The sequence below is a fragment of the Myodes glareolus genome, chromosome 4 (genome assembly GCF_982192425.1).
Source record: "Myodes glareolus chromosome 4, mMyoGla1.1, whole genome shotgun sequence".
NCBI classification, from domain to species: domain Eukaryota; kingdom Metazoa; phylum Chordata; class Mammalia; order Rodentia; family Cricetidae; genus Myodes; species Myodes glareolus.
The window spans coordinates 77,814,152-77,957,632 of NC_142029.1; the positions used below are offsets into that span (position 1 = coordinate 77,814,152).

Genomic DNA, 143,481 nt, shown 5'->3' on the forward strand with positions numbered 1-143,481 from the left:
CAAAGTTCCTGGGCAGCCTGAGCTGTATGAGACCTTGCCTCGAAAAATAGGAAATGAAACAAAGGAAGCAAACACCCCTGTCCCGCTAACAAACAGACTATCGCCTTTGGTGTAATAACCACGCACGTGCCGGTCATGGCTGCAGCAGCTGGCCGTGGAAGGGTTGCATTGGTGGCGGCAGAACAGAGAGCTAGCTGTCTCCGCCGCTCTTCCGATTTCCTATGCATGTGAGAATAATTCAGAAGAAAAGGAAACTACAATTTAACCTGCTGGAGGTTAAATCTACGAAGTGTGTTTTTCTGTTTTTTGGTTTGTTTTTTGAGAAGTACCTGTTACAGACAGCAGTACACTGGGTTCCAAGAGATTAGCTCAGCAAGGGTTGACCGGGCCCCTTCCTGGCCCCTCACACCAGTTCTGAGAGCCTACTTCAGCCTCTGAGGGAACTCTGAATAAGACGGACCACATCTGTTGGTAGCGCCTTCCCGTGGGAAGATTCAGAAGCCTCCCTTTGTGCAGAGATTTGAAGTGAGATGGTGAGAACATGGTATCTTGCCAAAGGTTCTAGTGAGCCACAATTCTGTCAGACCCTTCTCTTCCCTCCCTTTTCTTTGCATTTTCTTGCGTGCCCATCTGTCACTGCAAGGCCATTGCTAATGATGTGTGATGTAGGTACATTACGACCTTCATTAGCTGCCTTAACAGCAGTCTGCTGCTGCTGCTACCTGTTACAGCGCTTGGCTGCTGCATCCTGCCAGGAGTTTGTGTGAATACTGTGTCTTTAGGGGAGTTTGCGGCCACATACTAACTCAGCTCTCTTCTCCATGTTACCATGTTACTCTCCTACCAGGGTTTAGTTTATTTACTCAGGAATTTTAGATTAGTATCATCTCTCTCCCAAACCTTTAGCTTTTTTTTTTTTTTTTTTTTTTTTTTTTTTTTTTTTTTTTTTTTTGAGACCAATTCTTACTACATAGCTCTGGCTGGCTTGGAACTCATTATGTAGACCAAGCTGGTCTCCAGCTCACAGAGATCAGCTTGTCTCTGCCTTCTGAATGCTGAGATAAAAGGTGTGCACAACCACACACAGTTCAACCTTTTAATTTTTGTTTTTGATGAGAATTGTCTCCTCTCGCTTTCCTTAAGCCCTTCCCTTTGCAGCCACATAATTTTTTACTACCAAGGGCTTCCACTGGTCCTCTTAGGACGCTTCACAAGAAGCAAAACTATGGGCTTGAATTGCATTGAAGTCTTTCAAGCAGATCCATATATTTAATTTTTTTTGGTTATTTTTAATTTCTGTGCATAAATGTCTTGCCGGTATGTATGTATGCATGTGCACAACAGGCATGCCTAGTGCCCACGGAGGCCAGAAAAGGTGTTAGATTCCCTGGAACTGGATGGTTGTAAACCACCTTGTGGGAACTGGGAACCAAACCTGGGGCCTCTAGCAAGAGCAACAAGTATTCTTGCCACTGAGCCATCTCTCTATCCCCCCAAATAAGTATTATTTAGAATGTAAAGCTGGAGTCATGAGGGGCTAGATATTCATGCTTCATATGTGTTGTTGTATTTGTGTGTGTGTGTTGTATGTATGAATTGTGTGTATGAATGGTGTGTTGTATTATGTGTGCATAGCGTGTATTGTGTGTGTGTTCTATACGTGGTATGTTGCGTGTATGTGTATTGTGTGATGTATTGTGTGGTGTGGTGTGGTGTGTGTGTATGTCTCCTACCTCAGCCTCTGCTGATGCTACAGGCCTGTGCCACTGTGTTCTTTTTGGGACCCTCATTTCTCAGGAAAAACACCTAGGCAAAGCAAATCAAGATGTCAAGTCAGGTTTGTGCCTACCACTCTCTAACAGCAGCTCAGGCCCATTTTAGGAGAGTTGCGAGAATATTCTTTAAGCAGCCCCTCTCCACCACCCCAGAAACTCCCTGCGCCAAGTAAGATGTGGCACCTCTTAAATGGACCAACCTCTTCTGGAAGAAGCAGGGGTAGAGGGTTTATTATGCAAACATAATAAGGAAGTGTTTATTATGCAAACGGCAACTGAGTTATGTGTCCTTTAAGACTACTAAATAGTTTTTAATTACTGCTATATCAGTAAATCCCATAAATATGCAAATGCAATTAGTTCACAAAATAGGCCTTAAATATCTTTATTCCTCTCCAACAAAGTTCTTTGAAGTTAATCGCTAACTCCCTTTGTTCAGTCCCTTGGCAGTTGTGCTAAAATTGACAAGAATTTTGACAGATGTGCATATTCAAGGAGAACCAAGGTTTCTGAACACATCTGGTCAGGCTGGATGGAGGAGAAGAGACCAATGCTCTAACCAAGCTCAGTATCCACTGAGTACATCCCCTTCCTGCAATTTATTTTCTGTGCTGTTGCTTTTTCTTTGCTTTTTGAGACAGTCTCAGTCTATAGGCACTGATCTCAGTGATCCTCCCGCTTCAGCTTCCCTGAGATTACAGACATACACTATCTTTCCATTTGCGATTCATTGACTTGTTTATTTTATTTTGGACAAGATGTTGTGGAGTGCAGGTCAGCCTGAGGATGGCACTGGACTTTGGTCCTCTTGACTCTCTTTCCTGAATGCTGAGATTCCAGGTGTGTTCCACCACTTCTGTTGCTCGATGGTGCTGGGGACTGGACTCCATGATTTGTGTGTGCTAGGCAAGCACTCTACCAATGGAGTTACATCACAGTCCCCATCCCATATGTAATTTTCATGAAATAAATGTATGCTCAACTACTGAGGCCACACTTCAAATCCAAGTTCATGCTCTATGTTTGATTTCCCTCTAAATAGAAACTTCCATTAAATAAGACATATTTTCTGGTTATTAATTGATCGATTCATTAGCACAGGCAGTCACAACGGCTTATGCCAATAGTCACCGCCCTTGGGATACTATTGCGTGAGATTAGAGTAGTTCAAGGCCAACCTAGGCTACGGTGTCTTTTAAGACAGACCCACAGGCCAAACCAATATAGACAATACCTTATTGAATTGAATCTCTCTTTCCAGTTGATTCTAGGTTGTGTGAAGTTGACAATTATAGCTAACCATCACACCGTGGATATTGTGAAGGTGGTCCTGTTTGTCTCCATAACTCCAGCACAGAGCTAATGAATGCTCAGCAAATGTTCAGAAGGATGGAAGTAAGGAAAAGTGAACAAATGAACAGAAATGAGTAGTTTTGGCTTACACAGAAAGAGCATACTTAGAGGGGTCCAGCTTTCTCAGGCCCACACTCAAGATGCTATCTTTATGCTACCATCTCATAAAGCACAGTGAGGCGGCTGGTTTGGATTGGAGCCAGACTGCTGTTGTTTACTGGGTTCAGCAAGCAAGCAGTGCAAAGGGGAATAGACAGGCACAGACACAGGTGGATCTGCCTCTCTTCGGGGGTCTCTGAGACTGTCCACAGCCCACGGTTTTGTAAGGCCTTGGGAGTAAGATAGGCTCCTCAACACAGAAAAAACTGAGCCAAGTGTAGTAACTCACGTCATGAATCCCTGCTGCTTGGGAAGGTGAGGCAGGAGGATTGTCATGAATTTGAGGCCAGTCTGGGCTATGTAGTGAATTCATGGCAAACTAGAGATACGCAGAAAGACTGTCTTAAAAGGGAGTTTCATGAGATGGGGGCTGAGGAGTGGTCAGTAAAGTGTCTGCCAAGTGTGGTGGTTTGAGTAAGAATGGTCCCCATAGGCTCATCTATTTGAATGCTTGGTCATCAGGAAGTGGCACTATTTGAAAAAGGATTAGGGGGTGTGGCCTTGCTGGAGAAAGTGTGTCACTGGGGGTGAGCCTTAAGGCTTCAAAAACCCATGCCAGGACCAGTCTCTTTCTCTTTGCTTATGGATCAGGATGTAGATCTCAAATACTGCTCCTGATTGCCTGCATGTTGTCATGGTTCCTACACCTCTGAAGTTGTAAACAAGTCCTCAGTCAAATGCTTTTTCTTGTAAGAGTGGCTGTGGTCATCGTGCCTCATCCAGCAACAGAACTGTGACTGGGGCACCAGGGAAGCATTGAGGGCTTGAGTTCAGTCACCAGAACCCATGTGAAAAGCCAGGCTAGTTATGCACTCCCACAGTCCCAGCCCTGAGAAGGCAGAGGAGCCCTGAGACTTGCTGACCAGCAAGACGAGCAAAGTCAGTAAACTTCCAGGACTCTCCCACATTGATAGAGAGAGGTGGAAGAGCGAGAGAGAGAGAAAGGAGGGGGTATACATGTGTGGCTGAATAGAGGCCAGAGGAAGATGCTGCTGTCCTGTGTTGGCACTATACCTCATGTTCTTGAAAGAGTATCTCTCACTGAACCTGAAGATGGGTTATTTTGGGGAGGAGGGGAGCAGTAAGCCCCAGAAATTATCCTCCCCTTGATCCACATTCCTGGAACAGGGATTATAGGTTGGTTTGGCCATACTTGGTTTTCAGGTGCTAGGGATTTGAATTCAGGTCTTCATGTTTGTGAGCCATTGTCCCAGCCCTATGTTTAAAAAGTTTCTTATCTGGATATATTAATTATACATAATAACACATTTTATTATGACAGTTTCATGTGTGTATATAATGCATTTTGATCACACTCATCCCCCTCCTTATTCCCTTCCCAGGCTTGCTGATTCCTTTTTGAATTCTGTTTTTGTTATCGTTGGGACAAAGTCTCACTTTTGTGGCCTAGGTCCAGGCTGGCATGGAACTTACTATGTAGTTGTTCTGGCTAATTTTATGTCAGTTTGACACAGGAGAGAGTCATCAGATAGAAGGGGACATCAATTGGGAAAATATCCTCATAAAGTGGGGCCATAGGTAAGCCTGTAAGGCATTTTCTTATTGATGGTAGGGTCGAGATGGTACCATCCGTGGGCTAGTAGTCTTGGGTTCTATAAGAAAGCAGGTGAGCGCTCGGGAGAGCAGGCCCTGCACCTCACCTGGGCAGCACAATAAAGCCAGTCTGGTGAACCAGCCTCAAAGCTGTGTGCATGAGAGGGCTGTCCTCACTACTCTTGAGTCTGTCATGTGGTAGTGTAGGTGGGGAAGAGATACCTCCTTACCCTTTGCCACTCACTGCCTGCAGCAGAGGAGTGAGCTGACCCTCCCCCGTATCAGTTGCAGCACTCAGAAAAGTGCACCCTGGCCCTCATCTGGGAAACACCCTATTGACAGGGGTGCATGTGAACCACCTAGAGAACATGAGCTTGGAGATTTGGCTGTGTCCCTCATCTACCATATGATGGCATAGGTGGAGAGCCGGGAGAGATGCTTCCCCCCTCGCTGTATATAATAGGTAGGAGGGCTGGCTCTGCCCCTCACTAGCTACAGCACTTGGGAGAGTGGCCCCCACACCTCTCATGGGCAACATAATAGAGCTAGGCCTGAAGGTGTAGGTGTAGAAGAGCAGATCCCAAGGCTATGAAAGCAGGAAAACTGGCTCTGCCCCTTGCTTATGGCTTCCAGGGGTGAACTAGCCAGGGCAATACTAGAGATCTCACCCTGGTGTCAAAGACAGGGGAGAACTAACTGGCAGACTGACCAACCCGGCACTACCCTGGCCCAGAATCAGGGTTATGAATTGGCCCACCCCAATCTCCACCCCATCTATCTGCTGGAACACATGAAGGGGTCAGTCCTGCAGGCCCAAAGTTGCAAGACCTCCATAACACGGGACAACCACAGGATAGCTAAGAGGAATCCCAGTAAGGGCCTAACATCAATAGTGTAGCAGAAACCAGAGGTCTCATACTAGACCAATGACTCTTTGCAATGAACAGTGTGCAGTGGTGGCGCACACCTTTAATCCCAGCATTCAGGAGGCAGAGCCAGGTGAATCTCTGTGAGTTCAAGGCCAGCCTGGTCTACAGGACGATTTCTGGGCCAGTCAAGGCTATGTGCTAATCCTCCTGTCTTAGCAGCCTGAGTGTTAGGATTACAGGCATGAGTTATGACACCCAATTTAGAAGCTAGTTTGTTTACTTGTCCATTCCTTCCTTTACTATGTGAGGAAGTGTGCTGGACGTAAAAAATGAAAAGATAAGAAAGTACCAGAGACCTGGGGTGGAGACTGAAGATAAGAAGCTTTCAGAGCTCTTTCTCAAACACCAGAGAAAAGACAGCCACCCTCCTGGTTTCTTCCCTAGCCAGGCAGTGGTGTCACACATCTTTAATCCCAGCACTTAGGAGGCAGAGGCAAGAGGCTCTCTGAGATCAAGGCTAGCCCAGTCTACAGAGAAAGTTCCAGGACAGCCAGGGCTATACAGAGAAACCCTGTCTTGAACTAACTCCTTCCCTGCCCTCCAAAAAAGCCAAAAGATGGAGAAGTAGATAGGAAGAAGCCAGACAGGGCAGAGGAAAGAGGCCTTTGTACCCAGGCTTGGAGACACATACCTCTAATCTCAGCCTTTGGGAGATCAATGAAAAGGATCACTGAAAATTTGAGGTTAGTTTAGTCTATTAAGCAAGTTCAAGGACAGTCTGGGCTACATAGGGAACATAAGGCAAGACCCTATCTTGGGTGGGGGCAGTGGCTAGGAAACCGGGGATATAACTCAATTGGTAGAGTGATTGCCTAGCACATATAAGCCCTGGGGTCCATCCATGACACTACAGAAACTAAGAACCTTAGCACAGGACAGTAAACCCAGCCCTGAGGTAGTAGAGGAAGGTGGATTAAGAACTCAAGGCCACCTACAACTACAGAGAGAGTTGGAGGCCAGTGCAGGCTACATGAGACCTCAGGGGTTTGGGTTGTTTTTCGGTTGTGTTTTGTTTTGTTTTTCTGTTTATTTGTTGTTTTCTTTTGTTTAGAAAGAGTGATCTTTGTCCTGAGTACAGGCAACATAGTGACAGCAAGATAGTGCCTTCCAGGGGACCACAAGCACATTGTAAAAGTGTGGGCAGATCATTCCAGACTCCCATGAGTTCGCTAGATTCACAAGTTCATGACACAGAATGCTAACGGGGCTTAAAACAGGAAACTGAAATACTGTATAAGTCTGTATAAGCGCTGTGGTTATAATGCTGTCTCCAAAGGGCCTGTAGCAATTACTCTAAAAGGCACAACAGCTGCATTTGTTCCCTCGTTGCCATTGCTGAAATTGACACTGTCATTGCTCCAGGGGGAAGGCTTGGCACTAATGATAGGGGGGCTGACTATGGCTGGAGTGTGACAGACCTCTAGTTACGGCCCTTGAAGACTGAGCAAGGAGTAAACGAATAAAGTGCTCTGGAAGCCAGTCTCAGCGATGGATGTAGTCAGAGCGCCACCTTGTGGAGGCCCTTCAGCTTGCTGCAGCACTTTCTATGCTGTGAGAAAACTACAACCAACCTACATTGAATTGTTTATTTGCTTATCTCGGCTTTTTGAGGAAAAGTATCACAGTGCGGCCGTGTGGCCCCGAACTTGTGGACTCTCCTGCCTCTGTCTCCCAAGAGTAAACAACGCACCATTCTTTAAATCATGCTTGTCTATTGAAATGAGGTCTCCTGAGTAAAGGAGGATGACCGTGAGCTCCAGATCCTCCAAGTACCTTCTCAGACTGGAACTACAGGCAGTTCCTACCTCCAGGATTAAACTATCGAATTTATCACATTTACGTGTTTGCTTGTTGTGCATGTGAACGTGTGTTTGAGCACTTTCCATAATATTCATGTGCAGGTCAGGAGTCGGCTCTTCTCTGTACGGGGCCAGGGGATAGAACTCAAGCTGTCAGACTCCTTGGCAGGTGCCTATAAATGATGAGGCATCCTGCTGACCCTAAACTTTATTCTTTTTTTTTAACATAATTTCTTAATTAATTCTTTGGGATCTTCATATCATGTGTCCCAATTCCCCATTCCTCCCATGCCCACTCTTCACCCTGCCCCCACAAAAGAAAATTTAAAAAGAAAAATTAAACCAAACCAAACCAAACCAATCAACCCACCAACTAACCAAACAACAAAAACAAAACAAAACAAAAAAGTCCTCTTGGCTCGTCTTTTTGTTGTTGTTGTTCCTAACGTTGTTTTGCTTGAGTGTGAGTATGTCTGTGTTTTTTCGAGACAGGGTTTCTCTGTGCAGCCCTGGCTGACCTGGAACTAGCTCTTAGACCAGGCTGGCCTTGAACTCAGAGATTTGCCTGCCCCTTCCTCCCTGAGTGCTGGGATTAAAGGTATGTGCCACCCCCACCCCCTCTCCCACCCCCCACTCCTCTTGCACCTCTTCTTGAGTGGAAGTGGGAGCTGAGGTATGTCACCCAGCATGCCTTTTGTCCATTCTGCTTTCTTTGAAAATGTTCATTCTTAAGACCTCTGATTTCTGGCACACCATCATCACTGGACCCTAAACTTTATTATATACTATGTTTTTAGATTATTTGAAAGTCATGGTACTCTTCAATTTGTGCCATCACCCTTTCTTTGCTTTTAATTTCCCTCTTGGGGTTTCCCAACACGAACCCACACCAATCTGTCCACTCCAATCCCTTTCAATGTACAGCTGTCAACTAGATACCTACCCCACACTAACCTCTTCATTCTCACTCCTTCAACTCTTGATTCAAAGTCTTCCAATTTCTTTAAGTGACTTCTTAAGAGGAGAATCATGGGGTTGGAGAGGTGGCTCAGAGGTTAAGAACACTGGCTGCTTTTCCAGCGGTACTGAGATCAATTCCCAGCACCCACATGGTGGCTCACAACCATCTGTAATAAGATCTGATGCCCTCTTCTGGCCTTCAGACATACATGCAGGCAGAACACTGTATAGGTAATAAATAAATCTTTAAAAAAAAGTAAAAAAAAAAAAAAAGAGGAGAATCACTAAGAATAGGTGTAGCATGAACAATAAAAACCCAGAAACAGATATTGGGGTTCGACCCGAAGACCAGAAAAGCAAAGCAGCCAAGCCACTAGAGAGTTCTTCAGACTGAAAAAGAGAGTGAGTTCCTGTCTCATCTCTCTTTATATTCTTCTCTAGTGCTGGGATTAAAGGTATGTGCCACCACTGCCTGGCCTCTATGGCTGACTAGTGTGGCTGTTTTGCACCGATCTTCAGATAAGTTCTATTTATTAAAATACAAATGAAATATCACATTTCCCCCTTTTCTAAAAGAAAGGTTATAAGAAAAACTATATACAATAAGTACAATAACTACATACAGGCAATAAATAGATCAACAATGTCTAGTTCATTTGCATCTCACAAATTCAGAGAAAATACTTCATATCTATCTTATCTTGGTGAGTCCAAATTCTTGTACCTAATTTCCTTTCTATCATAACTTGCTTTCTGCATCTGGTAAACAAGGAAAACTATAACTATCTAGTCTTCAACTCCCTCAGAGACCTAAGAAAGAAATAATATTAACTGAGTAAACAGGAAGTGCCAGAAGCAAACTCCCAAAATTGTGAGAAATGACAGAAAGAGCTGGCTGCCTGGATTGTCACCCAAAGTTCTTCTGAAACACTGGGGCACCCACCTTCAGTAGACAGGCTTAGCATATTTGACAGACTTTTCTTTGAAGCAGGGTATTCTGAAGGGCTCTCCTACCTTGTCTTGACAATGTTTGGCAGTCAGTTTCTTTTTGTCCTGCTTGTCTAATTAGGACAACATACTGTCAGTAGTCAAGGCAAGGGCATTTTCTTGCCCAGTGGCTTATTTTTGCCACAAATAAAGTAAACTCCATATGGAGTTTCTTCAATGCCCATTATCTTCTCTGAAGTAGATTGGTGCTGCTAGGAGCAGACGTATCTCACCATCATGAAAGCCTTATGTTATGAAAACACCTTAAATGCCATAGTCTGTAGCTCTCTGAAGTGTTTGTAGATGACCTGTCTATCTAAAATATATCTTTGTTTGATCTTGAAAATATATATATATATATATATATATATATAATGTGATTATATTCAATTATAATAAATGATTAACTACTAACCTGCATTTCCTTATTACCTAAATAGCTGGTAATAAAAATCTTCAAGGACTAGAAATTTGCATCATTGTTAAATGAGTTTAATAGGTACAATACCTTGAGCAAGAGTAAAAATGTATTTTATATTCTAACAAAATTAATTTCAAATTTGTATCAATATACAAAATTTGTATACAATATATAAAAATCCAATCCAATGTAAAAAATTTGAAGCTAATAGTTGCTTTTTAAAAGTAGATTCAATAATTTATCTTTTTATCTTATATCTATATCCTCCCTTTATTCTTTTCAGAGTAGATTTAATAATCTACCCTTTTATCCTATAATATTTATATCTCCTTTTTTTCTTTTCAAAATAAGAACCTTGAATCTAATTTCCTTTGTTTAGCTTTTCCCCTAACTGTAACCAATAACAACTTGTAACCAACCCCCCTAAACAATGACAAATATCCATAACCCATTGAATGACCAAAAAACCACCCACCGTACCTCTTAGGAATGTGGATGCTATATTTTTTTTAAGTTCTATACCATTTTATTCATCAGATTTAATTTTTACAAACATTAGGAAAGGACCATCTATGACACTGTTTAAAATGGCCAGTAGTAAACATTTGCAGACAGTGACTAGGCAGTTTCATGTCTGAAGGTGTGTTCCCCCACTCAAGCAAGCAGAGAGGTCAGTGGCAAAAACCTGCTTTTCATCTCTCATAGCCTTAGAACAGGACAGTACAAGATGGTCACACCCTAACCACCGAGATCGTAAGTGGCAAGGAAAGTGTCCCAGAGCTCTGTGTTCTACTCCCTCAACAAAATGTTTTCTCAATAAGGCTTCCATTTCTCCTCCCAGCCTGACATAATGCTTCAAGTGGCTTTTACTATTCAGATATCTCTTCCACCGCTTTTACTTTCTTCTTCTTCTTTTTCGTTTTGCTGGTATCACTGTCCCCATGTCCAGCTTCGCCCCCACCTTCTGGCACAGTGTTAGGCTTCTTGTCCTTCTTTTTCTTCTTTTCCTTCTCCATCACCTGGGGGACCCCTAGAGGGGTCTCGTCACCTTCACTGTCACTCTCCCACTTCCTTTTTGTGACTTTTACTGCAGCAGCAGTTAACTGAGGGGCTGGTACTGCTTCAGCAACCGCTGCCTTCTTGCCAGAGTCACTGTAATCAACGTAGTCCTGTTTCCAAGTGGCAGGGGTGTTGTCTGTGGGTTTGCCATGCTTGTCTAGAAGGCCCTGCTTGATCATCATCTTCTTCTGACTTGCCTTTGGACCTAAACCCCACTTACGAGGATAAGTGTCTCTCTCCATGATCACCCTCTTTATCTTGGCTACTACGCCATGATCACAGGTAGAAATCACTGCTGTAGTCATCAATGCAATAGCCATGCAGATAGCTTCCCCCTTGGTGGTAATGACCACAATCTCCTGGTTGAGCTCAATGCCATCCTCATATCGGAGAACACCAGGAAGCATGATCTTGGCCCCATAGCATATTGCATTCACTGCACTATCTTTCATAACCAGCCGTTTATGAGATGTCAGCAGCTTTTCCAAAGGGTAAACAACATGCCGCAAGTAAGTCTCATCCTTATGGTTATCGTAGAGCCACTGAGCATCGAGTACATCATGCATCGTCACCATGTGGTCCTTTTCACTCATGACTCCAGAACGCACCCTCCGAAGTTCCTGCATTTGACCACCAACTCCCAGTAACAAGCCAAGGTGTACGCAAAGTGTCCGAATGTAAGTGCCAGCTTCACAGCTCACCCAAAAGATTCCTAATCTTCTTTCAGGATCATATTCTATCATTTTGCTCTCGTAGATCGTCCTCACTCGAAGCTGCCTCTTTACTGCAGCAATAAGTGGGGGTCGCTGAAACAGGGCACCTGTCAGAGTTTCTAGGGCCCTAGAAAGCTGAGTGCCACCTTCAATAGCATTGTGCAGCCGGACAATTCCCACATATTCTTTGCCTGCACTCTGTTGTGATTTCACCAAACGAGTGGCTCGTTCAATACACACAATTAAACAACCAGTCACTTTGGGATCTAGTGTGCCACTGTGACCTGTCTTCTCTACCCGAAGTATTCGTCGGATCCAGGCTACCACCTCATGGGAAGACGGGTTAGAAGGCTTGTCAAGATTAATGAAACCTGTCTTGATATAGTCCCCAATCTCCCTCTTCAAAGGATTTGAACCACAAGGAATAGGCGTATAGTGTGTTGTCTTTACATTTAGCTTATCAAAATCCTTTAGTAACAAGGGCCACTGAGAAGTGTCCAATTGAGCCACTTTGGATTCTGGTTTGATAAGAAAGTCTTCAGCATGTTGTATTTCAGCTACATGATCTTCTCGTAATGGCTTCCGGTCTTTTTTCTTTTTATGCTTCTTTGGCAAAGTAATTACTTCTGCATCCATCATCTTGTACCGCACCACGTGTATCCTGCCCAAGCCACCACCCAGATGTTGTATTCTTAAATTTACTTCCTGCTGTCCGGAAGTGATGATATCTTTAGGGGATCCTGAAAAGAAAAATTTGAATTAACTCTCAAGTTCTGGGAGAGGTAGCTGTATCATTTACCAGATACACAGTTTACCAGGCTCTGCGTAACGGTATAGGGCAGGGCTTGAGTCCTGGCTAGAGTAGTCTGTTAGGCTGGACCATCTCAGGTAGTCACCTCGAAATTGTTCTGAGCAGTTTGTATTCCAAAGCTGATCTTTAAGTGGTGTCTTTCTATCATCTCAGAGTAAAGGGATGCGAAATATACCAATCAAATGGACCTAAGAAACAAGCAGGTGTAGCTATCCTAATATCTAAGAAAATAGACTTCATGCTAAAATCAGTCAAGAGACAAAGAAGGTCGTTTCATATTAGTCACAGGAATGCCCCAAATACAAGGGCACCCTCATATGTCAAAGAAACACTTCTAAAGCTTAAATCATATATTAAACCCCACACACTAATAGTGGGAGACTTCAATACTCCACTCTCACTACTGGACAGGTCAATCAGACAAAAAATGAACGGAGAAATAAGAGAGCTAACAGATGTTATGACTCAAATGGACTTAACAGACATCTATAGAATATTCCATCCAAACAGAAAAGAATATACCTTCTTTTCAGCAAGGAACTCCACCTTGGGCAAGAAATTCCACAGAAGTGGAACCGAACAAGACACTTAGGATGGAGAGGGCCTGAGGAAACAAGCTCCACTGGGAGCAGAAGTCAGGAGCAAATCCAGTCCTGGGAGCCAACCCAGTCCCAGAACACTGGCGGATCAGGACTGAGCCAGCGACCAGATCCAGAGTCAGCAATCTCCACCAGAAGAGGTCCAACTCCAAGCCAGGGACTTCTGCAAGAGGGAATTCAGACCAGGATTTACAGAAACAGATCTAAGCCAGCAGCCAAGGCCAAAGTAAGCCAGAGACAGCAAACTCCAAGGGAGCAGATCAAAGCACAGGAGCACCGAGCAATCTCCAGGAACAGGAGTAACCAACGGGGTAACTAGAACTGTGACACTGACTGTACCATGAGGAACAACCATCTGAGCTTTGGATTCACTGGCACCTAGAAGATTATTCAACAGAATCTCAGACAGCCCCAACCACATCTATTAGAGGAAAAGATGAGTAGAAAAGGTAAGATCACATGCTACACCACAAAGAGCAACACAATACCAGTAAAACCTAAAGACCCTACAACAGCAAGACCTAAACAACCAAATATGAATGAACCAGAAGAAAATTATCTAAAAAATAACCTCAAGAGAATGTTAGAAATTCTTAAAAATGAAATGAGAAATTACCTTAAAGAAATGAAGGAAAAAACAAACAAAAAATTGGAAGATATCAGCAAATCACTTAAAGAAAACCAAGAAAAGCAATTAAACATATAAAAGAAACTATTCAGGACTTAAAAACTGAGATAGAAACAATAAAGAAAACACAAGCCAAAGGAATTATAGAAACAGAAATCATGAGAAAAAGACCAGGAACCACAAATGCAAGCATGAACAACAGATTACAAGAAATGGAAGAGAGAATTTCAAGCATTAAAGATACGATAGAAGAAATAGACTCATTAGTTAAAGAAAACATTGAATCTAACGAAAGCTTAACCCAAAATATCCATGAAATATGGGACACCATAAAAAGGCCAAATCTTAGAATAATAGGCATAGAAGAAAGAGAAGAAGTTCAACTCAAAGGCACAGAAAATTTATTTAACAAAATTATAGAAGAAAACTTTCCCTACCTAAAGAAAGATGTGCCTATGAAGATACAAGAAGCTTACAGAACACCAAATAGACTGGATCAAAAAAAGAGTCCTCTCACCACATAATAATCAAAACACTAAATAAAAGAGTAAAGAAAGACTATAAGGGGGCTGGAGAGATGGCTCAGAGGTTAAGATCACTGACTGTTCTTCTTAAGGTTCTAAGTTCAATTCCCAGCAACAACATGGTGGCTCACATCCATCTGTAATGAGATCTGATGCCCTCTTCTGGTCTGCAGGTGTACATGCAGGCGGAATACTGTATACATAATAAATAATAAAGAAAAACATTTTAAAAAAAGAATATTAAGAGCTGCAAAGGAAAAAGGCCAAGAAACATATAAAGGTACCCCTATCAGAATTATATAAATTATATAAAATATACCAATCAAATGGACCTAAGAAACAAGCAGGTGTAGCTGTCCTAATATCTAAGAAAATAGACTTCATGCTAAAATCAGTCAAAAGAGACGAAGAAGGTCATTTCATATTAGTCACAGGAAAAATCCATCAAGAGGAAATTTCAATACTGAACATCTATGTCCCAAATACAAGGGCACCCTCATATGTCAAAGAAATACTTCTAAGGCTTAAATCATATATTAAATCCCACACACTAATAGTGGGAGACGTCAACACTGCACTCTCACCACTGGACAGGTCAATCAGACAAAAAAATGAACAGAGAAATAAGACAACAGATATTATGACTCAAATAGACTTTAACAGACATCTATAGAATATTCCATCCAAACAAAAAATATACCTTCTCAGTACCTCATGGAACCTTCTCAAAAATTGACAAAAAAAAGTAACAAAATAAACCTCAACAAATAAAAAAAAATGGAATAATCCATTGTACCTTATCAGATCACAATGGTCTAAAGCTAGAAGTCAACAGCAATCCTAATTCCAGAAAACCCACAAACACATAGAAATTAAACATTGCTCATTAATGGGTTAAGGAAGAAATAAATGGGGGAAATTAAAGACTTCCTAAAATGCAATGAAAATGACCATACAATTTATGGGACACAATGAAAGCAGTGTTAAGAGGCAAATTCATAGCACTAAACACCTACACAAAAAAGCTGGAAAAATCCCACACTAGTGAATTAACAGAACATTTGAAAACTTTAGAACAAAAAGAAGCAAACTCACCTAGGAGAACTAGACAGCAGGAAATAATCAAATTGAGAGCTGAAATCAATAAAATGGAAACAAAGAAAACAATACAATCAATGAGACAAAGAGTTGGTTCTTCGAGAAAAATCAACAAAATAGACAAATGTTTATCCAAACTAACCAAAAGGCAGAGAAAGACTATCCAAGTTAACAAAATCAGAAATGAAAAGGGAGACATAACAACAGACAAGAAAGAAATACAGAGGATCATCAGGTCATATTTTGAAAACCTGTACTTCACAAAATTGGAAAACTTAAAGGAAATGGACAACTTTCTAGATAAACATCACTTACTAAAATTAAATCAAGACCAAATAAGCAAATTAAATAGACCTATAACTGCTGAAGAAATAGAAACAGTCATCAAAAGTCTCCCAACCAAAATAAATAAATAAATAAAAATAAAAAGCCCAGGACCAGATGGTTTCAGCTCAGAATTCTACAAGACTTTCAAAAGAACTAATACCAATACTCCTCAAATCATTCCACTCAATAAAAACAAAGGAAACATTGCCAAACTCTTTTTATGAGGCTACAATTACCCTGATGCCCAAACCACAGAAAGACATTAGTAAGAAAGAGAATTACAGACCAATCTTACTCATGAACATTGATGCAAAAATACTAAATAAAATATTAGCAAATTGAATCCAAGAACACATCAGAACCATCATCCACCATGACCAAATTGGCTTCATCCCACAGATGCAGGGATGATTCAATATATGAAAATTTGTCACTGTAATTCACACTAAAAACAAACTGAAAAATAAAACCACATGATCATCTGATTATATGCCAAAAAAGCTTTTGACAAAATACAACATCCCTTGCTGGCTGGAGAGATGACTCGGTGGTTAAGAGCACTGCCTGCTCTTCCGAAGGTCCTGAGTTCAATTCTCAGCAACCACATAGTGACTCACAACCATCTGTAATAAGATCTGGTGCCCTCCTCTGGCCTGCAGGCATACATGCAGAACGAACACCGTATACATAATAAATAAACAAATCTTTTTTTTAAAAAAAAATACAACATCCCTTTATGATAAAGGTCTTGGAGAGAGCAGTAATACAAGGAACATACCTAAACATAATAAAGGTAATATACATCAAGCCAACAGCCAACATCAAACTAAATGGAGAGAAACTCCCAGCGATTCCATAGAAATCAGGAACAAGTCAAGGTTGTCCACTCTCTCTATATCTAATCAATATAGTTCTTGAGGTCCTAGCAATAAGACACCAAAAGGAGATCAAAGGGATAGACATCGGAAAAGTCAAATTGCTGATGATATGATAGTTTACATAAGCGACACCAAAAATGTTTCAAAGGAACCTCTACAACTCATAAACATTTTCAGTAGTGTAGCAGGATACAAGATTAACTCAAAAAATCAGTAGCCCTCTCGTACACAGATAGGGAAGAAATCAGAGTATCAACACCCTTCACAATAGTCACAAATAGCATAAAAATATCTCGGAGTAACTCTAACTAAACAGGTGGAAGACTTGTATGACAAGAACTTTAAATCTTTGAAGAAAGAAATTGAAGAAGACACCAGAAAGTGGAAAGATCTCCCATGGTTTTGGGTAGGCAGAATTAACATAGCAAAGATGGCAATCTTACCAAAAGCAATCTACAGATTGAGTGCAATGTCCATCAAAATCCCAGCAAAATTCTTCAAAGACCTCAAAAGGACAGTACTCAACTACACATGGAAAAGCAAAAACCCCAGGATAGCCAAAACAATCCTGTACAATAAAAAAACTTCTGGAGGCATCACAATCCCTGACTTCAAACTCTACTACAGAGATACAGTACTGAAAACAGCCTGGTATTGGCATAAAAACAGACAGGAGAAGCAATGGAACCAAATAGAAGACCCAGATATCAATCTACACTCCTTCAAACACCTGATCTTTGACAAAGAAGCAAAAAATATCAAATGGAAAAAAAGAAAGTATATTTAACAAATGGTCCTGGCATAACTGGATATCAACATGTAGAAGAATGAAAATAGACCCATATCTATCACCATGCACAAAATTCAAGTCCAAATGGATCAAAGACCTCAACATAAAGCCAGCCACACTGAACCTTATAGAAGAGAAAGTGGGAAGTATACTTGAACGCATTGGCACAGGGAACCACTTCCTAAATATAACTCCAGCAGCACGGACACTGAGAGAAACAATTAATAAGTGGGACCTCCTGAAACGGAAAAGCTTCTGTAAAGCAAAGGACATGGTCAACAAGACAAAACAACAGCCTACAGAATGGGAAAAGATCTTCACGAACCCCACATCAGACAGAGGTCTGAACTCCAAAATAAACAAAGAACTCAAGAAATTGGTCATCAAAAGAACAAATAATCCAATAAAAAAAATTGAGTATAGACCTAAACAGAGAACTCTCAACAGAGGAATCTAACATGGCTGAAAGACACTTAAGGAAATGTTCAACATCCTTAGTCATCAGAGAAATGCAAATCAAAACAACTCTGAGGTTCTATTTTATACCTGTAAGAATGGCCAAATTAAAAATCACTGATGACAACTTATGCTGGAGAGGTTGTGGGGAAAAGAGAACACTTCTGCATTGTATGGGAGTGAAAGCTGGTACAGCCCCTTTGGATGTCAGGTTGGTGATTTCTCAGAAAAAAAGGAAACAACCTTTCTCAAGACCCAGTGATACTATTTTTGGGTATATATCCAAAGGATGCTTAAACATGCCACAAGGACATGTGCTCAGTTATGTTCATAGCAGCATTGTTTGTCATAGCCAGAACCTGGTAAACAACCCTTGACCGAAGAATGGATAAGGAAAATATGGTATATTCACACAATGGAGTACTACACAGCAGAAAAAAATGACATCTTGAACTTTGCAGGCAAATGGACGGATCTAGAAAACATCATTTTGAGTGAGGTAACCCGGACCCAGAAAGACAATTATCACATTACTCACTCATAAGTGGGTTTAAACAGAAAGCAAAGAAAACCAGCCTACAAATTGATGGAGGAGGGTTATCTGTCTATTGTGTTATTTATTGGTCAACAAAGAGACTGCCTTGACCCCTTGATAGGACAAAAAATTAGGTAGGCGAAGTAAACAAAACAGAATGCTGGAAAGAGGGCTATGAGACAGATGCCATGGAGCCAGCCACCAGGTCAGACATGCTAAATCTTTTCCGGTAAGCCACTACCTCGTGGTGCTACCACGAGATTATTAAAAATGGGTTAATATCAAAATATGAGAGTTAGTCAGTAACTAACTCTCTAAAGATAATGGGCCAGGCAATGTTTAAATGAATATAACTTGTGTGTTATTATTTCTGGGGCTAAGCTAGCTGTGCGGGAGCCGGGCAGGATGAAAAGCAGGCCTGCCCGCAGCCCCTCACTACAACAAATCACAATCTCAGAGAACCCAGACAACACTGAGTACCCTATGAGAGACATACACAGATCTAATCTACATGGGAAATAGAAAAAGACAAGATCTCCTGAGTAAATTGGGAGCATGGAGACCTTGGGAGAAGGCTGAAGGGGAGGGGAGAGACAGGGAGGGGAGCAGAGAAAAATGTAGAGCTCAATAAAAATCAATAAATTTTTTTTAAAAAAAGAGTCTGCAATCTCTCTCTCTCTCTCCTAATTTGTACTTTTTGGGGTCTAACTTTTTTATTTTTTATTTTTTTGATTTTTCGAGACAGGGTTTCTCTGTAGTTTTTGGTACCTGTCCTGGAACTAGCTCTTGTAGACCAGGCAGGCCTCGAACTCACAGGGATTCGCCTGCCTCTGCCTCCCAAGTGCTGGGATTAAAGGCGTGCACCACCACCGCCCGGCTATTTTTTGTTTTTTGAGACAGAGTTTCTCTGTAGCTTTGTAGACCAGGCTGGCCCTCTAACGCAATAGAGATCCACCTGCCTCGGCCTCTAGAGTGCTGAGATTAAAATCGTGCACCAACACTGCCTGGTCTTCTAATTGTTTGTAAACCTATTTTATAACCTAAATAAGAGAATCTCCTCTTTGTATTTTTTCAGTAACATTTGTAATCCCCAACAAGGTAAAGTGTTCTTTAATTCTTCAAACATTTTTTCTAAAGTATCTACATTTGAATCAGATAGCAAAATGTCATATATGTGATGATAAACTATAGATTCAGAAAATTGCTTATGTATCATTTCCAATGGATAATTTATAAAATATTGGCTCAAGGTAGGGCTATTTAACATTCCCTGTGGAAGAATCTTCCATTGTTATCGCTTAGCAGGCTGAGAATTATGAGTAGGCATTGCGAAGGCAAATTTTTATCTTTTTCTTGTAAAGTTATAGTGAATAACCAATTTTTAAAATCAATAACTATAAGAGGCCATCCTTTCGGCAATAGAAAAGGCAAAAGAATGCCAAACTGTAGGGAGACCATTGGCTGAATCACCTTATTAACAACTCTTACATCTGTCACCATTCTCCATTTTCCAGATTTCTTTTTAACAACAAATACAGGAGAATTCTGAGGACTGGCTGATTTTTCTATATGCTGAGCATCTAGTTGCTCCTGTACCAGCTGTTATAAAGCCTGCAGTTTCTCTATTGCGAAAGACCACTGCTTATCCCATACAGGTTTTTCTGTCAACCATATCAAAGGTAGGGCTGTTGATGGTTTTGAAATATCAGCTGTGTGTCCTGTTCTTATTCAGTCACAACCTGAATGATCGGTGACTGTTCTTTATAAAACCCTGTTATTTTTCCCAGAAGCATACATTAATTTATGTTTATTTCTAAGATCGGGGGAATGTTAATCTGATTATATCATTGCTGTAACAATCACGCCCCCACAAATTCATTGCTGTTAGCCACATATGGTTTTAGTAGTCTTCTGTCCTCTGGCCCTATACATTCAACCCATCTCATGCTCTACTTTACCTGAGACAAAGTTCCAGTGTCTAAAACTGAACATTTACATCCTGAAGAGGCCAATTTGGATGCCAAGATTCTGATGAAATTATTGTTACAGCCGCATCTGTGTCTACCAGACCTTCAATGACAACGTCATTCATTTGTACTTTTAGTCTTTGTTCATTTACAGAATTCTGCCAACATACTCACTTTATGGTTTCTCCTGAAATTTTTGTTCTTTCTTGTATAGCTGTTCTATTATCCAGAGCAGTATGGTTTCTTACAATAGGCATTAGTTTTTTTAATTGCTCTGGGAAAGAGTTTCCTCTATGATGGCAGGAAATGACTAAACCAGATTTGGCATAGGGGTGTACAAGAGGTACCTGATGGAGTTTCCTGACACCAAAGGATTACCTTGAATATTCCTTGTTGACCTACATTCATTAGTCCAATGCCTTACTTTGCCACACCTTCCACATAATACAGAAGGGAGAGGCATTCTAATTATTCTTAGAAAAAAAACATTGTTTCTAGGAACACCCTATTTACAATCCCTTTTCAAGATAACCTTCTTTGCCACAATTATAACATTTGACATTTTGATTTTTTTCTCAAACCTCTAGAAATCACCTCTCCTATCCATGCATCATCATGGTCATGAGATTCACGATTACTTGTGTGTTGAATCCATTTCTCCAAAGGTGCTGACATTGCCTTTAGTAGCCTAATTATCCTTTTGCATAGAGAACTAGCATTTTCAAAAGCAGAGATTCAATTATTATTTGTCTAGCTTCTGAATTTAGTATCATTCTGTTTCCTACTTAAGTCAATCTTTGTAAGAAATCCATAAAGGCTTCATTTGGGCCATGTATAACTTTAGTAAATGATTCAATTTTCTTTCCTATTTCTCCAATTCTGTCCCAAGCATTCAAAGCTGCTGTGCAGCATAAATCCAGGGTGTGGCTATCATACATAGCTTGCCTTTCTATATTAGCATAATCTTCTTCAAAGATTTGATCTTGGGAGATTTCCCTACTTCTATCTTTACTCTGTTGTTCAATAATCTTAGCCTCTTCTCTGAGCCAGGTACTCCATTGTAATATGGACCAGGCTCTAAAATACCTGTAATCAATTCTGTATAGTCTTTAGGGATAATTCTATTACAAACTGCTCATGAGTTTAATATTTGCTTCACAAAAGGTAAATGCAAGCCATGAGACCATTGCTTCCTTGAATCTCCTTAAATCTAACATTGGCACAAGAGTCAATTTAGCTGAAACACAGCCTCTGTCATTCAGCAATTCCTATAAGGTTACTGGATATATTAAGGTTGGCTGTTTGAAAATCTTGGGCTTCTATTCTTATAATGCAACATTCAAATTGATTCTCCATCAAATTCCTCTGTCTGGATTTGAATTTCTCTGTAATCTGTTTTATTAGGTTTTTCTAAGGCCTGTATCTTAACACTCAGATTAACCAACTTTTTTTAGTGATAAGACAAAAATGATAAAGCTGATGATGTTTAAGTTGACATTACATAAATCCCATCTAAGTTCGATACCCTCTCATTTAATTGTTCCATTTTCAAACTGCCTAGCATATTAACATACAGAGACCCAAATCCCTCCATTGTAATGTTCTTTTTTTCCATTTTTTTAATGTGGGAAAAACTCCTTTTTAACTAATTTCTCCCCTTAAAAATTCCCAATTGTCAACTGGTGGCGCATGCCTTTAATCCCAGCACTCAGCAGGCAGAAGCAGGCAGATCTCTGTGAGTTCGAGGCCAGCCTGGTCTATAAGAGCTAGTTCCCGGACAGGCTCCAAAGCTATAGTGAAACCCTGTCTCAAAAAACCAAAAAATAAAATAAAATAAAAAAAGAATTTCCAATTGTCTAACCAAATCTGAGGATGTTGATGAAGATGTGAGGTTTATTGCTGCCACATAGAACAGTAAAGGCCTGACTGAATTCAAGGCAGTTACCTAGTTTGGCAGCAGCCCAGGAAGGAGGCTCAGGGAGAGCCTGAAACCCATGGTGGAGAAGTGAGGAACTATATGAAAAATGCACAGGGGATTGTTTGGAAAAAACGTGTGGTGGGGGTCTGCCTGAAGGCAAAACCAGCCAGGCTAGGGCCAGTGAATCCTGTGGTATTTGGAGCCCAGGTGCTTCCGGAGTCTGGGTAGCAGCTGGAGACTATCTCAGAGAGCCTACAACAGGAAAATCCCAAACTCTCTAAGAGGCTTGGGGAAAAAAAAAAAAAAGAAAGCCAAGCAAGGTTAGACTGGAGCCCTACATGCATCTCTGGCCTGTGCTGTTGGCTAAAAAGCCACAGGCAGTTTCTTTATGAATTCGTACCCCAAACAATGGGAGCCAGTTGTAACATGAATAATAAAAACCCAGAGATAGATACTGGGATTCAACCCGAAGATCAGAAAAGCAAAGCAGCCAAAGCCACTGTAGAACTCTTACCTCTGTGAAATCTTCAGACTGAACAAGGGAACAAATTTTTGCCTCATCCCACCTAATATTCCTCTCTAGTGCGGTGGGGATTAAAGGCGTGCACCACCACCCAGCTTCTATGGCTAACTAGTGTGGCTGCTGGGATTAAAGGTGTGTACCACCACTGCCTGGCCTGTATGACTGACTAGTGTGGCTGTTTTGTGTTCTGATCTTTAGGCAAGCTTTGTTTATTAAAATACACATAAAATATCACTACAAATAGGAATAAGTAAGGTCCTGGTTTCCCACCCTTGAAAGGTTCTGAAACAGCTGAGAGTCCAAGCCTGTAACCCCAGCATCTTGGAAGCTGGGGCAGGATTGCCGAGAGTTTGAGGCCAGCAAGACTGTCTCAAAACAAACCCAAAAGTTACAATATTATTAAACAATATTATTAAAAACCATATTTAATTTTAGCATATGTTATGGGAGATCAAAATCTATAAGGTCTTAGAAGTTCCCTGGCATCAGGACCTGACTAAAACTGATTTATTTCATTTACACAATAGGAATCAGGAAATGAACCAGGTGGCGGTGGTGGTACACGCCTTTAATCCCAGCACTCAGCAGGCAGAGGCTCGCATATTTCTGTGAGTTGAAGGTCAACCTAGTCTACAGAGCTAGTTCCAAGGATAGGCTCCAAGGCTACAGAGAAACGCTGTCTAAACACACACACACACACACACAAAAACAGATTAAAAAAAGGGGGGGGGAGAGAAGAAAAAATGAAAGGGAATGATTAAACCCTGGGCCTACAGCAGAATCTGGCCATAAAGGCTGCACAAGGGGGCCTGGCTTGCACACCGTCACTCACCCCACTGGTGTAGGACCTTCATGGTCTAGGATCACAGGAAGAAGGGACTCCTACAGGTTTCCCACTCTTTCCTTTGATAGACAAAGCTTTATTGGTCCAAGAGAGGGTTCTAGCAAAAGTCTGAGCTGTAAGTCTTGACAGTTAGGGCACACAGCAGCCCAGTGGAAGCAAAGAAATCATACCAGGGGTACAGAAAAGATCTGCAGGTACCATGAAAGGTGCTCCATTGCAGAGAACAGCAGGGCCTACTGGAAGTACTGAGTTTCTGGGTCTTCAAGGGACAAACACTATGCGCTGAAGATGAACATTTGTGATCCTAACTCTACCTCTGGAGTGCTGGGATAACAGGAGTGGCACCATGCCTGGTTTGTGAGGTACTGGGGATGGAACCAGGGCTTCTTCCATGCTAGGCAAACACTCTTCCAGCTGAGCTACATTCCAACACCCAAAACACTGATAAGCTCTAAGGAACCTAAGGACTAGCTTTTTCAGATTTCAGTCATTCAGTAAAGCATTTAATTATTTGCAAATCAACATTACCTCTACCAGGGGATGCTCTTCTCCAAGCCCACAGCACTGCAATGGCTTTGATGATTTTTCTATAAATTTTACCAGGCACACGGTCCTGAGCTGATTACATTCTTTTTATTGTGGGTCACCAAGTAATTCTGCGAGTTACAGTTCACAAAGTTTGAGAAGGCACAGTGAGAACATAAAACAGAAGCAGACATTACCAAAGAAGATTTTCAGATGCCTTAAAGCAGAAGATAATTGTAACATGAAGGGCCGGCTTGTATCTGTCCTGCCCAGTACCCCACAACCGGCAAGTCCCAGAGAAAATCAATCACACAGAGATCTCAATAAGTTATAAAGCTGATTGGCCCATTAGGTCAGGCTTGTTATTAGCCCTTGTAACTTATATTAACCCATTATTCTGATCTATGTTAGCCATATGGCTTGGTACCTTTTTCAGCTGTCAGCTCACATATTGCCTCTTTGGTGGTCTAGGCAGGAATGGCAGAGGGAGTTTCCTGCTTCCCAGAATATTCCTGTTCTCACTGCCCCACCTCTACTTCCTGTCTGGTTGACCCACCTATACTTCCTGCCTGGCCAATCAGCGTTTTATTAAAATATGATTGACAGAATACAGATAATTCTCCCGTACCAGATAATCACAGATTCAACCAATGCTCATCAAAATCCCAGCAAAATTCTTCAAAGACCTCAAAAGGACAGTACTCAACTACACATGGAAAAGCAAAAACCCCAGGATAGCCAAAACAATCCTGTACAATAAAAGAACTTCTGGAGGCATCACAATCCCTGACTTCAAACTCTACTACAGAGATACAGTACTGAAAACAGCCTGGTATTGGCATAAAAGCAGACAGGAGAAGCAATGGAACCAAATAGAAGACCCAGATATCAATCTACACTCCTTCGAACACCTGATCTTTGATAAAGAAGCAAAAAATATCAAATGGAAAAAAGAAAGTATATTTAACAAATGGTCCTGGCATAACTGGATATCAACATGTAGAAGAATGAAAATAGACCCATATCTATCACCATGCACAAAATTCAAGTCCAAATGGATCAAAGACCTCAACATAAAGTCAGCCACACTGAACCTTATAGAAGAGAAAGTGGGAAGTATACTTGAACGCATTGGCACACGGAACCACTTCCTAAATATAACTCCAGCAGCACGGACACTGAGAGAAACAATTAATAAGTGGGACCTCCTGAAACTGAAAAGCTTCTGTAAAGCAAAGGACACGGTCAACAAGACAAAACAACAGCCTACAGAATGGGAAAAGATTTTCACGAACCCCACATCAGACAGAGGTCTGAACTCCAAAATATACAAAGAACTCAAGAAATTGGTCATCAAAAGAACAAATAATCCAATAAAAAAAAATTGAGTATAGACCTAAACAGAGAACTCTCAACAGAGGAATCTAACATGGCTGAAAGACACTTAAGGAAATGTTCAACATCCTTAGTCATCAGAGAAATGCAAATCAAAACAACTCTGAGGTTCCATTTTATACCTGTAAGAATGGCCAAATTAAAAATCACTGATGACAACTTATGCTGGAGAGGTTGTGGGGAAAAGAGAACACTTCTGCATTGTATGGGAGTGAAAGCTGGTACAGCTCCTTTGGATGTCAGGTTGGTGATTTCTCAGAAAAAAAGGAAACAACCTTCTTCAAGACCCAGTAATACTACTTTTGGGTATATATCCAAAGGATACTCGATTGTGCCACAAGGATATGTGGTCAACTATGTTCATAGCAGCTTTGTTTGTCATAGTCAGAATATGGAAACAACCTAAATGTCCCTTGACCAAAGAATGGATAAGGATAAACATGGAAACAACGTAAATGTCCCTTGACCGAAGAATGGATAAGGATAATATGGTACATTTACACAATGGAGTAAGACAGCAGAAGATAATTATTTGATGGAAATTCATGATGGTCATATACAAGTGAGCCTGTTTGCTTTTGTTTGAACTTCTTATTTGTAGACGTGGCCACATATGACAGTCACTATTGGGTTTCAAACAAATACTAGTGCCTGTTCCCATTGCTCATGACTTCAGAGGCAGTCAAGGTAAGCCCCAGTCATATCGTGTCTGTGTATGTGCATGTGCGCATGCACACAGGTGCAAGTGTGCTTGGGTGTACAGGTGCGAATACATGCGTTCCCATGTGTGTGAAAGCCAGAGATCAACATCAGGTCATTCTTGACTTTTTCTCTTCTTTCCTTCTTTTTTCTTGTTTTTAGTTAGACTCTCTCTAGCCAGTGAGACCCTGGAGTTTTTCTGCTGCCACCACTGGGAACACACACACACACACACACACACACACACACACACACACGCACGCATGTGCAAGAGAGTATTACTATGCTGCCCAGGCTGAGGCTCTCAAGTGTACAGGCATGTACCACCACATTACTGAGATTCAGGCCTCTACTGAGCTTGTCATGGCTGGGTCCTACATTTCCCCCTTCACAAGTTCCAATGACAGGACCCAATTATGGGTCCTGCTTGCCCACGGGTTTAAGGAGACAGCATTGGGACCTAAGAACCATTAATTAGCTACTTCCTGTAGGAACTGCACAATGGCCAGCTCAGTCTCCCTTCCCACTTAGGGCTAATCCAACATCAAGAAGGTTCAGCTTGACTATCTTGTAAGTCAATGTCTCCTCCTCTTCAGTCTTGCTTCTTTTCCTTCTCTCTTGACCCCCAAAACACTCCTCAATAGGATTTCCTTACATGTAGCCTTTTGTTTACTGTTGATATAAACTGAGGCCAACTGATGCCAATGGCGAGTCATAATAACAGATGTCAAGATGTTGGACAACCTAAGGTCTGGCTAGCAAGAAGATGCCAGCATTGTTAATACTGCCCACACCAAGAAGTACAACTCTTCCAGCTTCGTTGGTGTTGCATTAGAACAGTGTACTGAAGGAAAGAAATGGGTTGCTAGGTAGTGCAATATCTTAGATATTTAGGTTGTTTGTTGTATTGGTTACTGTCCCTTTGTTCTTCTGTTTCTGCCATTTTGTTTTATTTTAGATAGTCTGGCTTCGAAATTAATAAATGAGGATGATCTTGAATTTCTTTCCTCCACCTCCTGAGTACTGGGATTACAGGAGTGGTCTTTAAAAGACTTTGAGTGTCCTGGCTTATCTTGACTAAAGCTCTGAGAAAAAAATATGGAAAAACAGAAAACGATTAACCAGCAATTAAATCTATGTGTGAATTCAGAGAGCCTCAAGGTGGTGGGTCCCTGTAGTCAAAGGTAAATAAACTGAGAACAGGGACTTCACCAGCGAAATAGCCGTGCACAGAAGTCAATTTCCCAGCAAAAAAATGGTTGTAAGTGCTTGCTCTTTAAATGCCAATTCGGTAAGATCTTCCTTTTAATTAGAATGCTTGATTCATTAATATTTAAAGTAATCATTGACATTAACAGATTCAGATCTCTCATCTTATTATCTGCTTCCCATTTGGTTTGGTTTGTTTTGTTTTCTAAGATAAGATTCCCTATGTAGCCCTGGCTGTCCTGGAACTCTCTGCAGACCAGGCTGGCCTCAAACTCACAGAGATCTGCCTGAACCTACCTCCCAGGTGCTGTAATCAAAGGTGTATACCACCACAGCCCAGTCCCAGCTTGCTTCTTACTGCTTTTGTTTCTTCTTCCTTTTTTTGCTTTATTTATTTTTTAGATAGGTTGACCTCAAACTCAAACACACTGAGGATGACCTTGATTCTCCTTTTCCCACCTTCTCCGTGCTGGATAACAGGCAAAGCACACCATCACGCCCCCTGTAGGAGGTGCTGAAGTTTGAACCCAGGGCATCCTGTATTCTAAGCAATCATTCCAGTCAAATGAGGTACACAGTATCTCTGCACTGTTTATATTGTGCTAAGAATCAAGGCTAGGGCCTGCCACCTGCTAGGTAAGGCCCTGCTGAAGGAGCTATATTCTGAAACTCCTGCCTTTGATTTGTTTACATTTCTATCTTCATTATTTATTAGCTTTTACTTATAGGGTTTGTCTTTTTATTTAGTAGTTATCGAGATTCATAGATGCACTTTTTCTTTTCCTTACCTTCTTTTTTGAAGCAGGGTCTTAATAAAGTTCAGGATGACCTGATATAAGTAGCTCACCCACACCGGCTTCAATCAAATTTGCAGTAATCCGTATACCTCTGCATTCTGAGTACTAGGATCACAGGGTGATGGCACCAGCCAGCCATTCTCCTCACAGTCTTCTAGCACAGGTGGGTCTGGTTTCTAGTTATCTGTCTTTCTTATTGGCTTCCATTCCCTCCCTCACTCTGTGTATCTGTTTTGAAGTCTTAGTTCACAGTTTCTAAAGCCAGAGGCCTGGATGCTTTTCTATCAGAGTTCCAACCACTAGTCAAACTGTGACTGTGACCTGTTGTTTCTGAGTAAAGCTACACACACCCTTTGTAGAACTTTGGTTTCTGTTTTGATTTCCTTTTCAAAACTGTGGTTGATCTCTGGAGCCTTTGTTAACCTCTAGGCAGATACTTTTAAAGGTAAACATCCATGCTTCAGAGGTAGGGTATGGGGAGAGGGAAGGCTATTGCCCCAGGAAAGGGCTGCTTATAGAACCTTCAAAACTGTCATTGTTATTTCAGATAACAGCCTCCCAAGAAACAAGGAGCCAACTAAAAATAGCTGGTTCATCTGGATTTACTCTCTTTATGAGTCCTAGGATAAACTTTGCACACTATAATACTAAATTCTCCACCCAGAGGCTTTCCTGTCTGCCTGAGTGTGTGTGTTGTGTGTGCACTCTCACATGTGTGTGTGAGAGGGAGATATAGAATTGTTATTATCATATCTATTCATTTTTGTGGGTGTGGGTGTGATTATTGCTGTGCCGCAAGTGACTGAAGCTCACAGGACAGCTTGCAGGGGTCAATGCTCTCCTTCCATCATGACGGTCTTGGGACTCTAACTCGCTTCCTCAGGCTTGGCAGCAAGAGCCTCTCCACAACAGAGCCATGTCTGCCGTTGTTTAGAACAGGTTATATGAGTTCAATCTGAGTATTCTCAGGATCGTGCTCAATGTGATGATGTATTTTTCCAATCTGAGGGTGTATATTTTTCTCCAATAAAAGCCTGTTCCTGCCAGGCCTGAGGGCACAGGCCTGCGATCTCAGCACTGGGAGGCTGGAGCAGTAGGAGCAAGAGAGGAAGGCCAGCTTAGGAATCAGCGTGACATATTCTCCTAAGAACAACTCAGTCCATAGAGACCTTTGAACTCCAGTCTATCTTTCTTGCTTGCTGCCCTTTGTCCATTCTTTATGGAGATAGGCTTTTGTTTATCTATCCCAGGCTAGCCTGGACTCACTGTACAGTTAGTCTTAGTCTTGTCTCAAACTCACATCAATTCTCTTGCCTCAGTCTCCCAAGCACTGGGATATTAGTATGCACCACCACATCCAGGCCTCCTTTCATTCTCAACTCCCTAGCTCCCGTTTTTGGTTTTGGAGACAAGAGTCTCACTTTGTAACTCTGGCTGTTCTGGAGCTCACTACGTAGACCAGGCTGGCCTTGAACTCATGGAGATCCATTTGCCTTTGCCTCCTGAGTGCTGGGATTAAAAGCATGGGCCATTATGTTCCATTTCTGATACATGTATATTCTGTGTTTTAACCATAGTAATCTTTTACACTCTCTTATCCCACTCCCACTGAAGCCCTTCTTTACAACAAGCCATCCTCCTAATTTCATGTCTTACCATTCTTTCAGTGATATTGTGTGGCACTATTCCTACGGAAATAAGAACAAACATCTCCTCATGCCAGATAGGGAACTGATGGCAGATCAAAGTAAGAATACCCAAGTCCAACTTGGCAAACCAATGAGTTTTATTGGGGTTGCTTAGAGGAGTGTGGGTGAGGGACACTTATAGGAGCAGAAATAACACACAAATAAAGACCATGCCAACGTGGGAGACCTTCAATAAAGCTGGAAACCTGAAACACCGCACAACTTGCAGACGACTGGACAGTTGGAGTGGGTCTCTTTCCAGGCAGTCGAGCCTCTTCCAGACAGTTCAGCTTATCTGAGTGCATCTCTTAGTAGTTCTTACTCTTTTTATATGCGTGGGGAGGGAGGGGCTGTAGTGATAAATTGTTTGTACTTCAATAAGTAAATCTTGCCCAAGACCAGAGACAAAGCTAAAGTCACTAGAGGTCAGGCAATAGTGACACATATTTGGGAGACAGAGTCTAGTCAGGTGGATCTCTGTGAGTTCAAGGCCAACCTGGGCTACACAGGATCAAGGCAGGAACAAATCCAGGCGGCGGATTTGTTTAATCCCAATCCTAGGGAATCATATACCTTTAATTCCAGCACTGGAATTAAATATGGGGGAACATAAAATGGAAGGAGAGAGAGGCTTTGTCTGCCTGGTTTATGGTTGCCCAGCCATGGTGGAGGTTAGGCTTCTCTAGTGGCTTGGCTGCTTTGCTATTCTGGTTCTGGGGTTGAACCCCAATTTCTGTCTCTGGGTTTTTGTTATTGGTGCTACAAGGGACCTACTACATCTGGTCAGTTTCAGGTCACTTTGGAAGGGATCTGAAACCTTTGAGTTGTTTACTTCCTGAACTTAAGGAGCTACCTCCAAAGTAGGTTTAATTTGGAGGAAATCGCTTCACAATGATGACCCACTGAGTTTTGACAGGGTTTCTGACCATGGGGCTGGAGAGATGACGCCATGGCTAAAAGCACAAACTGCTGTTGCAGAGGTCCTGGGTCCCAGCAACCATATCAGATGGTTTACAACTGCTAAGGCAGCATCTTGTACTGACACCTACTGCTTTGCGATTTGGTTCTCCAATGTGTGCAAACACTTGAAGTACCCCATCTTTGATCATGTAAGTCAACCTAACTAACCCCTTAATAATTTTATAAAGTCTAATGGTTCTATTCCTCAGAGAGTCCTAACGATGTTCCCGGTAAACACAGGTCCCATTGCCCAGTCACATAGGAGGCTAAGGCAGAAGAACATTCAAAGCCAGTGGGGGCAACTTAATGAGATGGCCTCAAAGTAAAACATTGTTAAGCATGATAGACTTAACATCATACGCGACCAGATGGAGGCAGAAGATCAAGAGTTCAAGGCCAATCTTGGCCACTATAGAGGCTAGTATTAGCCTGGTGAGACCCTGTCTCAAAAATCCAAGCCTAAACCACCAACAATTAAACCCTCCTTCTAAACATTTAGATGGGCGGGGATGTGGCTTAGTGCACTAGGCTCAACACAGGTTACACATACAAGAAAAATGGAAAATTAGAACATTTGGCCACTATTTAGGATTAAGGACACCATGCTGAGCTCTACAAGTCTTCTGGCCCGCTCGGCTGTCTTTCCAGAAATCACTGGAGTCAGCCTAGGTTCCCAAACTAAGAAACGGCTAGAAAGCCTGGTTTGAAAAGTCCCTCAGCACAAGGAAGCCAGCACCCTCACAGAGCCTATGGGGACCTGGGGCCGGGCCGGACGCAGATGCAAGGTTCAGCCAGTGCAGGATGGAGAAAGAAGGAGTCTTGGAGACCTACCTCGTCACCCACTTCCTGGGCACCAAATACGGAAATGGCAACCGCGGGCTACGCCACGCTGACCCGCTAGTCAGTGCCCGACCGCGGTCACGTGGGCCGGAGCACGAGGAGAAGCTCCGCCCTGAGCTCACGCAAACGGGGGGGGGGAGTGGGCGGGCGTGTGGGTGAGGCCTCCAGCGCGCGCTGCGGGCGTGAGCAGAGTGTGTGGGCGGGGCCTCACGGGGACCTCGAGTGTGGGGGTGGAGCGTGTGGGCGGGGCCACCGGCACAAGCTTCAGGAGGGGTGGAAGCCAGCGGGCGGGGGAGGGGGGGGTCCTCCTGCGCGCGTCGTGGGCGGAGCCTCGGCCGCGTGCTGCGGGAGGGAGGGGAGTGTTGGCGGTGGGCTGGTGTGGGCGGGGCCTCCAGCGCGCGCCGCGGGCGGGGGCGGGACGTGTGGGCGGCGCCTCCCGGTGCTCCGGGGCTTCGGGGGCGGCGGTGGCGGCCGCGGCGACGGCGAGGACGACGAGAGTGGGGCTACGCGCAGAGGGGCGTCTCGGCCATGACTGCGGAGCTGCAGCAGAACGACGCGGCAGGGGCGGCGGACGGCCATGGCTCGGTGAGCGGCGGGTGAGGGTAGCGGGGCCGAGCTCCGGCCGAGAGGGGCGCGGCGGGCCAAGCGGGCGCGGGCCGGCGGAGGCCAGGGCCTGTGGGGTGAGGGCGGGAGCACCCCCTCTCGGGCCGCCGGAGACTTGCGAGGCTGGGGTCGCGCGCCGGTGTGAGGTTGCCTGTGTGTGTGTGTGTGTGTGTGTGTGTGTGTGTGTGTGTGCGTGCCAGCTCAGGTTCCAAGCGGGACCCAGTGCTGGGGACCCTACCGGGAGGGGTTGCACATGAGGTCGTGGGCATCGGGGTCACCCCGAAGTGTGCACCCGACCAGACCCAGCAGCTACAAACTTCCGAAAAGCTCGGCCGCGATGCCTGATTCTGATTCTCAATCAGTTTTATGGCTGTGGCTTCCCAGAGGCTTAAGCGGACTCAAGTTATCTCACTTAAAGCCGGCGTTTATCAACAAAGTGCAAAAAAGACCTGGAGCCCCACTCCTCCCTCTTCCCGCCCCTCTTTCCGTTCATTCCTTCCTTTTCTTTTGGAAACAACTCAGCTTCCCCTATAATCTCATTGATCACTAGATTTTGAAGGAGCGGGGAGAGGAACAGCACAATGAATAAAAGGGCACACCTATTAGGTTCCTAATATTTAAGAAGGTTGAGAAACATTACGAGGGCCTTTGGGCTGAAATGGTGAGGGATCAAAAACACTGGTTTGGAGAACATTAAAAGACTGATATAATAATGTCTCTTGAAGAAACTCGGGAGGTGGGCAGTTTGACACTATCATCTTGTTACAAAATAACACTACATCTTCCCTCAGGAACTGCACTTTTAAAAAACAGAATGGAAAATCTGTACCAAGTATTTAAATACTGTGCTTTTCAAGCGAGAAAATTCATAGACTATTTAGAATACGAAAGTCGGTGACTGCTAAGAAACAGCTTATATCTTAGTTTTAATTTAATTAATTTATGGGGCTCAAGCCTGGGGCCTATCACATGGAGTGGGCAAGTACTACATTCCCAGACGAGGAGTTTAAAACGTAGAAGGCTCTTTAAAATTCATGCAGAAAAAAAAAAGGTGTCTTTAAGACTTGGGCTGGGAAATGAAAGTAGGTGGCTGGTTTTTCTGTAGATATTCACTGCTGTCTTTTTGAATACTGGGGTTCATATTTTTCTGTTTTTTGTGTGTTTGATTTTTGCAGTGAGTAAGTCTACTTGTTTTGGGGACAGTGGCTTAAAAACAGGTGGTGAGATTTGGTTTTGAGACAGTCATATTGATACTATTTTAAGGGAGAGCAAGTCATATTTAAATTTGTTCCGGACTCCGTCAGTCATTTAAGACTGCATGGCTTTAATCAGCGGCATCTTCGTTTACCTCTGCCACAGTCTGAGTAGTGACCCCTATTTCAGCACTCCTTATTTGAGGGTTTGTATGTGAGGTGTTTGATGAGCATTGTGTATAGTCATAGCTATTTTGGGAAGGCTTGGCACTCCCAGGCTGTGGCTGGCTGCAGTTGTCTGATGCCTGGCGACCTGCAGTGATGACATTTACTGGTATTCCCAGAGATTTTGCCCCAGCTGACATGATAAGCTTTGAATGCTGGGTAACCGTTGCCCTTTTTGCTCAGGCTGGGATAAGGTGCCTGAAGGCATGGGCTGAGATGAAGGAACTTAAAGTGTGGAGCATAACTTTTATATTTCGGGAGAGTATTAATAACTTCTTCCTCTTGGTAAGTTCTGTGTAGGATGGATGCTTTTCTTTTGCATTCACGGAGGCATTCTGCCTTCCCTTAAAAGATGTTGAACGGAGTTGAGAGGAACTATCCTCCCCCGGACACTCAGGAGCTATTTAAAACTTAGCATGCTTTCCCTCCCTTCCCCAGCTGGTCATCTGTACAAAGGACAGATAAAACCATGTATAGGCTCGCCACCATTTTAGTGAGTGAAAAATAGAGTTCTCTGCAAATGTGCTCTGGGATCTGAGTAGACACTCCGCGGTCCCTAGACGGTGAGTTAAGGACAGCTTCCTGTATTTTAATCAGTTCTCAACTTAGATTAGAACCAGCAGGAAAGTTTACTGTTAGGGTAGGATAAGCAGCTTGCTGTCAGTTTGCTTCTTAGGAACCCTTCAGCACCAAGGATTCAGTCCACACAATCCCCTCCCCTTCTCTCCCACGTGGAACCCAGGGCCTTGTGCATTCTAGGCCAGCACTTCACCAGGCAGCTGTATGCTTTGTTGCACTTGCTGTCTCTGTCCTTTACTTCATGGTGTTTGTAGTCATCCTGTCTTGGTCTCTCTGGTGCTGGGTTAGAGATGTGAGCCACTGCACTCAGCTTCTTTTAGGTTGTAACCTAGCTCCACCACTCTGCTCTTTCAACCCGGGTCATGTGCACACAGAGGGAGCAGTATCCTCGGCACGTTAACAGATAACTCATATCAGGTGGGAGCTGTGTGTTCTGTTTCATCAAAATAACTTTCTGTGTGTGTGTGTGTGTGTGTGTGTGTGTGTGTGTGTGTGTGTGTGTGTTTGAGACTTTCTTGTAGCCCAGACTGACCTCCAGACTTTGTGAGGGAGGATGACCTTGAACTCTTGATGCTCCTGTGTCTGTCTTCTAACTGGGATTATAGGCTTGTGCCACAGAATCTTGTAATCAGAGAAATTTGAAACAGTGCTAACAATACAAGTAACAGCTAACTCACACTCTTTCTCTCTACCCTCTCCCTCTTTAGCCCAGGCTGGCCTAGAACTCTTAACTGTCCTCCTGAGTTTTGGGATTACAAACTTTTCCAATCATACCCAGGTCAAAAGTTCCAGCCTCCTCCAGTCCCCTGCTTTCCACCTTGTTTTTCACCCTGTCTTCTGTTTCCTTTGCATATGGCAGCTAGCTGGCCCTGCACTCCAAGGGATCCTTTACCTCTCTCTGCCTGCTGTAGGTACGAGTACCGGGATGACAGGGGCTCTTTTTGTCTGTCCAGCTTTTGTATGGATTCTTGGGAATCAAACTCAGGCCCTTATGCTTGTGTGGTGAGTGCTTTTACCACTGAGCCATCTCACGCACCCTTAAAAAAAAAAGATTGACTTGTTTATTTTTACTTACGTGTGTTTGTGTGTGCCTGCATGTGTTTATGTGTACCATGACTGTGCAGAGGAAGAGGGTACCAGATCTCTTAGAACTGGAGTTAGAGGTGGTTGTGAGCCAACTGATGTAGGTGCTGAGAACTCAACCTAGAGCCTCATCTGCGAGAGCAGTAAGTGCTCTTAACTTCAAAGCCATCTCCCTAACTCTCACCTTCTGAGGAGATGACAGGTTTTGTTGTGTTGTTGTTGTTGTTGTTGTATATAGCCCAAACTGGTTGGCTCCGTATCGTCATGCCTCCTCTTCTGAATTACTGGTATCTCAGCTGTGCCACCGTATCCCTTTTCCCAACCCTTTTGTTTTTTTAAGAGCGTGCATAGGCCTCACTATATAGCCCTAGCTGGCCCTGCTTTCTCACTCTGGGATTAAAGGCATATATATACCACCACACCCAGCCTCCTTATATTCTTATACTTGATGGCTTTCGCTGTTGTTTGCTCTTTCCATGCAGTCCAGGCCAGCCTTGAACTTGGAACAATTTTCTTGCTTCAGTTTCCTGAGTGCTGGAATTATCTTGTGTTTTCACTTTCCAGCAACAGAACATTTTCTGTCAGGGCAGCTTTACTCCAAACTGAGGCTTTTGTTTGCTTTGTTTGAGGTAGTCTCATAGTGTAACCAGGGCTGGCCTGGAACTTGCTGTGTAGGCCAGAGTGGCCTTGAACTTATAGAGATCTGCTTGTATCTGTCTCCCAAATGTTGGTATTAATAGGAGTGTGCCGCCATGCTTGTCTCATTTTAGTATCTTTATTTTATTTGTGTGTTTGTGGTGTTGGGATTCAAACCCCGGCTTCCAGCATGCTAGGGCAAGCCTTTTACCCCCAGCTCTGTCCCCATTCTCATTCTATTTTTTTCTTCCCTCCTACTGTGTGTGTGTGTGATTCTATTTTGAGTATTTTGAGACAGTTTCTTGGTATATAGTTTTCGAACCTTTGGTGATCTTCCTACCTCTGCGTCCCAGATACTAGCTAACACTGAGGCTGTGCCCCACCACACTCAGATCTGCCCCATGGCCTCTCTTTCCAGCCTCTCTCCACCCCCATTTTTTCTATTTGCTGTTTGATTTTGGGTTGCTTCCTATATCCCAGCCTGGCCTTGATCTTCCCACATAGTTGAGGATGCTGAGGATGACTTTGAACTTCTGATCCTTTTGCCTCTACCTCCCAAGTACTTGGATTATGGGTGTGTACCACACTTGGGTCCCCTTATTCCTGTAAAACCCTTTCTAGAACTCTTCCAGTGGCTTAAACTTTTAAAAGAGTAGTATAATTTTTTGTATTATTTTTATGGGGAGGAGGGTAGGGAGGAGCATGGGTACCCATGTAGAGGTCAGAAGACAACTTGTAGGAGTTGGTTCTCTCCTTCCAGAGTGGTTGCTAGGGATTGGGCTAGTGGTCAGACTTTGCAGCAGGTGGTGTACTTATTTCACCAGCTCCACGTCTCAGTATTCAGTTTTCTCTAATCCTCAGAGTTTGCTGATATCTAAGAGCTGTCTTAAGTTTTGTTCACGCCATTCCCCAGCATCTCATCTCTTATTTCCATGAAAAAAATTATGCTTTCTTTTATCCCCTTTGTTTCTTAGAGGTAAACTTCCACTCGTTGGTCTCACTCCAGGAGATATTTGGCAATACTTGGAGGGTTTTCTTTTGACTTAGTGTATATTTTATGTGTGTTTTGCCTATATTCATGTCTGTGTTCCATGTGCATGGAATGTTCACAGAGGCTGGAATTGGGTATCACATCCTCTGGAATTGGAGTTGTAGGTAGTTGTAAGCTGCATTGTGGGTGCTGGAATCAAACTTGTTGCTATGCAAGAGCAGCCAGTGCTCTTAACCACTGAGTCATTGCTCCAGCCCTTGGAGATATATTTTTTCTTGTTCACCCATGATTAAGTTTATTGTAAAGAAAGGTAACAGAGATTGGAGTTGGATAAGAACAGTTAGACACAGAACTAACATGGGCCTTCTATCCACAGACCTTAGCAGCCCAGCCATGAATCTGCCTGGTTCTTTTGTATCAAGAAGTTAATCTTTCGAGACATTTCCATGTTGTAAATCTCCGGCATGTTTCATAGCTCTCTCACTGGTGACAGCAGCTGCAGTGCTTCTCATAGAAGTGCTGTGTCTTTATGACTTCAGTAAGCCCATCCCTAGTGAGGATTCTGTTCAGGGTCTGTATGCACCTTCCACGTTCCCTCCTGAAACATCACAGTCCTGGCAATGAACTTCAGGTGTTTAGCCATGGCCTTGCTTTCAAATCTTCATTCTTCAGGACCTACAGACTCTATGAAGGCTGGGTCGTGGTGGCGCACACCTTTAATCCCAGTACTTGGGAGGCAGAGGCAGGTGGTCTGTGAGTTCGTAGGCCAGCCTGGTCTACAAGAGTGAGGCTCCAAAACTACTGAGAAACCTTGTCTCGAAAACCAAAAAAAAAAAAAAAAAAAAGAAAGAAAGAAATCCTCAGACCAAATGGGCTATCCTGTCTCTACAAGTCCTCAGACTGAATGCCCCTGGAGATGTTTTTAATTGTAGGGAAGGATGCTGAATTAAAAAAAAGAAATGGAAAGGAAAGGACATGACTGCTCCTAGGTATGGTAGAGGAAAAAATTTATAGATATATGTGGGAGAGCATAGTCAGAGGCAGGGATATCTAGAAGAGTCCAGAGTGGGCATGACCAGGCTGAACTATGAGAGACAGGGAAGGAGACAGGAGAGAGGGAAACCAGGTGCTGCAACCAGGAGGACAAAGGTCCGAAAGGGAAGGGTAACCAAAATGTCTGGATTATATAGAGAAGAACCTCTGGGGGAAAGGCAGACCAGCTTCTGGGCTGGAGAGTTCAGGGTATATACTACCTATACCCTGTAACAGGTAGGGACTGAGGAATGTTGGGAGAACCTGGTGGCCAGGTCCAGTTGATATGTTAAATAGGCACCTCAGCCATTTGTCCTAGACAACCCCCACAAACCTTCAGTGTCCTCCTGTTACCCAGGAGAATCATCAGCTTCTGCCCACTGGGAATTTAAACATGTAGAAGTTGGATGTCTGAACTGGCTAGTCTTACTTCTCTGCCCAGCTCTGTCACTGGCCTTGGTTGATAGATCAGAACACCAGGATGGAGTGTTGATACTGTGGAATCAGTTGTGTTGCAGGTCAGAACCAGCACCTGGACCTCCACCTTAGACTTGCTAAATCAAAGTCGGCTGTCGATTTTGGAAAGGGGTTCACTCTTATTCTAGGATTGCCAGGAACACATATAGCCCAGGCTGCCCTCAGACTCACAATTCTTCTGCCTCAGTCTCCCGAGTACTGGTTTACAGGTGTGGGCTACCACACCTGATTCATACAATTCTAGAGCTCAAACCCAAGGCTTCATTCATCATGCAAAGGCCAGCACTCTACCTTCTGAGCTGCTACATTCTTAGCCCAAATTCTGCCTTTTGATTCCATCCCTGGGGGACTCATTTGCACATTAAACTTTTAGGAGCTTAAGGATAGAATTCCCATTCAGCTGTGCATAGGAGCCCGTAATCCTGAGAGCAAAAGCAGCAGCAAACCCTCCAAACACTACCACAACATCTTCTGCTGCCCCCATGCAGGGTAGTTTCCAGGTCCACCTGCGTGTTGTTGTCCAAATGAATAGAACCTCATGATTTCATTGGCCACTTTTATCATCCTTATAACAAAACCCGCAGAGAACTAGATCTGCCTCTCCTCTCTCAGCTCTCTTCCTAGCCAGGTCTCTGCTTTAGCTCTGCCCACAGGCTCAGAACACTCACTCCTCGGCACAGCCTTCTGGCACTTTTAGTCTTTTTCTAGAACATAGGCTTAGTCTGCCCACTTCCTGTCATCATGCCACTCTCCCTGGTCACACAGAGAAGTACTGTGTCACTGTGGTGCTTGCCACATTCTTAAAGAAAATTGGAAGAGTTTAGAAATGTTGACCATTTTTGCCAGAGTGCCATTGACATTGAAAGCCCTTCTCTAAAAGCTTTGCTGAAGCAGGAGGATTGCTGTGAGTTTGATTTAAGCCTGGGCTACCTGGTAAGTTCCAAGGCAGTATTGATGACAAAGTGAGACCATTTTTCAAAAACCAAATCTTTTTTTTTCCCCAGTGACAGTATGATTAAGAGTTAATGTAAAAAAAACAAAACAAAACAAAAACTTGGAAAAAGCAGGTGAGCAGGATTAACTGGAGCTGAGAGGAGACAGGCAGGTTGCTTTCTAGATTCTAAGCAAATATGTAAGAAGTAAGCTTGCTAAAACCACACACAAATATAAGTAGAGGGGTTAGGATTTTTGTTTGTTTGTTTTTGAGGTGGGGTTTCTTTATATTGTTTTGGCTGTACTATAACTCTGTAGACCAGACTGGTCTTGAACTCAAAGCGATTCCCCTGCCTCTGCTGGCGTTATACGTGTGTATAATCACCCGGCCGGGTAAGGCTTCTTTCTGCCTCACTGTGCAAGAGAGCCCATCAATTCCATGACCCAGACACTGTATTTAAGGGGAAAGAACTGAGAATGTAGCTCATTGGACCGTGCTTGCCTAGCGTGCAGGAGGTCTTAGGCCCAACCCCCAGTCACAGAAGAAACAGCCTTAGGCAGGCAGGCCTGGGAGGAAGACTGCTGCGAGCTTGAGGCCAGCCTGGGCTAAAAAGATTCGGTCACAAAAACAAACAAACAACAACAAACCCAAAAGATAAGATTAGATAATGTGTTGAATCCAAAGTTTCTTTTCCAGGTCTAATATTTATTTTTAAAAGTTCTGGACGTGAAGAGACTAGGGAAAGTGATTTACATATATATTGGGAGTTTTTAGAAAAAAAAATAACTCATGCAAATAATAAGTTCACACTCCAAAACAAATATCAGTTTAAAGCATGATAACGAGAGATCATAAAGAAATAAAATAACAATGACAGACCAAATGTGGTGGCACACGCCTGTAATCCCAGCACTAGGGAAACTGAGGCAGAGGGACTGCTGTGAAGTCAGGGCTAGCCTGGGATACAGAAAGCCCTGCCTCAAAAGAAGTAGAAAATAAAATTCTTCTTAAAAACCTCATTTGGGCCAACAAGAGGGCTTGGCAGGTAAAGTGCTTGCTGAGCACCTCTAACAACCTGAGTTCAATCCCGGGAACCCATATGAAGGTGGAAGGAGAGAACCAACTGACCTACACAACACACACACACACACACACACACACACACACACCAAGCATGCACAAGTCTTCTTGGCAAGCCTCACATCAGGCCCCTAGCAGATGCTGATTAGGTGAAACCACTAACTGCCTGCAAACTGCTCTCCCAGGTCAGGCTCTCTACAAGCCACTACCCAACTGGCTCTGAACTTGCTGGAGCCCAGATCAGTTCACATGGCCACTTGATGATGAGAGTTTTGCAGAAGCTGTGCTTGCCACTTCCAACTCTCTCTGAGTTCTTATTAATTATGCTTCAGAGTAAATCCTTGTCCAGAACACAAACAAACAGAAAAGTACCTTTCAACTTTTTGGTTTTTTAGGATGACAGGGTTTCTCTGTGTAGCTTTAGAACCTGTCCTGGAACTCCCTAGACCAGGCTGGCCTCAAACTCACAGAGGTCTGCATGCCTCTCCCTCCTGAGTGCTGGGATTAAACTTTTTGATGCCCACCTGGTTGTAAAACACTTAAGTTTAAATTGCCATTGAACCTGCTTCTTACCTCTGAAGTCAGTATGTCTGAAAATAGAGTTTTCAGAGTGAGACATCTAGTAAGTAGTGATGCTGAGCCTGTAGCGGGCCCTTTTCTCTGGGTTATCAGTGATTTTACTACACACAGGAGCAGACTTTAGTTGGCCAAAGTGGTCACATGGCTGTAGGTGTTTCTTTATTGGCATCTTGCCAGTGCTGTCATAGTGGATGCTATGGACCTCATTTGCCAAGTGCAAAAGTATAATGCTTGGAAAGGTTGAGGTTGGTAAGAGGTGAGTCCATTGCAGTCTGGTCTGGCTTTCCACGTGGAAAGGAAGGTCAGAGTATCAGTCAAACCAACCTAAAGGAGATAGGAGTAGTACCAGCAGCATGCTACATTAACTCTAGTAGGCAGTGTAGATTTGAGTGTGCTGGGCAATAGGGGTACACCATCATCCCAGCACTCAGGCAAGGCCACCCTGTGCCCCAGAATAGGACTCTGTCCTAATTATTTTCTTTCTTTTTTTGCTTTTTTTTTTTTTTGCTTTTTGTTTTGTTTTGTTGAGACAGAGTTTCTCTGTAGCTTTGGAGCCTGTCCTAGAACTAGCTCTTGTAGAGTAGGCTGGCTTCAAACTCAGAGATCTGCCTGCCTCTGCCTCCCGAGTGCTGGGATTAAAGGTGTGCGCCACCAAAACCCGGCTATTTTCTTCTTTTAAAGTCTACAAATTTTGACTATTCTAAAAGAAAATTCCATATTATTATTCTGTCACTCTCTTTCCCCTGCCCTTAATGTCTGGCAATGCCTGCTGCTTTCTGTCTCTAGATTATCCTCGGGTGTTTCGTGTCAGTGGATTTATACAGCAGTTAGCATTTTGTGTATAGCACTGTTTGTGTTGGGTGTGTATGCTTTCAGGTGTGTGTGTGTGTGCAGAAGCTCGGATGAGCGTGTCTTTCCTTGATCACATTCACTTTTATTTTTTCCTGTTGGTATTAGTGTGTAGGGGGAGGGTATCTGCACACCACAATGTACCTGTGAAAGTCAGAGGACAACTTTGTGGAGTTTGTCTGCAAACATTTGACTAAGCCTTGTCCCATTTTCTGAGATATTCAGGGCATGTTCTACCTCCACATTGTTCCTCCATTATGTCCCTCTCATTAGCTCTGATTTGTTCAGAAGCCCTGTGACTCAGCTGTAAGGCTGCCTTTCCCTAGTCTCAACCCACTTTGAACCAGTAGTTGACTTGTGTTAAATTATGTGTTGAAATACCTTTCCCAAGGGCTGGAGGGATGGTTTGGTTATGAGCACTGGCTGCTCTTCCCAAGGACCTACATTCAATTTTCAGCACTCACAAGGCAGTTTACAACCATCTTTGGCTCCAGTTCCAGGGGTCTTATGCCTTCTTATGCCTATAGTCCTCTGTAGGCGCTGCTTGCACATGGACAACATACATCCAGCCAAAACGCTAATACACATAAAAATAATAAACAAAATATTTTTTAAAATTTAAATACCTTATCTGAGCCAGTGAGATGGCACAGCAAATGCAGGCGCTTGCTGCCACACCTAACAACCTGATCTGACTTTCATCCTTGTGACCCACATGGTGGAAGAAGAGAACCAACTCCCAGTTTGTGCCCCTACCTCCATGCATATGTGGCATAGCATTTTTACACACACACACACACACACACACACACACACACACACACACACACACATTGTCTTCCCCATGTTCCCTGCTGTGGAGCCTGCTTGTTGCCCTTCTGCCATCACATCAAGCCTGAACTCATTCTGCCTTTAAAAACCTTCATAACCCAGTACCATACCAGGAGACACCTAATAATAACATTTTACTGTGCTTAAATTTCTAAAACTGGGCATATAAACCTTATGGCTCATCTTCCTCTACTATTTTGCCCTCATAGTACATTGTTGAATGGTGTTTTTCTTAGGTTTTGTAGGTACATTCTACACAGCTGAGTGATGGCTTTGTGGTCTTCTTTCTCATATTTGGTTGGGTGTGTACTGAAAGAAATGAAGCATTTTCCTAGATCTTCTGCAGTAAGAAAGAAGCAAGGTATGTAGTATGGTAAACACTCATGCTTACAGGCGCCTGCCTGCCTGCCTGCCTGCCTTCCTTCCTTCCTTCCTTCCTTCCTAGTACAAGCCAGATAGTTACTGAAACAGGTATATTGCATCCTATTTTGATTTTTTTTGTTATCGCTGTATGACCTAGCCGAAATTGTCAATTTCTTTTGTTGGTTTGTCAAGACAGGGTTTCTCTGTGCAGCTTTGACTGTCCTGAAACTCACTCTAGTCTAGTCTAGACTGATCTCGAATGCACAAAGATCTGCCTTCCTCTGTCTCCATCACCACTGCCCAGCTGAAATTTTTATTTCATTTTTTGAAACAATGTTTTTATAGCCCAACCTGGCTTTAAGCTAGTTTTGAGCGCCTGATCTCTTGCTTCAGCCTCAAGGATTGCTGTTACACATAAGTATTCCTACACACCATTTTAAAGTTTTATGTGTTGGCTGTTTTGCCTTCATGTGTATTTGTGTACCACGTGTGTGCAGTACCTGAGGAAGCCAGAAGAGGGCATTAGATTCTCTGGAATTAACAGTCCAAAACTGCTATGTGGGTACTCAAAATTGAAACTTAGATCCTCTGGAAGAGCATTCAGTATTCTTAGCTGCTAAGTTGTATGACCTGCCCCAACTTAAAACATTTCCATTAGTGTTTATTAATGATATACAACAGTGGGTTTCATTGTGACTTTTTCATATGCATACATTTGATCATATTCACCCCCATTATCTCTCCCTCCCCTGGTTTTCTTCTGACTCCTACTGATTTCCCTTCTTGGAAACTCATCCTCCGACTTTGATGTCCCTTTGGGGACCTGGTAGGTTTAATTGCTGTTACAGGAGCATGGCTTATGGATTGTTTATAGGTGTGTGGACAACTTACCAGTGACTACACAACTGAAGGAAATGTCTTCCTCTCTCAAAAGCTATTATCTGTCCATTGGTTTTGGGAGAGGGTCCTGAGCCCCTTTTCCCTTGTTTGTTAAGACCAGTCCCTTCTATGTGATTGACCTAGAACTCATAATGTAACTCAGACTGTTCTGGAACTCATTACGTAGCTAAAGCTAGTCCCAGACCCTCAGTGGTCTTCCTGAGCAAGCAGTTACTGACTTGCTCCAACATGCTTGCCCACTTAGCTACTGCCTGCTTAGCTACACTTCTACTACCTACTCTTACATTTGCACGTTGACTGTCTGTAGGCCAAGGTGGGCTGGCCCAAACTAGTTGACTCTCCTATGACTGCCAGAATGAGCACCAGACAACTTGTAGTACATTATGCTCCTGTCTGCATGCTCAGTGTTACTCCAGCTCTGAGAGTAGCTAGATGGCAAGAATTATAAAAGGAGAGAAGAGTTAGTGCCCGGTTCCCAGAGGATCTGTCCATTCTCAGAAAAGCCAGAGTTCCACTTTATTAGCACCTTTCCCCTCATGCCTTTTTTTCTGTGTCTGTATGCTTCTGACTCCCAGCACATAGGTCCAAAATCATGTGCAAACTGTCTCCCACTCTTATAATCATAGTTAAGACTGTGAGCTGTTTTTGTTGCTCAACTGCTATTGGCTTGTTATTGACTATAGTTTCCCAGAGGGAGAAGGACTCAGTTTTGGACTTAAACATTGGTAGTATTTTACATAATTCATATAAATGACCAATTAGCCCATATCAAGATTTTCTTCTGTTCACAAAAAGCTGAGTGTCCTGTCCCCCATAATCAAGTCGTGTCATAATGACTATGTTAGGCTTCTTCCCATGAATAAATTGGAATGGCATGGAAGTGTTGCTAAAAGAAAAACAAAAATAAGTTGCTGGTCCATTCTGTTTTTGTGGAGTTTAAAGAGTTAATAGTAGTCTCAGTGAACTGTTAAGCTGGGGTACAGAGAGCTGGTTCAGGGGTACTGCTTTTACAGAAGATCTGTGTTTGGTGCCTAGCACTCTCATGGTGCATCTTAACTATTTGTAATTTCAGTGCCAGAGGTTGTGACACCCTCTTCTGACCTCCAAAGGTACTGCACCCATGTGTACAAACTACACACATTGCACATAATGAAAAATAAAAGTAAAATTAGTCAAAAGAAACACTTGGTAAGACAGCTGTTTGCTATATCCGGTATCTCAGTAAGAACTGTTGACACACACACACACACACACACACACACACACACTTCTTCAGTACTGTCATTTTTATTATTACATTTTATTAAGCATACATGTGTGGATAGATAGATGCACACACACTTGTTATTTATTGCTTGTGCTTTTTGAGACAGTCTTTCCATTAGTGCTGATTGGCCTCAGACTTATGGCATTCTTCCTGCCTAGGCCTCCTCAGTGCTGAAGTTGTGGGTATGAATCAGCACTCCCAGCTTAGTTGTGAGCTAGAGGTCCTCATAGTAGACAAGATAGGGCATCAAAACATCAGAGCAGGGAAAGGGGCATCACTGTATGAACAGATGGATTTAACGGGGTTGGGGAGATAGCTCAGTGGGTAGAGCACTTAGGATCCACACACAGTTTGATTATGGAATTCCAGTGTTTCTGAAAAGTTGCAAGGCATGTAGCCAGAAAGAGACCCTGCGTCAAACAAGGTTAACCCCACTCCTGTGGCATGCATGTGTGTGCTGGCACTTAGACATATGAGACATATGAACACAAACACAAGAGTTAGTAATTACTTTTTTTGGTGAGGGGTTTTTTAAATTGTAGTCATATTAGACCAATTACTACTTGTTACTGGACTGATAATTTAGGGATTTGTTTTGTTTAATCCCTGTAATCCTGTTTGTTGTGTATCATGAAGTGAGTTGTTTTTTGCATTAAGAGAAATCTGCCTCTTTCCCCATACCCTCAAGGGTCTGGAAATCTAGACCAGAGAGGAGGCAAAAAGACAGCAAAGTCCCAGCTTGGAGAAGAGGAGGTGGGCACAAAGTCCCATCCCTAATCAAGAAGCTGTTTGTAATTGATACCCTCTGGGAGAGGGAAAATCTGTCTTTTCCAGTGGAGTGACCATGGGTGTATCAACCACACTCCAGGGTAGGCTCCTTGCTGCTGAGTAGTTGACCAACACAAACTGGACTCCATGTTTGTTTGTTTTTGTGTGTGTGCTTCTTTTGTTATGGTTTGGTGGTTTTGTTTTGTTTCTTTTTTTGAGACAGGGAATATGAAGTTAGTTGGGTGGGGAGGGAAGTGGGGAGGAACTGGGAGGGCAAAGAATATGATCAAAGCATATTGTATGAAAATTTTTAAAAATAAGTAAGAGAAATCTCTCTGGTTGGTTCTGTCACCATGTGGCTGAGCCTGGGTGGCAGCTAGCCTTGGAGATGGGTTGGGTCTGTCTCTCTTTACTGCCTCTGGGCAGGAAAAGAGAAGGCATGTTTTGTGAAAACAGTGGAAATTTAGTCAAGGAAATGCGAGCCTGTTGGTTCTTGTCATCATTTAACTTCTTCAGGACAGAGCACAGGCTTTGTCTTGTCTGCATGAGAGTGTGTGCTTTCTGTGGAGTGCTGTAGTTAGACTGAGTTAACATTAAAATCCGCTTTCTGTGAAGTGCCAGAGAGACAGTGAGTGGGGATACTGTGGAAGCATGATGACTTGATTTGCCATTGTAAAAATAAACTCTTGTGCTGGAGGTGGTGGCGCACGCCTTTAATCCCAGCAGCGCTCAGGAGGCAGAGGCAGGTGGATCTCTGAGTTTGAGGCCAGTCTGGTTTACAGAGTGAGTTCCAGGACAGCCAAAATACAGAGAAACCCTATCAGGAAAAACAAACAAATAAATACATAAGTTTTTTGTTTTTGTTTTCGTTTTTTTTTTTTTTTTTGTAATTCTTTTGTAATTCTGTTGTTTTGGTTTTTTAAACAGGCTTTGCTGGCCTCTAATTTGCAGAAATCTTCTGCCTCTGTCTCCCAAGTACTGGGGTTCAAGTTACAAGCCATCACACCTACCCTTGTAAAATTAACATTCAAGGGACTAGAGAGATGGTTCAGTGGTTAAGAGCAATGGCTTCTCTTTTAGAGGTCCCAGGTTCAGTTTCAGAACCAAATAGAAGCTCACACTGTTTAACTCCATTTCCAAGTGACCTAATCCTTCTTCTGACCTCCCTAGGCACCAGGCATGGACATACAGAAATGTAGGCCAAAACACCTGTACACAAAAAGTAAAACATCTACAAATTAATATATAATGCTTGGGACTGGCAATGAACCTTGGTTGGTAGAATGCTTGTATAGTTTTCATGAAGCTCTGGGCTCAATCCCACTGTCAGATTGTTATGAATAACCAGTCAAGTTGCACCCACTGTTGCTCCCCACATCATTTACCAGGTATTTAAATGACTTTTAAAAGATTGCGTTGTGATTTAGCATAAAGACAAAAGAGAAAAGCAAACAAAACTTGTGTGTGAAGGAGTAAGAGGGAAGCAGGCCCAGGGAGTGTGTGTTCGACTTCCTGTGAGACAAAGCACTTAACACTGGAGGAGCAACCTGCGGTGTGAAATTCTCAGTCAACACTACAATCAAATGCTCTATGTTCCAGAAACTAGAAAGGTGCCAGGAGTGTATTCATCCATGTTTAGTTTTGTTGCTGAGAAACATGCAAAAGAATTGCCTGTTGAATGCCAGGAAATGCACCTGGAATTGCTGGTTCCTCGGTATAAGTGAGAATGTTTCAGCTGCAAGAGGCTGGATGGAGTAAGTGACTGGGGCTGTCACTAGGCCCTGGCATAGTTCCAGTGGTAGCAGATTTTTCTTCGAGTAACTGATGGCACCTCTGAGTCAGTCAAACGCACAGTATTGACCCTCCTACTTCTCCATGATAGTCTTTTACAACACATTGTCCTGAGTAATCAGCTCCTGATAGTATAAAGGCTAGCAAATATTTAAAAATAGAAGTTTATTACCATGCAAAGTTCAAGGTCAAAATCCAGGAAAGAAGTTTGCATTAAGAGGGCATTTGCTCCAGTGTTTTGTCTCCTTAGAGGCGCTGGTGGTGAGCACACCTCAGCAATCACTTTGTACATTATTTTTTACACGGTTTGTTAGGAGGGTAAGGGAGGGAAATCAGCATCATGTGGTGCTTGCCGGATGTTGAGAACAGCACAGGGCTACATGTAGGTGGTGCACGTTAGCCAGTATTTCTTGCTGAAACTGTTTCTTTGTCTATGTATGGAGCTGGTTGATGACATTCAGAGCAATTCCAGATGAAGTTGTGTTACTGGGGTCTGTCTGTCATTTCCACCTTTGTTCTAGTTTGATACTATCAGGCTCCTCATGTCCCCTCCATTCTTCACGACTTTGGGGGTATGTTGATTTTGGTTTTCCAGAAAATTTTGTAGGCTCCAGATTTTTTTAACATGGTGAAATTTTTTTTAACGTGGTGAAATCAAATGGAATTAGAATTTATATGGAAGGATATTAATGCCTTTTTTTTTAAAGCTTACATTTTCTGTATTTTACCAAACCTAAATCTCAGCCCCTCTGGCCTGATAATCAGCCCATTTCTGGTGACTGAGATTATTAAGACTCACATAATATTGAAGACTGCTGTCTCAGTGGAACGATTCCTTTCCCGCTTCTGACCAGAGAAAGGCTCTTACCCCTTTCCAGGCCTGGGGAGGGCTGTTCGATCAGTTGCTTCTAGTTGTGGCACTTCTGTGTGGCCAGCGGCCCTCAGCTGTTGAAGACACAGGATACGGTTTCGGTTACAGCTGGCAGTGAATGGTAAATGGAGGCTGTCTCAGCCATTACTGACTGAACTTCATGGTGAAGTCTGCAGTTTTAAGTTAGAACTTAATCCTGGCAGTTTTAGTATGGAATAATTAGATTGTTGCTTACTGGAATAATCTATAACTATTTTTGTTTCAATGTTAGCTAAAAGACCGTGTGTCTCTTGTTGACCGACCAGTTGTTTCAGCTGAGCTGTCCTTGTCTCTAGCTGTTTTGTATTGGCTTTGACTGCCAAACAGGATGGTAGGGTGAACACTTAAGGCTGAGAAAGGGTTTTAGTATTATCTGTGTAGCTGATGTTAAGTTTTTCCATGGTTCAGGTTAATGGAAGCATTCATTCCATAGCTCATCCTTCTGGAACTATATGCCTTATTTGATAATTCAGAAAGTACTAGCTTTAGCTATGCTTCCTTTTTATGTTAGTGAGTGGTACCAGCCATTTGTTAATTATAGAGTAAGAAGCTTATTGTCAGTGAAAAATGACACACACAAATGGCATCCACAGTAAAGCTTAAAATAGCTCATCCTCACATCCATGCAGATTCCCTGGACTCCTTCTATGACCTACTGATGCACTGTCCAGAGAGGAAAGCCCAAGGCTCCTTAAGGCTGGCCGGTTACGACTGACGTAGGTACTTGGAGTTTTCTGTTGAGTCATATTTCTCTCGTAACTGCCCAAAGTATTTCCTATGACAGAATGCAGATTCTGCATTTTAGAGCGTGTCTGACTATCAGTAACCTACTACATGGACCTTTTCATTGCTTTAGAACGACAATTGCAAGTCTTGGGCTTTTCTGTCCAAGAGGTACCCATGTCTGCTTTCTGACTATATCTGATTTTGTTTTTCAAAAACAGAGCTGCCAGATGCTGTTAAATCAACTGCGAGAAATCACAGGCATCCAGGATCCTTCCTTCCTTCATGAAGCATTAAAGGTTGGTTTCTCGTCCCGGTTTAGCTGACAGGCGCTGAAGCAGTTTCCTCACAGGTGTGTCAGGTCAGGCTATTTTTATACCAGACCAGAACATAGGAAGAGTCCTGCGGGTCAGGTAAGGCTAGTTTGCTCCACAGAGAAACTTCAAGAAGATGGTGGGAACTTACAGTTGGGGAAGCCAGTAGAAATCCATCATCCATGTACTTTGTATAGACCTTATATGGATCCTGTGTGCAGCCCTAAAACCAAAGAATATTCCAGCAGAGAAATCGGCCGCTCTTCGGGCATGACGGTATTATTCTTGAGCATTGTTGGTTATAATTTATAAAGATACATTCTTTTTTTTTTCAACTGCCTCCAATCTTTATTAAATAAATTGTGTGATCTTATTAAACACACAAGGCCCAACAATAAGGAGGTGAACAAGGAAAAGGAAAGGTCTGAGCAGGGAAAGGAAGCAGAGTAAGGATCCATGGCTTTTGGGGACCCTAGTGTATTTGGATGCAAAGTTTCCTAGGCCTGGATATAGGCCTTGGATTTCCCACAGGGCAGGGAATCCTGCCCTCTCTTAAGGAGAGGGGGAGGGAGGAGGGTGAATGGGGGAGCAGGAGGGGAATGGGAGGAGGGGAAGAAGTGTAAACTTTTGAATGGAAAAAAAAAACTTGAAGTAAAAAAACAACAACAGCAACAACAACAAAAAGAATCCGTAAGCCTGTCCACAGGGGGTTGTCCCGAAGGTCTTGCCATCTCTTCTCTAGGTCTCATCAGGATAAGTGACAGCATCCACATTTTCAACTCTCTGGATAGAACTCCTCAGCACTCATAAAGATACATTCTTAATGTTACCCAAGGAAATGGTAACACACCTAGTTTCAGACTAGCCAGCAGGTTCCAGCAGTGTAGCTAAAGCATGACTGGCTGTGACTGGATAGTGTTGAGGGCAAGCAGTGAGTGGAAGGTTCAGGTCTTCAGTCTAGTATTGTACCTTTTAGAATATTTTCTGGTAAGAAGTTCAAAACAGATATGTCACCTTTATAAAATATGGTGGCTGCTCATGACTTTACTGTCCAGGCTGACTTACCACCTGTGTTGGCTCCAAACCCCCTTTTGTGACTCACTGTGCCTTAACTGGTCTGTGGAGTTAGGTTCCTGGAGCAGTGACTGCACCGTCCAACAAGGCTGTGATTTGCCTTGAGTCTTGTCTTGTCACTAGGGCTTCCTACACCTCCAGGTGGATCAGGCTTCCTGCCTCCATTTTCTTACTCTGCTGACTGCCCCAGCGCTAGGGTAGGCTTACTCCATAGTAGTAAAAGAGTAACACCATATACTGCCCACTGTTAATTCTTCAATACTTTTCTTTTGGAACTTGTTATTATTTTTCTTCCTTTTAGGCCAGTAATGGTGACATCACCCAGGCTGTCAGCCTTCTCACTGACCAAAGAGTTAAGGAGCCCAGTCATGACACGACTGCTACAGAATCGTCTGAAGGTGAAGGGAGCAGCGCTACCAGCAGAGAACTGTTAGCAAGTAGGTCTCGCCTGTTGTGATCCTTCTCTGTATTAACAGAAGACAGTGCCTGTGGCTCCTCATTCATCACACTGACCCTTTGACTAGTCACTGAGCCGTCGCTGAGAGCCGGGCCTGAGTTCAAGCTTTTCAAATGGCTCCTTTCTTATTATTTCACTGTGTAGCCCAGGCTGGATGTAAATGTTTTTTTCTCCTTGACTAGTTTTAGTATGTCTATACTAGGTCATAGGTCAACTTCATAAAACGTCCTCAACTCACTATAGAAAGTAGTTGACTATCCTTTGCTAGGATATTTTATATGTAGCTGATGTTTTACAATGATAAAAGTTATTAACCTGCAGATAATGGAATATATTTTTAGATTTGTTGAATATTAATGAATTTTAGTGTGTGTGTGTGTGTGTGTGTGTGTGTGTGTACGTGCATGTCTGTGTGTATGTGTAGGCCAGAGGTTTGCTTCAGGTGTCTTCGTTTATCACATTCCATCTTATTTATTTTTAAAATTCTGTTTATTTTTTATGTATATGAGTGTTTTACTTGTGTTTCTATAAGTGCATTACATGCTTGCCTCAGGCCAAAAGAGGGTGTTGGATCCCTGGAACTGAAGTTACAGATGGTTGTAAGCTCCCGTGTGGGTGCTGGGTCCTGTGCAGGAGCAACAGGTCCTCTTAGCTGCTGAGCTCCAGCCCTTCCACCTCACTTAGTTTTTGAGTCAGGACTGGTCACTGAATTTGGGCTCACGAAGTCCTTTTGGAATTTTACTTTCTTTGCCTCCCAGGGCTGAGACTGTAGGCATGTGCTTATTAGCATGTGTATCTTTTTCCATGGATACTGGAATCCGAGCTCAGGTCTTTATACTTAAGCAGCAAGCACTAAGCAGTGATCCATCTCCCCAGCCTCTGGTGCACTGGAGTTTAGTAGCTTGCTTCTGAGCTGTTAGGGAGGATAAGATTACAATACAGCGATAAGTTGTTCATTTGACTTAGAGACAATTTCAGGATTGTGTACAGAGGAGCCTCTGTGGTGAGAACTAGGGATTGGATATGGTTTAGAAAATGTTTTTACCTTTTCTTTCTGCATACAAACTAATCACATTTCTATTTCCTAACAGAAGTGATAGACCTTACTCATGACAACAAAGATGACCTTCAGGCAGCCATTGCCTTGAGTCTGCTGGAGTCTCCTAAGATTCAAACTGATGGCAGAGATCTTAATAGGTTGTTGCTTTAATTTGTGATCTTTGTTCCCTGTGGTTGCTTTGTTTTTTGTTCTTGGAAAGCTACTCAGAGGTCATTCTGTTCCTTTATTGCACCAAGATAAAGTTTCTTTAAGGAGTAATTTTAGCTTATTATTCAACCCCCCCCCCTTTTCCCGTCTGTCTTTCTCTTTTTCTGTCTTTTGTTTGTTTGTTTGTTTGTTTGTTTTGTTGAGGAGCAGTGTCTCAGATTGGCCTGGAACTTGTGACCCTTCTCCCCCATCCTCCAGAGTGCTGGAATTCTAGTTGTGTGCCACCACTCTGGCTTTTAATACACTTTGAAAAGCCGAGCATGGGGGATTTTTAACACGGTCTGTAGTCTTTGAGTAGACGCCTTCAGAATTTTGTTGGTCCCAGTTACTAGGGAAAAACAACAACCTAGCCTAAGTACCTGATTAATATAGCCTCTGACAGGCTGAGGGCTATACTGTTGTCTCAGGTGAGCAGAGGGTATGATGTTAGAATTGGTACTAATACTGTACTTGTGTAGTTCACAGACATCCACTTCCAGCTGTGGCTTCTTTTGATTTCTGGACTTGTCTCCTAACACCTCTTGAGTTTCTCTTTTAGAGAAACATAGACTAGAGGATTTTGTGCGAGGCAGTTTGGAGGCTCCTAGCTTTTACATAGTGCCTCTTTTCCTTTCCCCCTTTCACTGACAAGCCCTTTGATAGGATAGCGTGGTTGAGTGAAAACCTTTAATGTGGTAGATGTGAATAGCCTTGAATTTCAACTCATTTTCATTGTGGATCTTACTAGAAATAGTATCTGTTATGGAAGGGCTTAAATGTGTTTAAACCACAATTTTCACTTACAGTATAGCTGTAGAACTGTTATGTAGCCAATGGTTATTCTGATATTTGGATCATCTGTGCAAAATTGCCAGTGTCCTGTGTATAGTAAATAATTCTTTAAACTGCTTTTCTTTTTCTTTTGGTATGTGGTGTTGGCATGCTACAGAATGCATGAGGCAAACTCTGCAGAAACTAAGCGCTCAAAGCGAAAACGTTGTGAAGTTTGGGGAGAAAACCACAATCCCAATAACTGGAGGAGAGTGGATGATTGGCCAGTTGGGCTGAAAAATGTTGGCAACACATGCTGGTTCAGTGCTGTTATTCAGGTATGGTGTCTTTAAGAGACAGCTGCTTTCTTCTGGATATTCTTAATTAGCTAAAATGAAAGATGTGAAGTTGACTTCTGAAAGTTAAAACAAGACTAGCTAGATAGTTCACTGGGTAGAGACACTTGCTGTAAGCCCAGAGACATGAGTTTGATCAAGGCCTCACTTGGTGGGAGAAATGAACTAACTCCTGCAAGTTATCTGATCTCTACTCAGCATGTGCATGTAAGGACACACTATAGTTACTTTTGTATATTTTGGATTGAGAATTTATGATGTCTAAACTGGGAAGTACTGAAATATAAATATATTAAGTGTTTAGGGTCAACAATGAATACTGTTCAGGGTAGCCTGAAGTAGAGGCATGGCAGATAAGGTATCCTGGAAAGAGAGAAGTAAAAATACTCTTTTTCATTATGTAACTCAGGCTGGCCTCAAATTTGTGATTCTTTTGCCTATTCCTCCCAAGTGCTGAGATTATAGGCATGCACCACTATTATAGGAATGTACCACTATGCAGACTATATGCGTGAATTCAGTATAAGTACACACACATCCACCCATCTACTCCAGGGTGTTTTGTGTGCTAAACAAGAACTCTTTATCACCGAGCCACATCCTCAACTCTGTGAAAACACTCTTGGAGTGGATGAAATCTATAGGACTTGATGAATGATACCTGCAAGAGAGAAATGAGAAAGATTGCAAGGTCCATCTGGAGTATCCCAAGAGGAATAATTTGTGTGTGCCAGAAGTTGCCAGTAAGGCTGTAGCTGTGCTGAATTCAAGATGCTTATGCTTTACACTTATATGAGACATTACATGGGAGTTAACTGTATGCATTTCTAGTTCAGAAAAGAGTCAAAGTAAAGCCAAGCAGGTGGGTGGCTTTCCTTAGAGAGAAGTGCTATCAAGAAGTATTTTCCAGGACTGGAGTTCTGAGCACTTGTTAGTCTTGCAGAGGACCTTGGGTTTGGTTTCCAGTACTTTCATGGTGACTCATAGCCTTCCCTAACTCCAGTTGCAGGGGATGCAGTGCCTCTTCTAAACTCCATGGGCATCGGGCATACATGTGGTACACATATATTATATGCAAACAAGACACTAATGCATATAAAACAAAATACACTTTAAAAAAAAAAGTATTTCCCAGGCATCATAAGCTTCATGTGGCCGGTGTCGTTCCCTCTCCCTTACTGCAGGCGTGTTTATTAAATGGTTCAGTGGCATCCAGCCTACTGCTCAAAAGCCAAAACACTTCAAAGTACACTTGGTTTACTCTGTGCCTGACTCTGATTAGGACCCAGGAAACAACAGTGACTAAAACAAAGCCCATATTCTCCTGGAGTCTACTTTAAAACAGTGGAGTGGTCAGTCAACAGAATCAGGTAGTGATAAATGCTACAAAGACATTGTGGGGGAGGGTGGGAGAAGGGGCTGCTGCTTCTGTTGGTCAGTCAGTGATGGCTTGACCAGTAAGGAGGGACGTGAAGGTGACTAGGGTTTGGGTCATATAGTTACATACAGAACATTTGTGAGTAAAAGCTAGAAAATATATAACCCATGTGAGAGAGCAAAGCTGCTAGTACTGACTGGATAAGAATGGAGAATAGGGGTAGGTGTTGGGGAGAGCTGACTCTTGCAAGTTAATCCTCTGACTTTCACACATTTGATGTGTGTGCTGCTTCCAGTAAATACATACTGAAATGAAAAGTAAAGGGGGTTGGAGAAATGGCTCAGTGGTTAAGAGCACTGACTGCTCTTCCAGAGGACCTGGGTTCAATTCCCAGCACCCACATGGCAGCTCACAACTGTCTGAAGATCCAGTTGCAGGGGATCTGACACCTTTACACCAATGCACATAAAATAGAAAGAAATGAAAAGCAAAGTGTATGTAGTAGGGAGCAAAGCAGGCAAGGTGGCACAAATCTGTTATCAGCACTTTGGAAGCTGGGGCAAGAAGATTGCTGCAAGTCTAAGTCCAGCCTGGGCTTCGTAGTGCATTTCAAGACCTGTGAGACCCTGTCATAAAAAAATAGGGAAAAAGTTAAAAGATGTAGGAAGGTAGAACTAGGACTCTGTCAGCAGTCAGTTACTTCCTACATCTGTCTTATGTATGTGTGGAGACAGACACACATTGAATTCATGATGCCCTTAACCTTTACTTGTGTAAGAGATACTGAACAAGCTTATGTTTTCTTTATGCACTGCTTTCAGCCACTTTTTTTTTTTGAAAAGTTGGTGAAAGAACAGATAGATTTTGGAATAGTTTTTGAAGGTTATAGGAAAACTAGTTGACAATAGGATACCATATTCAAAATCCCCAAAACTTGAGTGTTTCGGACTTTGGAATTAGGGGCATTCATCTGACAGCATTTATGTAAACATTCTAAAGTTGGAAAGACCACAGTCTGGCCCTGACCTTTGGGTTACTAAGGTACGAAATGAAAGAATAGAGGGCCAGTTTGAGGTTTAAGGTGGGTAACTGAGAGCCGTGTATGGGTACACACCTGCGGTTCCAGGACTTAGGAAGTTAAAGCAAAAGGCTCAAGAATCTGAGACTAGCCTGAACTACATATTGATCCCTTTTAAAATGAACATACACACACACACACACACACACACACACACACACACAGGACAGAATAAAACTGCTGTGCTTACAACTCAGATAATAAGTGAGTATTACAGGGACTCAGCAGTTAAATACACTGTACAGTTATGAGCACCAGACTTTGGATTCCTTGTAACAGACCAGACAAGACATCTAGCACATGCCTATAACCCCAGCTTCAAGTGGGTGGAGATAGGAGATCATGGGGCTGACTTCCAGCTGAGCTTAGAAACCATGCAAGGTTCCAGGAGAGCCCCTGAGTCTGGAGAATATGTAGAGGATGATGGATAAGGACATCTAATACTTTTAATGGCCCCTGAGTGTGCACTGGGACACACAACACATGTGCAGGTCTTTTTTATAATATTATAAAATCCTTGTGCTGTTGAGTCCTGTCTGCCATCACCTCTGCCCCCACAGAGCTAGACATACATGTATATACCTTAAACAAGGTATTTGTTTTATTTTCTTAATTTAACAAATGGAACTATATACCTCTGTAACAAAAAGGGGAGATGATGTGGGATGTCTTTGTGTATTTGTTTTTATTGGTTATTGAATGAAGCTGTTTTGGCTAATGGCTTAGCAGAGTAAAACCAGGCAGGAATCTGAACAGAAATGAAGAATAGGTGGAGTCAGGGAGATGCCACTTAGTGCCACACTAGTAAGTCACAGCCTTGTGGCAATACACAGATTAATAGAAATGGGTTGACTTAGGACTTAGGAGTTAGAGCTCGCCAGTAAGAAGACATTGCCAAACAATTATAACTGATAATAGGCCTCAGAGTAAGTATTTCATAGGAGGCTTTGGAAACAGGCAGACAGAGAAAACTGATCCAGAGGGACCAATGGGGTGGAGAATACTTCTAGCTACATTGATTGACTGAGGCAGAATTTTGCTAAGCAGCCCAGACTGGTCCTGAAACTCATTGTAGCTAGCTTTGATCATGAGGCAGGCCTTCTGATTGAGAGTCCTGGATGCTGAGATTATAGGCCCAAGTTTCCATGCCCAGCTTCTGTCTCACACAAAGAGTATATTTCTGAGATTGTTCGTGTTGATGCACATATTTGTGTCAGTTTTCCTACTGCTTAGTAGGTAAATTATGGATGTATTTCTACATCATTTAAAATTTTGTGTGTGTGTATGTGTCTGCATATGCATACCTTGTGCATATGATGCTCAAGGAACCAGAAAGAGAGTGTTATATTCTCTGTAGCTGTAGTTACAGGCGGTTATGAGACATCCTTTCCGGGTGCCAAGAACCAAACTCCAATTCTTTGCGGGAGCAGCAAGTGCTCTTAACTTCAAGTGCTCTTAACTCCAGCTTCTACAATATCTGGTTTTGGGGATTATTTTTTTGTTTTTCTTTTCCTTTCCTTTCCTTTCCTTTCTTTTTGTTTTTGGCTTTTGAGACAGGGTTTCTCTGTAACAGATCTAACTGTTCTAGAACTCGAGATGTGGACCAGCCTGGCCTGGAACTCACAGAGATCCTCCTCTCTCTGTCTCCTGAGTGCTGGGATTAAGGGCATGTGCTACCACTGCCCACCTATAGTATCATTTTAATGATACATAATTTTCTAAATTTTCTATTACTAATGTTTATATGTATTAATCTAGTATTGTTTATTCCTCTTTTTAGGTTTTCTTTGTTTTGTTTTTTACTTAAAGAATTAATGCTTATTATTTTTGTGTATAATCATTTTCTTATGAGAAGAATTTCTAGGTTGACAGTTATGATACTATAAAAATGAAAGAAAATGTTAATTTATTTAGAGACAGGATTGATTTCACTGTGTAATGATTGGCCTGAAATTTGCCTTGTATACCAGGATGGCCTTGAACTCACTGTATTCCTTTTTCCTCAGCTTCCTGAGCATTGGGGTTATATGCTGAACTACCATGCCTGACTTTGAAATCTGCACCTATAATTATAGTGCAGAATATAATTACATATAATTACTATATAATTATCTAGTCCTAACAGTCAGAAGGCTGAGGCAAGACGATCAGGAGTTTAAGACCATCCTTGGCTATATAGGGTAAGGTCAGCCTAAATTATCTAATAAGGCCCTGTTAGATAATTAAAAACAAACACAGTAATCAAAACAAAACTGTAATTGTTTTGAAAGTGGCTGAGAAGGGCTGGAGAATTGGCTCAGGGGTTAAGAGCACTGACTGCTCTTCCAGAGGTCCTGAGTTCAATTCCCAGTAACCACATGGTGGCTCACAGCCATCTGTAATGAGAGATCTGGTGCCCTCTTCTGTCCTGCAGCAGACATGCAGACAGAATACTGTATACATAATTAATAAATAAATCTTTTTTAAAAAAATGAAAGTGGCTGAGAATGACTTTCTTTCTCTCAGTCTCTCTTTCAGTTGCCTGAGTTCCGAAGACTTGTTCTTAGCTATAGTCTACCACAGAACATACTTGAAAACTGTCGAAGTCACACTGTAAGTTGGCACGGAGGCAAAGTTTGTATGTTGCTGGGTCAGATGTGCTGTGATGGGCTTTGGCTTGTGCTGATACTTGTTTCGTTGTTAGGCACTCTCCTCCCTCTTTTGGATGAGAAGTAGGGGCTTATGAAGGTATCCAGTTAAGTAGGAATAAAATTAGGAAAGCAGTCTCAACAGCAGTGAGACACCATTCTGACCTGAGTGCTGTGCTGCTTGGGGACACTCAGAACCTCTGTGATTCAGGTGGTGTCCTCTCTTCTGCCAGTGGTTGCTGAGGTCAAGGGATGCAGAGCATCCTGAGGAAGAAGCCTGGACCTTCTTAGAGACTTCAGTGTGCACTCTGACTGCATCCTTCTTGTCACCGTGCTGTAGTGCATTCTCTTTTGGTCGTGGGCAGCTCCAATAAGAGAGCATCTGTCTTCTCCATAGCATGGCCCCTGGCCCCTGGCTTCTTACTCTTTGTTCTAGAGTAACACCTTGATGTTTTTATCTGGTCCCTATTTGCCAGGTTATTCTGACCGATTATAGAGCTTGGTAAATGTGAATTAGAGAATGGTTATTGATAACTTTTCTCTTTATCTGTTCAAACTTTCTAAATAAGATCTTATAAGTGACTGTGTTTTTTATAGGAAAAGAGAAATATCATGTTTATGCAAGAGCTTCAGTATTTATTTGCTCTACTGTTGGGATCAAATCGAAAATTTGTAGATCCTTCTGCAGCCCTGGATCTGCTGAAGGGAGCCTTCCGGTCATCAGAGGAGCAGCAGGTACTTGGGGGCTTTGTTTGTTCTCTTGTTTTATTTCAGGATTGAGAATATGAAATCACCTTTGTTAATGTGATACTGCTGTTTTCATTGTTATTGTGTGACAAGCTCTGAACAAAGCTGGACAGGATGCTGAGTACCTTCATTTACCCTTTATTTAACTCTCAGAAGGTGTAGTGAGAGAGAGTACATGCTATGTGTTTGTATGCATGAGTGAGAGGTAACACGGGGTTCTGGTAGTCCATGTGCACGAATGAGAATTATACAAGGTGCTTGTACTACCAAAGGAGGAAGACGTGATAGTAGACAGTGTAGCAGCCTCACCCGGCATGATAGCTCATGCCTTAAACCCCATACACAGGCATCAAAGGCAGGAGGAGATTACTGCACATTGGCAGCTAACTTGGTCTACACAGTGAACTCCAAGCCATCTAGGGCTACTTAGCAAGATGTCTCCAATAACCAAGAGGATTTAAAAAAAAAATAGAGTTAACAGAGGCTGTTGAAGCAGTAAGGAATTTGAAAAGTATTTCAGTGAGCCGTAGCAAAGGATAATTGAGAAAAGTCAAGTCCTTTATCTGGTGACCCAGGTAGAAATCTTAATTTGGTTTGGATTTTTAGACAGATCTCAATATTAAACCCAGGTGGACTTTGAACTTTGAACTTCTCATCCTACAGCCTCAGCCTCCTGAATGTGGGATTACAGGCTTGCAACATCATTCCAGGATAGAAATCCTCTTTTTCAAACCACCTAAATTCAGCAGCTTTTCTGAGCGATCTTTCCTTTCTCCGCCTGCCACTAAACTCAAAGCTGTTGCTGTTACACCAGCTTCTTTCTGCATACAGTGTTAAACCTGCTCTCCATTACAGAGCTAACCAGCATTGTCAAAACAGTTTGTAAAGTTGCCTTTCCCCATCAGTTCTTATAGAATTCTAGTGGACTCTAGTCTGTTCTTTGGACCTTTTTAAAAATGTCTAATTGGAGATGGTGTTTGTGTTTCTGTTGCACAGAGTTGTGGCCAGCTCTGCAGAGCTCCACTTCCTTCCTGGCCTAGCACAGTCAGATCTCATTAATGCCCTGCATTTTGTCTCTAGTTGCTGGCTCCCCTGTTCCTATGTCTATGCAAGTTTGGCTCCCAAAAAGGAGATTATGTCATAGGAGTAGAATCTTTAATTGTGGGCTTAAGGGCAAACCTTTGTTTCCCTGAGTACAGTATTGCATCTAACTTACTGCAATTTGTGCCTCTCTTATAGCAAGATGTGAGTGAATTCACACACAAGCTCCTGGATTGGCTGGAGGATGCGTTCCAGCTAGCTGTTAATGTTAAGTGAGTGTTGAGGGTTTGTCTGCACATCCTTCCGACTCACAGTTACCACTGAGAATTATGGTGGGGGAAGTCACTCTTCTCAAGTAGAAATTGGTGTTTGCCAAACCTCTTGGTGGCCACTGGGCTATTCCTCATTGTGTAGCCCTGTTTTAGCTTTCCCTTTAGAGAGCTAGATTGTCTCCTTAACCAGCAGCCTTTTTTTTTTCTCTTGTGAAAGAATAAGCCCCAACTAACTGCTTGGTTGTAAGGTGTGATTAAAAACTGGTAAATGAGTCCTAGATGTGGATGTGGTATATGATATGAAACCATTATATTTGATGTCACTCACCTGTGGCATCTGTTTAGCATTCATGGAGGATAGGGATCAATCACCCCAGCCAGGGCCACAAGGACATGCATGTATCATCCTATTGTGGCTGCCAGGAACCTGCTTTTCTAAGTAGGTTTAAATCTGAGGTTGGAAAGTAAAGTACCATGAGATAGTTTGTAACTGGGAACTTACAGAGTTAACTACAATGTTAAACAGGCTTTAGGAAAAGAAAATTTGCATTCTAATTCTGTTGTGCCACTGAGAAAACTTTATTTGTAAAACTCTTGGGGGGCGGTCCATTCTTACTGTTCTGCTATTCTCTACCTTGTATCTACATGTCAACAGACATAGGTATCTGTAACAAATGTGTACACACACATACATATGAATACACTTGTCACCGTGTGTGACTCCCTAACATCCTAAAGACTAATATTCCCGAGGTCAGGGTTCACACTTTGCATCTCCAGCACAATGCCGGGTATCTTCGTTTCAGTCAGTGTCTGTGCTGAACTAAGTCAGTCCTTGCTTCCTTAAATGCCATGTGGCAGTCTATGGTTAATGAAATGGATTACTGTTGGTTTTGAATGCACTTGGGTTTTTTTTTTTCTATCAGAATGTATTTGATCCAGCTGACACAGAATTGTCTATCTCTCTTTTAAAATAGCAGCAATCCCAGGAATAAGCCTGAAAATCCCATGGTGCAGCTGTTCTATGGTACTTTCCTGACAGAAGGGGTTCGAGAAGGTAAAGTCTGTCCTGTGTGTTGGTTCTTAGCTGTTATTGGTCCTCACTGCTGTGTACTTTCAGGCAGACATGGAAGCCTTAAAAGTCCAACAAATCCTGGACTGACACTGACTCTGGCTTTTCTCTCTGTGACTATGGACACATAGTCTGTGAGCTCCAGCATCCTTAGTCTCATCTGTACAGTGGGTACAGTCTTTGTCCTAGACTGTTATATTAAATTTTGTGACATCTGTGTTGATGGCAGGGATGCTACTTACTTTTTTCTGTTTTAGGATTTTGACTTAGTACAAATAGAATGATATCAAAACCTCTGTGAATTCAACAGCTTGTGAGCCCACAGACAGCTGTTCTCTGTATAGCCCCTATATGCTCTTCTCTCTCGTTTTATGCATTTTTAGTATTTGATGTTTTGGTGTCGTTTGTTAAGGGCACGTGAGGGTTTTTTGATTGTTGTTTTTTGTTTCTTGAGACAAAATCTCACACATCATGTAGGCTAGCCTAAAATTTGCATGTAGCCTAGGGTGAGACTTCAAATTCTCACCAGTCCTCCTGCATCAGCCTCCCATGTGATTACCAGCATGCATCACCGCTGGGGCTATTTTTTAAATGTATTGTTTGTGTTTATTTTTGGTACTGGGACTTGAACCCAGAATTCATGCTACATTCTTATTGCTATATCCATGGCTCTTGATAATATTAGAAATATAGCCTAGTACTCCATGGATTAGCATTACTCTGTTCTGGCTTATGGTTCTAGAGGATTAGCATCCATAATAGTGGGGACAGCATAGCAGCAGGAAGCTAAGAGATTATATCTTTAACTGCAAGTATGAAACAGCCAAAGCAAACTGGAAGCAGGGAAAAGGCTATGAACTCTTAGAGTCAACCTCTAGCGACATACTTCCTTTAACAAGGCTACCTCTTCAGTCTCCCCAAACAGCACTACTAACTGGAGACCAAGTGTCCAAATGCCTTAACCTGTGGGAGATATTTTTCATTCAAACTATATTCTGCTCCCTGGACCCCAAGGGCTCATTGCCATATCATAATGCAAAATGAATTTAGTCTAACTTCAAAAATCTTCTGTGGTCTTTCATAGTCTTCAACACTATTTAAAAGCCTAAGGTCTCTTCTTCTGACACTCAAAAGAATCTCTAATTGTAACCCCTTATAAAATCAAAGAATAGATTACATACTTTCAACATATAGTGGTACAGAATATATGTTCTCTTACCAAAAGGGAGGAATGGGGGCATAGTGAGAAAATACTGAATCAAAGCAAGACCAAAACTCATCAGGACAAATCCTAAATCTTATAGTTCAATGTCTGGTGTCTAGGACTTCAGCTTTATAGGGCTTTATGTCTCTCAAGTCAGCACCACTTGGACGACAGATATTGCCTAGTTCAGCTAATGGCTTGGGATGGATCCTTGCCTCCTTGAATCACCTTAGCAGCAGCTTTTGTTCTTGCTGCTTTCTGGGAGCTCTCTGTTACAAGTTGGAAGCTTGCTGGGCAAAGTTTTGCCTTCCCTTTGTTCTAGCACAGAGCAGGCCTCTCTTTAAAGGCTGGTGATCTAACAATTAAAGCCTTTCTCTCAGCATGTGCCTTGGCTATAACTCTCCAAACTATACATTTTGTTTTTCTTCTTACCCTGCTTGTTCTTTTTGACAGTAGATCTATGCAAGCATTAACAATAAGCATGCCATAAATTTAACATTTTGCAGTCTTGAAATTTCCTCTGCCAAAGAAATCATTCCATTACTTTTTAATTTTGCCGTGGGCAAGTTCCCAGAACAAGGGCAGAAGGCAGCCTAGATTCTATGCCAGAATATCACAGGAGGACCTCAAGGCATTGTTAGTCTTGGTTTCCTCTCAGGGTACTGCCAGTCCTGGCTTCCCTCTGAAGCCTCTCGAGCCAGGCCTCCATAGTCCTCATTGCTCTCCCTCAGCACTATTGTCTTCTAGGCTCCTACTAGAACAGTCCTTTAAGCTCTGCCTATAACATTCAACACTTTTTTTCTTCCATATTCCTCCGAAAAACAACAAGCCAACAAGTTGGCAACTCTCTGGTCCAAGTTCTACATTAGTTCTCCGTTGTGATAAAATACCATGAAAAAAAACAAATTATGGAGTTTAATTTTGGCTACTGTTCCACAAGGACCAGTGCCCATCATGGTGGGAAGGTGAGGCAGCAATCACCAGGCATGGTGAAGGAACAGGAAACTGAGAGATAATATTTTTAGCTGCAGGCTTGAAGCAGAAAAAGCAAACTGGGAATAAGGTGAGACTAAACTCCACAAGGCCACCTCCAGTGATGTGCTTCATTCATTAAGGTCTAAGCCTACAAATTGAATGGTGCACAAACTGGGAGGAAGTTTGAAATGTCAAATAGCTAGTTATTACTCAAATTCTCAGTTTATATATGTAATTTTAAAATGTCGGGCTGGAAAGGTGACTCAGAGATTAAGAGCACAGGCTCTGCTCTTCCAGAGGTCCTGAGTTCAGTTCCTGGCAATGACCATCTGTAATGAGACCAGGTGACCTCTTCTGTCAAACAGGCATGTATGCAGGCGGAACACTGTATGCTTAATAGATTAGTTAGTGAATAAATCAATCATCTGTTTGTTTTGTTTTTCGAGCCATGGTTTTTCTATAGTTCAGTTGTCCTGGAACTAACTTTTGTAGACCAGACTGGCCTTGAACTCACAGGATCCACTGTCTCTGCATCCCAAGTGCTGGAATTAAAGGCGTGTGTCACTACCACCCAACAATAAATAAATCTTAGAAAAATAAAAAGTCCTTGTCTTAGTTAAGGTTACAGTTGCTGTGAAAAGTGGAGAGGAAAGGGTTTATTTGGCATTACACTTCTTTGTTGGCTGTCCATCACTGAAGGAAGTCAGGACAGGAGCTCAAGCTGGGCTAAAACCTGGAGGCAGGAGTTGATGCAGAAACTGTGGAGGAATAGCTGCTTACTGGCTTGTTCCTCGTGGCTTGCTTAGCCTGCCTGTTTCTTGCTTGCTTGCTTGCTTGCTTTAGATTTATTTATTTGGGGGCTGTAGAGATGGCTCAGCAGTCAAGAGCACTGACTGCTTTTCCAGAGGACCCAGGTTCAGTTCCCAGCACCCACATGGCAGCTCATACCTGTCTTTAACTCCAGTTTCAGAGGACCCAACACCCATGGCAAAACACCAGTGCGCATAAAGTAAAATATCTTTTTAAAAAAGACTTATTTATTTTTATCTATGCGGTGCTCTATCTGCATGTAAACCTTGCACACCAGAAGAGGGCATCAGATCACATTATAGATGACTGTGAACAGCTATGGTTGCTGGGAATTAAAATCAGGACCTCTGGGAGAGATACCAGTGCTCTTAACTACTGAACCATCTCTCCAGCCCCTGCCTGCTTTCTTAGAGAACCTAGGACCACCAACCAGTATAAGGATGGCATCATCTGAAATGGGCTAAGCCCCTTTCCCTCATCAATCACTAATTAAGAAAATTTTGTACGGCTGGATCTTACAGAGACATTTCCTCAATTTAGGTTCCTTCCTTTCTGATAACTCTAGCTTGAGTCAAGTTGACATAAAACTAGCCAACACAGTCATACTTATTTTTTTGTGAGACTCCACTGATTGAGGAAGAACCCCAAGTCAACTTGATTCCTCCTGTGCCTACATAGGTTAGTAAATCCTCCCCTCCCTATTCCCCGTCCCCTGACACAAAGGAACAAAGACTGACTTGGAACTCTCTTAGCCTCTGTTTGTTTTAATCAATATTGAAATCCCCTCCCTCTGAGAATGCAACCCAGGACTAACTATATTGAGTCAGAGATACCCACTCAACTACATCTTCAGCCATCATGCGTGATTCATGTATGACTAGTTGGCATACATGAATCTGCGCTCCATTTCACCCTTTTTTATGTATTTTATGTATATGGGTGCTTTATCTGCATGTACATGGCATCAGACAATGACGAGCTGCTTGTGGATGCTGGGAAATGAACTCAGGACCTTTGGGAGATCAGTGAGTACTCTTAACCACTGAACCATCTCTCCAGATCCATCCACACCTACCCCCTTTTCTTTTGCTTGAAATATTTTGTGTTATGTTTCTTTGAGGCAGAGACTTGCTTTGTAGTTCAGGATGGCCTTGAAGCCTCAATACTCAGCCTTTCAATTGCCACTGTGTCCATATTGAAATACATTTTTATTAAGAAACTGATTTGTTTGTAATAATTCCCTAGTTCCCCCAGTCTGAAATTTGCCGCTTACATTCCCAGCTTACATACTTAACATTTGAAATCGTCTTCTTGTTTGTAAAGTGGTTGAATCTTCTGCAGTCTTATTCCAGTCCAGCCAAGACTCTCTTTAGGAGGGTCTTTGACTGGGGACGGGGGTACATTGGGTGGCTTTACTTTTTGCAGAATCAGTGGTTGCTCATTGTTGTTCATGCCTGGGTTGACTGGAGTTTACCGCCCTGGCTTAAGTTTTTTCTAACCAGTTTTCAGGAGATTGCTGAATTATAGAAGGTACTGTCTCAGTGGAGCCAAAGAAGTAGACTTGAAATGGTGTGGTGACGCTTTAATATTCCCCTTCTTTGCCTAGGAAAGCCCTTTTGTAACAACGAGACCTTCGGCCAGTATCCTCTCCAGGTAAACGGTTATCGCAACTTAGACGAATGCTTGGAAGGGGCCATGGTGGAAGGTGACATTGCGCTGCTTCCTTCCGATCATTCGGTGAAGTATGGACAAGAGGTAAGGTGTATATTTTTGCTTGTTCTGCCAGTGACAAAGCCACTAAAGTAGGACTGAACTTTTAGGCAAAGAGGTTCGAATTACAAGTTAGGTAATCCCACACTGAACGGAACTTGAATCTGTCTCTCACCAGTTGATGTGAATCAGTGAGTCTTCATGTTTTGATAAAGTTCTTTGCTAAAACTGAATTTGAGTTACTCATGTAAAGGTTTGTGCTGCTTCTGATATTTCAGTGTGATCAAGTTTCTCTCTTTCTGTTGAAGCCTACCTGTACCTGAGTAGGGAGAACGCAATGCCTCCATATTTTCGGAGGGTAAAAGTGATTAACTCCTATGGTATGCCATTTAGAATATTTTCCCTATTACAGTATTTATTGTTCTCAGTTGTAAATTCTGCTTTTGCTTTTACATTTTTAAAATATAATTTTTATTTATTTATATGGGATTCTTGTTTTTTGATGGGTTGGAAGTGGTTAACACATGGGTAACTAATACCCAGGTAGGATAGTTAATAATTCATTCAGTTAGGCAGGAAGTAGTAAACAGCATTGTAGCATAATTGTCAGTATTGCTTCATTTGGTTTACTCCCCTCTCTTATATTTTGAGGCAAAATTGTGGCCTGTGGAACTGTCCAACGCAATTACAGAAGGAGAATTTGGCTTGAACTAAAGTAGGGTTCGTGACACAGACTTGTGGAGGTGTGTTAGCTCTAGAAGGTGCTGGGATCTGGAGAGTTTTCTCCTCAGCTTCTCCAGGAAAGAATGGATTCTTGGCAGTTCCTAGCAAGAGCCGTAACATGTGTGCCAGTTGATACTTTCTCTTACGAGTGAATATTTACTACTTGTCCAGTATCCAAGGATGAAAATTCTGCAAAAATAAAACCTTAACAGAAGTCATTATGCTTAATTAGATTTAATCCTGAAGAGCCAGGCAAGGTGGTTTGTGCTTGTAATTCCTTCACTTATGAGACTGATTAATCAGGAGGATTGTTGCAAGTTCAAGACCAGCCTTGGCTGCTTAGTGAGTTCAAGATTACCCAAGCTACAGAGTGAGACTCTGTCTCAAGAATAAAGAAAGAAGTTGAAAGATTGAGTTGTGAGGTTTTCAGTCTATTCACCTGGTGCCAGCAGGGTCCATGGAGGGACTCCTGAACCCTGGTAGAAGGGTGCTTAAAGCCCCCTAGGAACCTCTGGCATGTGGGTGGACTGAGCGGCTTCCTCTGCTAGAGCAGTTTTCCTCGGCTGTGGTCAGTGTGTTGAAGTGAGTTCTTTTCATGTTAGGAAGCCAGTTGTTTGCTACTCTGAAACTCTGGGTACCATTGTAGGCTCACTTGACTGACTTTTTTCTCAGAGATCTGTATACTGGAGATCAGACTGTTTTCCTCAGAAATATGGGGAAATTACAACATTCTGAGACTATTCAAATTTCCCTTTTATACATAAGCAGGATTTAAACTGTAGTTAGTTGTAAATATATGATATATTTCAGTATTTGTTTTATTTAAATGATTATTGGATGTAGTTATCTCTTAATTATGTGCTGTAGTTTCCAGCTCTTTGGTTAGGCTGTCTGTTTCCTGTAAGATCTGAATGTCTTGAATACTGATGTTTATGGAATGATTTGTGTTGGTGCTTGGTCAGTTCTTCTATTCCACAGTGGTTATTTCTAAGGGTGATGGTTGAATGCAATACTGGTGACTAGGTAGTAAATTTGGAGGCCAAGGAATGTTTAACCATATTCTCCAAGTATGATTTTAAGTATTTAAGGTTAGTATGTGAGATAAAATGCTATATATTATTAATTAAATTACATATCAAAAGTTTGGTGAAGGATATTTTAAATATGGCTGTTATTTCCTGAAATTAATTTTCCCTTTTCCCATGTTTCTACCTTGGACATAGCGTTGGTTTACCAAACTACCTCCAGTGTTGACCTTTGAACTCTCCAGATTTGAGTTTAATCAATCTCTTGGGCAGCCAGAGAAAATTCATAATAAGCTGGAATTTCCTCAGATTATTTACATGGATAGGTGAGTCTTGGTTCAATTGACTTTGTAATGTTAATTGCAAAAGTAGAAATGACTGTGGGCTATGTGTTTCTGTATGGAGATCTCCTGGACACATCTGGATAATGTACACATTTAGACTCTATGAATCCGCGTTTAAGTTTGTATTTCTGAGAATCTCCTAGGGTAATGTGACTGAATAGCTAGGCATAAGTCTGGGCTCAAGACCAGCCTAGTTTACAGAAAGAGATTAAATGCTTATGCTACCACAGCCCAACTCAACTAAGTTTCTAATTATGTTTAGGTTTCTGTTTTACAACCAAATTGGGGAACATAACATCCTTTAGCTTTGACATAAAATGTCGCCATCACTCTCCAGCCACCATGTGGAAAATGGATTTTTTTTAAGCTTTTCTAATAAGGACCCACTTGTGGGTAGAGAGAGAGAAAGAAAGAGAATGAATACAAACCCATTATTAGCATGGAACAGATTGATCTCAGATCTCATCCCACACACCCTGGAACTTTAGGCATTTTTTATTGGTTTAGTATGAAAAAGAATCTGTGCACTGTTAGTGGTTTCAGCCTCAAAATTGTTTTGGCTTTTTTGCTCCTTCCATTTCCATAGAAATTTTACTGACTTGCCAGTTTCTGACAGCTAAGGGATTCTCATTGGTTGGATTGTGTTGCACATGTAAGTCAGTGGTGTCTTAATGGCGTGCAGCCCTTCAATATGTATGATTAAATTCATCATTAAGTAAATCATCTCTTTGATATTATGAGTTTTTGAAATTTTACTCTCTGTTCTCTCTGAGCAGCTGGAAATAAGGTTGGTTGTGTTGGTTATTAAAGTGACACCGTATCTTCTGGCTGTGCTAAAGCTCACTGATTCTGCTGTGATCCACAGCTGGAGAACAGCTCTGCTTCCTGTACTATTTCTGTACTTCTTCTCTTACCTTACTACACTGGCTTCACCTTTAGTAAAGCATTTAGTAACAGTGGTGAGAGTGGACATCCTTGCCTCATTGCTGACCTTGGAACTGGTACTGTAGCACTGGGTTTGATTAACAGTGTGTTAAGCTAGGTTTGGTGGCATATCACTGTAACTTAGCACTAGACCATGAAATACCAGAAATTGAAGGTCATCCTTAGCTACAGAAGGAGTTGGAGGTCAGTCTGAGCTATGAGATTCTGTCTCAAGCCAAAAACCAAAATAAAAACAATATATATTATTGGTTATTCTATAACTGCGTGTTTTGAGGAAGTCTTCTTCACTGAGATTTTGTCATTAGTATTTGCTAATATTTATATCCATGGCTTGTCGTTTGCTTAGGTACATGTACAAGAGCAAAGAGCTTATTCGAAGTAAGAGAGAGAGTGTTCGAAAGTTGAAGGAGGAAATAGAGGTTCTGCAACAAAAATTGGAAAGGTGAGTCTGTGGGCGTTTTTATGCTTAGCAACATAAAGCAAATAAAATAATAAGATCAGCGATTATGTTTATATTTAAAAGTTCAGAGCTAATAACTGGTGTTTCATAAATAGCCAAGACCTTCATTTTAAGTGTAAAGGAGTCTTCAAGGCCAGCTAATAAGATCTGTGGGTAGGTGGTCCTGAGGACTTCAGGGACTCAGGCCTACTGTGACTAGCAAGTAAGTGAGGGGAACCCCAGCTTTGCAATGTCTGTTCCTCCTGCTCTCTGACTGAACAGACTTGAGAGGCAGTTTTCTTGGTAGTCCAATCACTTGTCCTCATTGTTTTTGTTGTTGTTGGGGTTTTTATTTGTTTTATTTTTTGTTTGTTTTGTTTTTTGTTCTTTTGTTTTTGAGACAGAGTCTAAACTCAGAGAGAATGACTTTGAACTTTTGAGCCACCCAGATCTCCTTAGGCAAGGTCAGCTTGATTTCTTTGTCCTTTTTTTCCTTTATTGATTCTTTGCAGATTTCACATCATGCTTCCCAATCCCACTTATCTCAGTTTGATTTCTTCATAGTCTAGGTAGATCCATTGGTTTAACCTTTACAACGGAAATCCATACACTGTTGGTGGCTTCCCCTCCCCCACTTCATCTAGTCACAGCCTCCCTTCTACTACCATCCCATCTTACCCAACCCGCTACTGGGTCATTTATTTCTCCAAGGAACTCATGTTCCACCCAGATCCAAGATTAACATTTTTTTACTCTGTATGTGGGATATGGGGTGAGAGAGTGAGAGAAAAAGTAAGAATGAACTTACTTTTGTCTGTCAGACAACAGCTTGCAGAATCAATTCTCTCCTTCCACTATTATGTGGATTCTGGGCATCAAACTCAGGTCACCAGGCTTGCATGACAAGTGCCTTTATCTGCTGAGCCATGCCACTGGCCCGATTGTTTTAGAGAACTTAGACTCAACGAGACTGCGGGAATATTGTCCACAGTGTAATATTACTCTTGATTTTGGATTATAAGTCACCTTGTCTCAGAGAACAAACCAAGTATTCGCTATTTCTTCACTAAATAACTTTGGTAGGTATTGAAAGTAAGATTTCTTTTATATAGAATAGACAGACAATACTTTTGAAACCACTTTGCTGTTTTTTTCTCTGTGTTGAGACTTGAGCGCCTTGTGCACAGTAGGCAGATGCTCTGTCCTAGACTGATTCCCATCCCGTCTTTTGGTCTGATCCTATTTTTCAAAACAGGTGCTACCTTGTATGAAGTAGTAGTCTCTAAGATCTGGAACTTGGAAGTGATTCCCACAAATAAACACAAATCTCTTAGGTGATACACTTCTCTGGGATTTTATATAAGTATTCTATTAAAATGTAACAAGCCTGGGAAAGTTAGCTGGAAGCTGGTGCCTTATGCTCCTGTGCCGGGTTAGCAGTTCTGCTCTCTGTTGTAGATGGTGTAGAGTTTGATAAGCTTGTAATGGAAGAGCACATTGAAGTGCGCGCCAGTGATTGAATGTTAGGATTCTTCCACCCTGACAGGCTCGTGCTGTTCCTCCATTAGTGACCTGGAGGGGACAACAGTGGTTGGTAGCCAAGCCTCTGCCTTGCCTAAAGCAGCAGCCTTTGCTGTCCACCTCTGTCGTTTGTTTGATGCTGAGTTGCAGTGCCCTTTAGTTTTCACTCATGTTTTTATTTTATTCTCTTTTTCGTTGTTGTTAGTTTGGGTTTTTGAGACAACATATCACTATAGAAGCTTGAACTTGCTATGTGGACCAGGCTGGTCATAAAATCATAATGATTTGCCTGCCTCTGCCTCTCAAGTACTGGAATTACAGGTGCATGCAACCATACCCTGCTCATTTAACAATAATGCTGTTGTTGTTGTTGAGATGGGTCTCCTGTACCCCAGGGTGTCCTCAAACTGTGCAGCTGAAGAGGACCTTGATTTCCTGTCCTCCTGCCTACACCGTGTGAGTGCTGGGTTGAGCATTACCATGCTGTTTTGTATACTGCTATGAAGCAAACTAGGATTTCACAGATGCAAGGCAAGCAGACTACCCACAGCTGCAGCCCAAGCTCTAGGATTTTTATTTTGTGGTGTCCTTTTTGCTACAAAAATAGATGATTTTCTTAATTCCATGTTTAAATGCATTTCTTTCTACTGTATTTAGGGAAGAAAAATGATGAAGTGGCTGTTTTCTTTTGTAAGATGGAAATCTAGAATAATGAAGTTTCCTGTGTGAACCAGTTAGGTTGATTATCCTACCTTTAAATTCTACTTTAATGAACTAAATCTCCATAGTGAGTTTAAAGTAATGTGCTAGTAATGGCAGAATATGAGGTATTATTAAAGTAGTTTGTTTAGAGGCTGGAGAGATGATGGCTCAGGGGTCAACAGTGTGTGCTGTGCTTGTAAAAGAGCAGAGTTCAGTTCCTGGCACTCATGTCATTGTGACTCACAACCACCTATACTCAAGATCCAGGGAATCCAGTGCCCACTTCTGACTCTGAGCACCTGCACGCACGTGTGTGCACAAACACACACACACACATACACACGAAAATGAAATTAAAAATAAAACCTTAAGGAGCTGAAGAGATGGCTCAACAGTTAAGAACACTTGCTGCTCTTGCAAAGGATCCAAGTTCAGTTCCCCAAGATCCACATAGCAGTTCATAACTCCAGTTCTGGGGGTCCTACACCTTTTCATGGCCACCTAGGGCATTCATGTGTACAGGCATACATGCAAGCAGAATACTCACATACATAAAATAGAAATACATCTTTAAAAATAATTTTAAAGGGCTGGAGAGATGATTCAGTGGTTAAGAGCACTGGCTGCTCTTCCAAACGTCCTGAGTTCAATTCTCAGCAACCACATGGTGGCTCACAGCCATCGGTAATGAGACCTGGCGCCCCCTTCTGGCATGCGGGCACACATGGAAGGAATGCTGTACGCATAATAAATAAAATCTTAAAAAAAAACTTTAAATACTACTTTGCTATTTCAGTCATATATTTGAGACTATTATTTACTCTTCCTGAAGAAATCGCAAATAATTTATGCCTGGCCTATGCCGTCGATCACATTCATGAATAATAGGGTATGTGAAATGTCTCATTTCGATTTCTAGATTTCTCTCACTCAGTTATGAAGCTGTTGGCCTAAAAGGGCAAAGAAAATGCCCTTGAGTATTTTCTTTGCATCACCAGATGGTTTTCCAGTTGTAGTATGGAGCTCGTATGTTCCCTTAAGAAGAACTCAGCTCATGAGCAGAGCCTGACTGACAGCAGAGCAGGCGCTGTCTGGAACGGTCCCGTTTGGCAGCAGGTGTCAGACTTGTCACAGTTTTATTGTTAGAGCTTTTTTTTAACCTTATAGATCAAGCAACCAATTAGCTACTATATGTAGATTTTCTTGATGTAATAGTGAGATAACACTCTCACTAGGCTTCCCCAAACTTACTCTGTAACCTAGGTGGTTCTTAAACTCTGGCAATCCTTCTGCCTCAGCCTCCTGAGTGCTAGCTTTGTAAGTGGATATTCGCACCCCTGAGGCTTCCCATTGACTCTGCATGATAAGGTTTTTGGTAGCAGTTCTTAACCGTGCCCAGCAGACTTGGGCAGGAGTGTTCCAGTGTCTTTGCCTCTTAGGTATGTGAAGTACGGCTCCGGCCCAGCTCGGTTCCCACTCCCCGACATGTTGAAATACGTTATTGAATTTGCCAGTACAAAACCTGCCTCTGAAAACTGTCTGTCTGGAAGTGCTGAGCACATGACATTACCACCTCCTTCAGTGCACTGCCCGGTTTCTGACCTCACATCCAAGGAAAGGTAATGGAAGCAGACTTCTTAAATGCTTTGTATTGTTTTTCCATTCTTATTTGAACCATTTCCCATCTTTCTCAACTGCTGAGCTCTCATCCCAGATAGCTCAAGAGGTGAGCTTTGTCCTCAGGGAAGAGTTTTATCCCCACCCCCACTGACTGTGTCCTGAGTACTTGTCACTGTTCATTTCCTGGATCAGACTCTTCAGGACTGCTTTGCTCCGAGCTAACTGTCCCGGAACGCCTTTCTCAGAGCTCTGTTAGGCTGTGGTTTTCTAGGTTCTGTGCTTCATCTGTGGTAAAGGAAGCATGTCTTAAGTAAACAACAAGGAAAAAACCTACCCATGAGCAGAGTTACCCAAGGGAGGGACTGACTAGAATTCTCAGGACAAGCCTAGAGGAGATGGACTCATGAAGACAGGGAGGCCAAACCAGGATCTTCTGACTATGCTCATTCAGCCAGCAGTCTCTATAGCCTGAAAGTGCCAGCAGGTTCAGCATGTGTGTGCCTTGGTAATAAAAATACTAGGGCACATTTGTCCCCCACAGAGAAAAACTTAAGTTAAAAACCCAGTTGCTAGCCAGGAGGTGACAGCTTTAATCCCAGCACTTGGGAAGCAAAGGTAGGCAGCAGATCTATGAGTTTGTGGCCAGCCTGGTCTACATCGAGTTCCAGGACAGCCAGAGTCACACAGAGAATCCCTGTCTCAAAAACAACAAGAAAAAAAGAAAAAAAAAACAAACCTGAGTTGTTAAGGCTAGAGAGAATGCTCAGCCCTTAAGAATGCATACTGTTTTTGCAGAGGACCCTAGTTAACAGCACCCACATCAGGCAGCTTTACTTTGGTGATGTTAGTAGATAAATCTGCATTTATTTCTCTTTTCTTGCTATTGGGCCTGGCTTATACGGTGTAGGGAGTCAAATCCAGTGTCTTATGCGTGTTAGGCAAGCATTATGCCAGCTGAGCATAGTGCTTTTATGAGTTTTGTTGTTTCTTTGTTTTGAGAACAGGATCTTACTGCATAGCACTTACAGGTTTTAAACTTGAGCAGTGGTTCTCAGCCTGTGGGTTGCGACCCTTCTTGGGATCAAATGACCGTTTCTCAGGAGTTGCCAAAGGCCATTGGAAAACACAGATATTTACATTATGATTCATAACAATAGCAAAATTACACTTATGAAGTAGCAGTGAAAATAGTTTTATTGTTGTGGGTCAAACAACAAGAGGAATTGTATTAAAGGGTCTCAGCATCAGGAAGGTTGAGAACCACTGAGTTTGAGGTTTTCCTGCCCCCATTTCATTTCTTGGGTGCTGGGGTTATAGGCATGTTCCAACTTAGTTCTGTTAAATGCTACTGTTTTGCCATTGGTCCAATGGGGATAGCACTAATGTCAGCCTCATAACAAGCTGTGTTAAATGAGTTGGTTCATATAAGAAAAAGTTGCCTTTTCTATATGTAGATTTTAAATAAGACCTCACCACATAGCTCACGTTGGCCTTGCAATTGAGACCCTCCTGCCTCAGCCTCACCATTGCTAGAAATCACATCTTTGTCACTGCTTTCTTTGTAACTGTACCTTTTCATATAGTGGTTGGTTTTGTGAAGTGCTTTAGCTTAGGTAAAGTTGAATTTTCTTCCTTTTTGAGAAGGGCTCTCAACTATACCAGGGTGACCTCAATGTCACAGCAGTCCTATATTAGCCTCCCAGGGGATGAGGTTACAGGTTTCTGCCACCATGCCCAGCCCAACTTGCATTTTTAGGTATTACAAAATGAGTATCATCTTTTGTTTTCCTCTAGTTCAAGTCCAGAAAACTGTTCTCAGGATGCTGAAGGCACCTTTTCCTCTCCTGAAAATACTCTGCCCAGGTCTGATGTAATGAATGGACCGTTTACCTCCCCCAACTCTTCCCTGGGAATGCCTGCGTCCCCAGCTCCTCGGACAGTCACTGATGAGGAGATGAACTTTGTTAAAACCTGCCTTCAGAGGTGGCGGAGTGAAATTGAACAGGATATACAAGGTTGGTGCTCTGAAAACGTGTCAGCTACTCCCTGCCTTTCCTGTTTGTTTGACTGTTTGGAAGCTAGTCACCCTGGGTATTCATGCTGTCGTTGCCACTTGCGCAGTGTGGTCAGGCCTGGCGACTGTGACATTTGCATTTCTGCTTTGTGAGCTTGGTCCTGTGAAATTATCCCTATCAAATTCACTACCCCCCTGCCCAAATTTCTGGCAGTTCTAGAAGTTTTACAATTATGGGAACCTTTGGTGAAATCAAGCAGTGTATGTTCTTCCCCTTCTCTCCTCCTGCTCTTGTGCTGCCCCTTTGAGGTCTCAGAACTGATCTTGACTTCATATGCTCCTTCTAACTCTGAAATATTGGAATTAATAATCGATGTTGTTTAAGTGTGAAGTTTTTAATTGGTAGTAAAAGAGATAGTAACAGTGTTTTCCTCATAAGCAGGCGCTGTTCAATGAAAGTATGGTTTAATATCTTTCTTGCTTTTTTTAAAGATAAGGTCTCTCTTTATTGCTTAGGCTAGTCTCAAACTCATGATCCTACCTCTGCTTCCCCATTGTGGGGATAGTGCCCACAGCTATGAGCATCTTGACAAAATGATTGCTTCTTAAACAATAGTTGCCCATGCTCCACTCTTGATTTCTCTCCCTCCAAGGCTCTCAGACAGGAGGATAAGCATGTTCACTGCCACTGAGCCCAGGTTTCTCCTCTGATTGCTGTTGTACTTTTTCTCAACTCTTGCTTCAGTTCTTGCAACTTTTTCCTAAATTGAGACAATTTCTTTAGGAAATTTAAGTGCCAAACCTCAGTGTAATTCCATTGAACTAAAGGCCTTTATAACCTGGAGCACTTGCCCTTCAGCACCACATGCTACTTTGTGCTTCCTAGCTGGAAGTAGAGATCGTTAGGTTGGGGTGTGGACAAGCAGTGCCGTTGTTAGGATGGGGTGCGGACAAGCAGCGCAGTTTGGCTGCGTGTGGCCGTCGTGATTAGCAGGCCCAGCATACAGATGCAGTCACAGAGTTTTTCTTTCTTAACAGATTTAAAGGATTGCATCGCGAGTACCACCCAGGCTATCGAGCAGATGTACTGTGATCCTCTTCTTCATCAGGTAGAATTAAAAGTCATGGAAAGTAGGCTGATACTAATGGTAGACAATGTAACAACACAAGGAAGGAGCTCCCTAAGACAGAAATATATTGTTCTCTTACATCAAGTGGAAAGATTCAGAGCGTCTTCTATGTGCATTGACACCTAAAACATCCTCTTTTGGATTCTGCCATGTGGTGTTTTTCCATATAATGGAAAGATTTGCTGAGTGGCTGGAGAAATGGCTCGGTGATTAGGAGTGCATGCTGTTCTTGCAGAGGACCCAGGTTCAGTTCCCAAACCACCTATACCTGCCAATTCTAGGGAGATCCAACACCTCTGATCTCTATGGGCACCTGAATTCACATCTACATACCCACATGCATGCGCACACACATAATTTTTGTTTTTAAAAAAGACATCTTAAAAGCGGGTTTGCTATTAAATATTAATAAAAAAAATTCTTTGCAAATGATAACTGAAACAGTGCCATGGGGAAACCAATTAGAGACCAGTTCTCCATCTCCATAGTCCTCTGAGAAACCCGTGTAGCAATGTCCTGATGCTTCATTTCTCTAGGGATGGGAGACTCTGGAAGGAAACCAGTCCGAGCAGAAATCCTTACTGTCCACACTCATTTCATGGACACGGTAGTGCAGAGACACCTCTGTGACTGACCCATGGCACAATACCTCTGGAACACATCTCTGCTCCCAAGCAGGGCAGTAAGCATGGTTGTGGTGTGAAATAGGAATAGACCACGTAACTTGGCTTTCTCTCTTGTCTCTTGTGCTGTTTCAAAAAAAAAATCTGCACCTAAATGAAGGCATAGTAAGGTACTGAGCAGAACTTCAGGCTGAAATGAAACAGAAGGGTCTGTTTTAACACTCTCATTTTAAGAGTCCTGGGATTGTTGTATTTTCATCGATGTATCCTGAAATAGTAAAATGCTTAATGTGAACTCTCTCTATTATCTGTGTGTATATAGTCATTTCCCTTCTCCCTGGTAGTTGGGAATGTTTTGAGTTCTAGTAATGTAAATGTCATCATATATCTTTGCTTCGCCTGAGAACCTTCCTTTCTGTTTTGCAGGTGCCTTACCGTTTACATGCCGTTCTTGTTCACGAAGGACAAGCCAATGCTGGACACTACTGGGCTTACATCTACAACCAACCTCGGCAAATCTGGCTCAAATATAATGATATCTCTGTCACTGAGTCTTCCTGGGAGGAACTTGAAAGAGATTCTTATGGGGGTCTGAGAAATGTCAGTGCATATTGCTTGATGTATATCAATGACAAGCTACCCCACTTCAATGCAGGTAAAAATGTCTGAACAGAATCCAGAGTTGGGGGGAAATATAGTCCCTTGGAGAAGAACAGTCTCTTCCTTATTTTGAAAGCATTTAAACTACAATTTATTATTCTGTAAAATGTTTTTAAAGCATAAAAACTGTAAGAGAATAAAAAGAGAAAATAGGTTTACTTTTCTCTACTTCTGTCTTTGACAATCAGCCCCACTCCCCAGCAGGTCTACACTGTGATGTCTCTGTCATCAAGACATGTTCTGTGTGTTCATAGATTTTAGGGTCTACTTCCCTTCCCCATTTTTCCTCTCACGGAGGTATTTTTCTGTTCATTCTTGTCCACTTTTTACTAATTGAGAATTCAGCAAACTTTCTCATAACTAGAACTTCCTTAAGTGGGTGTGCTGACTTGGACCTGTAATCTTAACATCCAAGATGTAAGGAAGGGCTAAAGCAGAACATGTCTCAGAAAGTTAGAAAGCAACCACCCTATATTTATAGAGTAAAGCCGTAAGTAGTGGCTGGGGAATTACAGAGAGCTGTAGTAGCTCTTGGTTGCCTGTGAGTTCCTTGTTATACTGCCTACATTTCTGTTTTATGGAGTACATGGCAGGCTGGGAATTTAGATTTGTTTGTAGAATGCTTGCCTGGTATGCATGGAGCCCTGGGTTTGATTCTCAACATTCTGTAAACTCAGTGTGGTTGTGCGTGCTTGGATTTCTAGCACTCAGAGGTGGGACAGGATCAGGTGTTAAAGGGCAGCCTGGGCTATATAATACCTTGACTCAGAAGGACAAGTAGACTTTGACTTGTTCATGAAAAGGATCTGCTCTTCTGTTGTAGACTCTTTGTTGGTTTTGACTACGTAATTAGAATTTAATGTGCCCTTGATATTTTTGCCTTTTTTTAAAATTAAAGTTCTTAATGTTCTTGATTGTGCACCATTTACCCAATATTTCATCTTGATTTTTGATAGCACATAACTGTGTGGAATTTGAAGAAGTATAAGTACTTGGCTCTTGTTTTTTTCCCATTTCTATTTTTCTTACTGAGACAGAGTCTCACTATAGAGTATCTGCCTGCCTATGCCTCCAAAGTGCACTCAGATCAATACCTTGATTGAAATTCTTACTCAACTGTATTAAAATAGGTGAACATTCTTTTGTCTTTCTGAGATAGTATATCATCTAGCCTATTCTGCCTCCCTGGCTCCTAGGCCTCCTGCTTTCCCTCTCTGTTGCTGTACTGAGATTGTAGCTGGGTGCCACCATGCCCTGCTAGGACATTCTCATCAGTCTTAGATTGATACAACTTTTACTTTAAATTTTCTTTTCTTTTTTTTAAAAAATATTTATTTATTTATTTATTATGTATACAATATTCTGTGTGTATGCCTGCAGGCAGAAGAGGGCACCAGACCCCCTTACAGATGGTGGTGAGCCACCATGTGGTTGCTGGGAATTGAACTCAGGACCTTTGGAAGAGCAGGCAATGCTCTTAATCACTGAGCCATCTCTCCAGCCCTTCTTCTTTTTTTTTTTTAAGGCTAAAAAAGTATTTCTGTGCATGTGCTTGTGCTTATGTGCATTTGTGCGTGCAGGTACCTACAGCAGCCAAAAGGTGTAGGATACCCTGGAGCTGGAGTTACATGTAGTTATGAACCATCCTACATGGATGCTGAGAACTGAACTTGGTTCTTCCTCAAGATCAGCATACACTGTGAACCACTGAACCGTCTCTCCAATCCCCTAGCTTAAGATTCTGTCACATGTATTGATGTTTACATTTTAAAGAAACACTGACTTCATCCAGTGACTATGATTAAATCATTTTTCTGTCATGTATTCATTCATTCACTCATCCAATAGATAGTGACTTTAAGAGTTTATTTTTATTTTATGCTGATGAATATTTGACTGCATGTATGTATGTGTACAATGTTCATTTCTGATGCCTGCAGTGGCCAGAAGAGGATGTCAGATCTCCTGGAACTAGAGGTATGGATGGCTATGAGCTACCACGTAGGTACTGGGAACCAGACCTGGGTCCTGTGCAGGAGCAGCCAGTACTGTTAGCTGCTGGTGCTTCCTGGCACAGTTCCTGATACGTCATCAGAGTTTCTGATAGAATTGCATATGTATAAGTATACATGTCTGTATACGGTCCATGTAGGGACAAGAGAAAAGATGAAATGTGCTGCGCTTCCTTCTTGGAAGGTCTGTCTGATTTATTTTTGGTTTACCTTTTTCTTGATGGCTCTCCATTTTAACTGCTTTCCTCAGAGGCAGCTCCTAACGAGTCTGATCAAATGGCGGGAGAAGTGGAAGCCCTGTCTGTGGAACTCAGGCAGTACATTCAGGAAGATAACTGGAGGTTTGAGCAAGAGGTGGAAGAATGGGAAGAAGAGCAGTCCTGTAAGATCCCACAAATGGAGTCCTCCCCAAACTCCTCATCACAGGATTTCTCCACATCTCAAGGTATCCAATGAAGGCGCTATGCCGGGTCTAGTCAGGTCTTGCTGCACTCTGCAGCCACCCCCAGGTACTCGGGGGCATGGTGATGCCTCTCTTCACTGTGGGTTTCTGTTTTTCAATTTCTCGTTTTTCCTTAATGGAATGGGTGGGAGAACATACACAGTGGTTCAGGAGGATGATGTGTGGAAGCCAGCTCTCTCCTCCTACCATAGTTCGCAGGGTCAAACGCAGGTCAGCAGGCTTGGCAACAAGCACCTTTACCCACTGCACCATTTCTGCCCCAACAGTGGGTTTCATTTATAGTTGCTATCACACAATATGATAGAATCATTGTACCTTTAGAAGGTGCTTTCTGATGAGCAGAAATAATGCAAGAAAGGCGTATCCCCTAAGTTGTAAGAGAAATTATGACAAGATTAAAAGGTGGACTTCATGAAAACTCTTCTCCATAGGATATCTTCCTAAGAAATGGTTGATAGAAGGAAAAATTTGTAGTGTGCAAAAATAGGAAAAACCGAGCACAGTAATTTTAATAGACCTTCAAGGGTCCTTGATATGCAATAGCTGTTGCTTGTCAAAATTTCTAAGGATGTTTACATGGGCTTTGAAAAAGGTGTGCCAGGACTGTATATTTAACTGTGTGTTCGTCCTGCATGCCTATTTTCAGAGTGTTGAGAACCTTTTTCATCAGCTATGACACCTATTTGACTTTCTTTTTGTTTGGTCAGAGTCTTCAGCAGCCTCCTCTCATGGCGTTCGATGCTTGTCCTCTGAACATGCTGTGATTGCAAAGGAGCAGACTGCCCAAGCTATTGCAAACACAGCCCATGCCTATGAGAAGAGCGGCGTAGAAGCAGCCTTGAGTGAGGTAAGACTGTAGGGTGAGACAATGAGTGGCCCTCCTGTAGGAGGGTCTGACTTCTAACACCAACTGCCAGCTGTCTGTCGTTTTTATTGTTCATGTGTCTGTTGAATTTAACCACCCCTCTTTATTTCTTCCTGTTTTCTCCCATTATTGTTGTTCTTACTCTTTCTCTCCATTCTGCTGCCACAGCGTAAGGAAGCTGAACCTGAGAAGCCCAAACCCCAGGAAACAAATCTTGCAGAGCAGTCAGAGCAGACCCCAGAGGCCAGTGACACAGAGGCTGCTGCCCCGCCTAACTCTGAGGTCTCTGAAGTCGAGATTCCCAGTGTGGGAAGGATTCTGGTTAGATCTGATGCAGATGGATATGATGAGGAGGTACAGAGAAGAGTGCAGGCTAGCTGTGTGTTGTCTTTCAGAAGGTGTCTGTCGTGAGCTAATGTTTTCTCACTGAAACAAGTAACAGCCATGGAGGCCTGTCTGCTTTTGACCTTAGGTGCCATTTTTAGAAAAGCACTGGAGAGCCTTTCCTGCTGTGTACTATTGGCATGTGTGTGTGCATGTGTGTGTTCATCAAAGCTTGACCTGGAGAAGGCAGGATTAGCTCCATTTGGTATTATGGACAAAAGTATGTTTACCTTCTAGAGACAGTTTGCTTTTGATGGTAGTTCATTATTTTGTCTTCCAAGTAGAATTTTTCCAGTTGCTCAGTAAGTAAAATAAATGTGGATTAAAATTCTAAAGTTCAGGATGCAGCTGCTTCTCATGGTCTGCCTGTCTCCTTTTCTGTTATACTACACACAAATAGTCATTAATCCCGTCTCAGGTTTCTGTCTTTTGCTGGGGGTACATATTTTTTTATTTATTGGAAATTTGCAGTTATTTTTAGGTAGGTCTGTGCCTTTATGCCTTCATTTAAGGAGCTAAGTTGAAGTGCTGACTAGATAGTTGAGCTTATTCTTCAGCAGTGCCCAGCGGAAATGGTTTTGAACATCTTTCTTTGTCTTACAGAATTAGAATGTGCATGCAGAGGGACAGCTTGTCATAGGCATCATTACAAGGATAGCCAAGGTTCTGCATGTGTCTAGAATAGGCTATGCAGTTTGACCCACAGCCTGAGCTGGCCAAGGAGACAGTGCTCTGTTTCCCCTGATCACCTGTCTTCATCCAGTCTCCTTTTGAACCTGTCTGCTCTCCTTTTTCTCTCTGTTTGTGTCCTCTGTGGTAGGTGATGCTGAGCCCTGCCATGCAAGGGGTCATCCTGGCCATAGCTAAAGCACGCCAGACCTTTGACCGAGACGGGTCTGAAGCAGGGCTTATTAAGGTACTCTTGTTTTAACGTTTTAATCCTCATGACCCAGGGATAGTTCCGTGAGACGGTGGGAAATGGTGTTAAGATGACCTGTGCTGGGGAGGTAGTTCAGTCGGAAGATCTAACTTAGATTTCCAGAACCTACAATAACAAAATATTGTGCAGGGCTGGAGAGATATCCCAGCACATTCTGTTCTTGCAGAAAACCCATTTGGTTCCAGTATCCCACACTGAACAGCCCAGCTCATCGCCCTGCTTCAGAGGGTCTGACATTCTCCTGACTTCTATGGGTACTAGACACATATGCTCCTTGCCCCATACATACACGCATGTAACTAGGCATGGTACAGTGCATATTTGTAATCCCAGTGCTGCAGAGGCAGAGATAGGAGGATCCCCGAGGCTTGCTGGCCAGCCAACATAGTAGCCTACTTGGTCAGTCTGAGGCCAGTAAGAGACCTTGTACCAAAAAATTATGGTGGGACAGTGCATAGTGTCATGTTCCTTCAATCCCAGTATTTGGAGGCAGAGGCAGGTGGATCTCTGAGTTCAAGACTCACCTGGACTACATAGTGAGTTACCAGCCAGCCAGGGCTACATGGTGAGACTGTTTCAACCTTCCACCTCCCCCCAATAAATGTGTGCCTAAAAGTTAGTTGTGCCGCTGTGCATTGCGTTCAGCCTTCAGAGGTGATGAGGTGGTTAAATGTTCATTGGTGTCACAAACTGATTGATTGTGCCTTTGTATCTTGGGAATCTTCATTAAAAAGAAAATATTTAAAGTATTTTAAGCTTAAGATGTTTGAATAAAATTACATTTGGGTGGATTTTTAAACAATTTAAACTAAATTCTTGTGTTTTTAAGAACTCCACGAGAGCTAGGAATGGTGGCACATACCTATAATTCTAGCACTTAGGATGGCCACAAGTTTAAGGCCAGCCTGATCTATATAGTGAAGTCCAGACCCTCTCCACAAAAACAACCAAAACTTGATGAGGAAAATGTGTTTATTTTTTGAGTGAAGTATTTCTCTAGTGCTAGGGTTGGAGGGAGTGATGGTATGCCTACTCTTCACATTGCAGTTTCTCAACAAGTAGGCCTTAACCTAGCGTGGATTAGGGAGAGGTCCTCTGGCATTTTGGTGTCAGTTTCCATGCGTGTGCTCAAGTCCACAGTGTTCCCTTCTCTGCTCCCCAATTCTGTTCCTAACAGGCATTTCATGAAGAATACTCCAGGCTCTATCAGCTTGCCAAAGAGACCCCCACCTCTCACAGTGACCCTCGCCTTCAGCATGTCCTTGTCTACTTTTTCCAAAATGAAGCACCCAAAAGGGTAGTAGAACGAACCCTTCTGGAACAGTTTGCAGATAGAAACCTTAGCTATGATGAGAGGTGAGAATGCCAGACCTGTTCCTGTGTGGGGTCTCTCTAGGCAAGGTCCTCCATTGTGGAGGTGCTGCCCTGCACCCTGCCATTGCTTTCTGAACTCTGTCCCACACAGATCTATCAGTATCATGAAGGTGGCTCAGGCCAAACTAATGGAAATTGGTCCAGATGATATGAACATGGAAGAGTATAAGGTAAGTTTGGTTGTTTTGTATTTTTAATTTTTCCCAAAACATTAGTTTTGGAGGCAAGTGGTACTGGAGACAAAATGAACAATTTTATGTTGCCAGACTGACTAGTTTCCTAATAACAATTAAAATTTGAACGGTGGGAAAAGAAGCTGAGTGTGGTTTGGCCCACCTTTAATCCCAGCACTCAGGAGGCAGAGGCCTCTGAGTTTGAGGCCAGCCTGGTCTACATAGAGAGTTCTGGTACAGCCAGGGCTACAGATTGAGACATAGAATATGAATAAAGATCTTGTCTTAGCCTCAGAATCACAGATCTCTCTCTTGTTGGTCTTATGTTATACTGTGTCTATGCTTATCTCCCAAGGGCCTTTTGGAGCCTTGTCCTAGGCTGTGTGTGTGTGTGTGTGTGTGTGTGTGTGGGTGGGTGGGTGGGTGGGTGGGTGTATGTGGGTGAGTAAGGCTGTCATCTTCTAGTATGCAGTAAAATATGTGGAACTACGGATTAAAAAACAAAAGACCTCTTCTGTGTGCAAAAGTAATGAGTTGTGCTGTCTACACTTGTGTGTTATCTACACTTGCTGAGCTGGCAGTGGTTTGTATGGCTTGAGTAGTCTTGTGCTCTCTTCTTCCCCGTGTCTGACTGTTCATGCCTCAAATGTCATTTGTGTAAGCCATAACTGAATGACTTTGAGTGTTGTGTTGGGATTAGGAGGGTTTACAAACTTGTTAGGTGAAGTAAAGTGATTTTCTGACCCTTAGCAGAAGGAGTAGAGCACTGCGAGTTAGGGTCAGTGATACAAACTTTATATGCCACAGCCTAGGTGAGGCTCGGATTTGTCATGGAGCTGAGACTCTGGCCTTCTTGATCCTTCTGCCTCCACCTTTCCTGTGTTGGGTACAGGCATACACCTCCATGCTCAGCTTTAAATCTTTTTTTTTCTTTTTTTTTTTTTTACCCAAAAGTTTATATGTTTTTGTAGTTGGCCAGAGTTGCTCAGTAAATGCTTGTACTGAGAGTATGGTAGTGGAAATGAAGTACTGGTTTCCTGAGACAAGTCATTAATGGTGGTCCTTCCTTTCCAGAGGTGGCATGAAGATTACAGTTTGTTCCGAAAGGTGTCTGTGTACCTCCTAACAGGCCTGGAACTCTTTCAAAAAGGAAAGTATGTGGGCCTTTTCTTTCACTGACATTGCTACTGAGAACTCTGACACCCACACAGGGACACTCAAACATCACAGCCATAAGTCCCCTGCTTTGTCATGTACTCTGTGGCCTCTACACCACCCATGTGCTTAGCCTTGTTCTACACATCTGTCACACTTTTTTTTTTTTGAAGGGGGTGTCCTTCACATAATGGACTTATTTTTGAGGAGATAATGTTATACTGGGTTCTCTTAGTGATGAGAAAATGAAGTTTTGATTGGCCTGGACCATAGTGAATAGCTCATCCCTTTCTTTGTCTTAGAAGTGGAGAAAACCTAAGGCCTGAAGATTTTCCTGATTTGCCTTCCCTTTCTTGGCCATTCTGCAGAATTAATTGCTGAGATTGGCTGTGGTCTTTGGCCCCTAAGCTTTTCCCAGTACACACCATATTGTAGCTGAATATATTCTCATTGCAGAGAAGTGAGAGCTAAGCCCTAGGTTTTGACGAAAGAGAGATCAGCTGTGGATGTTCTCCCACCTTGTAGGTACCAGGAAGCACTGTCCTATCTAGTATATGCCTACCAGAGCAATGCCGCCCTGCTGATGAAGGGGCCCCGCAGGGGTGTGAAGGAGTCTGTGATCGCGTTATACCGCAGAAAATGCCTTCTGGTTTGTACTGCCTACAAAACCTTAATCTCTTCTCCCTCTCTCGCTGTGTCGTTCTTTCCAACCCTTGACAAGTTAAGCAAGCCATGCCTATCTCTGCCCTTTAATGTGTCTGCATTAAAGCTTTTAGCATATTGCCCCGCTATGTATGAGTTTGTTAAGCACAGAGCTGCCTTCTGGTCAGCTGTTTCCTCTGAGCCACAATGAATACATGGAAAGAATGTGATATTTTCCAGGGTCACGTATAAGGTGACAGTTTTCAGGACTTGAAGTCTAGTCTATAAAGGGTTACAGAATGTAAGAGTTGGTCTTGCTAACCTTGTCACCTTTCCTTCTTTGCATTGGGCAGCCATAGGGAAAGGCAGGTGTAATTCTGTCAGCCTGCCCAGGAGTGTAGGCCCTGCTAGTTCTTCATGAAGTGTCAACAGGTGACTGGTGTACAGATTGTCTGTATGTGTTCATTCCTCAGATGTCCTGCGGGTTTACCCTCCCCTCAACATCCTCATTTTCTGATAATTCTTGGATTGCTGTCAGGTGTGGCAGGACTAGCTACTTTGCTAAGAAGAGGAACACTAAAAGGCTTTGTGCTGTTGGCTTCTAAGTCACCAGATACAGATCGTCACCTTGAGTTCTCGCTGCTGCTGTATTAGGGATGGTTTAGGCTTTCCATCCCTGCTCTCATCCTCTAGTGTGTATCAGAGTCCCACAGGGGGACCTTCAGACATTGGTGACAGCTGACCAGTCTGGAGAGCAGCCTGGGTTTCAGTGTCTTCTGCGTGGGTGTCTAGTAGTTAGTGAAATTTGAGAATCACTAAATAGGTCTTTGGGTAGAAACAGATCTCAAATATGACCTTGACTTTTAAGTTTAGGCCAGCGAGTCACAAGTTGGGGTGCATTCAAATCATCATGGTAGTTGCTATAAAATCCCAGGGCCCAGGTCACCTACATCCTAATCATAATTATGTCAGTACATCTGGGGAAGGAACTAGTGCTTCTCCCCGCTCCCAGTTAGGTGATTTTGGTGTGACCATTGGCTTAGATTCCTACTAAGTTGATACTTTTTTCCCAAACGTTCTCCCCTTCTCTGCCTTTTATCTATAGGAGCTCAATGCCAAGGCTGCTTCTCTGTTTGAAACAAATGAGGACCACTCTGTAACAGAGGGCATTAATGTGATGAATGAGTTGATCATTCCCTGTATCCACCTGATCATTAATAACGACATCTCCAAGGATGACTTGGATGCCATTGAAGTCATGAGGAACCATTGGTGCTCTTACCTGGGGAAGGATATTGCAGGTATGTCATTGGCACTGCTTATAGAGTATCTGAGAACTCACAGTGGTCTCACTCTTTAGTGTTGCTGGCTGTTGAAGCCTTTTAGGGGATGGGAACGCCCTAATATCTTCAGTAAGAAGCATGGATATGAGGAAAGAGGGTCTGGGAGCTTGGCCTTTACTCCTTTCCACCGCCTTGTCTCAGTCAGTTGCTGAAGCCACTGCGGGGTCAGCAATTTCTATAGAGCTGTGACTTAGTTTGTCACTTTTTAATTTTTTCCAGTACTTGGAACTAAACCCAGGCTGAGCAACAGTCAGTACTCTGTAGGAGCGTTAACCTTCTGTTATTTCTCCAACTACTAAATCCTGGGTTTTAATGGTTTAAACATCAAAATATGTTTATGCAGAGTATGATTAGCTGATGGCTCCCTAAATTTCCTAAGGTTTGAAGTTACTGTGTATAAGAATATTAACTAATTACTTCAGTGAATTAGTAAATGGAATATCTTAAGAGATACTGAGGCTAGTATTTTGTAGGTGGGTTCAGTTAGCTTGAAAGGAGTATATTCTGATAGGAATCCTGCTTGTTCATTGTCTACTCATGTAAAGATAATCTAATGACTTGTTCTGGTATGCAGAATTTATTGCTAAATCTTGTAATAAACAATTGCTAGTGCTTCCTTTTATCTGCTTTTCTTTAGACCATGTGTGCTCTATAGTTTTACTTAGTTCTCTGTGCACTGTGTATTTAAGCCTTTGAAAGACACTAACATCATTGTATCTGTGGTTCAGAACATCACATCCAATTTCTTAAGTTTTAAGGGGATGATTGTTAGTAAGAATAACCATGATGGCAAAATAGCTTTTGCTACTTGACCAGGAGTACTTTGCTTCTTACTGATCTGACCTAAAGTAGGACTTTTAAATTTTTTCCTGCTTGTACCCCCTTTTCACCCATGGAGCTGTTTTTTTGTTTGTTTGTTTGTTTTATTTTGTTTTGAGTCAGCGTCTCACTTTGTTGTTCTGGCTGGCCTAAAACTCACTCTGCAAACCAGACTGGCCTCAAATTCCAAAGAGATCTGCCTACCTCTGCTTCCTGAAACCTGGGATTAAAGGCATGCCCTACCAAACCAAGCCACTTAAAAATTTTTGTTATTTATTATTATTAATAATAATTATTATTGTGTGTAGGGAGATGCAAGTGCCATAGCGTGTGTGTATAATTCAGAGGACAACTTTGTGGCGTTTGTCTTCTCTTCTCATCTTTACCTGGGGTCTCGGCTTGTGCAGCAGGCCCTTTACTCTCTGAGCCGTCTCACTGGTCTCACCGGAAGTTTGTACACACCCCAGGTGTATAGCCATGTCAGAATAGGTACACAGATCAACTTTAGCATTTGTTAAAGACAATAACAAATTTGCATGCTCATGAGATGCATTGCTTTATTTTTATATAAAGGGTTAAATCTGGATTGAATATTTGATAATGCAGGATTTAGAACATCTGAAAAACAGTGGTTTTCAAAGTTGATTGGTATTTTAATTCTATGGATATCACTACTGAGCATACAAATATGTAGTATAAAATGGTAGAGGTACTTGAGGGCTGTTTCAAAAATGATGGAAATTCCGATCTAATTCCAAGCCAAAGGTCACATATGTTTTTTTTTTTGAAAGTAATTTTATTAAATTATAAAAGTTTCCATTTACGCCCCTCTTCCCAACACCCTCCCACTCCCCCCACTCCCTCTCCTCCTCCCTCTTCGTCCCTAAGGGCAGTCAGGGTTTCCTGCCCTGTGGGAAGTTCAAGTTCCTCCCCCCTCCCTCCAGGTCCAGGAAGGTGAGTATCCAAACAGACTGGATCCCCAAAATCCAGTCTATGCAGAGGAAACAAGTCCCAGTGTCATTGTCAATGGCTTTTCAGAAAGACTCCGGGCCAGCCACATTCAGAGAATCTGGCCACATTCAGACAATCTGGTTGGATCACGTCCTCGTTCAGTCGCAGTCCAACTGGCCTTGGTAAACTCTCATTAGATCCATCCCCTTGTATCAGTGGGTGATAGCATCCCTCGCAGTTTCCTTTTTCATTTTCTTCGTCCTTCTGCTCCTCATTTGGACCTTCGGGGGCTCAGTCTGGTGCTCCAATGTGGGTCTCCGTCTGTATCGCCATCCATCGCCAGATGAAGGATCTATGGTGATAAGCAAAATATTCATCAGTATGGTTATGGGCCAAGGCCGGTTCAGGCACCCTCTCCTCTGTCCAGAGAACAATCTGGGGATCTCTCCTTGGACTTGGGATCCCATATATAATCAAGTCTCCTGTAAACCCTAAAATGACTCCCTTAGTTGAAATATATTCTTCCCTGATCCCATATTCATCCTTCCTCCTTCCCCCCCCATCCCGGTCAACCGAGCTTTCCCCATTCCTCCCCTACTCCCTTCTCTCTAACCCTCTCCCCTTCCAACAACCCTCCCCCCCCCATGCACCCCGAGGTTACCTGGGACTCTTGACTATTTCCTGCCTCCTGGCGGATAGCTAAATAATCTTCATCAGGTTCATCTTCTTATTTAGCTTCTCTAGGATCACGAATAATAGGCTCAAAGACCTTTAATTATGGTTAGAATCCACTTATGAGTGAATACATACCGTGTTCCTCTTTTTGGGTCTGGCTTACCTCACTCAGTAAAGCGTTTTCTATTTCCATCCATTTGCATGCAAAATTCAAGATGTCATTGTTTTTTACCGCTGAGTAAAACTCTAATGTGTATATGTTCCACACCTTTTTTAACCATTCTTCTATTGAGGGGCACCTAGGCTGTTTCCAGGTTCTGACTATTACAAATAGTGCAGCTATGAACATAGTTGAACAAATGCTTTTGTAGTATGTTAGGGAATCTCTAGGGTATAATCCCAAGAGTGGAATTGCTGTGTCCTGAGGGAGGTTGACTCCCAGTTTCCTGAGAAACCGCCATACTGATTTCCACAGTGGCTGCACAAGTTTGCATTCCCACCAACAATGGATGAGAGTTCCCCTCTCTCCACATCCTCTCCAGCATAGGCTATCATTGGTGTTTTTGACTTTAGCTATTCTGACAGGTGAAAGATGATATCTCAAAGTGGTTTTGATTTGCATTTCCCTGATCGCTAAAGAGGTTGATGTTTTTTTTTTAAATGAAACAAGTCAGCAACTCAAAGCAATTTTTTAAAATCAAGCACCTTACTACATCCAATCCAATCCAAAGGTAACCCTAATTTGATACTACATACATCAAATAATGGTAGGAAAATGTTTAAAAAGTATTTTCTGTGATTAAATTTTAATGTTTCTATAAAGGGAAAGTTTGGCAGTATGTGTTGGCATTGACTGAATTGAATGCACATTGTGTGTTTAGAACGAAGTCCTCAGTGAAGTCACGATTACATGTTTGCTTTTGAGCTGATTGATCATTGGTATGTTTAGGTACCTTTTAGTGCTGCCAAAGTATTCATGACAACCTCCCCCACCCAATATAAACAGGCACGGACATAAGCTCAGTTATGCAGCCCTATGTGGGCTTTCAACTGTAGTGAGAGGCAGAGTCTCAAAGGCATCTTCTCTGTTAACTGCAGCAGGATGCATGCTGTTGCAGCTAGAGTGTTGGCTGCTTTGTATGTAACCATCCATTTTCTCTCTACAGAAAATCTGCAGCTGTGCTTAGGGGAGTTTCTACCCAGGCTTCTAGATCCTTCTGCAGAAATCATCATCTTGAAAGAGCCTCCAACTATTAGACCGAATTCCCCCTATGACCTTTGCAGCCGGTTTGCAGCTGTCATGGAGTCCATTCAAGGAGTTTCAACAGTGACAGTGAAATAAGTCCCTCGGCCCAGACTCAGCCTGGTCTCTGATCACCTGCTATTACACAGCAATTTGTTGTTGCAGACTCTGCTGGAGACGGGGACTGGGTGGCTGAGCAAGATTCAGACCCTCACCCATGTCATGGTGTGTGTTTAAAGGGATTAAGGATAAAGTGCACATTTAGGTGCAGAATCATGAGAGCTATTTCACTGAAGAAGGCCAGTGCATTATAGTTTTGAATTATCCCAGAAGACCTGAATTGCCTTTTTAATCTCCCATAATACTTGGGTTTCTATAAGCCTCATGTCACTTTTTAAATTGCCCCTGAGTCACCAGTATTTCTGGAAGCAGAAGGGTGACTCATCAGAACTGAACTGGAGGAGCAGTTATTACTTATTTTGTCAAGTTCAGTTGACATTTAAAATCCCTAACTATCAGAGATTGGTGATAGAAGTCTCGCATGGCTCTTGCAGTGACTGAGGGGGCACTGATGAGCCCTTCCTTCCGCATGTGGGTGGAATCTGAGGCTGTGCTGCAAAGCCAGGAAGAGCTGCCTCGCCTTTTGATCTGTTTATATTTTAGATAAATCAGAAAACCTCACATTCAGTACTGAGTGAAAGGGAAGAGAGCATCATGGACTGTTGGCCCAGTGGTATTGGGAAGCTGCACAAGGAACATTTTGATAGTTAGTAATCATTTAAGCAAAATTTTGAAAATTGTCTAAAGCAGGTGTTTAAGGCTAGATACCCTGCCCTAAAAGAACATTTTGATTCTCTTATCTCCTGTTTTAGAAAATAAGGGATGTGAATTTGTATAAAGAAAAGAACATTTATCTGTATGTATATGTAGAGAGAAATCCATTTTTAAAGAACTTTTAATTGGAAACTCATGTTTTAGCCAAATTTTAAGGATCAGTGGAGAATCATGGGAGGGAAGAAAACAACACAACTATGCAGATTTTATAAATGTGCAATAAAAGTATTTGTGTTACCTTTGGTGTGGAGAATGGCCTTTTTTTAAAAAATCTATGTTTCCCATTTTGAAATGAGTGAACTCCATGGCATTTGTGATTTCTTTTAAAAATGGGAGAGGGGATGAGGGATTCTCTGTTCACCTCATTCTTTTTTTCAAAAGTTTGTTTTTAGTTATGTGTATGCATATCCCATGTGTGCAAGAGCCCACAGAAGCCAGAAAATGTTGTTGGATTCCCTGGAGCTGGAGTTAGCAGCCACCTGCTATGTGCTGGGAACCAAACTCCAGCTTGCTCAGTGGTTCTCAGCCTGTGAGTCAACCCTTTTGGGGATTGGATGACCCTTTCCCAGACCATCGGAAAGCATAGATATTCACATTATGGTTCATAACTACCAAAATCAGTTATGAAGTAGCAATGAAAATGATTTTATGGTTGGGGATCTCCACAACATGAGGAACTGTATTAAAGGGTCACAGTATCAGGAAGATTGATAACTGCTGGGCAAAGGCTATGGCTTAGAATGTTTCTGTGTTTTTATTGACTCTTAACTTTTTTTTTTGACACTGGGTCTTATCTGCAGCCCAGGCTTGCCCTGAACTTGCAGCCATTCCCCCCCCCTCCACACTTCTCATATATTGGGTTTACAGTATAAGCTACTGCTCCTAGCTTAAAATGCTTTTAATGTAATTTTAAAACTTTTTTATTGTATTTATTTAGCTGATGTGTATATATGTCCCCATAATATGCTGTGGGGCCAGAGACAACCTGTGGGAGTTGGTGTTTTCCTTCCGTTTTGCAAGTTTTCAGGCAGGTTATATAGTGTCTTCACCCACTAATGCATCTCACTGGCTCTTAACTCTTGAGACAGAATCTTTGTTCTGTGTTCACCTTGAAGTCCGGTCTTCTGACTTCAGCTTCCTGAGCAGCTGTGATGTGACATCTCAGCATTTTTAAAGATTTGGGGATAAGAATGCTGAGGGCGAAAGAATGAGAAGAGGACGAATCCAGTGTGAGAGAGGGAAGTGTTTGAGCACGTGTTTGTTTACCTCAGTACGTGCTGTGGAGACATGGTTAGCTGGAGATCGGTTAGCTCCTTTTAGAACTAATTGCTGGGTGATGGTGGTGCACACCTTTAATCCCAGCACTTGGGAAGTAGAGACAGGCAGATCTCTGAGTTCAAGGTCAGTCTGACCTACAGAATTCCAGGACAGCCAGAGCTACACAGAGAAACTCTGTCTCAAAAACAAAAAAATCAAACAAAAATTACCAAAAACAGGAGACTCGATGGTTTAACTTGCATGCTTAGGATCCTGTGTACAAGTCCTAGCACTTCAAATAATTAGGGAGAAAAAAAGGTGAATCATTAAAGCTCATTTTTACCCTACATATTTTAAGAAAGGTAGATACGTTAGACAAGGAAGCAATTAGCAAGGGCTATATGATGAGAGACCATCTTTCAGCCCTTTGCTAGCTTCTTGGCCACAAGAAGAATACCCTAGAAGCTGAGCCTCCTGGGTCCTAAGCCTTCCTGGCTCTGCAGTTCATGCAGAATGCTTACTGTGCTTGAGGTGAGATAATAAGTTCCCTCCATGGCAACACGGAAGTCTGGTTTAAAGCCGGAGACCACGCTAGAGATGGTGGCAGGGGGCTTAACTTCTCAGCTACATAGGGGGTTTTAGATCAGCCTTTCAAAACGACTTTAGACATGAAACATGGATTTTTCATCTTTCCATGAGAAATTTCATAGGTTTCTCTTTTTTGAGGGGAAGGGTGTTCTACTGGGGATTGAACCCAGGGCTTCAGCAATGTCAGGCAAGTAGTTCCTACAGAGATACATCAGTGGCCCAAGAAGTGTTTTAAATTAGAACAATTTACAAGCTTGTGAGAAAATTCCTTGTTAAAGATTTAATTAGTTCTGTTTTTAACTCTGATTTGGTCCTCAAAACAGGTGGGTAAAGATCATGGCATTTTGGTGGATAGTCTCCACTGAGGCAGTCCATTCAGGGGTAGCTTGAGTCTCCTGGGAATGATAAACTGTTCATGCTATTTCATGTCAAGCGGCAGCCTTTCTTTTTAGCCCATGCCATCATGTCCTTCGAAAGGAGAGTTTGGGAGACAGGATATTTTCCCTGCAGAGAAAGCCGTAATTGAATGCTGACGATATATGTCATCAACACCTGCAAACACGGGATTAAGATGAGGGGACCAGAAAGCCACCAGCAGGCGCAGGTGAACCAGCTGTCTGCAAAGACCCTGATTGGGCTAAACAGTGTGAAGGGAGATTTTCAGTGTGGGTCTCTGGGTGTGATGGATTGTGTAGGTGCCCTTCCAGTGGTGAAACAGGATGGGGTTCAGAAAGGCATCCTTAATGTCAAATCTTGACTTAGCTCCTTGCTGCCCCAGGTGTGCTGCCTCATTTCCCCCTTGTTAACAAAATGGATAGTTCTAGCTGCTCTTCTGGTCCAAAATCCTTTCAAGCTCTTCCATAAGCCTCCCAAGAATGCAAAAGCTCTTATGCCCCAGCCAGTTGTGTGACAGGGTCAAGCCTATCTGAAAGGCTGCAGTTGAAGGGCTGAGTTCCCTACCAGGCCTGGTGCTCTATGGGTCGGCTTCCTATGATACTGAGAAAGGTGACATCATCTTTATCATGAACCAGAGGGTGCTGCAAGGTCTAACGCCTTCCTGCATTGTCAGCCTTGTCCTCCTCTTCCTCTTCATGTTGAATTTCACCCCTACCTTTCTACAGATGCCACTTCTTTGGGGTGCCCAGCTGTGGCTCTGAAGACTTCTCTCCTGCTGTGTTATCTTGAACTGTGTGGTGTTGCATTGATTTGTGTGATGTTACTGCCCGCCCCTGCCGGGGGTTTTGAGACAGGGTTTCTCTGTGTAGCCCTGGCTGTCCTGGAGCTCACTCTGTAGACCAGGCTGACTCAAACTCAGAGACCCACCTGCCTCTGCCTCTGAAGTGCTGGAGTAAGAGGTGTGTGCCACCACCCAGTGATTGGAGTGATTTTATTTTAATGCCTGTGTTCTTTGAACGAGGCCCCTGGATACAGTTTGTCTTATTTTGCAGTTGATTCCCAGCACAGTACCTGAAACATGGTAAGTGCTTATAAATATTTTGTTAGAGGAGAGAATAAATGATCAGATAGGTGAGTGGTGGCTCTGTGAAGCAGACACTCTAGGGACCAGGAAATCCTTGGCTCCTTGAGCCTTACCTCTTACTGATGCTTGGCCCATCAAACTTTGAACCTATTGAGAAAAAGGATAGCTGAAAAATAGTCATCAGAAATAGTTTTCTGATTGACTAAGGACAGAATAAGCTGTGATGCACACACCCTAGTCAGAGGGTTATTTCCCTCCTGATGGTTGCCTCTGTATATGTCAGTGTTTGGTGAAGTTATGCTTGTGCAGTCTCCATTTCCTGGGTGGCGGGTTTCCCTCCCTCCCTTCCTCCTTCCCACCTTTCTTCCCTCTTTTCTTTTCTTTTCTAAGACAAAGTCTCTGCATGTAAACCTGCTCAGCCTTGAACTGACAGCTGATGGTGGGACCACCTGCCTCTCCTCTTGAGTGTTGGGATTCAAGGCATGCACAGCCACACCCATTTCTTTTGTAAACATTTTTCTTAATGTTATTTATTGTTATTGTGTACGTGTGATGATGGAGCAGTGGTGCAGGCCAGAGGGCAACTTTATGGAGTGAGTTCTTAGCTTTATGTGCATTCTGGGGGTCAAACTCAGGCTATCAGGCTTGGTGGCAAGTGCCTTAGTCACTGAACCCTCTTGTCAGCCTGGAGAAATGGCTTTTTGAAAAAGGATGCTGGTGGCTGGCCAGTGGTGGTGTACACCTGTAATCCCAGCACTCGGGAGGCAGAGGCAGGTGGATCTCAGTTCAAGGCCAGCCTGGTCTACAGAGTGAGTTCCAGGACAGCTAGGACTGCTACATAGAGAAACCATGTCTCGGTAAACAAAAATAAAAAGGATGCTGACTTAGCTGCTTTGGCAAATGTGATTATTCTATGGTGTTGGAGATCAAATCCAAGATCTTACATGCCAGGCAGATGCTCCAACAACTAAACTATCTCCCAAGCCCCAAATAAGATAATAGCACCAAAGTCTCTCTTCTCTCACTCTGTGCTGTCTGTCTCTCTCTCTCCCTTCTTCCCCCTCCTCTCTGTTTTTAACAAGGTCTCAGGTAGCCTAGGCTGGCCTTGAACTTGCCTCCACCTCCCAAACGCTAGGTAGGATCACAGGCATGCACCATCACACCTGCCCTTACGTAGTTCTGAGAATGGACCCCAGGACTTCCTGTGTGCTAGGCAAGCAGGCACTCTATCTACTGAAACAAATCCTCTTCCCTAATAAAAGAGTTATAGTGTGCTTTTGAAGTATATGGTAAAAGACATTTTTCTGGAACTGAGAATTTGTGCACACAAGTCTGCCTCAGGTGGTAATAGGCACAACTATCCTAGAGGGACCAGTTTGTCTCAGTGTGCCTATGAATTGGCTAGTTTTCACTGTGGACGTACTGAGTCCTGGACAAATCAGAAAGGTTGGGCACCTTACTACTCACTCACAGGGATGATTACTTTTAGGGAGAAACGTGGGACCATCACAGCCTTATGATGAAGCAGAAACAAAGCAAAGCTGTGCCCTTCAGAAGCACTGCTCAGCTACAAGCAGCAGAGATTTATAATTCAAGTCATACACCTGAGGACTCCCATGCTAGAGGCCATTGTGGGCCAATAATGCATTTTTTGCCAACACATCATCAACATTTCTAGCTAAACATGCAATGTCTCTTCATACTTGATTATCTCTGGTGACTAACGTATAAAAGTATCTTCCTTAATAAAATAATCAAAGTGATTAAATATATAGTTAATACTGTGACTTTTTTGTTTTGTTTTATTTCAACACACTAGCCTAGACTGACTTTGAACTTAGGGCATTTCTCTTGGCTCAGCTTCCTGCATGTTAACATTACAAATGAGAGACACCATGATCAACTTTTTTTTCTCCTGGAAGTTTGACAGGATTTCACCGTGCACCAAGGTTGACCTTAAATTCTCTTTTCTTTCAGCTTCCCATATGCTGAAATCAAAAGCATGCAGCACTACCCTCAGCTGAAAACACTTTCTTATGTAAATAAAATTTCAAGTGAGATAAATATGTTTGTAAGAAACTGTCCTGATTTTTAATACTCATGTGAAGCACCCAAACCACCAAGATAATGAGACCTTTGACAAATCAGATAGTGACCACTCCTAGGGAAAGAGCCTACTGGCATTCCTTTATTGTAGAGATTTCTGGGAAGACTCCAGTTTTAGATGACTTGGTTCACCGGTCTTCGTGTGAGGTGGAAGGACCCATCAAATTCCTCTATTGGAACACAGACTGGTGGAGCTGTTGCTGCAGCCATCCAGGGAGAAGATACTTCTTCATTTCCCAGGCAAGCAGAGATGATAAGGAGAAGTCCACCCAGAGCTAGGAGAAGCCCAGCAGCCCAGCCCAGGAACAGGGCATCTCCAAACTCCCACCGTGGCACAATATCAGGGACACTGTCATCCCAGAAGTCTTGGAATGTTGCATAGGCCACCCAGGAGACTGGAAAGAGGGTAGTGGCTGAAGCTGATGCCTCCAAAGCCCCTCCCAGAAGACACAGCCGAGTCTTAAAAACTCCTCTGGACCTGTGAAACTGGAAGCATTCCAATCCATAGCCAGAGAGCAGAAGTCCCAACAGTCCCAGCCCATGAGAAGCCACCATGAGGATGCGGGCTACCTGTAGCTCTTGGGGCAGAGACAGAAAGGACTCGAAAGCTTTGCACACAGTGCCAGCTTCCTCCTGACTCACACATGCCTCCCAGAGTCCCGAGATCCAGGTTTCCATTTCATTCAGGTCCAGATTGAGAGTCTTCCACTGGGGAAGGATGGTGGTGATGCAAGAGGATACCCAGCCAAGAACAGAGAGGAGCAGACCTCCAAGCTGGACTCCCCCACGGAAACTACAGGCCATGGCTGTGCCCTCTGCAGAAGGGGATGCAAACTCAGGCACTGGTGAGCTGGAATGACTTCCTGGGACGCTGGAGTGGGTAGTCTCAGGATTTCAGAGGACTCCAGGCTTAGTTTTCAGTGCAACAGCTGAGACGGGTGTCAGGGATTTGGCGGTGTTTGGGGCTAGAGGTGTGGCCAGCATCAGATGTGGCCATGAATTCTGAAGGAGAGTCCCATGAGAGAGGCCAATAACCATAGAGTAAGCTGTCACTATATTTGATAAATGCATTCAGAAAGTCAAAATCACTCCCCGACTCTGAGACTACAAAAATGGTGTTCTGGAAGCACACCTTCACATGATCTTTCCCAAAGACAAGGTGACTTCATTTGTATACTTTTAAATATACAGGGCAAGTGAGACGGCTCAGTAGGTAAAGGTGCTTGCTGCCCAGTGTGATAACCTGAGTTCAAGCGTACGGACTCACATTGTAAGAGGAGAGAACTGATGACCACAAGTTGTCCTCTGACCTCTATACATGTGCACAAACATATGAATAAATATAACTAAAAATTTAAAATATGCATAGACTTTGACCCAGAACTCATCAGATTTTATCTATTTTTGAGGTAACTATATAGAAAGATTTATTTTAGGACATCCATTGAAACTTGTTAATAATTATACATGTTGGTTACTTTAAGAGTCATTTTAAAGTGATGTTGAAGCTGGAGAGATGACTTGGCAGTTAAGAGAGCAAGTTTTCTTCCAGAGGATCTGGGTTCACTTCCCAGCACCCACATGGCAGCTCACAACTGTCTGTAAATAAGTTCCAGGGGATCCCAACACTGTCTTCTGGCCTCCATAGGCACCAGGTACACACATGACGTACACACACATATACAGTGTGAAAATGACCCTCATAGGCCCATAGGGAGTGACACTATTAGGAGGTATGACCTTGTTGGAGGAAGTATGTCCTGGGGGGGGGTGTTGGTTTTGAGGTTTCAGATGCTCAAGGCAGGCCCACTGTCACTCTGTCTTCCTGCTGCCTGCCAATCCAGATGTAACCTGCCAATCCAGATGTAGCCTGCCAATCCAGATGTAGAATCTGTGATGATATCTTGTTTGTGCTTTAACAAATAAAGCTTGCCTGAAGATCAGAGTGTGGAACTAGCCACACTAGTTAGCCATAGAGGCCAGGCAGTGATGCCACAACCTTTAATCTCAGCAGGGAGAGACAGAGGGAGACAGAGGCAGTTGATCTCTGTGAGTTCAAGGCCAGCCTGGGTTACAGGAGATTGAATTGATCTAAAAGAGAAACAGAGCCAACCAGTGGTGGCTCACACCTTTAATCTTAGCACTAGGGAGGTGGAGAAGGGAAGTGATATGGTTGGGTGGAGAGAGGAACTCAGAATTCAGTCTGAGGTTTCATAGAGACAGCATTCAGGATATGCTGAGGTTGTGTAGGGACAGGATTGCCGCTTTGGTCTGATGATTCAGTAGAGGTAAGAACTAGTGGCTGGCTGCTCTGCTTCTCTGGTCTTTCAGCATTAACCCGTATATCTCAGGGTTTTATTATTAAGACCAATTGGAATTCATGCTACAAGAACTCTCAGCTACCTCTCCAGCACCATGTCTTCCTATAATATGCCACCATGCTTCCCACCATGACAATAATGCTCTAAACCTCTGAACTATAAGTCAGCCCCAATTTAATGTTTTCCTTTATAAGAGTTGCCGTAGTCTTGGACCCTTATTATACCTCCATACGGTTGCCTTTCTACCTTGGCTTGGTGTAAGCAAGAGTTTTTTCTGCAGCTGTTCTCATAAGTGGAAGCATTACAGGTATCCTGAGGGCAATGTTTGCATTGGTGATTAATAAACATCAGCATGGCCCTAGTATCTGCTGTAGTCATCGCATGAGAATTTGGGATTTCCACAGTAAACCTTAGTTGTTTATGTAGCCTATGTTTGGGGCCACTGGGAGGCTTTTGTAAGCAGAGTTTTCATATTCACCTTTTGCTTAATTTTCTTTTTCTGTGACATGGAGAGTGTCAGCTATTCCCCATATTATGTTTGAAAGAAAGCATTATAAAACTTCAGATGTTTGACTTTAACACTGTAAATCCGTAAAATGTAGAGTTTCCTGTGCAGTGTGGGAGGTATTGCATAGAGTGACTCATTACAGCATGTGACTTGACAATGTAAATGAACATGGTTGCTAGAATAATAGACTCACATTTTCAATAAAAATATGACATACTTAAAAAGAGAAAAATTAAAGAAAAAGAAGAGTTGCTGTAGTCATGGTCTCTCTTCACAGCCATAGAACCCTGACCAAGACAACACTCATACACAGAACAATTTTAGGAGATGTTATGGGGTGTTGGGAACATAGCTAGGTAGAATGCTTTTGGGTACAAAGCCTTTGGTTGAATACTGAGCACTACATAATGGATGTGGTCAAATTTAGCATTCAGGAGGCAGCGACAAGAGGATCAGAAGTTCAAAGTCATCTTGGCTAATAGTTCAAGGACAATCTTCATCGCATTAAAACATTGACTTAAAAAAAAGTATAAGAAAAAGATTTATTTTAGCCAGAGGATAGTAGCACATGCCTTTAATCCCAGCACTTAGGAGGCAGAGGAAGAGGCAGGTGGATCTCTGTGAGTTCAAGGCCAGCCTGGTGTACAAAGCAAGTTCCAGGACAGCCAGGGCTACACAGAGAAACAAAGAAAAAGATGTATTTTATGTGTGTGAGTGTTTTGTAGGTGCACCTGAGGAGGCAATAAGAGATCACTGGGTCCCCTAGAACTGGAGTTATGAATGATTATGAGCTGCCATTTGGGTGCTGTGAATTGAACCTGGGTCCTGTGCAAGACCCAGTATTCTTAACCGCTGAGCCATCTCTTCAGCCTGTAGAAGAAATTTTCATGACATAAAATGGTGGTGGGTGAGGGGGAGAAAAGTGCTGTCCCATCTCACAGCAGACAGGAAGCAGAGCGGAGCCTGAAGTCCTGAACTAAAAGGAGGCAAGCACATTGTGCAGAGGATAGAGAATACAGTTTCACTGTCTTTAAAAACTTCTCTGGCTGCAAGGACGGCTTAGCAGTTATGGACATGAAACTGGCTGCTCTTCCAGAGAATCTGGTTTTGATTCTCACCATCCGCACGGCAATTCAAAACTGTTTATTGTAACTTCAGTTCCAGCGGATCTGACACCCTCTTCTGTCTGCCTTGAGCACCAGCCATGCAGGTGACACACAGATATACAATCTTGCAAGACACCCATACATGTAAAATAAACATTAACTCCCCCATCTCTGTGTGTGTGTGTGTTTTTTTTTTAACACAGTGTTAATCATTGTTATATTAATGTTAGGTTTGTGGGTATTTTTAAAAATTTCCTGTTGGGACCATTTGGAGTCCTGGCCTCCAGCTGCTCTTCCTTATTAGTGATCTTTACTTTCCTTCTGATTTGAGTTACTGAAAGATGTGTCACAGTTGTTTACCAGCTGTTCTTCACAAGCACGTGTTGCCTTGCCTCGAGGATAAGGTTTTCACCTGTTGGCCCACCTGACTGTTGAGTATATAAGCCTCCGTGGTGCTATTGAATAGAGGGTTTCTTATCAGTGACTAGAGGTCCATGTCTCTGTCTCTGTGTGAGTCTTTGTGTGTTTCAACCTCCAGCCCCTTGCCCGAAGCTCGGAAACTGTATTGTAGCGCATAGAGCGCAGACAGGCGTTGTGCACTGCAATTTCCTCAATTGTTTCTTTATACATTTAATAAATTGTCATTTGATATTTTTGTGAACCAAAAAAATCCAGAAACCTTAATTTTAGAATTAATATTCCTCAACCCAAGTGCATATCCGAATGACTTCCCTAGACTCAGAACATTCCTGGAAGGAAGTGCTCCCTCTGCTGTCCGGTAGCTGCTGTGAAGGCAGCTGGCTGCAAACAGGTGCCAATCCTACCAGCTTCCAGTTCTGTCCCTTGCTGCCCCCAAGCCACAGGATTTGGTGGGAAAGGAAGTGATTTGAGCTTTCAGAGTGCGGCTGAAATGTCAGGCTCTGGGGCTGGGGGTGCTTTCCTTTGAATTTTCATCCCGACCCTGTGTGAAGCAGGGAACTTAACAGGGTTTCCTGACTGGCTGAAATGGTGACAGATGGTGACAGCATCTGAGCCAAGGGGCTTGGACATAGACGCTTCATGTCCTTGTCCCCAGCCACAGCAGTGACACAGCATATGACTAAGAGCTTGTCTTTATGGCAGAACACAGAAGAAACCTGGGATTGATTACATTAAGGTCATAAATGTCTGATCAATGTGTTCTTCTTTTCATGTTTTTGTGTGTACACGTGTGTAGAGTATATGCATGTGTATGTGTAAGGAGAGGCCAGAAGTTGATGTGTGCTTCTTATTTATTTATATATTTAATTTAAAATTTTATTTATTTATAAAGGACACCATTATATCAGGCAATTTGATAGAGGGTTAGCATCTAAAATATAAAAATAACTAAAAAAAAAAAAACTGGACACCAAGAAAACAAATTTTAAAATGGGATACAGAACTAAGCAGAGAGTTCTTTAAAAAATAAAACACAAATGGCTAAGAAACACTTAAAAGAAATGTTCCGCTAGGTGGTGGTTGTTGGTAGTGCTTACTTTTAATCCCAGAACTCCCCAAGCGGAGGCAGGTGGAGCACTCTGAGTTCAAGGCCAACCTGGTCTACGGAGCAGAGCGTGTTCCGGGACAGTCAATGCTGTGTAGAGAAACCCTGTTCTGAAAAAAATAAAACCAAAACAAACAAACAAGAGATGTTTAACATTCTTCGTCTTCAGGGAAATGCAAATTAAAACTAATCTTTTTTTTTTTTTTTTTTTTTTTTTTTTCCCTGACAAGATCTCACTCTGCAGCCCTTGGCTGGCCTGAAACTCCTTACACCACCAAGCCTGGCTACTTATTTTTTTTTCTTTTTTATGTGTGTGGGTACAGTACCCATGGAACAAGAAGGGGGTACCATATCTCTGTGACTGGAGTTATAGATAATTGTGAGCTATCATGTGGGTACTGGGAATGGAATGTAGGTTCTCTGGAAGAGCAGGCAGCAATGCTGAGCCATTGCTCCAACCCTATACTTCCTGGTTCTTTGCATTTCTCAAGTAGTAATTAAGCTTCAGAGCTCATCACTTGTACAAGCCCCCTCTAGAAGCAACACTTAATTTGTTTTTGTAATTTTGTAATTTCCCTTAAAGAAGCTTCCCCACTATGCCCTTCCCATCCTTCATTTACTTTGAAAATAATAGTTACTGTGTTTTCCTGGGGTCATTTAATTTGCATTTTGGGGTCTCCACACCTAGTACAGACCTTGCCATGTACTATTCCTCAGTAAGTATTTAATACAGGATTTCAGAAATTTCATTCATAGCTCATTTTTTTTTTCTTGTCATCAGGCATTTATGGTTAGCAACATTTAGAATTCAAAGTGAAACTGAGAGGGCTGCAGGGGTGGCTGGTTTAAGAGTTCTAGCAAGAGATGCTTTCCAAGGACAGTATGGCCGCCCTTGAGCACTTGCTTTCTCAGCCAGGGGCTCAGGCTCTTTTCTCATGGAGCAGGAACTAGGATTGTTCTATAGACACAACGTTGCCATGGGCCTTGAGGATCAGCACCTACCTGAGATCAGGTCTCACAGGGTATTTTTTAAAGTATGAGAGATGCATTAATCAAGCAGTATATGTTTATTTCAGAACAATAGAAAACAGAAAAAAAAGGATATGAATAAACAGCCTAAGCCACTAAAGTCCACCCCGAGAATCCACTGCTTTGAGACCCACCCCCCCACACACATATAATTCTGTTTTTGAGACAAGGCCTCACTTTGTAGCCCTTCTAGCTTGGAACTCACAGTAGACCAGGCTGGCCTCGAACTCATGGATATTTGCCTGTCTTTGTCTCCTGAGTGCTGAGTACTGGGATTAAAGGTGTGTGCCACCCCATATATGGCCTATACCTCTATTTATTACTTTTTTTTTTTTTGGAAAAAAGAATCATATGATGATACATTGTGAATATCTTCTAGTATGCAATAGATTTCAATATTGAAACAATTTTCTTGTTTTTAATATTTCTTTTATGTGTATGTGTCTCAGTGTATATATGTGTATCATATATGAATAGGAGCCCTTAGAGGGCAGAAGAAGGCATCAAATTCCCTAGAACGGAACTGTGAGGTAAGTATGAGCCACTGTACTTGGGTCTTTCACAAGGCTAGGACTCTACTGAGTCATCTTTCCAGACCCTCAATAATGAAACAATTTTTAAAAAGCTCCAGATAGCTGGACATAGTGGAGCAAGCGTATAATCCCAGTATGCAGGATGCTGAGGCAGGAGGATAGATGTGAATTTGGTGCTCTCCTGAACTGCAGAGATCATGTCTCAAATTAAAACCAATAAATCTCTGAGAACTTGAAAGCTAAACAACTATAAAAAGCTTTTGATGCAATTTATTTGTAATTTCTGATAAGAAGTGCTAAGAATCTTGTTTTAGGGGCTGGAGAGATGGTTGCTCTGGGTTCAATTTCCACCATCCACATGGTGATTCAAGGTATTATCTGCTTCCTTCTTCCTCCTTCTGTAGGTACAGCTAAATCATTCAAATATGAAAATCTTTTCTTTGGTTGGTTTTTTGAGACAGCTCTTTTTTTTTTTTGGTAGCCCTGGCTGTCCTGAAACTTGCTCTGCAGACCAGGCTGGCCTCGAATCCAGAGATTCTCCTGCCTGCTTCGTCCTGCTTCATACATATAAATAAATCCTAAGACAAAAAGTTTCTACAAAAATTGTTTTAGTACACACAAGACCGTTACACTAAGTATAGATGTTTACCACATTCATGTATAAATATACTTAGTATGAGGCAATATAAACAAGTAATATTAAAAAAGGTGCAACTGGGAGGAAGCCTTTCACTTATAATTATGAGATGATACCACTCTCTCTTGCCCAACTCCAGAGGGCAAAATTCCCGTTGACACAGTCAGCAGCTGCGCCCAATATATGAATATTTAACAAAAAAGATCGAGATGACTCCATAAGTATCGGGCTAGATAATTTCACAGGAAGACGTTATGGAGTATAGGGAGGACCATAAAGAATTTACTAGGTGAAACATTCCGCAGCTTCTAGTACAAAAACCACAAAACAACAACAAAAAATCGGCGGGAAGAGACACGTTTGAAAACCAGTAGGGAACGTATCACGCCTGCGCAGTCTTGGAGTTCCCAGTTGCTTCTCCCGGCGGCGCGGAGCCTGCTGGGAACTGTAGTGTGCCTCCCGCCTGTGCGCCAGCGCGGGCCCCCACAGGACTCAGTTTCCCGGCAGGCCACGCGGTGAGGCCGCGGGCGGAACGCGATTTGCGGCGCTGGCAGCTGGAGTGACCGGGTCGGTGTGCGTACGTTTCGTGGCGATGGCTTCTTTCGTGACTGAAGTCCTGACTCACTCGGGGAGCCTGGAGAAGGAGGATCTCGGCACCCGGATCAGCCGCCTGACCCGGCGGGTGGAGGAGATCAAGGTGAGGGCGGGCCGCCGGCCACCGGCTGCAGCTGGGTGCGGAGCTCCCGGGGAGAGCCCTGAGTCGGAGCCGAGGGAAGTGTGGAGAATTGCCTGGAGAGCGGTCACCAAGGCCTGGGACTGTGAGGAGGAAGGGGCCGTGGCTGTGCAGTGGTGGGAAGTCGTGCTAAGTTGAGCAAGAGTGAGCTGGAATGGAAAAGACTGAAGAAATCAGCGGCGCCGGAGGTGGGACTGGAAGCCCGGATGTCCAGAGAGGGTTGGAAGAGAGGACAGGACAGCCACCCTATCTCTGGCTGCTCATCTCCACCCACCCCTCTATTTATGGATGAATTCTAGGAAAATTGCGGCATTATCCTCCGATTTTCTTTTAACCGGTTGAATATGTTTCTAAGTTTTAATTCACGCACGGAACTTGAGGCGTGCTAAGTGCTGCTGGTGACCGTATCTTAGGCTGCATGGATTTGCAGCACACAGCCACAATTAGTGTTACCTGGCAAGCCACATCTTCAGTGGCTTCATTTATAATGACGCGCACCTGAGTAAGTCTGAAGTAGCAAGCTTCCTAACAACAGTTGATGACACAGAAATGGCTTTCTTAATTTTATGTATTCATGCCAGTGGCATCTCTAGAATGTGGCTTAAGTTTTTTAATTTTTTATGGTTTTTTAATGACCTAGGAAGAGAGCATTGCTCTCAGAGCCTATTAGTTTCATACATAAACTTGAATCTTCAGTCAACTGAGAACTACTTTCTATGTCTCAAACAAGCATATTCTCTCCTCCTCCAGCTCCCATATTTGGCCATTTCTCCATTTTTTTTATAACTTTCAATACATTTCTACCATATATATGTATATGTGTATATATATAAAATCTATGTCAAACGTAGCTTCCTACATAAAGCAAATGGCTGATTTTTTTTTTTTTTTGATAGTCTTTCTCATTGTGCTGGAATACTTTGTAACTCTGCTGGAGTATTACTTTTCAGCTCTGTATTTTGGTCAGTTTGGAAAATAGTATCGTTTCTCCCTAAAAGGAGTAAGTTTATGGTCAGGCATAATTTACTCAGTGTCAAGTGTTCAAGAAGGTATTAAGTTGCTTTGAATTAAGGGAAATAACAAGACTCATTCCTTTCAAAAAATTTTATTTATTTATGTGCATGTGTGGTTGTATGTGTGCCGTGGTGCATATCTGGAGGTCAGAGAACACCTTTCGGGAGTCCGCTTTCTCCTTTTACCGTGTGGGTCCCAGGAACTGAACTCTGGTCATCAGGTTTCGTGGCAAGCACTTTTATCATCTGAGCCATCTCCCCAGTCCTTCTAATCATCTGAAGAGCTGTAAGATTAGGTCTTAAAGTTTTGTAACTCAGAAGATAGAGATTAGTAAATTAAGGTATACAGTTTATGGATTTCTATGTTTAGGTAGATGATTCAAATTTTTGGACAAGGATCCAGTTCAATGTGAAACTTTTGTCCGTCATTCTCATTTCCAGAGTCTGTAAAAATCTTGGGCATTGTTGGGGTTGGGTAATTGTTGTCTTCCTACATATTAATAATGTCTGGGACCCTTGAGAATGAATGAAATGGTTTTGAAGGAAACCCATTGCTTGGAGGGAAAGCTATGGGTAACTAGATAAAGTGCTAACATTGGAAGATGCTGTATATTTTTAGGAAGTTCCTGATTCATTTCATTGTTGTACTTGTATTGTAGGGGGAGGTGTGCAATATGATCAGCAAGAAGTACAGTGAATTCCTGCCTACCATGCAGAGTGCACAGGACCTGGTTACCCAGGTAGATAAGCTCTCTGATGACATCGACCAGCTCAAGTCCAGGATAGATAATGAGGTAAGAATAAATTGTTGTGTTGGATAAATTTTGGTTTCTTAGGGAGGCATTGTTGTGAATTTCTGAGGCTGGTCTGTGGAGCATTTCAGGGCCTGGCTTTCCTTGTTGGTAAGTAGAGGTTGAACCAAATGATTGTAGGGTGACTTCAGTTCTAAATTTGAGCATTCAAACTTAAACATTCATATGTACTTTCTCTTATGGTACTTTATCTTTTAGTGAGGATAATAATGACTGTCATTTGAGTGGATTTTTAAATTAAAATTGTAGGACTTGTTTTCATAAGAAAATGAGAACAGATAATGGTTAGAATGAGATCGTTTGGACTTTTCCTAATTGGAATGTTTGTTTTTCTCCCTCTTGTCTAGACGTCTTTCTGTGCTACTCAGGCTGGCCTGGAGCTCATTCTGTAGCCCAGGCTGGCCTGGAGCTCATTGTGTAGCCCAGGCTGGCCTTGCACTTGCATTGCTCCAGCTTCTTTTTCCCCAGAAGCTAGGATTAGAGCTTAGAGGCTTGTGTCGCTGTGCGCAAGCTCCCTTTCATCTTCTAATAGCACTCTCTTAGGTCTGCAGCTGGCCTTAAGGCGTTAAGTGTCAGACACTTTCTAGAATTTGGCCTTGTATAAAGCTGGCTTGCATTGCTCACCACAGCTATTCTGCTTCTCGTGAGCTTGCAGAGGGCTCCTGTCCCACAGTACTCTGTGACCCAGTGCTTCATATCTTTATGGAGAGTGGTATACTTTAGGAGCAAAGGGTAACTGAGGCACAAACTATTTGGTTACTGAAACAAATCTAGACCCTTGGCTCTTGATGTATTGGGCTGAGCACTGTATAAAGATATAACTCATGTCCGTGGTTTCTGTTCACTAGATGTCAGCCCTCTTCTGGTGTGGCAGTCAAAAAGTGTCTCCAGACATAGCCCAATATTTTAGAGAACTAAGGAAGATCAGTAGAGAATGGATCATGGAACAAGGGGGAGGAAAGAGGAAGGAAAGTTGGAGTGTGTTAGCTTGATATTGATGAAATAGATAGGCTTTGGGTCGAGCAGCAAAAAATTGGTGCTTTTTTGGGGCCTTTTGAGTCAATGTCTCTGTATCACCTCACAAGTACTGGGATTAAAGGTATGTGTGTGTGTGTGCGCATACACACAAGCACGTGCACACACACCTGCCTGTTGAAAAATTGGTGTTTTTGACAAGGACAGTATTGATAAACTGGAGGAACTAAAACCTTCGTTACAGTGAGGTATAGAGTGACTGAGGTGAGGAACTGAGTATATGTGTCAGTTAGAAAAAGTGTATTCGTGAGGAGGAGGAGAGGAAGAAGGCAACTGCTGAGAAACAGGGTGGTTGTTTAAGTGGAGGAAATTTTTTCCAAAGGTGGGAAAATTCAGCATCCTTAAATCTGGTGGGAGGAGCTTTCCAGGCAGCGTGGATGGTCAGTTACTTGTTTCATGAATGAATGAAGAATGAGGTAGGGGAGAAATTAAAACACAGAAGAAAGTTAGTGATGCTCTGAAAGAGTGGAGTAGATCGAGAAGTGGATTCTGCCTCAACATTTAGAAAAAAATATTACTTGTCAGTGGGGATGCCTTTCTAGTAATCTAAGTGGATGAAGTCAGTACTGAAAGAAACTGCTTATGTTAAAAGACAGTAATGAAGCAGGGATAGGCACATCTCTGTGAGTTTGAGATCAGCCTGGTCTACATAGTGAATTTCAGGCTAGCCAGGGCTATATTGTAGGACCCTGTCTTGAGAATGGGTATTCTTTATTGATTTTTGTTTGTTGTGTGTGTTATATGCTTGCTACTCAAACTCAGGTCATTGGGGTTGGTGGGAAAAAGCTTTACCCATTGAGCCATCTCGTTCACCTGAGAATGGTGTTATTGTATAGGGTAAGGCTTTGAAATCAGTGGACCTTTACCTCCTAGTCACCTTCAGTGTTTAAGTTTCATCATGAATTACACTGTTGCTGAAGCTTAGTGATAAATTACAGATGTTTTATTCTTTTGATGTGGTATTGCTTAAAAAAACTTACACTTTTGCTGTATAAATTAGGTCCGTCGGGATCTTCATATATCGACTGCTGAATTTACAAACTTGAAGCAGCAGCTGGAGAGAGACTCTCTTGTCCTAGATTTGCTCAAACAACTGCAAGAGGTAAGTAAGCTCAGCTGGAACCAGTGCCTGGCTGGTGAGGAGGCTGCCTCTTCTTCTAATTGGTCGGTTATTCCCTGACAAAATGGCATTTTCGTATTCCACAAGCAGACGTTTAAAACAGTAAAACACGGCAATGAACATGCCTGCTAATCTAAAGTTATCTTTTTTCAGTTTTCTTCTGCTATTGAAGAGTATAATAGTGCATTAGCAGAGAAGAAATACATCCCTGCTGCTCAGCACCTGGAGGAGGTACACACACATTTGAAGTCTGAGCCGTTAGTACTATCCTTGCTTTTGTTGTGTTTGTTTGTGTCCTTTTATCCTTTGTCATTCAGCAGGTGACTTCTAATTTTTTTGTGAATCTAGAGGAATTGTTTAACAGTGATTGCGTTTTACTTCCAGGCACAGGAATGCTTGAAGTTACTAAAATCCAGAAAGTGCTTTGACTTAAAACTGTTGAAGTCACTTAGCATGGAGCTCACCGTTCAGAAGCAGAACATACTTTACCACCTGGGAGAAGAGTGGCAGAAGCTGATTGTGTGGAAGTTGCCTCCGTCAAAAGGTGCTGCTGGCCTCAGGTGGACTGCTTTGCTTAATCTGCCTGAACCACTTTGGCCTCTGAGTACACCCTAAATATTTGGTATTTAAAAACAAGACTCTTTCATGTACTAACACATTAGTCTATTAGTTTTTCTGAATTTCATCTATTAATCTTCCAATCCACCTCTTAGTGTGATCTCCCTTTTCACAGGTTTTTCTTTTTATTTTTTTGATTAGTATATATCGTGTATAGTAATAGAATATGTTGTACATAATAACAGACTTCATGATGATGTTTCCATAACGTAGTTAATAGATTTTGGTCATAGTCACTCTTCATCCACTTCTCTGTCTCCTCTCATTCCCAGCGGTGACTCGTGTAATTATTTGTCTTAGAATGAAACCTAGGAAGGTGTTTGTAAAGGACGTACATTTTATCTGTTAGATATTGAAATTTAGAATATTTAAAAGTAAATCCCAGAAACTCTTGCTCTCTTTCCTATATCCACTTTGCCCCCACTTATTTTACATATTATCTGGCATTTTGAAAGAAATCATACAGGAAATTAAGTGGAGCTGGCAGGCGTGTTGAACTCTTGCTAGTAACACTTGTTATTAGACCTGTTAAGCTGGTTTGGTGGCACTGGTACGTGAAGGAGGTCTGGGAACCAGAGCTCACTTTGCAGTCCTTGCTTTTCGTCATTCTGCACACGTTTAGGTAGCATCTCTCACTAGTGTATCGTCGTTTTTGCACTTATCTGTTTTTTTTTTGAAAGCAGTGTATAGGCCATGTGTATCGTACTTATCAAATGTAAGAATGCTGTGATGGAACTTAGGAATCTCAGCAGATGAAGTGCTCTGAGGTGATGGTCACCTGGCATTGGGAGACAACTGATACTCTCTTCCTTTTCTTAGACACCAGCAGCTTAGAGTTTTGTCTGCAAACAGAACTTCATTTCTGCATGGAGCAGCCCCAGAAGGAGGAGGTGGCCCCTCTGCCACCCATCAGTTCTGTCCTGCTGGCCTTTTCCATTCTTGGAGAATTACCCACCAAGCTGAGGTCATTTGGTAAGTGATTTGCTTCAGTCACATTAAATTTCAGAAGGGGATGTGAAAGGGACGGCCAAAGAGAGGAGGGCCGTCTAAGGAGATGACTCGTGACAGTTTACTTTACAGTCCATCAGAGCAACTGTTCTCAACTTCCTGGCGCTGCGACCTTTTAATACAGCTCCTCATGTTGTGGTGACCCCAACCTTACAAATATTTCCTTGCTACTTCATAATCAATTTTATTACTGTTATGAATCATAATGTAAATATCTGATATGTGACCCTCAAAGGGTTTACGACTCACATGTTGAGAACCTGCATCAAAGGGCATGGCCATGAATATCTTTTTTAGTAATAAATGGGTCCTTTTTTTAAAAACTAGTCCTTAATTTTTATAACTTTATTTTTGAATAACTTCAAAGTCTGCAGGTGGGAAAGATTCTCAGAGAAAACGTGTAGTATGTAATTTCGTAGATATTTATTTTTTTGTGAGATTTACTTATTTTTATCTTACGTGTTTGACTAGTTTGTCTATTTATTTGGGTACTCTGTATGTGTGTATGGTCTCCATGGAAGGTGTTAGATTCCTCAAGAACTGGAGTTATAAGCAGTTGCCATTTGCCATGTGGGAGCTGGGAACTGAACCTGGGTCCTTAGCAAGAAACAGCCAGGGCTCTTAACTCTTGAGCCATCTCTAGTCCTCATGATATATAATTTTGGCACATTTACTCTTTAGAAATTTTCTCTAGTGATGGTTTTTAAACAAATTTTATTTTTAGATTTAATTTTTTTATTTTATATATATGAGGTTTTGCTTGTATGTATTTCTGTGTACCACGGATATGTCTGGTGCCTGTGGAGGTCAGAAGAGAGCGAGTTCCGCTGCTATTGGAGTCATGGTTTTGAACCACCTTGTGGATGCTGAGAATAGAACCTGGTCCTTGCAAGAACAAGATATTCTCTTTAACCGCTGAGACATCTTTTCAGCCCCTGATATTTAAATTTCTTTCTTTTTTTTTTTTTTGAGACAATGTCTTATTCTTTATTTCTTTTTGGAAACTTTATATATGAGTAGTGCATTTGCATCCTTTCCCCTATTTTGTAGTGGTTGTTGATGAATGTCGCCATGGTAACAATTTCAGGTCAGATGCTGCTGAAGTATATGCTTAAGCCTCTGGTGACTTGTCCATCACTCCATGCTGTGATTGAAAAGCAGCTGAATTCAGTTACCATTCACTTTCAGTCTCTGACAACAGACTCGGAGCACCCGTCACCTCCTGAAGCTTTTGCAAAGATCCGGTTGGTCCTGGAAGTGCTCCAGAAGCAGCTTCTAGGTGTGTACCCCACTTCTAGGTGTGTACCCCACTTCTAGGTGTGTACCCCAGTGTGGTCTTTTGTAGCCTGAAAAGGTGCGTACTGCTTTTGCAAGTAGTACTCTTAGGGCAAAGGTGCTGATATGTCCCAGCGAAGGGAAGAATCTGGGGTAAGCTAGGCCATAGAAGCATGGTAGATCCTTTCTTCCTTCTTGCCTTGACATTTCTTCTCTTTGTTCTCTATTAGCAAGTTGGTTCATTAGTGGCATCTCAGATCCCATGTCTTAATGGTATTTTAGCTGGAGTCTAGGATGTACTTCTCCTGCTGGACTCTTGCTTTAATTATAGGAGAAATGAGCAGGTACTGTTATACATATTTCCGTGGGAAAATTCCCTTCATTCTAGTACAAATAAATGAGGAGGACTACCAGGAACAAATTACATTTCCACTTGGCATATTGGTAATCTTTATATCAGAAATAGCCTGTCTTTGTATTTTATTATGAAGCAGGTTTTTCTCCCCTATAAGTTTCTTCTGTGTGTGGCAGTGGTAGCCTACACCTTTAATCCCAGCACTTGGGAGGCAGAGGCTGGCGAATCTCTGAGTTTGAGAATGAACAGTCTGGTCTACAGAGCTATTTCTAGGACAGCCAGGGCTACACAGAGAAACCATGTTCCCCCAAAACAAAACAAAACAAAAGTTATTTTGGTGTTTTAAAACACTGCTGCTATTTCTAGTCTGTTTGACTTCTGTTCTGATTGCCTTCTTCACTGGTCTTGTGGGGTGTTCCAGCCAACATTCTTCTGAAGAAAGTTTTTAAACACTTTAAAAATGTTGCTATTTGTAGACCTTCCTAACAATCATAAATTGTTTATTTTTGTATAAGCAATTTAGATGTAAGCAAGGGATTGTTTGTGTAACTTTGAAAGGAGCAGAACACTTCACACCCACAGTCCTGCCTCAGCCTCCCAAAGTATGTATTGCCATATCCATCTCCCAAATCCAATCTTCTCTTGATTCTTATGAAGAAATGCAATTTTGTTGTTTTGGGAACAAGAATCTTGCGGTCTGGTGTGTAACTTACTATGTATTCTAGATTAGGCCAGAATACATCGTCCTACTGCATCTTTTTAGCTGCTGGCTCTGTTTCCCAGTGCCTTCATGTTGGCAGTTAGGACTTCAGCTTAGGAATTTTGTGTGGACACAAGTCCTGAGCAAGAGATGAAAGACAACAGCTTCCCTTCTTTTAAATGTGAGATCAGTGAGAAATAGAGTGTGGTGGTTCATGCTTGTATTGTCAGCTCCTAGGAGGCTGAGGCAGGAGGATCACAGTGACTTTCAGGCTACCCTGGGCTATAGAGTAAGATTCTGTCTCATTCTACATTACATCCTTCTCCCAGATCTACTTTCTCATTTTTGATTATTTGAATATTTAGCAAGCATTCCTGTTATTTCATTGAAAACATAGCAGTGATGAGGCAGTTAGCTGTTCTGTAACTCATGAGCATTGGCAAAGACCGCGGTGTCATTCTATGTATTGTTTCTGTAAGCCAGGACTAACTAATTTATAGTGTTAGCGTGTATGTAAACTGATCTCCCCACCCACTTGAGAGAGGCTTTCTCTGTGTAGCTCTGGCTGTCCTGTAACTTTCTTGATAGACCAAACTGGCCTTGAACTCACAGAGATATGCCTGCCTCTGCCTCCAGAGTGCTAGGATTAAGGCACGCTCTTCCACTACCTGGCTTGATTTTCTTTTTTAAAAAAATGTCTGTAATGACTTTACATTTCATAGTCTATTTCAGAAGAAACCTGGAATGGAGTCTAAAAAGAGGCACAACATCCTGGCTTCCACTAGCTTCTCTCTCTCTCTCTCTCTCTCTCTCTCTCTCTCTCCCTCTCTCCCTCTCTCCCTCTCTCCCTCTCTTTCTTTCTCTGTCCCCCTACCTACCTATCTATCACTCTGTGTTTCTCTGTGTAGCCCTGACTGTTTTCATCCTTTTTGTTTGTTTGTTTGTTTATTGAGATAGGGTTTCTCTGTAGCCCTGACTGTCCTAGAACTTACTCTGTAGACCAGGCTGGCCTTTAACTTACAGAGATCCGCCAGCCTCTGCCTCCTGGGTACTGGGATTAAAAGTGTGCACCACCACCATCCAGTATTGTTTGTTTATTAACTGCAGTGTGGGTGTGGATGTTGAAGGACAACCTGGTGGGAGTCAATCCTCTCCTGCCACGTGTATTTTCTGGGTATTGAATGTAGTTCACTAAACTTGTGTGGTAAGCAATTTTATCCACTGAGCCATTCAGTTGGCTCTTCACTGTTTTATTCAAATGATAAGTATAGTATTCTAACTATAATACTCCCAAGGTATTTTGGAGAAACTAGCCATGAGATAAACTATAGAGGAGGCGCTAGGATACCATGCTTGGCAGGCGAGACAGTGTACTGTAGTGTAATTACTGGTGTTCTGCTTAGACTAAATTCCTAAGTCCTATACAGAGAGGGAAAAGTACAGTGTTCTTTCTTTCTCTTGTTTTTCATTATTAAAATGATGTAAAATTTTGTGAGGTTTTATTAAAAATGAGTTTTAACTTTGAATGCAAACTTTCTGAGTGCTTGTTATATAATCAGCGTAACCACTTATGGGCAGATGGCTATAGTGTAGACAGCATGACACACACTGTTTTAGAGTACGGGGGAGTGTTGCAGTGAGCAGGAAAGTAAAAGAATTATGTCTTGCGTGGTCAAGGGCAGCCTGTGGAGGTAGCTGTAGAGTTGTCTGCGCCGTTTTCTCTCCCACCATCTCTCTGTTTTATTTGGTTTTCTCTGTGTAGCCCTGACTGTCCTGGAACTTGCTCTACCTACCATCTTAAAACTTAATCATTTAGAAAGCTCAGAACTTAAGAATTTGTTGGGATTGTGAATAGTTTGTCTAAAACCTTTTCTTTTGAATTCAGATTTGCCTCTTGACCCTGACCTTGAAAGTGGAAAAGCCCCTGAGATCATGTTGGCTGAGATGCTTGGTGATGTGATCTGGGAGGATCTGTCTGAGTGCCTCATCAGACACTGCCTGGTTTATTCGATTCCCACCAATAGCAGCAAGCTACAGCAGTACGAGGAGGTAAGAGCGGGAGATACGGCATTGAGACAGGACTGAGCTCTACCACTGTCGTGGTTTTTCGCTCTGTTGTTCTTAAGCTATACTCCATTTTTTCTTTTCTTTTTTTCCCTAAGACAGGGCTTCTCTGTGTAGCCTTGGCTGTCCTTGGAACTCACTCTGTCTGTGGACCGGACTGCTCTTGAACTCCCAGAGATCCTCTTGCCTCTGCCTCCTGAATGTTGGGATTAAAGGTGTGCGCCACCACCGCCTGGCTTAAAGTATGTTCTTAAGAAAGAGTATAGAGTAGAAAAAAAACAAATTCTACATAATTTCATTTCTGTTCTGCCTTTTTGATTAAGAAAGTATGCTTTCTTATAAATACCTTTTTTTAATTTGATACTTACATCAGCTGTAATAGCTATTGTCACTTTAACCCCCTTTACAGGGCTTGCTTGAATGCTAAGATAAGGGTGTGTATAAGATCTTGGCACCTTTATCAGTCTTACAATTCTATTGAAAATTTCTTTCCAAATGAATCTAGATTTGGGAGAATGTATAATTAAACTTTACTTTTAATTTTAATTCTTTATAAGATGTGTCAGGGTTTTCCCTGCGTTTATGTGTGCCTCGTACCTATGGAGATCAGGAAGGGGCATCAGATTCTCTGAAACTAGAATTACAGGTGGTTGGGAGCTGCCAGGTAAGTGCTGGGAACTGAACCAGTCTTCTGTAAGAGCAAGTTCTTTTAACTGCTGCACCATCTCTCCATTTCCCAGAATGTATATTTTTTAAGCCAAGTAATTGATGACTTGTCCAATATAGTGGGTTTAAAATTTTGGTATTGAAATATATGTACATGTTGATCCTTTTATAGATTTGTGCCTATAGCTTTAGCCTGACTGTTGACTATATTTGGGGGAAAATTTGCTTCTTTATTAGATAATTTAAGATGATGATTCTTGTCATTTTCCTGAAACAGTAGACTATAGAGTCTATTTACATAGCATATATACTCTCTGAAGTGCTATAATGTAGAGATGATTTTTATGTATAGAAGGGTGTACATAGGTTGTTTGTGAACAGTGCCTTTTTATACAAAGGACTTGAAGATTCTTGGATTGTAATTTCTGAGTGGTGTTCTGGAACTAATTCCCGAAACATACTAAGGGCTAACTGTATATAATTCTTGTCTTTGTCTCCTGTTTGTTTCTGTTAGATCATCCAGTCTACCGAAGAATTTGAGAAGTCCCTAAAGGAGATGAGATTTTTAAAAGGTGACACTACCGACTTGCTGAAATACGCTCGGAACATCAACTCTCATTTTGCTAATAAGAAGTGCCAGGATGTGATTGTGGCAGCTAGAAACCTGATGACCTCTGAAATTCACAACACTGTGAAGGTACTTGGGGTTTACTGTGTTGTTTGTGTAAAGCAGCTTAAGTTTGAGACACACGCGATAAAGTGGAAAGGAGTGGCAGTTGCTAAACTCCTGGAGGCAGGTGCTGATTATTGTGAACTCCAGATAAGATATGTCCTTGAAAGCAGCTGTATCAACTGAGAAAGTCTGTATAAATGTCGTGGATTGCTGTTGTTGAAATTAAAAAGCAGATTTTTCTCATCTTTGTTACCTGACGTGTGCTTAGATAGACTGTATTGTGTGTAGAGAGTGTGACCTGTATGGGATGTTCACTTCTTGCTTCCATGGGCACCTGCACGCTCATACATGCTCATGTATGTGCGTGTACACACACAAAAATAAAATAAATATCTTTTTAGAGGCATAAATAAGTACTTGCATTGAGAGTGAATTAATTTACGTGAAGAACAGTTTACTGTTTTACTCCCAATAATTCCATGCCATTTTGTTTTATATCATACATGTATGTATGACATATACATGCATACATACATACACACATACACACATATAATGATACAATTATATCATTATGTATCTATAAATAAAAAACATTTGGTAAATGTAAAGCATTACTGAAACATTCTGAACATTATTAAAACATAGACTAAGGCAATCTATTAATAGATTTCCCAGCCATTTTTCTGAGTTACCTGAAATGGCAGTGAGGGTTCTAAACTTCATTTTCTTTCATTTTCTTTCATTTTCTTTTCTTTCCTTCTTTTTTTCCTCCTCCTCCTCCTCCTCCTCCCCTACCCTCCTCTTCCTCCTCCTCTTCCTCCCCTCCTCCTCCTCTTCTTCTTCTTCTTTTTTTTTTTTTGAGGCAGGATCTCACTGTGTAACCCTGGCTGGCATAGAACTCATTGTATAGCCTGGCAGTGGTGGCACACACCTTTAATCTCAGCATTTGGGAGGCAGGGGCAAGTGGATCTCTGTGTGTTTGAAGCCAGCCTGGTCTATAAAGTGAGTTCCAGGACATCCAGTACTACACAGAGGGATTCCGTCCTGAAAAACCAAAACAAAAAAGACAGAAAGGAAAAGGAACTCATTATATAGAATAGACTGATCTTGAACTCACAAAGAATTGTCTTCTCTGCTTCCTGAGTGCTGGGCTTAAAGGTGCCCACACCCAGCTCAGGCTCTGGACTCTTGGTCCTTTCTTCTCTGTACCTCATCTTCCTTGGAGAGTCCCATTATTGTGTCCACTCCAACAAAGTGTTTAGTCATTTGGAATACACAGGTATCAGTACATTCCAAGGTAATCTGGAATTTTATGAGAGCTGAGAATAATGAGTTTGCAGGTCTTCCCAGTTATTCCAAATCTTTGCTTTTTCCATCAGTATGAAGAGTCCGACAGTACATGAGATTGCTGACTTCTTCCCATGTGCTGTCAGTTCAGATCAAACAGCTTTAAATGAGGCTGCTTCCTTGCAGATCTTCCAGTCACTCTGAAGGGCCCCAACTTCATCACCATGGAAATCTTGAGTGTCTTTGTCCTTTGCTGTGTGCTTGAGTTTGAATTTTCCTGAAAACTGCATTTTCTTTGATTTGATTTGCTGTGTTTGAATCTTAGATTACCCCTGATTCTAAGGAAACTGTACCAGACTTACCCAGTCCTGATGTGGATAACAAGCAGCAAGGACAGAAGGTGTGCAGACTGCAGTTCAGCGATCCTGGGAACTTAGAGCCTGAAACTTCCCTCGACCCACATTCCTTTTCTTTACCCACATGCCGCATCAGCGAGTCTGTGAAGAAATTGATGGAGCTTGCCTATCAGACTTTACTAGAAGCAACAACAAGTAGTAACCAATGGTAACACAGATAAATTGTTCCCTGTCATTTATTTATAGTAGCATGGGCACAAATATGTTAAAACAGGTGCTGGATGGGTGTGTTGACCTATGGACATTAGCCCAGCACTTGGAAGGCTGAGGCAGGATTGGGAGTTTAAGGCCATCCTGGCCTACAAAGTGAGGTCTGGGCCAGCCTGGGTTACCTAATACAATCCTATTATGGCAGAGAAAGTAAACAAGACCCAGAAAGGCAAACAGAAAACAAAACAGAAAGGAAAGAAAAAAAAAATAGGCAGATATATAGGTTTATTTGGCATTAAAAATTTTCACTCTTTAGTAAGCTACACTTTAATTTTTGGCTCACTTTTTGGTTTTGGACTTAAATTTTGGTTTAATTTTGGCTCTCTGTGATCATATGTTATATAAGAAAGCATAGGCAGAGGACTTAGAACACTCCCTTGAAAAACACTCCCTTAATAATGACATGATCATTACTGTGTAATTGTAGTCCACCACATGTGACAGCACCGTGTGCAGGTGGAGACCCAGGGACCTGAGAACTTCACCTTTCCACTCCACATGGCAGCATGCTGCGGGAGGGAGAGTCAGTCTTCTTTGGGACTAGAACATGCCACAGATCTGACTTCACCTGTTCAGGATGGCTTTTCTTGATCTACACTGTATTCAGGGTACCTCAGGCCCTAGTTCACATCTCAGACAGAATCTTTGTTTTGAATCCGTTCCTAAGGTAAAAATGGCAGGCTAGCCAGTTGATTGTAGAGCAGGCCTATAAAAGCCCATTCAATGTGAGTCTGTTTAGCTATTCTTACTTCTTGGTGTTAAAGAAAACTGTTTGAGTTTGGGCGTGACTTAGACATAATATTCTCAGAGCTGTGGGTTGTCTCCATGTGTAAACACTTTTTGGGGGTGGGTGGTGGTTCAAGACAGGGTTTCTCTGTGTAACAGCTCTGACTGTTCTGAAACTTGCTCTGTACACTGGGCTGGCCGTGGCTCTCTCTGTCTCCTGAGTGCTGCGATTAAAGATGTGCACCACCACCACCCAGCGCAAACACTCTTTTAGATTGCTCTGGATAGAACATGTTTACCTAGTGCTGCTGTGACTTCACTTAGTCTAACTACAGCATTAGTATCGATTGTAAGTAGAAAGAAAAGTGCATATTTATTTTTGTTATTATTATTTGTGTGTGAGAGTGCATGCACGCGTGCACGCAGTTGCAATTGGTCATGCTGTGGAACACGTGCAGGTCAGAGGACAATTTTGTGGAATCATTTTTCTTCCACCTTTTCATGGGCTCTGGGAATCACACTTGGTTCACTAGGTCTGTGAGAGTGCTGAGCCATTCACTGGCTTGTGCAGGAGACCTGTTTCTTTGTAAGGGATGAATGTGATCTTTTGACAAAATAAATATAATTGTCACTATTTCCTCAAATGGCTTTCTTCAAATATGTCAAATCAGAAGTTAGAGATGCATGTCAGTACTTAAAATTTTTCTTTTAAGAGAATGGATGCCAGACATTCCATTTGCAACACATTTTTTAAAAAAAACTATTTTAATTATTTAAAAAATGAATTAAAAAATTTATGTGTATGGATGCTTACTCTGCATGTATATCTGTGTACACAATTATGCCTGGTGCCAACAGAGGTCAGAAAAAGACATTGGCTCTCCTCGTGTTATGAGCCACCATGTGGATGTTGGGAGTAGAACCCTGTGTGGGGGGGTGTTGCTTGGCATCTAGAATGGACTTTAAAAGATCCATCTCTCCATCTCCATGTATTTTCTCTTTTAAGGTTCATTTAGAGTTCAAGTCCCCCGTTCCCCTCCCACCACACACACATACACACACACACACACACACACACACACACACACACCTATCTTTTAAATGCATTTTAATAGTACTCTTTAGGTGGTTAAAGATCAGATTTAAAGGGCAAAAATGGTTGAGGGCTTGATGTGGTTCTCAAAAATGTTGGTTCATCTCTTTGCATTGGGGAAGAAGGAGGAAGGTAAAGGTGGAAAGTCAGTCTGCTTCTAAAAGAACCCAGTGAGTGCCTTTATTGGTGCCTTGCCCTTTGCAGAATACATTGGGAGCAGGTGACATTTGCTGAAGGCTTAGCTCCATTTGTCTCTGGAAGGATACCTGGGTGCTGGCAGGGCACAGATGGATGAATGGGAAAGAGACTTTGGGTTGAATGCTCCTGTGCTGAAGGTCGTTGGTGTAGCCACATCTTTGGAAAGAGGCTCACTTTATAGATGCTGATGGGTGTGTCTTCACTGAGCCTTGGAAAGAGGCTCAGTTTATAGATGCTGATGGTTTGTCTTCACCAAGAGCCAGTGCTTTCTGTGGCTGTCGTTTCTGTCAGTGGGTCGTCAGTAACAGAAGAACTGCTTCAGTTTGTGTGATTTCTCTTGAACTCTTGTTTTCCTTCCAGCGCTGTTCAGCTTTTCTACTCAGTGAGAAACATCTTCCATTTGTTCCATGATGTGGTGCCAACATACCACAAGTAAGTACTTCATTTCTGTATTACTGTGTCTAAACTGGTAAGTCAGGTTAAAACTGCTACCTGTGTAACCACAGCTGTTCATTGCAATTGGCAGTAAAAGTCTACCCACACTAACACCTCTAAAGACTAAAGCCATCCACTGTGCTGTGTACAGTGATCCTGTGTGTAGGAGGGTGGCACACACTTAAAACTCAGAAGAATTTTATCCAGTTTTTATGCCTAGGCATTTTTGGAGCCACCATACTTTTCTTGGTTAGGAAATAGAAAGGTCCTCATCCAGTGAGTGTGCTTGGTGTTTGTAGCTCTGCAGACACTGTCCCATGAGAAGACCCTGTTATGTGAAGTATGGTCAGGCTCTCTTTCTAATGTTAACACAGCATCGGGCTTTATTAACCTGATGTCTTGGCCTTTAAAGGGTTGCTTTTAATATTAATCTGAAAAGTTGCTCAACTCTGCCTCTAGTTCTTTCCGTTATTGAAATGAAATGTTTTATATTGTCTTTTGTTTGTTTGTTTTGTTCTGTTTTCAAGACCAGGTTTCTCTGTATAGCCCTGGCTGTCCTGGAATTCATTTTTAGACCAGGCTGGTTTCAAACTCAAAAGAGATTCTCGGTTTCTGTCTCCTGAGTGCTGGGATTAAAGGTGTATACCACCACTGCCTGACTTCTACATGGTTCTTATAGATATTTTTAGTAATTTGTCACCAAAACTATTCCATAGTTAAGGATTTTGCTCTCTCTTTTTTAAACATTGAGTTTATTTTTTATTTATGTTTATGTGTGTGTATTCACAACCTACCCTTGAAGGCTAGCAGAGGGTGTCAGATCTTGAACTGGTAGTTGTGAGTTTCTGGATATGGGTACTGGGAAACAAACCTACGGTCCTGCAAGAGTAGTTTGTACACTCAGCTGCTGAGCCATCTCTCCAGCCCATCTACTTTCAAAGAAAAAAAATAGCATATTATTTGGGGGGTTTTTTGTTTGTGTATTTGTTTTGTTTTGTTGTTTGAGACAAGGTCTATGCAGTCCTGGCTGTTCTGGAACATGCTATCATGGATCAGGGTGGGCTCAAGCTTACAGAGATTTGCTGGCTTTTGCCTCCCAAATTCTGGTATTAAAGGCATGCGCCACCATGCTCAGCTTGAAGCATTTTTTTTTTTTAAGATTGGAATTTTGAAAAGTTTGGATGATTTTTATTTATATTTTTTTTAATATTTATTTATTATGTATACAATATTCTGTCTGTGTGTATGCCTGCAGGCCAGAAGAGGGCACCGGACCCCATTACAAATGGTTGTGAGCTACCATGTGGTTGCTGGGAATTGAACTCAGGACCTTTGGAAGAGCAGGCAATGCTCTTAACCTCTGAGCCATCTCTCCAGCCCCTATTTGTATTTTTTTTAAAATGTAATATCTTAAACTAAGATATCTCACTTTAAATGCGGCCAAAATGAAGGAAGAGTAAAACCTGTTGCTTCAGCTGACAGCCTTTTCTTAGGGGTTCAGAGATTGTCTTGGCAGTTCTGAGACATATTCCCACTGTGTGGGTTTGCCTTCTTTCCCTTGTATAGCTTTGCACCTCTGTTAGATTACTTCATGAACTTTACGTGTGCATCAAACCACATGGAAACTTCCAAAGCAGGTTCCTGTACCCATGCTTGTGGTCCAGTAGCTTAGGAATGGGAAGACCTGGATCTTTTTTTAATTACTATTATTTTATTTGTATTTATTCTTTTATTTTTTATTTTATCTTATTTTTGAGACTAGATTTCTCTGTGTAACAGCCCTAGCTGTCCTGAGCTAGCTCTATAGACCAGGACCTTGAACTCACAGAGATCCACCAGCTCCTGCCTCCTGAGTGCTGGGATTAAAGGTGTGCACCACTACCACCCGGCTAATACCTGGATCTTTAGCAGGTTTCTAATGCTGCTCATGTTGCTTGTCAGGGGATTGTACTTTGAGAATTATTGCCTTGAGTTATTGCTCTCAGCTGTGGCATTGTTTTAAAACCACTTAGAGAGGGAGAGGGAAAGAGAGAGAGAGAGAGAGAGAGAGAGAGAGAGAGAGAGAGAATGAATATGCAGTTACCTACCAAACTCAGGTCCTGTGGAAAAGCAGCAGGCACTCTTAGTTGTTGAGACCTCTCTACAGCCCACCACTGGGACAGTTGTATTGAATAAGGTCATATTGGCTAGAACAACTGACTGACTGCGAATGATTGCATGTGTTGTTATGTTCAGCATTTACAAGGTAGACAGTGGTGAAAGCCAAGGGCTGCCACCTTAGAGGAGAGACGACTTTCCAGAAAGCTTGACTCGAGTAACAGGTGGTTTCCTTTTCTGCCCTTCCTTCCTTTTGATCTAGGGAGAACCTTCAGAAGCTGCCCCAGTTGGCTGCCATTCACCATAACAACTGCATGTATATTGCTCACCACTTGCTGACCCTGGGCCATCAGTTCAGACTGCGTCTTGCCCCCATTCTTTGTGATGGCACGACTACTTTTGTGGACCTTGTGCCTGGCTTCAGAAGACTTGGTAACTGAAGCCTTGCATTTGGGGGGTGTGACTTATTCCTAATAGTCTAATATCGCTGTAATTTAATAGCCGAGGAGGTTAGAAGTTAGTGATATATTAGATGTGTTAGAGTGTGGGAGGTCTCCTAATGTGTTAATGTTTCTAGTTATTCTGTGAAATGATTCCATTTTGTGCAAACATTCCTTTTTCATGCCATGATTCTGTGGTATGCTAGCATCCCTGATTTTATTGCTGGTTTGTGTTGACTCCAAGTCATTTGTGTCGGAAGGAAGCCGCATAATAAGATGTGTTGTTGACGGCCCTCACTGGTGTCTGTCCTTGTTCTTTTGGAACCCCAAAGCAACTCCCTCCCTTTAGGACTTCCTTGGTTTCGACTGTGATTATTAGAAGTCCAGAGAAATCCGTTGTAGAGTAAATTGAAATTTACAATGAGGGTACCCAGAGAAGAGTTGAGAATCTGTATGGTTCAAGTAGCTTCTCAGTTACAGGTATTCCCATCAGTGGTGTAGACACTGGAACAGTAGGTAGCTGGGTTTTTTTTTTTTTTCTTTTTGGGGTGGGGGTGGTTGAGACAGAAATTCTTGTGTAACAGCCCTAGGTGTCCTGGAACTTGCTCTGTAGACCAGGCTGGCCTCAAACTCACAGGGATCCGTCTGCCTCTGCCTCCCAAGTGCTGGGATTAAAGACGTGCACCACTACTGCCTGACTGAGTAGCTGTATTTTTTATAGAAGTCATTTTTTTTTTTCTCAGTTGTCTGACAGTGCAGGCACACTGTTGAGGAATGTTTATCTGTCATCCTTTGATAGGACCAGAGGGAGTGGCTGAATGGATCCAGAATCAGTTTATACAGATAGGAAGCTGACAAAGAAACATTTAGTGGCCTTTTCAATTGCAGTTGTTTTCATACAGATTGAGGAGCTGTCAGGCTTCTGTCCATCTCTCTCACCCTGGTTTTGTAATGTGTGATTCAACAGGTTTACAGATTGTTATTTTCCCACTGTAGGCACAGAGTGTTTTTTGGCCCAAATGCGGGCACAGAAAGGAGAACTTCTGGAAAGATTATCAAGTGCTAGGAGCTTTTCAAACATGGACGATGAAGAGAATTACTCTGCAGCAAGCAAAGCCGTGAGGCAGGTAGGAGGCTGTTAACAGGCACTGGCGGTGGTCCTCCATCCTTAGAGTTCTCTTACCCCTCCTAGCAAGATGCTCAGTCGATTCCTGTACTCTCTGTTGGAAAGTCTAGATACTTGTCACAGCTCTGGGTAAGGCCTGTTCAACCAAGACAAGTGGAGGGCATCTTTCCATTGACTCAGATTTTTAAATGTAGGCTTTTATCTCTGCTCCTGTCTTAAGTGAGTCTTCCCTCCACTGGTGTATATTCATTGTATGTGGACTGGGCTTTATAAGGACATTTGCATACAAGCATTAATAGAACACATAACCCTTTCCTTCCTTTTTCTCGCCTTTCCTGTCAAGTGCTGAGTCCTTTGCTCTACTTTCATGTCTTTATGTGTACATTGTTCTATGGGTCTGTGTAAAATTCAGGAACCACAAGTGAGCAAAGCCATGATCTCTGTCCTCTGAGATGGACTTAATTTGCTTACAGTGGTCATCTCCAGCTGTGCATGTTTTCTTGCAAATGGCATGACTCCGACCTTGGAGGCTCAGCAGCGTTCCATTGCGTCCATGCCACACGTAGTTTATCCCGTCCGCTGCTGCTTTGCCTCTCCACTGTGGTGCTCCCATCAGGATGAGTCTGCTTTTCTTCTCTCAGGGGTGGCCCTGAGGTTAAACATGCAAGAGCCATAGAGTCCCAGTTACCTCACTTTATATCTCTCCTCTACCCCGTTTTATTTATCACATAAAATGTAAGTGTAAATCTGGAACAGTGTGAATTGTAGCCATCTCCTTCCATGTAAATAGTTTCATTCTTCTGACAGGTACTGCACCAGCTAAAGAGACTGGGAATTGTGTGGCAGGATGTTCTGCCGGTGAATATATATTGCAAGGCCATGGGGACCTTGCTAAACACAGCGATTGCTGAGATGATTGGCAGAATCACTGCTCTGGAGGTAAGAGCTGATACAGACTTGAGATGCAAGTCTCATCCCACACTGTGACTTTATTAAGAAAGTGATACTGCAGTCTTATTTTTAATTGACATAAATGGTAGAAGTGATTGGTCAGATAGTGTCTAACTCAGGCTATTGCGGTTTGGTTGGTTGGTTCCAGTTTTGTCTGAATTCTGTTTTGCTGGGAACTTGCTAATCTCTTTTACACCTAGATAAGAAAGTAGGGTTGTGCAACTTCTCAATCTAGCATCCAAATTAGAAGTGAGGACATTGGAAACTGGGCAGTAGTCCCGAGACATTTAGCATGAAGTCATTTGTTCTGCAGATGAACTAAGTAATTGAATTTACCAACGTGAGCAGTCTGTGCAGGCCCGACTTGGCCAGCATGCTGTGCAGTTGAGTGGACTGTGTGATCCTATGGGGAAAATTGCCTGGGCATGGCTAGCTGATCCTCCAAAGTTTTGATCCATCAAAGTCTTCCTTGCTGTAGCACCCTGTCCTTTGCAACATTGTGCTGGGGACACAGGCTCCTGTGCAGACACACCGAACTGCTGACCATTGCCTGCCACACAGCTTATCTCACGCTAACTTCAGGAGGGTTTTCAGAGAGCTGACTGGACCTAGTGACGAGTGAGATGTGCTTCATTGGTTGGGAAACATCTGCTCTGCCCTGCCCTTTGGCTCAGTTCTTTTCTGTTACGTTCCCTTTGTGCTAAACTAGGACATCTCCACTGAAGATGGTGATAGATTATATTCGCTGTGCAAAACAGTGATGGATGAAGGGCCACAAGTGTTTGCACCTCTGTCTGATGAAAACAAGAACAAGAAATATCAGGAAGAGGTTCCAGTCTATGTGGCCAAATGGATGCCCTTCAAAGAACTGATGATAATGCTGCAGGCTAACTTGCAAGAAATTGGAGATCGGTGCGTATCTGTTTCCTGTGGTAACATATACATTGTCACAAAAGAAGACTAGGACCACCAGTGGCAGCTGCCCCCCCATGTGTGTGAATGTGTGAGAGACACACACAGATAGGCAGGTTATTGAATCCAGGGTCTTGTGCATGCTGGGCAAGCCCTCTACCACTGAGTCACATCTCTAGCACCTCTGTTACATAGAAGTATTCAGGCAAGAATTTCATGTTTCATTGCAGTAGCTGGGGCCTTTGAGTAATCTTTCATAGGGCAGATCTCATGACCATTTTCACATTTAATAACAAAAGTTTTTCATTCATACTGTTTTTGTTTTGTTTTGCTTTTGTTTGTTTGTTTTTGGGGATTTTGAGACAGGGTTTCTCTGTAGCTTTGGAGCCTATCCTGAACTAGCTCTTGTAGACCAGGCTGGCCTCGAACTCACAGAGATCTACCTGCCTCTGCCTCCCGAGTGCTGGAGTTAAAAGCATGCGCCCCCACTGCCCGGCTAGAACATGTGGTTTTGGCATGCACTACAGGTGTTCTGGTGTTTTTAATTAGTTCATCCTTCTTATACCTGGATGATGCATTTTAAGAATGATTAGATCCCAGCACTGCAGTTTAGAAAAAAAATGAAAGAGCTAGGCGTATACTATATACTCCAGGTCTTAACTATATACACCAGACTAGTCTTGAATTTCGAAAGATCCTCCTGCCTCAGCTTCCCAAATGCTTAAATTGCAAGTAGTCACCATATGTGGCTCAATTTTTGTTTTCTCTTTTTTTATTTACTTATTTTATGTATATGGCAATTCTGTGTGTATGTATGTACACTGTACACCGTGCACCAGATATGTGTCTGGTGCCCACAGAGATGAAGAAGATATCAGGGCCCTGGGAACTGGAGTTATGGACTGTTGTGAGTTGCTGTGTAGGTGTTGGGAATTGAACCCTGGAACCCTGATCTTCTGGAAGAGCAGCCATTACTCATAACCACTGAGCCATCTCTCCCCTGTCTCTGCTTTTTTTCTGGCTCTGCCATATGCAGTCATGAGCAGTAATATCTAAAGAAGAATGGGGTTCCCAGGGTTTGTTTAATTTCTTGAGTGTTTGGATCAAGTAAGACAATTTAAAGTCTGACTTTTACAGAGACATAATAGGAAATAGAACTTGTCTTGTTTTGCAGGTGGGCAGATGGAAAAGGGCCCCTGGCAACTGCATTCTCTTCCAGCGAAGTCAAAGCTTTAATCCGTGCCTTGTTCCAGAACACAGAAAGAAGAGCTGCTGCCCTTGCTAAGATTAAATAGCTCTCCCTCCGAGAAAGCCTTTCTTGACTCTGGGTTCCTCCATGGGTGTCATTATTTCCGTCAAGACTTCTCAGAATTACTCATTGGTTTTGGTGAACCAATGTATCATGGAAATGTGACTTAACATAAGGACATCTGAAGGACATCTGACCTGGCCTGGATGAAGGCTTTCTGAACTGGATGTTAAGATATCACTTTTAGCAAAGCACTGGGTTTCTTGACTGCCGCTGCTCTCCTCTGCCAAGTCTGAATCTGCTGGGCAGCATGGTTTGTTCCCAGGCCCTCTGAGAGTCGTGTACATTGTAATTTTAGCCCCTGGCTTTGGATATTTCAAAGTTGGGGTTCAGAATTTGTAAGATACTTTTTTGTTGTTTGGGTGGGCATTAGGGGCACATTACTTGGACTTACAAGAATTAGGGAAACCTCTCGTATTTCTTTCCAGTAAATAATGCCTTTCAGAGTTAAGAGTGAGTGTCTTGAATAACAGAAACTGTGGCCAAAGAGACCAACACCAGCTCATTTCTTTGGCTAGTCTAGCTAGCTTATTCTGAGGATCCCTGTTTTTTCCTTCCTGAGTGCTGGCATTACCATGAGTCACCACCTTTATGCAGGTGGAGGGGACCGGGCCTTCTCTCCTCACTTTTACATTGCACCTTTTTTACCCATGGAGCCATCTCCCCAGTCCCAGCACAGACTCAAGTTCTCAGTTCAGCTTTGTGTTCTGAGATCCTCGTAGTCTTTGGAGGTGCACACTGTGATCGCTTGTCCCGGGTTGTGCTCCAGCTTGTGTCTCTCCTGATACCGTCCCCCTTTCAGGAAGGAGGCCGGGAAGGCTGCTCTTCGTGTGCTTCAGGGGGTGCTTTCTCCGAGGGATTTCAGTACATGGCCCTGCAGCTTCAGTCTCCAGTGTCCCAGTCCTTCGCCTCTGAGGAACCCCGTTTTCCTACTTAGTGTTCTCACCTTCTTGTTTTTAGTTCTCATTCCATCCTGTTAGTCATTTTGCTTTTTTAGTCTTACTTTTCCCATTTGTGGGTCGTAGAACTAAAAACTAAAAAAAAAAGACAAAGACTTCTCTTTAGGATTCAGTTGAGCCAATAACAGTCTGTACTCTGCACATTCTGCGATGAACCAACTGATGGTTTGTTGTTGCTAATTGTGTTTGAGAACAAAGATGGGGGCTTTTTTTTTTTTTAAGAGAGAAGGAAGTGGCTGTTTACACAGGTGGGGAAAATACTGTTTTTGAAAATGCGCACAATTTGAGGTGGTGCTCTCTTCTCAGTAATTGAGAGAAGAACATGTTATGGAAAAGAATTGAAATCAATACACTGTGGGGCTATTAACACAGCAGATTTCTTTTGTTCAAAGAAGCTTTTCCTATTGCTTGACAGGGACAGCAGTTTGTATATGGGGTCTCAGAGCCGAGAACCAGGCGCGTCATTCCTTCCTCAGTTAAACAGAAAACCTCACTCGTAGCTTCTGGGTTTCACAGGCTCAGCCGTGGGGGACATATTTCCCTCTAGGGAAAATGAGCAGTCTGTAAGCCATGATACACAGTGCAGGCAAACAGCCTCCTGGCCAGTGCCATTGATACTACCAAGTGGGCATTTATTTTTGTTAGTGATGAATCATCTGATTGGGAACTGTGGTCTGGGAGCGCATACTTCGTCTTTGAAGAGACCTGTTCTGATTGGCCTGGGAGGAGACACACAACGAGTACATTCATCGTGGTATTGAGCGAGTGTCAATACTGTGTTCAAGTCGGAAACTGTTCTTAAGAACAGCCAGGGTTATACAGGTGACCTGGAGAAAGGAAGACCTTGAAAGATTTCCCAAGATCGTCACGAACAGAAAATTGTTCAAAATGTAAGTGTGCAAACAACCTCAGTCAGTGAGCTGATTCCTGTTGCCATGTGATCCTGAATTCCTGGCTGAGCCCATGGTCCTTGTTACAAAAGAATTTCTCTTAAAGAGGAGACCCTCCAGATGGCGCTGTCTCCTCAGGCCTGAGCGTCACAGGGCATCCAGCTGGTACCGGGGCGGGGGAAATGGAAGCTGGAAAACCTGTCGGCTTTTCTTTTTACTCCGGGTTGTTGAAATGTCTAATGGCTTACAGGGACTTTTAAGAAACACGGTAGAAGTAGCATGGCGAGTGTCTGTCCACCTGTCACCTGAGCTTAGCAGGTCTCACGTGCCCAGTTCCGTGGCATCCATAATGTTCCTCTCTGCTCTGCATTTCACTGGAAGCGGATGCCAGGGAGTCTCAAACTCCAGGCTCCTTCCTTCGCTGGCGTTTGTTTCCTGTGACGCTTTCTCGCTGCACTCACCGCTGCCCCTGTGAGCTGCACACATCCTCTCCTCATCTCTCCAGGCTCCCTCAAGCACTGGCTGAAATAACAACTGGGGCAGCTGAGAGCTGACTTACCTCCCTTTCCTTAGCTGTTTACTTTAGGCAATCCAACCTTGTGGTGTCAGAGCGTTCAAACATTTTAAAAGAAAAAAGTCCCCTCTCCTGCTGTGTGACACAGAAAGCTTGACTGTGCTGGGTCACTGCACTTGGAACGCCATAGTTACCCAGCTCAGGTATTTTTTATTGAGTCCTAGGACAGAGTTTTCTGGATTCTGAGATTCGATTTAAGACAAAACAGTGCCGTTTCCAAGGTCAGTCTGGCTTAAATATTGGCAAAAGAAGTGACCTCTGGCCGGTTCCAGTCTCCCCTTCATCATCCCCTGCTTTATGAAAACTGCTTAAAAACCCACTACTGTTTTCATTGTCAGAAAAGGCTGCATTTATGCCTGATTGTAAATGCTGTATGATAAAAAGCGTCAAATATGTCACTAGCTGTGACAAATTACATCTCACTACTATTCTATTCCTTAGTTCTTCTAAACCACCATATCTGTATTTATATTGTTAAAAGATTAGGACTTTTTCTTACCCAGTTTTTGAGACTGGGTCTCGCTATGTATCCCTAGCTGGCCTTGAACTCACAGAGATCCACCTGCTTCTGTCTTCACGTGCCACCTGGCTCCAGTTACTTTGTACTCGAGGCCCTGAGGTCTTTTATCAAACTCTTTGAAAATTAGTGTACTCACTCATCTCAAGGACTGCATAATGGATTTTTGATTACATCTGCAGGTTTTTTTGGAAGTCCCAGGAGAGAAAATTCATGTGGGTTTGGAATCGTGAACTCACTTGAAACTCAAGCTTTCCTGTCTTTTCAACCCTCTTAGGCTTTGTGTTCCCTTTAACTGCATCTGTTCTATCGTTTCCAGGAGATAATTCTCCTCGATAGGGAACGGGGAGGCAGAACCGTGGCTGGTTCTTCAATTGTCTATCATTTTAAAACTGTCACCAGCTCCAAGCATAGCCTGACCCTTTTTTCTTTCCTTTCCTTGATCTTTTACATACCCTGATAGGAGCAGTTTTTTTTTTTTTAAAGAAATAAGCTTGAGCATATTCTAGACTTTATCTTCCTACCACTGATTTTTACCTGTTGAGGCCACTCTTACGGTTTTGCATACAAATGGCCTTTTTGTAGAATTCTTTGTTGGCTTCCATCTGCAGCCGCACTACTGTTTTTATTATATCATGTTTTGTAAGGGAAGGGCTTGCCTTTTCTTTAGTTTTTGAGACAGAGTCTTGCTATGTAGCCCAGGCTGGCCTCAGTCTTGTGGCAAGCATCCTGCCTCGGGCTCCCCAGTAATGAAGGCGTAGGTGTGTGCTACCATGCTGAGCTTTGGCAGTAGCTTAGATGGACTAGGTAGTTTCTGTGCAAATCGGGCTGTAATAAAAGACTTTGCTGTGGTTAGTAGTAAATAAAATAAGGCAACAAAAACGCAAACCTGTGTGCAGGGTCTGGCGGCATCTATAGTCAGCGAAGCGATGGGAGGCAGGCCCTGCAGCTGAGAACACCCTGCTCCCTGGCCCTGGCCTGGTGGGACAAATGGAGCAGAAGGATTTCTGAGCTTATCACTCCTGTCAGAGCCACGGAACAAGGTGGGTTAAGTTCAGCAGGGCAGACAGAGCAGAAACATCCATACACTGGAAAAAATTCCATAGCAGGAGAGGCACATCAGACTCAGAGCATTCCATACTGGTTTTACAAAAGGTACTCATGCATCAGAATTTGCAGTGGATCCTGCACCTGAAGGATCACAGGAGGCATCGATCTGCATAAGCAAAGACCATTCATATTTAATCCTAAGAACATCCCTATGAGGTAGCTATGTCATTTTTAGCTTATGATGATAATCCATAGCACAGAGATGAAGTGTTTTGATGGAAGACTCACCAAAGGTCATGTGTTATCAGGCTTCTGACCCAGGCTTGTTTGCTTCTACAACTGATATCTTTATTGTTCTAGAGAAGCCTGTCTCATCCAGGGGTCTTTCTATTTTTCATGTCTCCAAATACATTAGTTTAGTAGGCTTAACAATTAGTTAAATGGTAACGCAATACCACAGGCTGGATGACTTCGAAAAGGAAAGGAAAGCTTGGGTGTTTTTAATCCGGGTACTTGGCAGACAAAGAGAGGCAGATATCTTCGTGCAAATTCCAGGACAGCCAATTCTACAATAGTGAGACTCTGTCTCCATCACACACCCTCCATCACCTCCACCATCGCTACCACCAAAGTTTGGTTCCTGCTGATGGCTCGGTGGGAAGGACCTGTTCCAGGTCTCTTGCCTCAGAGATGGTCATGCCACTGTATCTTCACAAGGTCTTCCTTCTGGGCATCTATCCAAGTGTCCTGTAGGCGAAGGACTTCTGAGAACGATACCATAAACGGTGGGGGCACAGTTCTCGGGGTGCCATGCTGATCTCCAGTTCACACAGCCGTGCTTTAGACAACACTGCTCACACGCTTCACGTTTCCCGTGGGCCCTTATTGCCTGCCCGTTTTATTTAATCTGCTAGTGAACAGCTGTGAATACAGTCACCTTCAAAGTGGGCCTGCTCACTGGGGTGAGCGCCAGGTCAATAAAGCATTCAGTGGGCTCTAATTTAATTAGCTGAGTTGCTGGGACAGCTGCTCCGTAACTGACTCATGGGCCGGCAGACGGCAGAGGACAAGACTAACAGCTCAGTTCAGACATCCCCGGAGCAGCCCCAGGCCTTGGGAACTTCGCTTTTGTTCTGGCAGGATGAGAGCGAGCCTGAAGGAGCAGTTAGGAGTCTCTCCTGAGTGTCGATTTTGTAAGTAAAGGAACTGGAGTACAAGGCAGAGCCCTGCAGCTCCAGTCTCCTTTCCGCACATAAGCTTAGCTCTCTTGTCCTGCAGAATGTCCTTACTCTGACACTAGCTTAGCTCTTACACTGCAGAAGGTCCCTACACTGCACACTAGCTTAGCCCTTACACTGCAGAAGGTCCCTACACTGCACACTAGCTTAGCTCTTACACTGCAGAAGGTCCCTACACTGCACACTAGCTTAGCTCCTTTATTCTGCAGAAGGTCCCTAAAACTGCATCACAGAGCCTTCATGTTCTGCTGGTTGAGTTTTTCCTCCACCCATGCAAGTGAGCATGACTTCCAACCTGTCTCTTGTCCTAGACCTACCTTTACTCTCAGGTATCTGACTGACCTTATGCATTTACGTTGGTTGTAAATCTTTCCCCTGCAGGCAGTCAGCCCTGCAGAGATAGAGCGAGCTCTGAATTTGCACTCAGGGCACCGGGCTTCACATCTGCACCTGTTTTCCTGCTCAGTGTGAACTTGGGCAAATCATTTCATCTCCATGCTCTTGGTGTGGTCACTCCTCAAATGGAGACAGAAAGTCCAGGTCTGCTTGCTTCTCAGTCTGGCTTTTTGGTTGTGTGTACATGCGCAAGCACACACATGTGTGTGTGTATATGTGTATATATATGTTTGTGTGTATGTGTGGTGTGAATTCTTGTATGTAAGCATGATTGTAGTGGCCAGATGACTACAGGTGTTGTTCCTCAGGCCTCCTCTGCCTCCTTTGTCTTTTCTTTTGAGGCAAGGCTTCTCATTGGCTGGCCAATGATCTATAGAGATCCATTTGTCTGCATCTCCCTGGTGCTGGGTTTTCAAGCATTTGCCATCTTACCTAGCTTATTTATTTATTTACTTATTTAAAATATGGATCCTAGGGACTGAACTTGGGTCAACAGATGGAGCTGTCCCTCTACCCTTAGTTTTGACTACTGAAGTTCAAAGAACCTCTCTCCACAAAAACTGATGTAAAGCAAGGGAGACTATGATCTTGCATATGTTACATGACATATATATGATATATTACTGGGATTATATTTCATCACCTCCTGTGTCTCAAATGTGTGTGTATGAGCTAGATGATTCCAAGAGAGCATCCCTGCATACATGTATCGACAAGACTTGGCATGGTTGATGGAAACCAGTCATGGAGAGTAAAGCCAAAGAAAGTTGCACACATAGAGAGTGAGTTATTGTTTCCCAAGTCACAGAAGTTGTGCACTTGTGCCAGTCACCAGGCAGTGACAGAAAGTTTTAGATGACCTTGGCTGACCCAGAGCAGATGTTAAGGAAGTTGGTTTTCATTAAGCACGTGATTGGTATTTTTGTTGCTTCTTCAGGTCTCTTAATTAAAGCAGATGGAAAATGTCCAATGTGTCTGCTACTGGCCCCACTGAATCCCTCTGTGGGAAACTGTTCTCATGGTCCACTGTCAGTTGAGTCTATTTCACATGTCTTCACATGGAAACCTGAATGGCTCTCAAAGCAAGTGTCGTGTGTGTGTGTGTATGTGTGTGTATCTTTCCTTTTATTTTAATTTTTGAGATTATAACACAACTCCAACATTTCTCGCTTCCCTTTTCTCCTTTCACAAATGGAGTTTAAACAGAGTGAAAAACTATTTTGCAAAATGAGCAGCTTCGGGGAAGGCATTTTAATTTGTAGTATGTAAATTATAAACTTCATATTTTATCTCAGAGCCTGAGAAATAGTTCAGGGACAATGAATAGTTCTTTGTTGGTTTATAAACCACTTCCTAGAATACAGCTTAGGTCATTTTTTTGTCTGGGTATTTCAATAAGCGCAACCTTGTGCTCTAGTTCCTTCTGGGAGTGCATGGTTCTGTGTGGGAAGGAGAGAGCTGTTTTCCCAACATTCCTTCTCTTTGCTGCTGCTGTGGTGGCTGGTGCAGGGTATGGAAGTAGCTAACTTTCCACTCAATTGAAGGCCGTGACGTGTCATTACTGAGTGAAGTGCCAGGAATGAATATCTGTATACAAACAGAAGCCACTAATTTTGGATTTACGTCATTAGAAGTGCAGTTTGTGATGTGTTTGAGAGTTGAGTTGTATCTTGAAGCACCAGTGATTTTTAGTTTAGAGAAAACACGAGGGAAGGACTTTGCAGGCTAAGAGCACAGAATAAATGAAGGCGAGGCACGGGAGTGGCCTTCTACTTGACTATTCTGGGCCTTTGTCGGTAGAATGTAGGCTACAAGGAAGAAAGGATACATGGAGACAAGGACTCAGACAACTGGCTTGGGATTGGATAATGAACTATAGTGAATGGTTAGCCCAAAGCATTTGAAGTTTGTGCTGCTAGTAGAGAGAAGACAGGACATTTGTATAAGAGGGAGAGTGGTCAGGTCTGAACTTGTTTAGAAAGGAACCCTAGTAGCTGACTGGAGTCTGGGTGGTGTGGGAGAGAGAAGGGATGCAGGGGGATTGTTTGCAAAGGTAGTGTGATGGTTACTATTTATTCCCATCTTGATAGGCTCTAGAGTCAACTGGGAGATAAGCCCCGAGCATGTTTATAAGGGAGTTTCTAGATTGAGCTTATTGAAGTGGGAAGATGTTCCCTGAATGTGAGCAAAGCCATCCCACGAGCTGGGGTTCCAGAATGAATGAGAAGGGGAAAGTGAACTGGCCACCGCCTTCATTTCTCACTGCTTCTCAACTGTGGATGCCATGTGACCAGCTGCCTCATGCTCCTGCTGCCATGCATTCTCTGCCATGCTGGAACTGAGCTGTAGCAAACCCCTCCTTCCTTCAGCTTCTCTTGCCAGGGAAATGAGAGAAGTAACCAATAGCGGTATTAAGGGAGTGATTTAGGACAACAGGGCAGAATCTTCTGCCTGGGTAGGGTGGAAGAAGGAGGAAACACAGCAGATGATCTTGACTGCGTTTGTTGCCTGATTGGCTGGCGCAGCATCCTCTCGCTGATTCCTTGGCACACACTAAGATCATGTGCTGAGGCGACAGTGATGGAAAGGACAGGTCTATGCTCTTGAGAATCCATCATTGCTCAGGAACCACATACACATTCATGTCATCAAGTGCCGGCAGGTGGGGTATGCTCTATCAGTGGGGACTCCGGGACATGGAGAAACATTTAATTTGGTCTTAAGGGATGGTGGCAGGCCAGTCACGTAGCTTACTGGAAATACTTGCCCTTGCTCAGGGGACAAGGACTCAAGCATGATTCCTTGCTCTGTCCCTTGTGCCCCTCCAGGCTCTGCATGTACCACCCCCTTCCTAGCTCAATCTTCTTTCAGTCCTTTGAGGTTCTCCTCTCTCTAGCCGCAGGAACTTGAGCATGGCCTTTGTCTGGAGTATGCTTTACCAGCCCAGACCCTCTCTTCACGACTTCCTTGAGGACACCTTCCCTGAATCTTCAGATTCATCATGTCAGTGTCCCAGGCCTTTGTTAGCATCTTGTGTCCCTATTTTTAGCACTCTTTTTTTTTAAAAATAAAAAATTTATTTATTATGTGTGAAGTGTTCTGTCTGTCTGTATGCTTGCTGGCCAGAAAAGGGCACCAGATCTCATTACAGATGGCTTTGAGCCACCATGTAGTTGCTGGGAATTGAACTCAGGACCTCTGGAAGAGCAGTCAGTGCTCTTAACCTCTGAGCCGTCTCTCCAGCCTCTTCTTTAAAAAAATATTATTTATTTATTATGTTTTTAGCACTCTTTAAGTTGGGACCTATCACCTTGTTGATATAGCTTTTCCTGCTGGAGAGAAGGCTCTTGTGTCTGGCTTTGTTCATCATTATATATTCAGTATTTACACCACTGCCTGGCATGCACACACATTGTACATCATCAATAAATATGGTGGATTAAAATAGGTAAAAAGGCATTCAAGAATAGGCAACAGTAGGAACAAGGTCCTGTGACTTATTCTGGGTATATTCAAGGAAAAGCAAGCGGCTGGCTTATGGGACAAGGTTAAAGATGAACTTTTGTGCCATACAGGGACATCATTGGAGACTGTACTTGAATGGCCAGTTTAACAAGCTAGATTTTGAGGTCTTTAAGGGCAGACTCTGCATGTCTTGACTATTTCCATAATGTGTCTGGAATGGTGCCTGGTAGACACCTGAAAACACACGCTCAGTGAATGAATAGTAGATGAATGGACACTAGGCTACAGAAGCTGTGAGTATCCATGGAAGGTTAATATAGTTAAGTTTGCTCTTGGCAATGTCGCTTTGCATGAAAGAGACAAATTCATTTTCATTCATCTATTATTTCATACTGGTAGATTTTCTTTTAAATTTTTTATTACATTTATTTATTTTGTGCACATCTGTGTGCATGTATGGTACGTGTGTGTGTGTGTGTGTGTGTGTGTGTGTGTGTGTGTGTACATGACATGGGTGCACATATACAGGTTAAAGTTGGTTCGTGTTAGAGTCTTTTCTCTCTTTCCATCATGTGGGTCCAGGAGACTGAATTTAGGTTATCAGGTTTAGTGGCAGGTGCCTTAACCACTGAGCCATTTCTTTGGCCTGATAGATAGTTAGATTTTTCTTTAAGGGAAAAATAATCCAGGGTGATTATAATGGAGACTAGAGGAAGAATGTCAGTATGTGGCTGTTAGGATAATCCTGGGGAAGACACTTGTCAGTGGGTGGCTAGGGTAGCTGCAGGGCTGGATGAGGGCGGAAGATTTTTGATGCTGCCCAAATGAGATGACCGTAAGGTACTAACACAGGTTACTGTTTTGTTGGGCCTTTTTTTTTTCTCCCAGACTTCTGGGAGATGAAGAAGCCCTCAAGGAAGAAAAGGCTTAGTGGAAGTCACTTCCAGGCCTCTCCGAGCCCTTCTGAGGAGGCAGCCTGCCTTTCTCGCTTGCTCCGGTACTCCTTCCTCAGGCTTTGATAAGACTAACAAAGCAGAATGCAGTGTTCAGAATGCAGTGTGCTAAGGAAAAAAGCAGCTGATTACCGTGTGGAACCACCTGGCTTTTCTTCCTAAATACATTTTTATTCATTTCTTTATCGTCAAAGCGAGAAAATTGTAGTCGAAGCAAGGAAAATGGCAACAGTCATTCAGGAGTCTCCCTTGCCTATTCACACATAATAATAATGTGGAATAAATTAACTAGTTATAGCATTTCTCCAATTTTTACCAATTAAAGTTTTTCTTTTATGAGACTCAGGAAATCATTCATTATTTGTTAGGAAAACTGCTCTCCAGAGGTCTGGATAAAAAGAGACATGTGTTTGGGTTTCATCAGGTTGTAGGATGGCAGTAGAGGGATCTGGTGACTTGCATGAACCCAGTGGGATTCCCAAACTGAACTTAGAATGGGTGGGGTAATCGTATGAGGAAATCTGAGGATACTATAGATGCATGTGGGTCCTGCTACAGTAGAGACTGGATACGAACGAGGGATGCGTTACTGAGAGAGATGAAGCCATACCTATCTTCATCATGAAGAAAGGAAAAGTACATTCTCAAGCCTGCATTTCCCAGTCCCGTCTTGTCTCATCCCCATCGCCTGGAAAACCAAACCTTCCCTCTTCATCAGGGAGAACAAGCATAGTGCTGTGAGAAATACTGATGTCATGAGGAGCCAATCTGAGTGAGGAAACTAAGTATGCCTGAAATCCACAGAGCAGACAACAGTCCATCTTGAATCTAGTCAAGGACAGAAACTGCTCTCCCCTGGGAGACAGGAAGGAGAGGTGGTTTAACTGAGGCTTCTCTCCCTCCTGCCAGTTCCTGAATAACCGCTCTGAGGCTTAATATTCACTACAAACTGTTTGGTTGATGGCCCAGGCTTCTTACTGGATAGCTCTACATATAAATTAACCCATTTCTGTTCATCTATATTTTACCAAGAGGCTCGTAGCTTGTTACTTCGCATCTTGCTCTTCCCGTAGCTACTGCTGGCGTCTCCCCAACTCTGCCTTCTTTCTCCCTTTTTCTCTGCTTGGATTTTCCTCCTAGCTAATTCTGCCCTGCCATAGGCCAAAACAGCTTCTTTATTAACCAATGGTAACAAACCATATTCACAACATATGGAGGGGTATCCCACATCAAGCTGGTGATCACTATGAGAGTCCATGAGAGCTGACCAGGGCATTGGTCTACAGGTGGGGTTTCTTCCCTCTGAGCCCGGTTGTGGGGTGAACATAGGACTTTTTCAGCATATGCACGGGTTGGCAAGGGGAAAAAGTCTGGACAGGAAATCAAAATCAAGAGACCTGAATTTGTGTGCTCTTCACCTTCGGTAGCCTCTCTTTATCTCTCTGAAGGGAGAGAGATTAGATCTAGTGTTTGCATTCTACAAACTTTATAAGCCTAAGGATTCCATATGAATTAGAATTTGGTATTTCCATTTGGGTGAAAGAGAAGAACATTGTATTATCTATTAGGATTCTAGGGAATCATAGGAAGAAAGGTGAGAAAGGTCCTTGATGCTCTTGAGGGTAGTGACTGAAGGAGGAAAAGAAATACTCATTTCAAGACTTGTGAGTGAAGGTTCATGTGGGTGTGGTGGACCCGGCAGTTGTCAGTAGGAGGAAGCAAGGGAGCGGGGCCAGGACTAGGATGAGGCTACTTCAGATCACCAGATAGAAGTTTAGGCCTCTGGGCTTTCATCTAGAGGGGTTGTACCCGATCTCAGATAGGGTACGTGATTTAAGGAGCTATCACCCTTAGGGCGTTCAAATGCTTGCATATTGCTTGATAGTGTCTCCTTCTCTTTTATATTCTAGGCTCATTCTTGCTTTGACCTAGAGTTAAGCATCTGCCAGGGTGGTAAACAGTCAGGGAGAACCAGCATGGCTCTGAATGCTACACAGAGAAGAGATGAGAGAGACGAGGCCCAATTGGTGTGGATCTACTCTGTAAGAGAGCAGAGCTGGTCTCAGCAGCTCCGATGTCCTGTTGTCACCAGCAATGCACAGCCACACCAACTCCAGCTGGAATATAACTCAAGGGGACTCAGGCTGCTGGGCTGCCTTCCTCCAGACATGGGACTCTTGAAGAGGGACAAGAGCCAGTGAGAAACCCTAACTGATATGCCAACTGGGTGGCAGAGAAGTCACTCTTTGTCTTGTTTTTATTTGCAACTTTCTAATCCTAGGGGAAATGGTCATTGGAGAGTAAATGTGGGTTTAATGACCCTCTCTTGCAAGGGAATTTCTACTCCCTCTCCCCCCCCATTTTAAAAAGAAATACTTGTTGAATACACACCATGGTAGTTATTAATGATTCTTGGAAGATTGTAGGATTGCATTTTTGGGGGGTTCTCTTCATGGTTGATGGAGCCATGAATGGCTGGAGAAATGAATGGTTTACAGCTAAAGTGAGTCCTGACAACCCAAAACCCTCTAAAACTTACTCTCTCCTCATTGTGACAAGGGATGTCCCAGATGGAGGCTGTTCTTTTGGCTTTAATTTGCGTGCATTTGTGTGTGTTCACATATTGTGCACATATGCATGCTCCTATGCACATGTGGAGGCTGGGGGTTGACACTGGATGTCTTCCTCTCTCTCTCTCTCCTCACTTTATTTTTTGACTCAGGGTCTCTCCCTGAGCCTGAAGCTCACTGCTTCAGCTAGGCTAGCTGAGCTGCAACCTCTTGGGATCCCACCTTTTGAGTGCTGGAATTACAGTCGGGAGCTGCATGGGTGCTGGGAATCCAAACTTGGGTGTTCATGCTTGTATAGCAAGCAGTTCATTTACTGAGCCCGCTCCCCAGCCCAGCTTGAAGTCTTAATTGAGGATATGTGGAGAGAATGCTGTAGTTTGGCTCCCTGTGGACTCAAAGCATTAATAAGAAATAACCCTTTATTGTAAAAGCCAATAAGGATTCTTGGTTGCTTCCTATTGCAACATAGCCTGCTGTGAAGCACAAGCCCCTGTGTTCCAGCCTGTTTCAGATGCTGCAGACACTGTGTCTCACTCCAGCATCCTCTGGGGCACCATTAGGTCATGGAACAGCTGATGAAGAAATAGGACTCTCTTGTTTATTTATTTGATTCTTCTGGTTCTGGGGACCAAACCTAAGGTCTGATGTCTCATGCATGCTAAATAAGCCCTCTTAGCATGTATAGCACCACTAAGCTATAGTTCTTTTCCCACAACCCCCCAAAGTCTCCCCCCCCCCCGCCTCTCTGTAGCCCTGGCTGTCCTGGAATTCACTCTATAGACCAGGTTGGCCTTGAACTCATCAATCCTCCTGCCTCTGCTACTGTGGAGCTGGAGTGAGGGGGATGGGATTCCAGCCAGTAAAAACGCACAATGCTCACCATGTGTCGCATCTTTTGAATAACACTTTCCAGATTGCTATAAGTCCCTGAGTAATTTCTAAGACTTTGGAAGACTTGATTCTAACTTTTTCCTCCTAGTTGTCTTATGCGTTTATGGATGAGAGAACTTTTTCTTTTGGTCTCATAGACATCACCTGGAACTATCTGAAATGCCCTGTTCGGTAGTTACCATCTTTTCTTCCCCTCAAAATTCAGTCCAAATGTCTCTTCCTTTGAGAAGATCTCTCTGGGTCCTCTGGGTAAAAGAATCAACTATTCCTCCACTCTCCTATGCTTCTACGTCCAGGCCATTGTAATTTCACTTTTCACAATTAATAGTTATTTTTATCGGTTCCTGTCCTAGTCTATGGACTTCAAGCCTGTGACTTATTTGAACCTCCACCCCCTCTCCCATACCCAGGCTCATTCATGACACACAGAAAGTGGTCAAGTTTGTGGGCTGAAGAGTACTGCTGTAGGAATCTCCAGTGACTCTAGGGAGTCTTGTCTCTAGCTACCAGTTCCCTCCTCTGTGTCTATAAATCATGGAGGAGCTCTGTCTCTTCGTCTTTGCATGTGGATTCTCCGAATGCACGAGGAAATGAAGAGAAAAATGGCAACACAGCTGGCATGGGAGAAGCCCAGCAGTCGTAACGGTGGGGTAGGCAAGACTCAGGGAGCTGGGGGGTAGGCAAGACTCAGGGAGCTGGGGGAGCCCCAGACAGGCATCTCACAGTTTTCAGTGATGGGATTTCAGGAAGTGATACTCAAACTACTTGTCTCTGCTTTACCACCCAGGCCAGATGTGGTGGCACATGACTTTGATCTCAGCACTCGTGAGTTCAAGACTAGCTTGGTCTACACAAAGAGCAGCCAGTCATCCAGAACTATGTCCCTTAAAAAGCCAAGAAAAAGGGAAACCAGGCGAGCAGCTGGGGCCCTAAGCTGCCCACCAAGCTAGATGGTGAACTGATGGCAGTAAATACAATTAGTGGGGCCTTTCCAACCCCAAGTTAGCAAAGTCTAAAAGGAAAGCACAGGTAAGAGCACAGCGAGGGGCTGGAGAGACGGCTCAGCAGTTAAGGGTGTTTGCTGCTCCTGCAGAGGACTCCAGTTCCGTTCCGAGCACCCACGCTGTGAGGGTCACATCCACCTGTAACTCCAGCTCCAGAGGATCTGCTGCCCCCTTCTGGCCTCCGATGGCACCTGCCTACAGGAAGCATTCACTTACACAGACATATATGAGTGTGTAAATCTTAAAAAGAAAGATAAACAGCTAGTTGTCTCCTATCTCAAATATTCATCCCAAGCTTGCAGACGCACAAACAGCCATTAACTT

At 42.7% G+C, this 143,481-nt stretch overlaps 4 protein-coding genes and 1 pseudogene across 15 annotated transcripts; 2 read left to right on the forward strand and 3 right to left on the reverse strand.

Moving 5' to 3' along the window:
- Positions 1-10,440: 10,440 nt before the first annotated feature.
- On the reverse strand, positions 10,441-31,842 carry LOC125388976 (H/ACA ribonucleoprotein complex subunit DKC1-like). Its single transcript, XM_048417374.3, has 2 exons — positions 31,712-31,842; positions 10,441-12,449 (listed from the first exon to the last, which is right to left on the reverse strand). Exon 2 carries the CDS (start codon positions 12,346-12,348, stop codon positions 10,807-10,809), a length of 1,542 nt encoding a protein of 513 aa, XP_048273331.3. The 5' UTR covers positions 12,349-12,449; positions 31,712-31,842; the 3' UTR covers positions 10,441-10,806.
- A 313-nt stretch (positions 31,843-32,155) lies between these two features.
- Usp28 (ubiquitin specific peptidase 28) lies at positions 32,156-92,522 on the forward strand. Of its 12 annotated transcripts, none has more exons than XM_087905623.1 (27): positions 32,185-32,305; positions 49,441-49,531; positions 49,756-49,833; positions 51,224-51,359; positions 52,471-52,576; positions 53,575-53,734; positions 58,714-58,800; positions 59,433-59,570; positions 60,822-60,895; positions 61,873-61,952; positions 66,563-66,711; positions 68,613-68,740; positions 70,050-70,145; positions 73,805-73,984; positions 75,780-76,000; positions 77,038-77,108; positions 78,179-78,407; positions 80,675-80,869; positions 81,595-81,734; positions 81,921-82,106; positions 82,957-83,052; positions 84,254-84,432; positions 84,542-84,620; positions 85,698-85,777; positions 86,304-86,427; positions 87,526-87,721; positions 91,375-92,522. In XM_087905623.1, the coding sequence occupies exons 3-27, from the start codon at positions 49,765-49,767 to the stop codon at positions 91,548-91,550; spliced, it is 3,375 nt and encodes a 1,124-aa protein (XP_087761749.1). In that variant the 5' UTR covers positions 32,185-32,305; positions 49,441-49,531; positions 49,756-49,764; the 3' UTR covers positions 91,551-92,522. The 12 variants fall into 12 exon arrangements, with proteins under 12 accessions (XP_087761747.1, XP_087761749.1, XP_087761750.1 ...); XM_087905624.1 differs by having other exon boundaries at positions 49,441-49,527; XM_087905621.1 differs by lacking the exon at positions 49,441-49,531 and having other exon boundaries at positions 32,156-32,305.
- LOC125388602 (small ribosomal subunit protein bS21m pseudogene) lies at positions 37,410-37,675 on the reverse strand (annotated as a pseudogene).
- A 5,308-nt stretch (positions 92,523-97,830) lies between the features above and the next one.
- Positions 97,831-98,520, reverse strand: Cldn25 (claudin 25). Its single transcript, XM_048417381.2, has one exon. The coding sequence runs from the start codon at positions 98,518-98,520 to the stop codon at positions 97,831-97,833; it is 690 nt and encodes a 229-aa protein (XP_048273338.1).
- A 7,361-nt stretch (positions 98,521-105,881) lies between these two features.
- Positions 105,882-129,101, forward strand: Zw10 (zw10 kinetochore protein). Its single transcript, XM_048417013.3, has 16 exons — positions 105,882-106,072; positions 107,781-107,915; positions 109,969-110,070; positions 110,242-110,319; positions 110,473-110,632; positions 111,526-111,678; positions 112,802-112,993; positions 115,930-116,093; positions 117,289-117,471; positions 119,063-119,301; positions 121,741-121,812; positions 124,175-124,344; positions 125,349-125,479; positions 126,286-126,417; positions 127,139-127,341; positions 128,516-129,101. The coding sequence occupies exons 1-16, from the start codon at positions 105,968-105,970 to the stop codon at positions 128,634-128,636; spliced, it is 2,340 nt and encodes a 779-aa protein (XP_048272970.2). The 5' UTR covers positions 105,882-105,967; the 3' UTR covers positions 128,637-129,101.
- The last annotated feature ends 14,380 nt before the right edge of the window (positions 129,102-143,481 follow it).

Excerpts from the sequence above, each read along its gene's own strand:
- LOC125388976 (XM_048417374.3), bottom strand. The coding sequence starts at position 12,348 with ATGATGGATGCAGAAGTAATTACTTTGCCAAAGAAGCATAAAAAGAAA.
- Usp28 (XM_087905621.1), top strand. The coding sequence starts at position 32,249 with ATGACTGCGGAGCTGCAGCAGAACGACGCGGCAGGGGCGGCGGACGGC. Across the intron at positions 49,834-51,223 it reads TCCTTCATGAAGCATTAAAG|GCCAGTAATGGTGACATCAC; the intron begins GTTGGTTTCTCG and ends TCTTCCTTTTAG. Across the intron at positions 84,433-84,541 it reads AACCTTAGCTATGATGAGAG|ATCTATCAGTATCATGAAGG; the intron begins GTGAGAATGCCA and ends TGTCCCACACAG.
- Cldn25 (XM_048417381.2), bottom strand. The coding sequence starts at position 98,520 with ATGGCCTGTAGTTTCCGTGGGGGAGTCCAGCTTGGAGGTCTGCTCCTC.
- Zw10 (XM_048417013.3), top strand. The coding sequence starts at position 105,968 with ATGGCTTCTTTCGTGACTGAAGTCCTGACTCACTCGGGGAGCCTGGAG. Across the intron at positions 116,094-117,288 it reads AGCTACAGCAGTACGAGGAG|ATCATCCAGTCTACCGAAGA; the intron begins GTAAGAGCGGGA and ends TGTTTCTGTTAG. Across the intron at positions 125,480-126,285 it reads CAAGCAAAGCCGTGAGGCAG|GTACTGCACCAGCTAAAGAG; the intron begins GTAGGAGGCTGT and ends TTCTTCTGACAG.